At 49.9% G+C, this 119351-nt stretch overlaps 2 protein-coding genes and 1 non-coding gene across 6 annotated transcripts; 1 reads left to right on the top strand and 2 right to left on the bottom strand.

Moving 5' to 3' along the window:
• Positions 1 to 7674: 7674 nt before the first annotated feature.
• AP1B1 (adaptor related protein complex 1 subunit beta 1) lies at positions 7675 to 96485 on the bottom strand. Of its 4 annotated transcripts, XM_078060803.1 has the most exons (23): positions 96348 to 96485; positions 85887 to 86280; positions 41566 to 41627; positions 38435 to 38540; positions 35881 to 36016; positions 34879 to 35124; positions 33308 to 33498; positions 32257 to 32478; positions 29429 to 29549; positions 28840 to 28935; positions 27710 to 27825; positions 27190 to 27355; positions 21570 to 21668; positions 20786 to 21045; positions 19737 to 19938; positions 18956 to 18976; positions 18258 to 18401; positions 13646 to 13791; positions 11706 to 11835; positions 11324 to 11408; positions 10506 to 10592; positions 10245 to 10399; positions 7675 to 8690 (listed from the first exon to the last, which is right to left on the bottom strand). In XM_078060803.1, the coding sequence occupies exons 3-23, from the start codon at positions 41600 to 41602 to the stop codon at positions 8616 to 8618; spliced, it is 2841 nt and encodes a 946-aa protein (XP_077916929.1). In that variant the 5' UTR covers positions 41603 to 41627; positions 85887 to 86280; positions 96348 to 96485; the 3' UTR covers positions 7675 to 8615. The 4 variants fall into 4 exon arrangements, with proteins under 4 accessions (XP_077916929.1, XP_035979034.1, XP_077916930.1 ...); XM_036123141.2 differs by lacking the exons at positions 85887 to 86280; positions 96348 to 96485 and adding an exon at positions 60272 to 60430; XM_078060804.1 differs by lacking the exons at positions 85887 to 86280; positions 96348 to 96485 and adding an exon at positions 56274 to 56449.
• Positions 13000 to 13096, bottom strand: LOC118555212 (small nucleolar RNA SNORD125). The gene has a single exon (XR_004926848.1). It is a non-coding gene; the product is annotated as a small nucleolar RNA SNORD125 (small nucleolar RNA).
• Positions 96359 to 104922, top strand: NEFH (neurofilament heavy chain). Its single transcript, XM_078060802.1, has 4 exons — positions 96359 to 97241; positions 99279 to 99478; positions 100495 to 100619; positions 102250 to 104922. The coding sequence occupies exons 1-4, from the start codon at positions 96359 to 96361 to the stop codon at positions 104324 to 104326; spliced, it is 3285 nt and encodes a 1094-aa protein (XP_077916928.1). The 3' UTR covers positions 104327 to 104922.
• Positions 104923 to 119351: the final 14429 nt, after the last annotated feature.

Here is a 119351-nt window from a genome sequence, read left to right as displayed (position 1 = left end):
ACTCTATAACATTTCAGACTTACGGGTTTTGTGAGCTGCCTCAATTCCTTTGGCGAACAAGGCTGAGCATAAATAAACTAAGCTCGCCTTCCGTTTTGGCATTCAGGAGGGTGCGGGGCTGACATCAGGACGGTCTTCCTTAAGGCCCTGGGTGGGACCTGCATCTCTGACTAGAGCACCCTCTCTTCTCGCTCCTTGGGAACAAGACCACCCTTGGGAGCTAGTTCTGCATGTCCTTCCTCCGGAAAACCTTCCTTGCTTCACTTTCTGACAGACTGCCTTACTGGGCAAGGCTTCTTCGGAACCAGCAAACAGGGCTGTGTGTGGGTGGGTGGGGGGCATCTCTGGGTCCCAGGGTGCTTTCTCAGTGCATGGTTTGCATGGTTTGGGAATGATGGAGGACACTCTGGACGGGGAATGTCCTAAAGCTCCTAAAAAGCCCTGCAGACCGCACAGGGGTGACCCATTCCCTAGGAAACTCGTGTGCCAGCACCCCTAGCAGCAGTCCCCGTTTAGCAAGGGCCTGTGAGGTCCCACGCCCCGACCCATAGCTGCATGCTCACTGAGGCCCAAGGGTGCAAAGGTTTTCCTGAGATTTCTCAGGAGAGTGGTGGCACGGGCACTGGAACCCAAACATTGAGCCATCAGGTCTGACTATCTGAGCAGCCCAGGGACCAGAGGGCCTTCAGGAAAAGATCAGCTGAAGCCTGTGACCCCGTGGGAAGGGACTTTGAGGAAGCCCCTTTCATTCGTGGCGACTGAGCCGAGCAGTGATGGGAGTGGGCCGCCCAGGTGCCAGGCTTCCCAAAGACTAGCAAGCCAGAGAACTTGGGCTGGGATGTGAATTTCTAAGTTTCCCTCGGCGGTCCCCTCACTCCTTCCCCAAGGAGAGGCAGCCGGAGTGCTGTCCGTTGCACCACGGCTCCCAGGCTCCTCACATGCTTCCCATTCGGTGCTCCAGAGAGCACTCATCAAGCATCCATACATCTGTTCCTGTGGAGCACAGGACCTGGTGCTGGGCCCATGGTGGCCAGGCTGGTTCCTGCCTGCCCTCTGTGGCTTGTGAAGGAGCCAGGCATGCAGCCAGGCACAGACAGATGGAAAGGCCTGGGGTCTCTGGGGGCTGAGGCGACCCAGGGGAGGCACCAGCCTACTGAGGTTGGGGGCTCAGGAAAGGCCTAATGCCACACCTAAGCTGAGCCCTGAAGGGTTAAGCCACAGAAAGTGGGGTGGGCTGGGAGGCTGTTGGGAGGCCCTGGGCAGGGGCAGGGCAGGCACCGGGTGGAGAATCGTGAGCCCACAGCCTCCTGATGCCAGCGTGCTGAGCACCGCCCTTCCCTGCCACCTGTGCTCACACAGCTTCTCCCCAGCTGGCCCGATTCCAGCCCTTTCCTGGGGCTGAGCACCCTGGACTGCATCCAGCTCCCAGGAGCATTTGCTCCGGGCCCCACCCCGACCTTGCATCATGGTCTGTCCTGACTTTTAACACTTGTCCACAAGTCCACTTGTCCCAACAGTGACTCACCCCCTGAGCCCTGGATGGGGGGGTACCCCTCTCTCAGATGCTTGGCATATAGTGGGTCCTTGGTCATCCTTATAATGCCACCCACTGAGTGTAGTGGTCAGCCTCTTGAAGGCCCTCAGGACACGAGGAGGCAGCACAGAGTGGGGCTGCGTTTGAGGTCTCCTCCCAGGAGTGTGTAATCTGCGCAAATTACTTAAACTCTCTAAGCCTGTTTCCCTCTCCGTAATGGGATAACAATGGTCTTGACTTCACACAGTTGTGGGAGGAGATGAGATAAAATGGAGAAAAAAACAAGATAATTTAGTAAGGTGGGAGGGGTAAAAGATTTGTACATATAAAACAATTTCATTTTTATATGCAAATAGCTACTAGTTACAAAACAATGGAGGGACATGTGTGTCTACACGGGTAAGTGTGCACACAGATATTTCCTAGCTCTGTCTGCTGAGAGGTCCTAGAAGTGCTAGCCCAGGAGCAACAAACACACCCAGCACTTAGATCTTGGTTTCTAAGGCCATTCGCCAATGAAAGGCACCATGCTCCTCGGAGAAATGGCTGATGCTAGGGTCGGGGCAGGACAAATACAAGATGAGCCTGGAGCATCTTGTAATGCCAGAAAGCAAGGAAGCCGCAAAGTAATGAAAGGATGGGCCACATCAAAGGGACGCAGAGGCTACCCGAAAGAGCTCCCAATGGCCAAATCGGAACAATGTATGCAACAAAATAAATAATGCACTTTTGGATTAAATCCAAATTGGAAAATAAATATCCATTAGTCCAGACTGATATAAATGACTGAATTAATAAATAAATATGGGAGAAGAAACCAATTCTTTCCTACAGAAGGATTTCAAGTCATTCTGTAGCTACTCCCTGCCCCCACAATCTTTCCCAAGTGTAGGCTGCACTTAGTGACTTGCTTCTAAAGAACAGACTAGGGGAAGGGGAAGAGAGTAACTCCACAGTGGAGAAAGGTGGAAACACGACCTTGGCCAAGTGATCAGGCTAATGTGACAGTGATAGACCGATGTTGTGTGCCCCTGATCTGATGTAACAAAGAAGGGCAACTCTCTGGTCTTAAACCCACAGCCCTGTCTAACCACGAGAAAAACATCAGACAGACCGAAATTGAGGGCTAGTCTACAACATACCCCACCAGTACTCCTTGAAATTGTCAAGGTCATGAAAAAACAAAGTCTGAGAAACTGTCACAGATTAGAGGAGCCTGAGGAGACATGACAACCACATGGAATGTGGGATCTGGGAACAGAATGAGGACATGAGTGGGTAAACTAGTCAAATCTGAATAAAGTCTGGAGTTTAGTTTACAAATTATATATTACATAACTTATTTTATAAAAATATATTATTCTTTTTTTAAAAAAAGATTTTGACAGAGAGAGAGAGAGAGTATGAGCAGTAGGAGCAGCAGGTAGGAGAAGCAGGCTCCCCACTGAGCAGGGAGCCTGATGCGGGACTCCATCCTGCGACTCCAGGATCATGACCTGAGCCGAAGGCAGTCACTGAACCAACTGAGCCATCCACGCACCCAAGGACAAACTAGTTTTAAAGTTCAATTGGGACAAAGAGGGTGAATAAGAGGGCACTAAAAATATAGAAATATAAAGGTACAATACTTTTTTTAAAAAATGCAGTGGCCAATGAATAGACAAAATTTTCTGTGGCAGAACAGGGTCCACAAAAGCACTCATATACATATGGAAATGTAGTACATGTTACAAATGACATTTCAGCTCTGTGGGGAAAAGATGAATTACTCAGTGAATGGTGTGGAGACAACTGGGTAACCATCTGGGAAAAGAGAAAGTTGGATCCCTACCTTGTCCCTAACATAAAGCCCAGATGGAACAGGATTGAAATGCACAAACGAAGATCAGACAAGCACCAGATCAGGCAAGTATAAAAGAGATTAAAGGAAGATAGCATACAAAAACAATTTTGGCATGGTAAAGTAAAAGACTGTAACAAAATGGGGAGAAATAATGACAGATAAGAAGAGGACCAATAATTATACAAATGGGCAAAAAATATGAAATATGAATATGAAGCAGCTCACAGAATAGGACATGCAGGGGCACCTGGGTGGCTCAGTCAGTTAAGCATCTGACTCTTGATCTTAGCTCAGGTCATGATCTCAGGGTTGTGAGATCGAGCCCTACATCGGGCTCTGCACTCAGTGCAGAGTCTGCTTGAGATTCTCTCTCCCTCTCCCTCTGCCCCCAACCCCCACGCGTGCGCATTCACGCTCACTCTCAAATAAATCAATAAATAAAATCTTTTAAAAAAAGAGAATAGGGGGGCGCCTGGGTGGCTCAGTCGTTAGGCATCTGCCTTCGGCTTGGGTCATGATTCCAGGGTCCTGGGATCAAGCCCCGCATCGGGCTCCCCGCTCAGCGGGAAGCCTGCTTCTCCCTCTCCCACTCCCCCTGCTTGTGTTCCCTCTCTCTGTGTCTCTCTCTGTCAAATAAATAAATAAAATCTTAAAAAAAAAAGAGAGAATAGGACATGCAAATGGCTTGCAAACACACAAAAGGAGGCACATTGAAAACACAGTAAGCGGGGCGCCTGGGTGGCTGTCATTAAGCGTCTGACTTCGGCTCAAGTCATGGTCCCAGGGTCCTGGGATCGAGCCCCACATCGGGCTCTCTGCTCAGCGGGAAGCCTGCTTCTCCCTCTCCCACTACTCCCTGCTTGTGTTCCCTCTCTCACTATATCTCTCTCTGTCAAATAAATAAAATCTTAAAAAAAAAAAACACAGTCAAGTACCACTCTTCACCATCAGTTTGGCACACATCTGTACACTGGGTTGTCTGTGACGGTATGGGGGAACGGAGGCATCTCACTCCTGGCTGGCTGGAATGTAAATTGGAGAATTTTTAGCAAGAGCTATCAAAATTATGAGCGCACCTACCTTTGACCCAGCAACTTGTGCCTGAGGAATTTATCCATGTATGAAAGTGAATATTCTTTGCAGTATCACTCGTACTAGCAACACCCAAGACCAACTCAATGGGCATTGTGGGGCTTCTGGTTTGGGATGGTACCTCCATTCGATGGAAAACCACACAGCCATTATAAAAAGGCATGAGGACGCTCTCTGTAATGGGCTGATAATCTAGAAGTCTCCAAGATAGAATATGGTGCAGATCGGGGTGTATTCCATGCTACCCATTGTGTATAAAAGGGGAAAAAGCCGTATTAGACATCTTTGAGTCTCTTTGGAAGGTAACATTGGTTCCTTTGCAGAGAGGAATGAGGAGTAGGATTTTTCACTTCTTTTTTTGCCTTTTGGATTTTGAGCCATGTGAATACATTGCCTTCTCAAAACAAGAAGTACAATTTAAAACAGAAAATGCTATACTCTCCGGTCTAGCAATTCTGGAGCTAGATCCTACAGCTACATCTGTTGCCCATGAGCAAGGGCGTATGTAGGCAGATATTTACTGCACTGTTGCTTGGACTCACGGAAGATGGAAACAGCCCGAATGTCCATCCATAGGCACCAGCTAATGGCAGCCTGTTCACACAAGAAATTCTGAGGTGGGTCTGTTTATACTGATAGGTTAAGAAAAGCAGAGTGCTGGTAGTATCTGGAATGTGCTGCCATTTGTTTGGTAAATATCTCTGTGGATTTGCTTCTAATCTAATACAGAATATTCCTGAAAAAAAACCCCCGAATCTAGCAACAAAGTTTGCCTCTAGGGAGAAAAACTAAGAACTGAGGAAGGGTGGGAGGGATCTTTTGTGTGGCTTATCCTTTACCAATGGTCCAGAATCTAGCCCTCTCCATAGGAAAAAAAATTTTAAAAAGCAAACCACTAGCTGAAGATAAAGAAAAGAAAATGAGGTCACCCTGCAGGCCTTAGCCCAGTGTCTGGCACACAGCGAACCCCTCAGGCTCCTGGCTGAATTCCCTGCCTGGCTGGGAAGGCTCAGAACCTCGGCAGGATGCTAAGGCTCCCGAGAGGTGTCAGGCCCTGAGGGGGCAGGCCCGAGCACGTCAGGAGCAGGCAGTGTGACCTGAGGAGAGAGAAGAGGCACATGATGGGTCCTCAGTAAGGTGGGGGGAAACAGGGAAGCCGAAGGGCACAGAGTTGGGACTGACTGGCTATCCCCTAAAGCACGTCTCCTAAAGGCCTGGGCCTTAATGGTGCCCCTGGGTGCTTGTTTTTCTGATGCAGTGATGTGGGAAGGCCCAGGCTTGGGGAACTGGGAGTGAGCATGCTCTCTGCCTCGGTTTCTCCTTTTTTTTTTTTTTTTAGATTTTATTTATTTGAGGGGCGCTTGGGTGGCTCAGTTTGTTAAGTGTCTGCCTTCGGCTCAGGTTATGATTTCAGAGTCCTGGGATTGAGCCCGGCATTGGGCTCCCTGCTCAGCAGGGAGCCTGCTTCTCCCTCTGCCGTTCCCCCTGCTTCTGCTCTCTGACAAACAAATTTTAAAAATTAAAAAAAAAAAAAAGACTTTATCTGAGAGAGAGAGAGAGAGACAGAGCATGAGCAGAGGGGAGGGGCAGAAGGAGAGGGAGAAGCAGACTCCCTGCTGAGGAGGAAGCCTGACCTGGGACTTGATCCCAGGACCTGGAGATCATAACCGGAGCCGAAGGCAGATGCTTTAATCGACTGAGCCACCCAGGCGCCCCTCTCTCTGCAAGTGTTAAGACTCTGCTGGGTCCCATCATGCCAGGTGCCCTGTGAGTGGCAGAAAGGCACAATCATGGTCAGGTCCTGCCCACAATGGCCTGAGGCCTGAGCACAGCTTTACACGAGGGCAAACCCCAGGTGCTCCATTCGAGCAGGCCAGACTTTCTCCTCACCCCCAGCTACGTGGTCCTGGACCTGTTCACCCAACACCACTCCACTGCGGACAGCTTTTCCTGCACAACTCCGCCCTCGGTGGCAGAGGGGTGGGGAGCCGTGATCCTGGCAGTGCACGCACAGGGCTCTTGGGTGGGAGCCAGGCCCCCAAGCAGTCAGGAGCAGCAGGTGACAATGCAGGCCAGGGCGGAAGTCTCCTCCAGGGCTCCAAACCCCTCTCCTCTGGTCCACAGCCGGCGGTACTCCAGCTGCATCAGTGAAGGGTCTTCTGAGCCCTGGACTTCCAGGTAACCTGGATTGTGCCATCAAGGGATTTGGCTGGCTCTAGACTTTTCAGCTCCGGGGGTCAGAGGTGGGGCAGTGGAGGGCCAGGTACTCCTGCTGATGCGCTCTTCTTCCAGCCCCCCAGCGCTAGAAGGCAGCAGTGGGTCAGAGTGGGCAGTGCAGGGAAGGGCTGGGCTGAAATGGGGTGAGGGCACCCAGGCTGCTCCTCCCTTAGAGGCAGGCTGAAGGTCCCCGGGCCACCAGGCACTGAGAACCACAGGCAGCTTTGCCATCAGGGCCCTGCCCAGGGTCTGGCTGCCCTCCCCTGGGATCCAGGCCAACGCCAGCACTGGGCCACAGGGGATGTCCTTGGTGGCAGCTGGGTGGGCGCCAGCTTAGTAGCCCCACTCAGCCGGCTGCAGATTCAGGGTGGAGAGGAGCCTGCCCAGACAGGCCTGGTGCCCCGCCTACCCGACCGTTCCCTCTCTCCTGCAACGACCCCCCCACCAGAGTACCTCCCCTCGGCTCCGAGGAGCCTTCGTGATGGCAGGGAGCGGAGGAAAACCAAAACAGAAGTCAGCCCTCTCGGCCAACATCAAAAGGCGAGACAGCTGGGTGGAGTTCCGATCAAGGGCAGGAGCGGTGCCTGGGAGACCAGCAGGCCTCAGAGGTCTGTTTTTAAGGACAGGGTAGAGGGAAAGGTGCTGTCCTCAGAGTGCCAGGGGAGGGGCTAAGCACACAGCTCGAGCCCTTGATCCTGGACCCAGGACCCCACCCACAAGAGCCTCAGGACCTGACACACTGGCCAGGGACACGCTTGATGTCATCATTTTTATTCACTTTCTCTTTTTGAAAATAAGAGTAAACATACATTATATATATGTGTGTGTATATTATGTATACTGTAGTATACATATATATGTATATGTATGTGTATGTATGTATACTATGAATATTACAGTTACTGCAGGGATCAGAAAACAATCCTCCACCACTCGGAGGCAATTTTCAGTTCTGACATTTAGTGGAGGGGGAAAAAAGTGTCCGTGATTGCCAAAAGCAGAATCTTTCTTTATTATTAAACAGCAGTACAGGAAAACCTAATGCTCTGTCCGACACAACTGAAATCTGGGAGGCCAGGGGGAGGGCAGCAGACACTAAGGAGAAACCCCAAAGAAACCCCAGATGGGAAGCACCCCGCTCACCCACGTGCCCCATCCCTCAGTCCTGCCTCTGCTCCAGGAACCCAGGGGACGCCAAGGACTATATTGTAGGCAGTCACCGTCTTCAGGGGCAAGAGAAGGAGTGGGGCGAGTGGGTGAGTGCAACTGCCGGGGAGCAGAAGCCTGGGCCGGGGCTTTGGACGTTTCTGCCCATCTTGCCTGTATGGGTCAGTGCTCAGGAGGCTGAGGCCCGACTGGCACAACCACAGGGGCCCAGCCTGGGTGGATGCAGAGAGGGAGGGTAGGGGTGTAGGCCCCAGGAGCCCCAGACCCGACAGAGGGGCTCTCCTGGCACACCAAGGGACTCCACACACCAGGACGGCCTGGCCCAAGAGCGGGCATGGGGAGGCCCTCTAACGCTGACCCAAGAGAGACTGAGGGGCAGGGGGCTTCATGAGAAGCCAGGAGCCCGAGGAGGGAGCCACACAGTCGCCCTTCAGGCATTGGTCGGGAAAAGGAAGAGAAGAACCCTGGGTCTGCCTGATCAGCTTCTGTGGCCTCTCTGGCTCTATTTCCTTTGGTCCCCTCCTCACCTGACCCTGTCAGCAGCAACGGAAGAGGGGAGTCCCCGAGTACAGGGGTACACTGAGATTTCACTTCAGGAGGAATGCTGCCCTGCCCTGAGGACCCACGCGGGCCCGGCAGTCAGGACCAGAACTCCATGGTGGCCAGGAGCCTTGCTCAGCCTCTCCAGAAAGGAGGTGCTGCCACTCCCAGGGACTCCTTGCTGGGGCTGGCAGAAGGCTGGGGTGGGCACTGGATGGGGCCTCAGTTCTTGAGGATGGTCTCGTAGGCCTGGTACACGTGTTGGGACACCTCTGGCGCTCGACATTTCAGGGACAGCTGCAGGGGGAGAGAGGTCAGGGGATGGAGAGGGCTCAAAATTCCCCGGGCTCCTCTCTGGGGCTGGGAAGGAACCCAGGGAGGGAGGAGAGAGCGAGAGCCAGATGGAAGAGTGTGGTGCACACATGTGGCCTGCTGGTGGCGCGGCTGGGACAGCTGTGTAGTAAAGCGGAGGGGGTGGCTGCCACGGCCAGCTGGGTGCGGACCAAATATACTCGCAGCCCACACACCTGCCGTCAGCCCAGCCCCCGCGGGCCTCGCAGTGTGAATCATGAGCTGGTGGCCGGCGGGGAGGGCCCAGTCCCCGGCCCACAGAGCTGCTGGGGCCCCTTCCCCCCTGGGAAGGCCTGGGGTCTCCGAGGAGGTATGGGGGCTGAGAGGGCGCAGGCCTCTGCTTGGAGAGATGGGGGCGGGGCATCGGGGAGTCTTCCTGGGTTCCGGCACACGTGGTGTTGCCGCAGTGGGAGCCGAAGAGCGGGCAGAGGAGAAGCAAGTGCCACCAGCACTTCTGCCAAAATCACTGCTGCCCCAGGGGGCAATGAGGAAGGGGAGGAGTGCATGGCGCTCCGGAAGCCGGCAGTGGTGGCCCTGCGGGGCCCCGATCTCCTCTGAAGGGCTCTGTGTGTGCTGTGCGTGCTGTGAAGTGGGAGTACCAGCTCCTCAATCGGGTTCACCTGGTTGGGAAGCTCTGGGGTGCTCCGTGCCTGCGGCCTGCACGCATGGCTGCCCGGCTTTGGGGAGCGGCAGGGGGAGGCGGGGCTAGGAGAGGCAGGGTGCACTGGAGCCAGGCCAGGAGATGGGCTGTGCAAATGTGGCTGGGGAGGGTGGAGGGGAAAGAGGAAGAGAAGAGCAATCTGCTAACCTCCAGGTCCTGCACCACGGGCACCAGCAGGGAAGGTGGGCATGCAGCAACCAAACACAGGGAGATGGAAGTTACCACCGCCGAAGCCGCTGCCGCAGCCCCCTCCCCACCTCAGAGCCAGCGCCGCCAGCAGGGCCCGGGGAGCAGCGTCTGGAGGGCCACGCCTGCCAGAGACCGGGGTGCAGGGGGAGAAGCAAAGCCCGGCGCTCTCTGGGGCCTGAACAGCAGCACGGCCGCCAGGACAACCACGCACTCCGTGGAAGCCATGTCCTGACTGCGGTCTGACACAAAGGCCGGGAAGGACACGGTGCTCGCCGGCAGCGCCCTCCCAGGCAGGCCCTCGGGCAAGGGAAGAGCAGGAGGAGGGCCAGGGCCTGGGCCCAGCAGTGCCATTTCCCAGTCAGGTGGGCCCTGGGCCATCTGGGCCACCTCACGGGGCCCAACTGTATAGAATTTTCTAGTCCAGCTCACTGTTTGGTGACACAGTTTGGTGTCTTATCTGGGTAACCTGATGGGACTGAGTTGGAAGCGAGGGTCAGAATTCTGATGCTCATTCATGTCAGGTTCAACTGGGCTAGAGCGCACCCCATCAGACTGACCCCTGGTCCGGGAAGGAGACAGGGAAGGAGAGGCTGCCCGGAACATGGAGGCGGACACGCCAGGGCTGGCAGGGCAGGAGCGGGGACCCTCACCGTGAAGCTGGGGTTGCCCGGCTGGATACGCAGCTCCGCCAGCACCCAGATGCCGTTGGTCAGCTTCAGGGACTGGTAGAGCATGTCCTGGCCCTCCACGTTCCTCTTGGCGACCGTGAAGATGTTGCTGCTCTGTAGCCTGCTGCTCACAGCCTCTGAGAGTGAGAAGGGCCCCCAGTCAGCGGTGGGAGAGGGCCGGGGGTACAGGTGAGGGGCAGTGTGGGCGGGGTGGGAAGGCGGGGGAGGGCTGGAGAGTCCTACCCGCATTGAGGGGGCAGTCTCTGATCTGGAACTGGGCTTCATTTTCATTGGGAATGTCCTTCCACGTGGCCAGGAACATCTGCCGGTCTGCGGGGGGCCAGTGTAGAAGACAGGACCCTGATAAACCTGGGGCCCCACTCAATAACATCCAGCAAGAAATGGGTCTTTTGGGGGTGCCAACTTGAAGCCGAAGACAGGCACTAGCTCTGCCATGGCCCCCTCCTGCTTCCCTGAACAAACGTTCAGCTCTGTGAGAGCGGCCACCAGGGCTGCTCCCAAAAGATCCTGGGCTTCCTCCTCCCCGCCTCAGGCCTTAAATCTTCCTTCCCAGTACCCACATATGCACTCCCACCTGCTCTGGCCCAAGCAGCCTGCTCGTTAATCACAGCCTGTGTCACAGGGCTTCTGTGGTGACCGAGAGGTGACGTGGGCAAAGTCCTTTGCTCAGCTCTGAGCTGGCAGCCCTCCTGGCATGGGGATGAGTCTTCTTAGGGGTTCCAAGCAGCACACAGGAGATGGACATCGAGTGTGACATGGTCTGGGCTCCCCAGCTCGGGAGGCCGTGGGAGGACTGTCTAAGGACTATGGGCAAGGTGGAGGGGCGGGCAGAGCAGAATTCAGGAGTGACACAGCTCCCGCATGGCATGGCCCCCACTGCGGGACAGAGCTGGCCACACAACACCCAGCGGTCCTTGATGGAGGTGTGACCCTGACCCTTGCCTCAGGCTGCGCAGAGGGGCCAGCGACTCACAGACTCCACTGTGGGACCAAGCCAATCGTTACATTCCAGGGACTCTCGGGGCACCCTCAGGACTCACCCATCTTCCCGTCCTCCACAAAGAGGATGTGCAGTGGGTACAAAGTGCTGAAGTAGAAGACGTCAATGTTGTTCTTCACGGCCACCTAGGAACAAGGCCACCCAATCGGTCCCTGATGCTTGATACCACCTGTGAAGCCCCAGGAAGGGCCTGCTCCCTGTGCCTCCACCTGAGCAGGTTCCCTCACACACCTTCCCTGGTAACCACGCCCCTCCGTCCCCTCGGATCAGGTCTCCCCTGCCAGATCTCTGGCGAAGAGCACAGCTCCAAAGACACACCCCTTTGCCAACAAAGGCCAGGCCCCGGACCCCTCCAGCAGGCTCCTCCCCTGTGGTAGGTGGGCAGCTAAGGAGTGGGGTGCTTAGCCCTGCCTGGAACACACCTGGAGGTTGTTCAGAGGCTCCATCTTCATGACCGAGCCCACCGTGTTGAGAGGCAGGGATATCTCCACAGTCTGGTTGGGGCTGAGTGGTGCGTGCACCTGGAGGGGGGCAGCAGGGGCCAGGCCGAAGCTGGGGAGAGAGAAGCCCCCGCGGGAATGGCAGGGGGAGCAGGTGCTGACGTGGGATGGGTGGGCTCCTCAGGCTCCAGAGCTAGGGCAGCAGTTGGCAAGAAGCCTCTCCAGTAAGCTGGCGTCACCTGAGCTCTAGGCCCAGGATAGATGGACAAGTTCCTGACCCCCACTCTCAGTGGCTGTGTGGACAGGAGGAATGAGCCCTGGGCCAGCTGTAGGCCTAAGGCTATCTCGGCTCCACTTTCTCTTCTGGGCTACGCACCGAGCAGGCCCAGGTGAGCATGGCCTTGCTCTGTCCTGCACTTGAGAAGCTCCAGCTAATATCAGGGGCCTGAACTATTAGCTGCTTCTAACTGAAGACTCTGAATGCCCAAGTTTCTGCTACCAATCCCCATCTTCCAAGAAGGATGTGACCAACCCAAGCGAGACACCAGGTTTTACTGTCTGGGCTAGAACTGGCCAGAGATTCAGGAAAGCCCTACTTCTTAGTAAAGTAACACGTAGGTAAATCAGGAGGGGAGGATCCCCAGAAGCATGACACACAGGACCATAAAGCGACAGCTCACTGTGCCCAGGTTGGGCATTTGATATTATACCAACTCCTACCCTCATAAAAACAGAGAGAGGTATACATTCTCTCATCTTCCAAGACATGGAAACTTGGAGGGGCAGGCCTGTGCTCAGACCCTATGGGATGAGTAGCACTGCTGAGATCCAGAGCTTGAGCTGCCTGACCTGGCCTGCACTCTGCCCACGATGGGACTCAGACCTGCCTGGGACATGGTGGGAGACGATGTGGGGAACCCCAGGCCTCTGTGGTGGCCCGCTCTTCAGGCTTTCCTGGAAGAACCCCAGAGCCTGCTGTGTGATCCTGGGCAAGGCATTGGTCCTCTCTGAGCCCAGGTGTCATTATCTACTGAAAAGGGAAAAATGGCATTGACCTCACTGGGCTGTCAAGTAGCTCAAAGTAAGATAATACTTCTAAAGTCCTCGGCACAGGGCCTGACACCCAGGGCGTTGTCAGCACGCTCTAAGTCTGTTGTGAGTAATCGTCGAGACTTCCCCTTGGAACCTGGAGTGCTTCTATGAACTCTAGGGCCATCTGATGGTAAGTAGCAGAGCTGACAGAGGGTCAGGACCCACCGGCCTGCGGGCTCTCCCTGAGGAAGCAGCCCCTTCAGTCAACTTCTTAGAGGCTCAGTTTGCTCATCACTAGAGCCGCTCAGGAAGAAGAATCATCAGGAGAGGCTGCTTGGGTCCCCCAGAGAGCCCTGGCCTAGCTGGCCTGGTCCATGAAGACCCCAACGGTACCAGAGAGGAAACCTTCCCCAGGACTTCCAGAGCAGGGGACCTAGTGGGGTGAGGAGCCCGGAGCAGCACCACTCCCAGAGGCCCCGTCTGACGGTTTAAACCTGTGTCACAGGGGCTGGCTGGGAGGCAGGCCCGCTCCCCGTCAGCGCTCTTAGAGCTAGGCCCTGAGGTGGCAGCAACTTAGGCCTGGAGAGGAGGCTCCATCCTGTCATGTGGGGTGTTTGCCGAAGGTGGGCTCCTAGTCTGGAGCTGGGGATTTTTGTCAGCAAACACTCTTTGAGCAGTGGAGGAAGGCGAAAATAAGGGGAGACAACCTACCCCTCTGCCTGGTACTTTGGAGTCCACATAAAGAGGTCATGGGGAAGGGAAAAAAATCATTGCTCTAGAGAGTTTTGGCCTGAGATGCAGTTGTGAGGCACCAGACCCCCCAGAGCTCTCGGCCCCTGCCTGCGGTCACCAGCAAGGGCTCTCGTCACACTGGCCTTGGGAGCTCTCACCTGTTGCGGTTAAACTGGATGGCAAAGTCAGTCATGACCTGTAGGGCCTTGTTGGTCAGCTGCAGGTCCATGGAGATGGAGCCCACCTGGCGGGTGAAGGTACCTGAAATCTCCAACCCCTTGGCCTTCATGGCTGGAAGCCACACCTGGGAAGACAGTGGAGAGGAGGCTTGTGTTTGCCACTTCCCTAAAAGTTAACAGCCCACCTGAGGTGATCCACCCCCCAGCCAACTCTTCTCCTTTACCGTCTTCTCTCCCTTTAGGGGCCTCCCAGATTGACCACACCTGCCTTTACCACTAGGAGATGGCCATGTGGATCTTGGGATGAGAGGAACAATCCTGCATGGCCTACGCAGGGCCACCACCACAGTGTGGCTGTGTATCTGAGCAGCGTGGTATAGAGAGGTGCTTGCTGTGCCCAAGGGCTGACGTGAGTCTTCAGAGATCCAAGAAGGAACACTCAGTAAGTAGTAGTGACAAAGGTGATGAGGTAAGTGGGCCCAGCCAGCCTCCTGAAGAGCCAAGTAGAGTCAAGAGGAGCCCAAGGGCATCCAGGGCCTCAGCCAGAGCCCGAGGCCTCCCTGGCTGTCACAATCTGTCCTCTCCTCACAGAAGGCAGGGCTAGCCTTTTCGTTGTAGAAACTGGGCTCACCAAGGACAGTACCTAAGAGAACCTCTTGCCTGGCAGGCCCTCTGCTGCTTGGCTGTCACAGGAGTCTCAGCTCAAGAGCCGCCTCCTCTGGGAAGCCCACACCTAGGTTCCTTCCCTACGTACACGCTACCATGACATTTTAGCAGATAAATGCGAGCCTGCGTGTCTGTCTCCCCTGCACCCAGTCAGCTCTTTGAGGGAAGGGCTCTGCTTTTCTTTTTTACGTCCTTGGCTTAGAGCTTGCTGTGGCACGGGCATTCGGGCAGTGTTTGCAGAGCAAAACAGCTTGAATTAAAGCCCCAGCCATGAAGGACATCCGCAGGCGTCATCCAGGGCCATGCAAATGCCTCTGAGGCCCTTATTCTCTCAGATCCCTCACAGCAGCCCCCCACCTCCCCTCCCGCCAGAGGTCAAAAGGCCCAGGCCTCCTCGAGAGCTGCCCATGTGTCGGCGAACGTCTCACCGTCTCTCAAGGTGCCAACACCAGGAACCTCAGAGCTGTCTGGGTCCCCACCCTCAGCCGACCCCCAAGCCCCACCCCACAGTCACGCAGCCCGGGCCCGTCCCCACCACCTCCTCCATCTGCCGCCAGGGCCTCTGCTTCTCTCAGCAGGCAGCATGTGCGTCAGAGTCAGAGTCCACCAGGTAAGACAGCAGCCCCCGGGGCACCCCAATCCCTCCCCCTGCTCTCCACAGCAGCTCAAGTCATCTAAAGTGCAAATCTGGGGACGCCTGGCGGACTCTTGAGCTCGGGGTCATGAGTCTGAGCCCCACATGGGGCAGAGAGATCACTTAAACCCCTCCAATGCTGTGACACTTCCACCGCCCACGGCCTCCATGTCCTGGCACCTGCCTCTGCCGGGCTTCGACTGAACCTGCTCCTCTGCCCCCTGCCCCCTGTCCCCTCTGTCTGGAAAGTGCTTCTGCAGGCCCACCCTCACCCCCACCGTACTCGCTAACCTGATCATCCTTTGTTTCCCTGGGACAAAGGTGTGAGGGCAGAATCACAGGGCTTCAGCCTCAGCTGAGACAGGCAAGCAGAGAGCTCCAAGCCCCCCCTCCACGGGCCACCTTTCACAGCTCTCGCAGAACTCTGTCACTGAGACTGGCTGCTGCCCGTGGGGACCTCTTTTCTCTTGGTCACCATGGCTTCACGGAGTCTAGCACAGGTCCTACCATGGAACTAACCCTCAACATTTACTGAAGGAGCCAAGGAAACGTCACCACCCACTGGTCCAAAGACATGAGGAACTCCCAAGCTCTTGCGCAGAAAAAGCCTCATTCCCTTGACCAGGAAGGTTGGAGAACACAGTTACCCCCACAGGTGTGGCGGGGAGAATACACATGGGACAAACCATTCCAGGCAGTCACATGGCTAGGAAAACGTAGATGACACACCCACACCCCAGAGATTCCTGTGTCTAAGATAATGGGGAAAGTCCTGTGTTGTAAGAACTCCTCTTCCAGGCAGCCTGCCCTAAATTCCTCTGACCAGGTGATCCCCTAACCTCTCATTTCTAGCACTCACTGTTGGTTCACCTATCTGGGCCTCCACTAAGAAAAAGCAGCGATGGGGCGCATGGGTGGCTCAGTCGGTAAACGTCTGCCTTCGGCTCGGGTCATGATCCCAGGGTCCTGGGATTGAGCCCCGCATCAGGCTCCCTGCTCGGGGGAGCCTGCTTCTTCTCTCCCACTCCCCCTGTTTGTGTTCCCTCTCTCACTGTGTCTCTGTCAAATAAATAAATAAAATCTTAAAAAAAAAAAAAAAAGAAAGACAAAGCAGCGGTAGCATCCATTAAAATGAACACACACACAGAGGGCCAGCTCTGGACTTCATATTCCTGGCACCTCTGCAGTCCTGGCAAGGCCTGGTGCCCACAGGATTGCAGGAGTCTTTGCTGCTCTTCTGTCACTCAGTCCTGCCTTATGCCTGTTACATTGGGCTTTTAACACGTATGTGCTGGCCTCACGCACTGAGGCAGCCAGTCTGGGTAGTAATTAGTGATTCTGACAACCCAGGACACTAAGGCACACAGGACGTTCTCTAACACTGTGCAGCACGATCATATCGGGATCAGGAATGGGGGCTTTGGCGCCACCACCCTGCATTCAGTTTCGACTCCGTCACTTAGGCGCTATGTGACCTTAGGCAAAAGCATTCAAGATCTGTCAACCGCAGAGCAGGGAGAACAGCGCCATGAGGCTTCTGGCGGGATTCAGCGGGGCGGCTACCGAGCCCCGCACCTGCAGTCCCTGGCACATCGGCCCAGGGCTCTGGCCACCACCGCTGCAGGCGCGGCTGTCACACCTGGTGAGGCCAAGGCAGGTGCCGGCTCATAGCTCCCCAGGCCCAACCGAGAGCTCACCTCGCCCCTAAAGCCCAGCCGCGTCCTGGTCTGGGGAGGGGACCTTGGCAGAGAGAGAGGGGCTCTGGCTGGGAAGGAAGTGGCAGACACAGTGTCTGCCCCAAGCGTTGAGGGGGTCAGGCCAGGTCCATGCCCTCTGGCAGCTTCCTTGAGGCTGAGGCTGTGGCCCACACTGCGCTCTCCTCAGTGCCAGGCCCACATGTTCCTGCCTTGCAAACCCAGCTCTCCTCCCTCTCCCTCACCCCTGGCCATCCCACTGCTGGGGCCAGCATCCCTCCTTCCCCACCAGCCCCCACATCCTGCCAGTTCCACCTCCCGAGGAGCTCTCCAGTGCAGCCTTTTGCCTCCGCCCTCAAAGGTGCCCTTGTCCAGGCGCCATCAGTACACAGGAGTTCCTGCCGGTCTCCTCACTGGGCACCTTACTTCTGTCCTAGCCCTTCCAACCTGCCCGCCACGGTGTAGCCAACGCCATCTATCTCCAGTGCAAATCTGTTTCATCTCTCCTTAAAACCTTCTAACAGCTCCGCCGCACCAGGACTGAGAGAGACCCTCACGGCCTGGCAATGCGGACCCTGCCAGTTTCTTCCCTCCCTAATCTCTAGTCTAGGCGGGAGTCTTGGGGAGTACCAGGCCTAGGCAGCACGGTGGGCATCAATGGGGCAAATGCAGGTGGCATAATGGTGGGATCAGGGATGCTGGACGTGCTGCCGGAAGGACAACAGTCCCCTCAGTGAGCAACTCTCTTGCATCCCTGGAGTATGTCTTGCAGGGTTTCAACATATCCTGAAATTGCTGGGAACCCAACTATGGTGAAAATCAAAGAAAGCCTGTTCTTTGTTTTATGGGCCCTTGACTGGGAGTCAGTCACCATTTCAGGAACTAAAGGCACCACTAGCCACATGGTTCACAGCACCTGAGCTACAAACGCTAGGTGTGGCCATCGCGGTGACTCTACACTCCTGCCAACACCCGACAACTTCATCAGATCTTCCGGGGCGGGTGTACCCAAGCCTTTACAATACTAAAATGTATCATTTTATTTTCTTCCCTTTGTGTCTCCTTTATGAAGTGCTGGCGTCTTACTAATTTTGAAGTGATACATATAGGTAGGCTGCACAGTCCACACATCTCCTTTGAGCACAGGAAACAAAGGACGCATTAGACAACGTCTATCATCAATAAGGGGCACCAGGTGGGACAGCCCTGAGAACTGCTGCTCCGACGAGATGGGACCTCTGCCAGTTCTCTGGGAGGTGCGGGCTCTCCCTCCCCTCCAGGCCTGGCCACAGGCTGTGATAGCCACCTGGAGACTTCTCCCCCCTTTCACCTAATTCTGACTTGATCCACAGGCCTGAGCTCCAGCAACCCTGCTCTGGGAGGTCTTCCCAGGCCCCCAGGACCAACCTAGCGTCTCTTCCCTGTGCTCCCAACAGCCCCTGGCTGCCCTCAGCATCGTGCTGGCAAACTGTTGCTCCTGGAGCCTATCCCTGTTGGCCTGAGCCGATTCCATGGAACAGGCCATTTAAGAAACCCAGACATCAATGAGTGTCTAACTTCCCTCTGCTCCTGCCACGGAAGGAGGTGTGGTACTTACTGCTTTGGGGGCCACATATGACCCTGACAGCGTGCCCACGCCACTGGTCAGGTCAAAGAGGTCACTCAGGCCACTGCCCATGGATGCTCCTAGGTTGGCTGGGACTGCTGCTGCTGGGGGTGCCACAAAGTTGGGGCCCCCAATCTGAAAAGGAAGGGAAAGGGGTCAGAGGCAGGCATTAGAGGTGGGGACATCAGGGGCCCGGCATGAGTGGAGGAACCCAGCACTTTAGAAAATGGGACGGGGCAGGAGGAGGGGCTGCGGGGCTGTTGTCACACCAGCTTGAAGTTGCAGAGCTAAGACAGGATGACGGGGGTGGAAAAGAAAGACTGTGCCCTCCCATGACCTGCAAGCCTCCAGCCTTAGGGGTGACCTCTGGGAAAGGGCTGCGACACGGGTAAACTAACCCACAGCCCACTGATAAAAGGAGTACCTGAGACCGCTGCTGAGAGGCTGTGCTAAGCGGACAGGAGCACACCCTCTAGGATGTCACAGAGGGCCCATGGAAACTGAGAGCATGGGTGATCCTCGGGATGACAAGGCAACTTTGTCTTAGGGTACTGAGGATGGGACACTAGATAGAAGGCCATGGCTCAGCAGGGAGGGATTGCTCTGACATCATCCACCCCTTGGGATGCTGGGCCAGGACTCAGCAAGAGCAGAGACAAAGGCTTGGTGGCACAAGGGTTGAACCATACCCCTTCAGGCTCATCCCCCATCTCCAAGCAGAAGCAGGCAGGGTGAAGAGAACAGGCAGCCACATGCAGAGAGAAAAGCCAGGAAATAAGACAGAGACAAGAGAGAGAAGGAAAGAAAAAATTAGTCACTGCTGCTCCACTGAGAGGAGTCTGGGGCAAGACAGTGCCAGGCTTAAGGGGGGGCCCGGACCATCTCCATGAAGGGCACTACTTCTGGGGCTTCACTCCACCACCCACGTCTTGTGCCATGGCCCTTCCTACCCTTTCCTATGTGATGCCTTGGGGACCTGAGCCAGACATGGCCAAGTGACAGGGGCTCTGCTACCCCCTCCTGCTGGCTCTACCAGCTGCCTGAAGTCCCAGGGAGATACCCAGTCTAGTCTTAACCACCCCCTTTCTACAGGGGAGAAGGGACTGTCCCTGACCCCTCATGGGCCTCTCAGGCCTCCTGGGCTGTTGCCCCAAGCTGGTGCAGGGTGTGAGAGTAAGTGGACACCGGTCTGGCTCCTCTAGCCCTACAGGCTCCAGATCTCTTGGGGCTCAGTGGCCCGGCAAGGGACTAAGTCCCGTGTCTGCCACATACTGTGCGCTCTTAGAGGGAAGGTCACCTGAACTCTTAAAGCCTCAGTTTTCTCCCCTTTAGATAGGGAGTGACACAGTCACCTTCGCAGACAGGTGTACCCTGAGGCCCTTGGTTGGTGAATGGCACAGACAGGGTGCTCAGTGATTGCTCCTCTGAAGGTCATTATCAATGTCATCCAGAGGGGGCCCCAGGACATACCAGGCTGTCGAGGCCTCCACCAAGAAGGTCCACAGCTCCCATCTGCACTGAGGAGGTGGCCAGGGGTGGGCCGCTCACCGGGGGGCCGAGGTCCAGGTTGAGGAGGTCACCCAGCAGGTCGCCCTGGGTGGGGATGACATCTGGCTGCTCACCAGAGGGCGCTCCGGCAGGGGCCGTCTCAGGGCTCTCTGTGCTCTCGCTCCTGTGACGACACAGGAGGGAGACGGTCAGTGGGGTGGGCGCTGGGCTGTTTCAGGGAGGTCAGAGTCCTCAGTCTCCAGGATAGGCACCTGGGTCTCCACACTGTTCCAGAAGGGCTATCTACAGGCCCCCTCCCCTTCCCCCTTCCCACGCCTGATCCATCTTTTTGCCTCTCCAGGAGATCCAGCATCATGGGAGTGAGTCAAGGGAGGGGCCCTCTGTATTTCCACCACTCAGAGCACTCTAAAGACTGGATGCCTGCCCTGGAGGACTGGGCACCTAGGCCAAACCAACCACCAGGGGGTGGCAGAGGAGGCTGAGAAGAACAGGGCTCTGGAATTAGAATCGGGTCTGAGCCTAGCTGTGCTGGCTGTGGGATGCTGCTCCAGGCCCTCAAGCTCTCTATCCTCTTGTCCTTGTATGTTAAACGGGGATACCTCCTAGAGCTATTGTAAGGATCAAATGAGGCCACCCCGGTAGGCAGTAAACATTCATTAAAAAGTCACTAGAACGGGGGCGCCTGGGTGGCTCATTAGGTTAAGCGTCCGACTCTTGATTTCAGCTCAGGTCATATCTCAGGTAGTGGGATCGAGCCCCACATTAGGCTCCACACTCACTGTGAAGTCTGCTTGAGATTCTCTCTCCCTCTCCCTCTGCCCCTCCCCCCGCTCACTCCCTCTCTCTAAAATAAATAAATTGATTAATTAAAAAAAAAAAGTCACTAGAATGGTAATTTCCCTCAGACTCAGGCATGGCCAGGGGTTACCACATCAGGCCTGAGTGCCTGGGCTAATGAACTGGAAAACTAGGTGGGAGGCCCAGCCTGGACACCGGCCCACTTCACTCACGAGGCAGTGCGAGGTGGCAGGCTCTTGTGCACAACGCCCCGGCCCCCCTCCACAAAGGCACTGGGAGGCTTATGGTAGACAGACGCCAGGGTGCCAATGTAGCAGATGAGCTCGTCCAGCAGTGTGGGCTCAATGAGGTCCGTCTCTTCAGAGATGAGTGGCTTCTCAGCCAACACCACCTCCTTGGCAGCCACTGGGTCCGTGGAGAGCAGACGCCAGTAGATGTAGCCACGGTCCCGCAAGTCCGGGTTATCAGAGTCCTTAAGCAGTGGGAGGTGATGAGAAGCATATTAAACTCAGAGCAGAGCAACTAGCTGAGAAGAAAGGAGCTCCTCCCCAAACCCCACGACCCAGGCATGGTCACAGCGCTGGCCGACGACACTGATTCTGAGAGTCCCATGAACCTGTCCCTAAACATGGCCTGGCCCCTCAATTTCCTCCCCTAGCCCAGAGTTAAACAGTACATTCCCACTCCTGTCCCCACTCCTCACTCCCCTCCAAAATCTGCCCTCCCTGTCCTATAAATCCTCTGGTTCTCCTGGACCTCCCTCCCCTCTTTTGTTTGCAGTCTGTCTCAACTTCACCACCTGACCCACTCCATCTTGATTTATCTGTGACTGAATTCCCTGAGCAGAAATCCTGGATCACTCTTGGGCCAATCCCTCAGTGAGGCCAGTCTTAGGGGCAGGACCTTGGCACAAAGTTCTGGCTGGCTCCTTGGACCAAAGTGCGCTCTGTGGAGTGAGACCTACATGGGGCGCAGCAGAGAGGCTGGGGCACTGACCTGAGTGGCCAAGCTGAGGACCTGCTGCACCAGCTCCTGGGTCTCTGTAGGCTTCTTCAGAAACAGTTTCACGATGGCTGTCAGTAGCTGTAGCTGGACCTGTGGGAAGACAGAGAGGTGACAAGGAAGAAGTAGCAAGGGCTTCATGTGGGGATGGGAGGAAACCAAATGAGGCCTTAAAAGACGGAGAAGGGCATTTTTTAAAGGCCCTGGAAGCTGAGAGCAGCTTTCCTAGGTTTGGAGTTGGCCACAGCACAGACTAAGGCCAGGGGGCTGTCGGTAGTGCTGAGTAGGCTGGACCTTGGCATTACCACTCAGGAAGGAGCTGGCCACGACCATTTGGCAACCCTACCCTAGGGTCCCAGGAACCTGTCCGGGCGCCTAGCCTCACAGTGCCTTAAGGAGTTCGCAGCTTAAGAAAGCAACATGTGTAGCCGGTGTGCTTCTTAAAAGGACCATCTGTCAACAAGCGGAGATGGTGCCAGCGACGGACTGGGCCAGGAGGGCCCACAGAGTCAGCCAGTCACTGAGGAGCAGGGCTTCTACCAGAAGGTGGGAACCACTCCTGCCCAGCCCTCGTCTCTCACCCTGCTGCTGCTGCCTTCACCTGATCATGTGTCCTGCTGCCCTCAGCCTGGCCAACATCTTCTCACCCCTCGGAGCTCATGCTGTCCCCAGCACCCGCACACTTCTGCAGCCTCCTGTACTCCCTCATCAGCACTGCCCCACAGTATTAGAAATGCTTTCCAGCCACCAGCCTGTCCTGTGAAGACAGCCCTCTGAGGGCAGAGATCATGCCTGTCACAGCTGTATCCCTGGTTATTGCTCTATCGAGTGTCCAGTGCAGGTACTTGCTAACTCAAAAAACATCTCTGAAAGAACAATTCTCTGCACACAGTCCTTCCTTAGCCACATCTCACTTTTGCCAGTCCTGGGACAAGAGGGCAGCCTGAGGCTCCTGAGCCAGGGCTGTGCCAGGGACAGGCCTGTGGCAGGAGGGAAGGAACTGGGCGTGGTCGGCAGGATGAAGGTACACAGAGTGGGCTAATAGCAGGAGGCAAGATGGAGGAGATGTGGTCTGTTTCTGGAATCAAGCAATCCAGAGTCCTTGTCATTTAGTTACACGTGGGCCAACAACAGAGGAGCAGTGGGCTGGCTACTGTCAGGGTAGGAGGCAGCCCAGGGACTGGCTTCTAGAACCTGGCTACAGCCCCTGGCCAGGGAGTCCAGGGGAAGCCATTTATCCTCATTTGGTGGGGAGAAGGGTGGCCTGCTTCAGGAGGTTCTTGTGAGCTCACAAAATCACAACTTATGACTGCTGACTTTGAAGCCAGAGTTACATCACACCTCATTTGAACGTGACTCTGGACAAGTCATACAACTTCTCTGAGTCCGCTTCCGCATCTATAATGTCAGTATAAATACCTCACAGGTTTAATGGAAGAGTCCATGAGACAAGAACCGTAAACAACCTATCGTGTATTCTGCTCAATACACACCACCTGTCACCATGGCCATCAATATGACCACAGCCAGCACCCAGGGATTCTTTACTGAGTCCTCCTCAACCCAGGTCAGCTGGCTGCCTGGCATCATTCATTACTGTCGGGTTTGCTACACCGCCTAGGAACTCGGGCCATCAGCCCGAGTCCTCCCGCCCCTCACCAACACACCGATACCCCGCGTGTCAGCCTGCATGTTCAAGGCAACCCTCCTGCAACGATGCCACTGTCCGCCATCCAGACGGGCGAGACGAATGCTGGACTGACACACCACCCTAGGCAAGAGTTTCTGAGCTCCCTGCCCATGGCTGGAGAGGCCTAGGAGCCCAGGACAAGGGGACTCAAAGAGACCATCTGAAGTTCGTTCCCTGGGGCGCCTGTGTGGCTCAGTTGGTTGAATGTACAACTCTTGATCTCGGCTCAGGTCTTGATCTCAGGGTCATAAGTTCAAGCCCCGTGTTTGGCTCCACGCCCAATAAATATATATATAAATAAAATATAAATAAATATAATAAATAAATAAAGTTCCCAAACTGCAAAGCACTAAACAAGTATTCTTATAAAAACTTTGAATGATGGGGCGCCTGGGTGGCTCAGCTGGTTAAGCATCTGCCATTAGCTCGGGTCGTGATCCCATCGGGGAGCCTGCTTCTCCCTCTCCCTCTGCTGCTACCCCCGCTTGTGCTCTCTCACGCTGTCTCTCTCAAATAAACAATAAACTTTGAATGGTGTTGTGAACCCAGGAGGCACAGGGAGCTGGCCAGTGAATTAAAAGCACCATCACCCCCTTCCAGCAACCTTGTGCAGAGCACTGGAGTGGCCAGTTTATACACATCATCCAATCAGCTTTGCAGCAACCCCGCGCTGGAGACAAAGAAACTGGCTTGGCAAGTTTAACTTGCTCCAGGCCACCCAATGGGGAGGAGCATAGATTAGATTGTTTCCTCAAACCAGGCTCCTGCTCAAGCTTTCCCTTGTCCCACTTCTCTAAGCCTGGGCTCTCCAGCAGGCTTTGCCCAAGGGGGAAGTGGGTACAAAAGTATATGGGCAGAAACACCTCCCAGAGGACATCCTCTGCAGTAATCCCACGCAGGACCTGATTGCAGGGGCAGAAGGGATCCCAAGCCAGGCTCTGCTTCTCTCAGACACAAGCAAGTGAGGAGGCTAGTATGGTGAAAGTAAAAGCAGCTCAGGGCAGGCTGACAGCGGACTTGGCAGTGGCAGTGGGAGTGGGTGATGGTAGGAGTTAGTACTATTATTTTGTAATGGACATCTGTTGTTTTTGCCCACCCAGCATCTAGTCTGTCTTCTGGTAACAGAAATGCTGGCTTTCCTTCAGAGAATCACCCTCCTCTCTGCCCCACAGAGACTGGGATAGGAGTCTGACAGACCTGGCCAATTGGAATCATGGCAATTGGCTCAAGATAATGCAAAGAGGCCTGGACCGCTGCTGGAACTACCAGAGGGAAGGGAGTTAGGGGAGTCACTATGCTGTAAGGACATAGCCTGGAACCACTGACCCCACGTAGGCCTACTCCTGGGAGTCTTCCTAAAGGAGAAGCCACCCCAGGGAGACAGACACAGCCCTGATGCCACCATCTGGGCATCTTCACCCAAGCATGCTGGAAGAGAACACACTCCCAGAACTTACCCGCTACAGGAACCAGTAGGTCCCCTTTGCTGTCTGGACCAATTTACTTTTTTTTATTTTTTTATTTTATTTTATTTTATTTTTTAAAGATTTTATTTATTTATTTGACAGAGAGAGACACAGCGAGAGAGGGAACACAAGCATGGGGAGTGGAAGAGGGAGAAGCAGGCTTCCCGCTGGGCAGGGAGCCCGATGTGGGGCTCGATCCCAGGACCCTGGGATCATGACTTGAGCCGAAGGCAGACGCTTAACGACTGAGCCACTCAGGCGCCCCTGGACCAATTTACTTTTAAACCAATTCCGATCAACACCAATACTACCATTCATGAATGCTTATCATGGGCTGGGCGCACGTTAAGGACATTGCACAAAGCATTCCATTTAACTCTCAGAGCAACAGGGTGAAGCAGAGTCTTAGTGTATAGCCACCGAGCCAGGAAGGGACGGAAGAGGGGTTTGGAGTCTGGGGTCTCCTATTCCAAGGCTCATGCTCTGACCCAACAGGTTACACTCCCCAGTTGGGCAGCAAAGATTTCTGCGCTTACAAACACATTTTAAAAGCCCTCTTGCAGGAGCAGACAGTGCCTGGTTCACAGAAAAGGGAACACAAATGAAAAGACGCTCAACCCTACTCAACAGAAATGCAAACAAAACCAACCAAGGTACACCTTGTTGTTCATCAGATTGGCAAAAACAGTTTGCGAATGTACTAGGTTGGCAAGGGGAGGGCTATGCCACCTCTGAGATTGGACTCTAAACCAGAACAGTCTCTACACCAAAGGGAATATGGAACAGCTTCCCACGTCTCCAATGCACAGGCCCTTTCGCCAGAAAGAATTTATCTCACAATTTATCCCCCAGCTATACTCGCAGATGTGCCCTACATAGATTATTCATAGTAGTATTGATTAAAAGAGCAAAAGACTGACACCTACATATCCATCAGGAGAGGCTGGTTAAATAAACATGGAACTATGCAGCTGTAAAGAGTCCCATCAGTTAGTAATAGCACCTTCAGATACATTTTTAAGGGAAAAAGGCAAGGTGCTGTACAATTTGAATGTGTACAGTGTGCTACCAGTAGTGTTTATTTTTAAGTAATCTCTACACTTAACGTTGGGCTCAAACTCACAGCCCCGAGATCAAAAGTCACACGTACAGCCACATGCTCTACCGACAGAGCCAGCCAGGCGCCCCACAGATGAGAGGTGGGGTGCCTGGGTCGCTCAGTCAGTTAAGCATCCCACTTGATCTCAGCTCAGGTCTCGATCTCAGGGTCATGAGTTCAAGCCCCACGTTGGGCTCCATGCTGCCTGTGGAGACTACTTAAAAAAAAAAAATAAATAGAGACAACATATACACAGTGGATCCTCATTATCTGCAGAGCCTGTATTTTGAATTTGCCTATTTCCTAAAATGTACTTGTAACCCCAAAATCAATGTTTGGGGAGCTTTCATGATCTTTCACAATGAAGTGCAGAGCAGGGAAAAGTTCAAGTTGCCTGAGGTACACACTCCCAGCTGAGGTCAAGGAGGTGATGCTCTACCTTGTTGCTTCCACTCTCATACCGTAAACGAATGTCCTTTTCACAATCTATTTACTTCCACATCTTTCACATTTTGCTTTTTGTTGGTGATTCACTGTTTAAAATGGCCCCCACCCCAAGGGTCATACTGAAGTGCTGTCTAGTGTTCTGAAGCACGAGGAGGCCGATGTGCCTTATGGAGAAAATATGTGTGTTAGAGAAGCTTTGTGCAGGCCTGAATTATAGCGCTGGTGGCCATGAGTTCAATGTGAATGAATCAACGATATATATTAAATGAGGTGTCCCTAAACAGAAACACACAAAAAACAAGATTATGTATTGATTGACAAAAATGTTGTGATCAGAGGCTCAAAGGAACAATGGTCCAGTACTCGCTAATTCAGTGTTTGCAGTGACTTTATAGAACATAATTATCACAAATAATGAGAACCAACTACATACATGTATGTTTACTTGCACGTAGGGGTGTGTATTCCTTACACTGTCTCTGGAAAGACAAGAAGAAACCAATAAATGACACTGATGATCTCCATGAGCAGAACTGGGTCGCCAGGAGAGTGGTAGGAAGACTTTTCACCATATGTCTGTTCATATTTTTTCAATTTTGAAGCAAGTCAATTATTACTTATCCAAAGATAAATATGAAATTAAGCCCAAAATTTCTGCTTGCCTTCAGTGTCCAGCATCACAGACTGTCCCCACAGTCCCCTGTAGCTAACGCAGGGTGAGAGGAAAAGGGGCCACCCCTGTGAGCCCCACCTCACTTATCTGTCCACACCGTCGGTGCTGTATCACGAAGGGCTGGGCCCTCTCAGCCTTCTCGCTGAGGGGAGGGTTTCCGGGTGGGATGGACTGCAGCGGTACCAAGCTGCCTGTCATGACCCACACCCTGGCCCAAGTCGCCCTACCTGATGGCTCACCTGGGTGCTCTCATCATGGAAGCCCTCCAGGAAGCTCTCCAGCAGCTCATCAGCATTGTCAATTCGCTCGGCGTACTCGCCTACAATCCAAATCATGGCAGCCCGGGCCTCAGGCTCATCCAGGGAGTCCAGGTTCTCACACAGTGTGGCGATCACGCTCTCATACCTAAGAGATGAGCACATGGCCAGCATGTGAGCAATGAAGGAGCCCAGGCAACCCAGAGGAGGCCCAGCAGGGGCCGAGAGAGACAGGAAGCTGCCCCACAAGATCCTGAGGAGGTGGTGAGTAATGGGATTTGAGTTTATCTGTTACATTTAAGTGCTTATTTAGTTTGGGGAGTGGAGGAGGGGTGACTCAGGAGAAGTAAGAAAAAACAATAGGTTTCTTTTGAGAATGCCACCTGTGGCAGAGAAGTCAGGAAGAAGGGAAAGGCTCCTTGTTGCATTTCCTCCCCCCCGGCCACATGCCTGTCTCCAGCGGAGCCACATCACCCTCACACCAGGAGGGGTGGGCACATACTTGTTGGGGTACTTGCGGAAGATGTCCTTGATGACCACAATGGCTTCCTGGACCACATAGTTGACCTTGGTCTGGATGAGATCGAGCAGCGTGCTCACACAGCGCTCTGCAGATTGCTGTGGGAAGAGGAATGTGGGCAAGGCCCTTGCACCCACTTCCAACAGAACCTCTGGTGATCATGTCTTGGCCAAGGGCTCAGTCATGTCTTGCCCCCTTCCTTGCCACAGAGGGAAAACAAGAGAACACTCTCCCCAGAAAACAAGTGGGAAAATGAATACAAAATGACAGCCTGAGGACGGGAGGGACCTAGAGAGACAGAATTAGACTGAGAAGACCAGTAGGGCTCCTGAGAGTGGGGCGGGTATCTGAAGTGCTTCCAGGCCAAGCCTCGAGGGCAGTGACTATGCTTCAGCCTGACACTGCCTCACTTCTACTTGTTTCCAAAATGGGCCCCTATGACCAAAAACAGAAAGTCTCTACTTGAACCCCACCCCCCACCCCTTATTCCAATATGCTGCACTAATGCCCTTGTGGGAGAGATTCTCAGGATGCCATCATAAGCACCAAGGGGAAAATGCCTCAAGGGGCTGGGCTGGGGTGACCAGCTGTCCGAGGATCTCTCAGTCCCCAGTGGACTAACTTAAAGTCAGCTCAGTGGTCAAGGAACATCACCATAGGCAGAGAACAGGAGGGATGAAATGCCAAGACACAGGGGCTGGACAGCCCTTGGGAGCTTGGAGAAAAGGGCATATGGATAATCGAATCATGATTATTGCTAAAATGTTCAGCAGGCAAAGAACCCTGCTCCAAAACCCCATGAAGTGAAAGCTAAGTCTACCAGGGCCATCACCAGCTGGGGCTGCCCCACCATCTTAGCTAATGCTGCAGGAGAACCCATGGTTACAGATGGGTTTGTTTCATGTGCAACAACTTGAAGGCCTAAAGGTGATCAGAGAGAGGAGGAGCCAAAGCAGATCTGCACAATGGGTGCCTTGGGGCCTCCAGTGGTGACCCTCAGGCCTTCCTGGACCAGGAGTAGCTGGCAGGTTCTGCTAGAATCAGACTGGTTTCCTGGTTTCAGCTTCCTTTCCCTTCCTCTCACCCTACAGAGGACAGTCCCAGAGCCTCACCTCCACCTTGATGGCACAGCGCCCAATGGCTCGCACAGCCTTCCGTACAAAGTCCACATCCACCTCTGTTGCATACTCTTTCAACTCTGCCAGGACCTGTGGCCCAAACAGAGAAGATGGGGTTGGCGGGGCAGGGAGCGTGGCGGGGGGGAGCTGAATCTGCCAGAGTAACCAACATGCCTGGACAATGGGTATGCACAGACCCCTAGAAGGATGGGATTCTGCCTCCTGCTCGAAGAAGGGCCAAGGGAAGGACACAGCTATCAGGTGCCCCAAGAGGAAAGCAGGGAAGAACTAGTTGCCGGGACCGGACAACCCCTGTTTAGGCTGAGCTAGCTAACACAGCCACCTAACTACCACTTTTCAATGGATGGATAATAAGTAATAGTAGGGAGAACAAATGCTTTAATAACAAAAATATCAGTTAAGATTTGTTCAGTGCTTGCTTACAGAGCCCTGTGCTAAAGCACTCTTTGTGAGATGAACGGTTACCAGTGAGACCAGGCAGCCCGCTCAGACACCACGGTTTGGTGGTGGCGTTGCTGTCCAACACCAAAGCTCGTGCCCCTGGCCACAGCCCTCTGCTGACCTGGGCGATGTTGGCCTGGGAGGCCAGGCGGATCATGATATCCAGCTTCTCCAGCTTCACATAGATGGGGTCATTGTATTTCACAAAGAAGACCTTCATTTCGTGCTTCAGGATCTCAGGCCTGGTGGCAAGACAGGATTGTCCAAAGAGCAACAAGCAAGGCAAAGCTCTGTGAGAAAACTCCTTCCATGTTTACTGGGGCGTTTCTGGGGTCTAAGGTAGATCCTGACATCCGTGAAGGCAGTCTCTGCCACAGCTGCACGTTCCTGGGAGAGGGTCCACTGACTGGCCTGTGCCCAGGTTCTGACTGGCCATTGTATGTCCAACCATATCCCAGGACGGGAAGAGGGAATATGAGCAAGAGAGAGTTCATATTCGAGAGGTAGCAGGCAGCAGGCGACGGGCATGGGAATCAGACCTCCATGCCAATCCCAGCTTGTGACCTCAAGCCTCTGCTTCCTCACTCATGAAATCAGAATGACACCATGTAGGAAGTGTTACCACTGCAGGCCTCAGTCTCCAGTCTTAGAAAGGCCTGGTGTCTGGGAACTCTGTTTTTGGGAGTGTTCCACTGTTCCCTAAATAATAAAGGTGGCTAACTGTGCCTAGACTGTTTGTATAAACCATATGATTTATGCTGAGTATCTGCTTTCCTTCTGGGAGTCTGAGATTTTGGTAGGTGACTATGTGATCAGCCCCCAATAAAAACCCAGGGTGCTGAGTCTCCAATAGGCATCCCTGGGCAGAAAAATTACACACATGCTGTTGCATCTTGCTGCTGGGGCACGAATGTGCTCTGTGTGACCCCCTTCATGGGAAGGAAGGAACATAAGGAAGCCTGTACATGGATTCCTCCAGACTCCGCCTGTGTATCCTTGCTATGTCCATACTAAATCTAAGCCGTGAAAACAACTATATGCTGACTCCCATGAGTCCTTCTAGTGAATCTCTGAACGTGGGGGTCGTCCCGGGGACCCTGACAGACGCCTACATCACAGCGCTGTTGTGAGAGTTAGACGGGAAGCATCTAGCATGATCGATGCCTGCCTCAGAGAAGGCACCTGCTACGGGGGAGCTGTCAGTCACCAGTGTTGCTGCTCCTCCCTCAAGTGGTACCACCCACCTCGTTTCTCTTAGATGAGGAAACCTGAAGGTGGAGGGACTCGCACCAGGTCACACATCTAGTGCTAATAAGGGTGTAATCGAGAGTCACCACCCTCAACTCCTATTTCTCTGCCCTTTCCAGAACTGAAGAAAGGAAGGGAAAAAAATGAGGACAGACGGTGAGTAGGGGAGAAGACACAGCAGAGAGAAAGGAGGGACCCTACCCAGGCAGTACTCAGTGCTGCTGTGCAAGCTGCAGGGAGGTCCTGGCAAAGCAAGGAGCCTTTGTCGTGCCTGGTGGGGGAGATAGGGTCCCAAGCTGGGGCAGGGGACATGGTTTCTGCAATCAGGACCTGGCAAAAGCTGCCTGACCACATGGGGACTGGACCAGATGGTGCCTGGGCAACATGGTCAACTTCTTAAGAGATTTGCCATGTTAAATATAGCACAGGGAGCCCTTCATGCTGATAAGGATCTACAGGTCACTACACCTTGCTAAATCCCACACCGCAATGAATCCCTAGTCTCATGGCTTTGTTTAGGCACTCAAAAAGCTTTCCCAAATTTGCCTCCCGAACCTTCACAACTGCTACGATTCCACTGATATCTCTGGGTCCCCAAGAATGTCCTAAGAACCAGAATGATGCTACAAGGACAGGAAGAAGTGCTGTCTTCCAAGAAAGAATGTCTACAAGAGGCCCTTACTCTGTGCCCAGCAAAGGGGCTGCTGTAACACATGGACGCTCATGAGTTAGTTGCTGAGTGAGCCATTTGACCAAATAGGCTGGGAGGAGAACTCCGGAGACCAGCCCCATTCTGTTTTCTGGATTGTTCCAGAGAACCCCTCCTATTCTGGGCCCCTCAGACCGGCACTGCTGTTTTTCAGCTCTACCCATCCTGGGTATCAGGTACCTTCTCTTAGGAGCAGTGGCTTCCAGCTGTGGCTGTTCCCATGGGGCCAACAGAAATGGGCTTCTTCCTTTTTTTTTTTTGAAGTAGGCTCTATGCCCAGTGTAGAGCCCAATGCAGGGCTTGAACTCACGACCCTGAGATCAAGACCTGAGCTGAGATCAAGAGTCAGATGCTTAACTGACTGAGCCACCCAGGCACCGCCGGATATGGGCATCTGATCTGAGTGACTCTCGCATACCCCTCCTCAGGCCCAAGGCCAATGCAAAGTCCACAGTACCTCACCACTCTGGGGTCCTCCAAACTCAGAGAATTTGGCTAATGCTATAGACTCTGTCCCCAGCAAAAATACACACACAGAATCTTACACACTGTTTCAGGAGGGTTCTGTGGACTGTGGGGCCATCCACTGTTTGTGGTTAAGAAGCATCACGCTGGTCTTGACCTGATCTGCTACCTCATTAGGCTAAGCCAGGGTTTCTCACCCTCAGCACTACTGACAGTTTGAGTGGGATGGTTCTCTGGGGGTGGGGCTGTCCTGCACACTGTAGGATGCTGAGCAGCATCCTTGGCCTCTGCCTATTAGGTGCCAGTGGCACCCCCTGAAGTCTGACAACCAAAAATGTGTCCAGACATTTCCAAATGTTCTCTGGGGGACAAAGCTGCCTGTGGCTAAGACTCCTGGGTTCAGCTACTGAGACTTCCTACACAGCAACAGGTCAGTTTCCCTTTAGTGTCCTGTTCCCAGGAGGAGACATCCCTCCTCCCTGCCGCCCCCAGGCACACACCCTGCACACATGCGGCAGTCTGGGTACCTTTTCTGTACGATGAGGTTGATGTTGCGCAGGGCCACGTACTGCAGCTCAGGCTCGGCTGACAGCAGCGTGACCAGGGGCGGGGCCAGCTTCTTCAGCAGCGTGCCATAGTAGTCCAGGTCCTTGGACAACATCTCCATGAACTTCATCAACACCTTCACAGCAGACAGCACCACAGCAGAGTTGGCGTGGGAGAGCCTGGGGGTGACCCGCTCACAGATGCTGGGGTCCATTCCAAGGGGGGCAAACAGGAGAGACAGACAAGGGCAACACCCTGGTTTTAGTTATTGAGAGAGCATGTTTCCTGTAGGAGGATCTAGATCCTGCTTCTGGTGCTTGTTAACTGACCCCAACAGGTTAAAACCACTCTGAGTGTCAGTTTCCTCGTCTAGAAAATGGAGATGATGGGGCCATCTTTCCAGGGTTGCTGAGGGCTTACGTGAGTCAATGCACGTAAAGCCCCAAGCATCATGCACGGTAGTTAATAAATACCAGGGAAGTGTCAAGCCCCTCCCTTCCCCCACCCCGTGGCAAGGGCATTCAAAAGGGGCAAGATATCATGTTGGTTACGACCAAAGGTCAGGGGAGACCCAGCCGGTTGACCTGCATGACTTCATCCACCTTCTTAGCCAGTGTTTCCTTACCTGTAAAATGTGGACAATGACGGAGCAGCTTTCACAGAGGTGCTTCAAGGAGCATCTAATGCATAGGAAGCACTCGGCAGAGCCCCAGCCACCCAGAAAGATCCAATGAATGGTGACTCTGGTGCTATCCACCTCCTTTACTCAGCCCAAGGTGACCGGGGTCTCTGGCAACAACCAGATGCTTGGGGCTTTACGTGCTTTACGTGCGCTGGCTTCTGTTCTGTCTGTACCATGCTGAGCAGGGAGCTGACTGCCTGGCTCTGGGCTCCCTTGAGATGTGTCTGAGGATGGTCTGTGGGGCAAGGCCCTGGCAAAGGGCCCAGCAGAGGTCTGAGGCCCAGCTCATGGTTGGAGCCCTGAAAGGACCAGGTCCCACTGGGCTGGCAAGCAAAGAGCAGCCTGCTCACCTCTGGGCCTCCCGGTCATCCTTGGGCGTATAGTTGGCCAGGCAGTCCAGGATGAAGATCTGGCCCCACTCGGTGCACTCGTTCAGGGCTGTCAGCAGCTTATTAATGGACTGCGGGTTCAGATCAAGCAGGTTGCTGCTGGGGTGAGACTCAGCGATCTCTGAGAGGGCAGCCACTGCGTTTGCCACCACCTGGTTGAGAGGGTGGAAGGGGCAGAGGCTGGGGGCGTTGCTCGGACCAAGGGACATTGGGGCTAATCATGCTGGCAGGTCAGAGGTTGAATATCCTGAAAGGAACAGGACCCGATGGACAGGGTCTGCAGCATGGAGACCCACTCCGAGCACTCACTCTACTGATTCCCCTGTGAGCCAGAATGAACATTAAGTGCCCCCACCAGTGAAAAAAAAGAGGGAAAATAAAAGAAAGATCCAGCTCTAAATGCCTGGCAACAGAAAACATTCCTAGCTACCTAACAAACAGCCCATGCCTACCAGCTACAACAGCTCACTTAGGGGAGTGTCAAGTGTGCTTCTTGGAGCTAGAAGATTCTTGCAGAGCTCCTCAGGGCTGCTAGTAACAGATGGGGGCTGGAATCCAGAGGGGTTGCCACGTGAAGCACTGGGCTCTCAAACCATTTCTACCAGAGCAGCTATTTTTATGTGTGTTCTGCAGGGTTTTCACCTTTTCCCTATAACAGACAGTGCTCCAATGGCCAATCCTGTACTGGCCACTCAGGGTCCATGTGTGATCAGTGTTTCCATAGGACAGAGGGGAAAGGCTGGGCTGAGGGGTCTGTGCATTTCACTTTATTTATTTATTAAGATTTTATTTATTTATTCATGAGAGAGAGATGCAGAGGCAGAGGGAGAAGCAGGCTCCCCGCTGAGCAGGGAGCCTGATGCAGGACTCGATCCCAGGACCCCGGGATCATGACCTGAGCCAAAGGCAGACGCTTAACCATCTGAGCCACCCAGGCACCCAGTGTGAATTTCACTTTAAATAGGGCCTGGTGAACTGCCCTCCAAACTGCTGCCACACCCCCGTCCTCCCAGCCACATCCTGGTGCCCTGCCCTCCAGGCTATGCTACTTCAAGGGTGACCCTCTGCAACCCTGCAACCCCAGAGATGTGAGGAAAGGGAAAAGTACCCACATTCAGAGCTCACTGATGATCTCAGTGAGAAGACAGTGACAATGACAGTGACTGGAAGGGGAAGGAGCACACTAGTTTTGGTTGCATGCCCACTGTTACCTTCACAGCTTAAGCCTCACAGCACTCCTGCCAGCCACGGAGTTAGATCCATCTTACTGATGAAGAAAAGAGGACTCTGGAAGGTTAGGCAGCCTGCCCAAGGTCATACAGCTCATGTTAGAAAGGGCGCAGAGAAGGGAATCCAGGTCTAACTTCCTCCAAAGATGGTGCCTGAACCACTGCAGGCACGAGAACAATTAGCCTACCCAGCAAGGCTCTGACTTCCAGGAACCGGGGAGTGCCTGGTGGAGGATGAAGCCAAGGTGTTCCCAAGCAACCCAGGAGGTAGTGGAAGTGGCATGGTGAGTGGCAACAGCTTACCATGGGGTTCGAGTCAGAGATGAGGTCTTTCAGGGTGTCCAGGAAACCCTGGTCCTCTACCAGCTGGGCATTGATGTCGTGGAGCTTGGCTACACACACAGCTGCTGTTTTGCGCACGTATGGGTCCTCGTCCTTCAGGCACTTCCGGAGTGGCTCACACAGGTACTCTGTGATCTTGTCAACGCGGATGCAGCCCATGGTCCGCACAGCCAGGGCCCGGATCAGGGGATTAGGATCCTCACAATCCTGAGGGGAACCAGCCATTGGCCGGGGGTAGGGGCAGGCTCGGCAACATCAGACACTGCTGTGGGATCTCCCACCAACTGTGGCCAACAGCACTAAAAGTAGTGCCATGTATGGGCATTTAGCATTTGCCAGATGCTGTGCTGAGGCTTTGTGTATGGTTGACTCTGATTCTCACAGCAAGCATACAATAAATACTGTTCCCGTTTTACAGGTGAAGCAGCCGAGGCTCGCAGGAAGACTGGGAGCTCACCCAGTCACAGAGCAGAGCCATGATTCAAACCCACATCCATCCAGCACCATAACCCACAGAATCCCTCATGTGCCTGCATCTGAGCATTGCGGGGCAAGGGGAGCTAGGAAGGTTCTAAAGGTACACAGAACTGACACTTCAAGTCTCTGTTTGCTCCTTAATCTAGATGGAAAACACAAAAAGGGGCAAAGTCTAGAAGGGGAACAGAGAAGCTCTCAGATGCTTGCTGAATCCTGCCCTGGCAAAGGATGTAGGACAATGGTGCATCCCAGGGGGACATGGGGATCAATACAGGCCTTAGGCTACCTCACACAGAATGAGTTAGCAGGGTCTGTAGCAACTTAGTTTCTGAGAAAGTGGGAGCCCTCTGCTGGAGGACTAGGAGGCCCTCAGGCTGGAAAGGAGACTGAGTGTTTTTACTCAGGGCCATAGTGTCCCACCCCGAGATGGAGGGAAGATGGAGCAGTGAACACCTATGCCCTTCTTCCCACCAAGCTCCTATTCACCTTCACAAAGGTGTTGACAGCCATGATGGCCATGTCGGGCTGACTCTTGGCGTAGTTCATCAAATACAAGTACACCAGCTTCTTCAGCTCCAGGTTGTCTGTCTGCATACAGTTCACCACGTCAGGGAAGAGGGCACTGGAAAGTCAAAATGGCATGAGTCTAGGTAAGGCTGAAGAAAGGAAGATTTTTCAGAGAGCTAATGGGGGGTTTGGGGTGGGGGCGCAAAGACAGTGGATGGGAGAGAAAGAAAAAAATAACAGGACTTCCTAGTAAAAGGGAGGACATCAGCTATGCTCTGTTACCATGAACACTTATGGGTAGCACTGGAACCCAAAAGGTGACTTGAAAAGCAAAGTCCTCTGTTCTTTTCACAAAGTTCATTCATATACTAGCTCCATAGCCCATTAGGCCTGGCTCAAACCCAGCTCTGCCTCCTGCTAACTGTATGAAATTGGGAAAATTCCTTCATCCCCCACCCCATGTCTCAGTTTGCTCACCTGCAGGAAAGGTGCAACAAAACCCCATTACACAGGGCCCTTGTGATAATTAAAGAAGACAACATATTTCAGGTATCTGGTCCTTGACATCTAAGAGGTGCAGAATAAATGAAAACAACTATTTTCCTTCCCTGATACTTAACGTCGCCCCCTTAGATTTGGGCTGCTGGTTCCAGAAGGCTGTAGGGAAGCAGGGATGGGCCATACTGCTTTCACCACGAGGTGAAAACTAGCCCAGCATGTACAGAGCATGCGCTATATGCTGGGCTTGGCACTAAGGGCTTTATATACGTGATCTCAATTAACAGCCCCAAGAAGCCAGTGTGTTATCCCCATTTTACAGAAGACAATACTGAGGCTCATAAATGTCAAATAACCTGCCTGAGGAGCCAGGTCTGGCTCTAAAACCTGTGCTCATGACTGCTGTTATTCTGGGTGGAACCCTTCCCAACACGGAACCCCAGAGTCCCAGAGTCCCAAACCCCTTGAGATGTGAAATATGCTTAGAGGTCAATTTTCTCTCTCTGAAATCATCGCCTCCCCTCTCAAGTCTTGTGACTTAGTGGCCGAGGACATGGTAGACTTAAGAGGTCAAAGTGAGCTCCCCAGGCTCCCTTAGGAAGGAACCCAGTTGATGCTGACATTGATGCATCACCTTGGAAGATGAAGAACCAGGAAGAAAGAGGGGGGTGGAGAGGAGGAACCACTGATGGGCCCGTCACATCAGCACAACAAGTTCACTTGAGACAGAAGAACAAAGATGCTTCCTCTGTGAGGAGGTGACAGCAGTGTTCTGGTTGAAGGGGAGAGTGGCTTTGTCCTGGAAGGATGTGACTTGGAAGGAGGCCCAGTTCTCCAGCAGACGCCCAATCCTTTTGCCACTCTTGTCTATAGCAGGTCTCTCTGCAGAACTGTTTCTACTGTGGCACTGTCAGGAGGTCCCTTGCTGAGGTGGCAAGAGGATAGGGCAATCCGTGGAGAAGTCTGGAAAAGTGTGATCCTGACATGCGGTCCGGATGAGGAACTGCTCCACATCAGCACCCAGGCCTGTGAGGCACGGAGCTGGGCAGCATAAGGGCACAGAGGAGAGGGTATGGGTGGAAACGCCCTGGATTTGGATTTCAGAAGGGCTGGGCTTGAGTCCTAGTTCTGCTATTAACCACGGGACTGCTAGGCAGTCACTATACCCCTTCTTTATCTGATTTCCTTGGCAGGAAACACACCATTACCTACAATATGGGAATTTTAAGTATCTGAAGGTTTTCTGCACACTCTCAAATTGTGCGACTGTTAGGTTGTTGCAGAATCCGGTCCCTGTCCTCAGGGACTTTATGACATAGTGGGCAGGTAAACACAAGTACACATAAGAAAAAGACAGTCTAGAATTAGTGCCGGGTGACAGGAACACAGAGCAAATGCTGCACATTCAGGCCAGTGGGCTGGGGTGACAAGGGAGGGCAACAGGGAGACCTTGAATGGGTTGTTGATGGGAAACAAGCTGGTAAATGGAAAAGAGACATTCTACACAGGGGAAAAGCACGAGCAAAGGTGAGGCAGCAATGCTACGTATGGTCTGCTCTGGAAATCAGATGCAAACCAGAGGCTGCAAAGCGGCGACAAATCTGATGAACCCCATCTGCGGGCACGTGTTAGTGTCACTGCAGTGTTTGTTTGTTTAGTATCATCTGGCAATCTAAACAAATAAGGAAATTTAAAATGAAAAATCTAGATTTCTTATTCTTTTAAAAAGCCAGGCCTGCCCACGCTGGGTTCATTTTCCCCAGCTGGCAGCAATCCTCTGGAATTTCTGCAGGGTCCCTGCCACATCCACTTCATGGCTTGTTACCTTTTTGACCTTGCCCACCTCCCTCACCGCGCTGCCGCCCAACCCCGGTAGCATCGGACCCAGGACCCCTCTGTACCCGAAACCTTCTGTTTGGAAAGGGGGTTCATGAAGGAAGCCACGGGTCCCCAGAGATACCGTCAAGGAGCCATCTGAACTAGACCCGAGCTATGGAGCCCCGCTCTAGCTGCCACCCGGCCTACGCCTGCACACCTGACATCTTTGCCCACGGTCATTGACGCAATCACTTTCTTTACCGCCTCCTTCTTCTTCTCCTTCTTGTCACTGCTGAGCTCTGCCTTCAGCTCGAAGATCTCCCCTAAAAAAGGAGGCAGGCATGAGTGATCCACCCCCACCCTGCCAGGGGGCCACTCCCAGTCCCCAAATTCCAAAAGAATGGGAGGCGAGAGGCAGGTAAGAGGCTCTGTGCTGCCAGCGGAGGGCAGCTTTAGGACCTTGGCCTCAGTGACAGAGGTGGCAGAGAGGGACAACTCTGAGGAGGGCAGCTTGGAGGCCGTGCTGGACTGAGCAGAGGGAACTGTAGAAGCTACAAAGGTTCTGAGGGAGACAAGAAGTGTGAGGACAGGTCCTGCTCAGCCAGACAGTTAAAAACATTCAGAGGAAAGCAAAATTCTCCTCAGCTACCACCCTCACCCAAAGCCCTCAAGGCGGCGTGTGATGGAATCTGGGACTGAAGTTCTGAAGGGAGAGGGCAGGATTTGCTCGATTCCCACACTTGGCTTTTCCTGTTTTCCTAGAACCTCCAGTTAAAACAGCTCACTCAGGGTTTCACTTCCTGAGCCACAATTGGTCGCTCAGCTCTGAAAATGGGAATTCAGCTGCCCCATGAGGGCTCGAGCGCATAATATGCTTTTCTTAAGAACTTGATGATCTGGAAAAACAAATGAGGAAATAGGGTTGTTCAGGGCCCAGATAACCCCAATGACAGGTTACAAAGGCAGACTTTGGAATCAGCCAGGCCTCCTGCCCTCAAAACAGCAGCCACCAGGATTTCCTGAGCCTTTCTCCCAGGCAGGCACCACACTTTTCCCCATTTCTCATTTCATCCTCATGACAACGCTGCGTTTCCCCCCACTGTACGGATGAGCAAATGGAGGCTGTGACTTGCCCAAGAACACACCACTAGTAGCAGTTAGGGCCAAGATTCAAAACCGCATCTGCCAGCTCCAAAGTCCACGTGCTCGGGCCAACCAAGGATATCACTTTGCTTCTCTGAACCTGTTTCCTTGTCTAATCTCTCTACTTTGACTGGGGCAGTGGATTCTCTCATTTAACACTCAGATGTACAATGCTCATCTCAGTGCCTGGCACTCAGTGGCCTGCATTAAAGTGACTGCTATTGTTATTTGCCATGTGACCCTTGGCTTGGATTCCTCTTGAAAGAGTCCTGAGCTTCCCTCTCAAGTTACTTGGGGGTGGGAATAAAGCCAAAGACTGTCATGTGGGGGGAAGTTCTGAAGAAGTTCTAGATGGATTTACAGTGAGAAAAAGAAAACTTGCAGGTTTTTATCATGACTGAACAATGTGGTGCTTGGGAAAGAACTTAGATGACAGACAGCAAACAAAGTTAATTAAGAACAATCACACAGTAGAGCCCAGGGCAAGGCCACACTGAGGATATTGCTCAACAGAGCCAGGAGGAATCTGCAGACCTTGCAGTTCAGACGCTTGACTTCTGCAGGACTGGAGGGACACATGCCCTTCCCCTGCAAGAGACTGAGGGGGCCCTGTCTCCCTGCTGCAGGATCTAACAGACCATGATGACTTTGACCCTGGGTCCTGCTGCAGGGCTGTCCCAGCTTTGCTCAAAGCGTTTGGTCAGATTCAATACAACTGGCCGTCAATTGATGGATCTAGGCCTGAGTCACTTCAGTTCTAAGAAAGCTGATGAGGTGAACTTTGGATCTGCCTGTTGCCAAAACGTCTCTTTCCTCTAATGGGCCCCAAATCCAATCAGTCACCAAGCCTACCTCCTCAATCACATACAAAGCATCTGATTCTCTCTACCCACAATGCTACACCCCAGCCCACCCCCTCCCCCAGCTCAGGTACTATCATCTCTCATGGCAGCTGTGGTACTGGTCCCCCTGCCTCCCCAAATCTTCACCCCTTCAATTCTTTACTAGAAACTGCCTTGGACCTTCTCTTGCTTAAGACCATCACTGATGTCTGGTTTGGACCCAGGCCTCCCTCTATAGACATTCTCCTCAAAAGATAACCCACAAAAACCCCACCACTGATACCCCAATACACTTAGCACTAGGTTCACCCCCTCTAGCCCTGCACACCTCTCCAACTCTCCTTCCATCACACTCTTCAGTAACTTGTGCCCAGGTGCTTTCCTTCCCCTGAGCAGAGCAAGTGCTCTGCTCTGCTCCCCCCAACCCCTTCCCTGTTTTAACTAGCTAGCTCTACCCAAGGTTCTCCCACAGCCCCCTGCACTTCCCTTACCACAGCACCTACCACCTTTAGTGTGATTACTATTTAATAGACTGTCTTCTCTGCTTAACTGCAAGCAAAGCCAGGTCAGAGACTCCAATCTGCCTCCACGGCACAGGGAGGGGGCTCAGGAAAAACTGGCTAGAACAATAAAGAAGGGCTCAGTAAGGGGCAGACTGCAGGTTCTGGCTCAGCTGCCTCAACAACAGACTCTTTTCATCTGGTCAGCAGGCATGTGTCAATCTCACTTGGAAGGAAGGAGGGAAGAAGGAAGGGCCGGTCAGAAAGATGTTTACAGGGTTAAAGCACATTCATCAGCCACTACAACCACCTCTGTTTCCCAGAAAGCAGAAACAACCACAATACCCTACAACATAAGACTAGCTTAGCAAATTTCAGTGCAGCAACTCAGCAGACCAACATTGAGTAGTTAGAACTGTGGGGAAATGTTTAAGATAACGTGAAATGAAAAACAGGATATAAATTCTGACTCTGACCACGTAAAACATGTGCCTGTGGATAAAAGACCAGATACACACACACACGTTTCACTGTGGGGTTACTGATAGGATTATGTGCTTTCTTTCCTCCAGGAAAAAACATATTTAATAATGTTAGGCCATTCGGAATAAAAGGGGGCTTTTTTCCCCCTCCATTTGGAGCTAATGCTCTTCCCTTCCTGAGTTCTAAAAGAAGTGGTCAATTTCTTATACCATCAACACTTCAATGTTCTGGATCCACAAGGTTAAAGATGCTCTGGGTAATTCCCACCACTCGCTCCCAGGTCTCCACCCCTGCCCCCAAACCCCACCCTGCCAGGGAGAAGGCAAAAGGGTGGAGCAGGGAAAGGGTAAGACAAGACCCCACGATGAAACAAACAGTACCTTTCTTGGTCGTGGTGAAATACTTTGAGTCAGTCATTTTGGTCCCTTATCTGTGCCAGACTCTGCAAGACAGAAGAGAGGGGTGACTTTCTGTTGTGTCCGCTCCATTTTCAGTTACGGAGCACAGGAGGAGGGCAGGATAGAGCACACATGTGGTATGGGAAGATAGCTTCTTATCTCTCTACGAGGTAAATGAGCTATTAGATAATAGCTGATCAGATTTTGGAAGGTAACTCTGAGGGATCTACCAAATTTTTGAATGTGTATATCCTTTGACCCAGCAGTTCTACTTCTAGGACTTCTAGGACTCTCCCACAGAAATACTTGCACAGATGTAAGGGTTTTCCTACAGCACTGTCCATAACAATACATCACTGGAAATAACCTAAATGCCCATCAATGAGGGAATGGCTAATGGGGTGGCTCAGTCGGTTGAGTGTCTGCCTTCGGCTCAGGTCATGATCCCAGGGTCCTGGGATGGAGTCCTGCATTGGGCTCTCTGCTCAGCAGGGAGCCTGCTTCTCCCTCTCCCTCTGCCACTCCCCGTGCTTGTGCTTTCTCTGTCAAGTGTATAAAATTAAAAAAAAAAAAAAAAAAAGAAAGGGATGCCTGGGTGGCTCAGTTGGTTAAGCAGCTGCCTTTGGCCCAGGTCATGACCCCAGGGTCCTGGGATCAAGTCCCACATCGGGCTCCTTGCTCAGCAGGGAGCCTGCTTCTCCCTCTCTCTCCCTCTGCTTGTGCTCTGTCAAATAAATAAAATCTTAAAAAAAAGAAGGGAATGACTAAATACTCTGAGAAGTCCACAGATTAAAAAGCACTTAGTTATAGCTACCCCTTCGTGTGCTCACTCCACCCAGCACTGTTTTAAGTGCTTCCTGCAAGTTAACTCATTAAAACCTCATCACAGCCTTAAGGAGGTATTCCTGTTACCCCATATAGTCAAATGAGCTTGGAAAATGCCAAATTTGAAAAGCTAGGGAGGTTTCTTCTCTCCCCAACTTTTCCGAACTTCTCTAACGGTGATATGTGCTATTCAACTCTAGAGAAGGCTAGAATCTGTATACTGTAGACTCTACAGCATTCCCCAAATCTAACTGGCCAGTTTCCTTAAAGCATCTCTCAGGACATCTACCAATGCAAAAGTCACAGTGTGAAGTGCTGTTCTAAGGCAATAAAACAAAGAAAGTACCAAGGCCCCCTCATTCATTCAATATTTACGAAGTATCTACTATGTACCTTCAATAGTTCCTCTTAACAGATGAAAGATTAAAGAAGCTACACAGGCTCCAAGTACCCTGGATACGTGGCAGAGGCTCCCGGGGTTGTTTACTGAGTCCCTATTACAGCCAGGGGTTCTTAATACATTATCCCATTTAATCCTACCAATAAGGTAGCTGGTTTTAACCCTATTTTACAGATGAGGAAACTGAGGCTCAGGGTTGTTAAGTAACTTGCCCAAGGTCACATGACATATAAATGGTTAGACTGGGAGACCATCTGAGGTCTGCTTGACCTCAGCAGCTGTATTCTATCAATGAAGGAATTCTGCTTCTCCCATCTGAAAGGGAGGACGGAGCCCTGACAGTGGCTAAGGACTCAGTTCAAAAACCCTAAGACTTTCAATGACAACTGTCCAATCCTACCTGTAGTCTCACATGGTACAGAAAACCACACAATCCAAAAAAAAATAGACATTTGAATGGAAAAAACTCACTCACTTTGTCCCTTCTGTTGCCTCTGTGGAAGAGACTGAAACAAAGAACCCATCGAGGGCACTTGTTGTGATGAGCACTGGGTGTTATATGTAAGTGATGAATCATTAAATTCTACTCCTGAAACCAATATTACACTGTATGTTAACTAACTAGAATTTAAATAAAACCTTGAAACTAATTAATTAAAAAAACCCACAGAACCTATTAACATCGTCTTTCAATGCATTACTATGTGGGAGCAAGATGGAGGTTACTGGTGGGATGGAGGTGAGAGGTCAAGGATCATTTCAAAAGTCTCTGGAAACAAAGCTGACATGGCTCCTCTCCAGCCCAACTGAATTCTCCAGACTAAGCTGGTATTCACAGCAGGATGGCAACGAGGCTGTTCCCCAACTGAGACACCCAATAGATTTTGTCTCAGTGATCAATGGGAAACAAGTATGTACTGTCTCGGGGACTGCCTTAAATCCTTTGTGGATCCCTTTGGAATAAAGGCTTCGCTGACAAAACAGTACAAAGGAAAAAACACAATTCTAGTTTCCTTTGCTTTGCAAGGTTGAAAAGGGATGATGGCACTTTTCTGTGGGAGGTGCAGGAAAAAGCAGAAGAGACTGCTGTGTCTGATGATGGCAGACCCACAGTAGGGATTCTAACTTGCAGGTCCTGGCAGCAGGAGTCAGGGCTGTGGACAGATCCACAAAGGGAGAACCCACGTCAGCCTGGTCCATGGCTCTGTCCATCCTCCCCCTTCAGAACTGGCCCAGGGTTCTGCACATGGCCAGTGTTGAGTTGATAGTTTTTAAAAGAAATGAAAAGGGGCCAATGAGCATCCCAGGGAGCCTTGGCTTGCTGACAGCTCTGTTATGTAACTCTTTAGCATTTGTCTCCTAAAGGAGTTTACTTACAGTGAAAATCATTTTCTTTGGAGCACACATAAAGCCATTTTCTCAGAGAAATGTCACCAACCTAGAGGTTCTTTCTGGAGTGCTTTGAATGAGCAGCTCAAAAAGATAATAGGATGTCTGCCACACAACAAAGGGCTGTATGACTTTAGAAGTCACAGGCATGAAAGCACAACCGGCAGAGCTATCCAAAATAGAAGTACCCCATTTCTCAAAGTTAAGTTTAGTCTAAGAAGAGGGATCAATGAAAGCAAAAGGGGCTAAAAATTTTAGACCAAAAGAATCACAGTAACATATAAACCCCTCCATTGTTAAATCTAGAAGGAAATCAAAGTGAACAAAACCCCAAAACTACTCTAGATGTCTAACTTCAGTGCTGCCCAGAGATTCTTCCTTCTCCAATAGAGGAGGCTGTAGGGGGCTTTCTCCTCATCTGCAGGCACAACACAACATCTGGGGCCCTAGGTTCCCAGAACACAACCTCCTGGGGACAGATTTGTGTTGTATGCAACTGCCCAGGTGGAAGAAAGGGTGGGAAGCTTCTTTTGGGGGGATTAAAAAAAGCAACAGAGCTGCAGGGTCAGCTAATTAGACCACCACAGTTGCTGATACCCCTATAGCGTTAAGCTTTGATGACACTCTTCCTTTTACAGGTGCTAAGCAACTACGCACAACTTAAACTGCTACCCAGTGTGAGTGCTGGCTGCTTCTTTTCTCTGCAATATCTATTTCGCATATCTCTCTGCAGAGGGCCCAATGGGACTGATGATGCAGAAATCGTATCCCTCTGAAGTTGTTTCACGTACAGGAAATTAAAGTGGAGGAGGAAGGGGAAGTAGTGAGAAGTGAAAACGCTTTTGCAAAGGCACCCAGAGCACAGATTTTTAAAAACCTCATTTCACTGTGGAAGATCAACTGCCCCTGGTTGATCTGCTACGGGTGGCTATCTCCTGTGTCCTTTCTCTGCAGTTACCTCTTAGATGTCAGTGCAAGAGATGTTTCATTCTCTCTACAGGAATGGAAAAAACCCTACAGTTCAGTCTAAAGGATCAGACTTGTGGATGCCACAGGGAAGACGGGTGCTTTCCCTGGCACTACTCAGCCATTGCCATACACTGCATGCCTCCTAATGGAGGCCAAAGGGGCTAAGACCTTGTTTGATGGATCTGACTGTGTACATGAGCCACAACTGAAAGCAGACAGCCAATTCAGGCAAGAAAAAGCTTAGGGTTTGGATTCTATCTTTGGAAGTGACAGGATACACATTAAAAAGCAATAATCAGGGGGAATTTTTGGTTTGGAAACTGCTCTGGCCAGTGTGATGAGTCACTTTTGCTAAGGAGAAAGCATTCTGGGCTGGGATACCCTTCACTTTCAGCATTCACTGGCTAAGGAATGCCTGGAGAGGAGGGAAAGTCAAAATTAAAGAGGGGCACACCTGGAAGGACTGGTTTTGTCTTTGAAGAGCCACTGATGCTGTCCTTACCTTAAATCTACCTTCCCACTTTGATCCTATAATCCCAGGACCAGTCCCTATTAATCTTACTTAAAAAAAAAAAAAAATCCTACTGACGCTCCTGCTTTCCCCTGCCACCAGACTTAAAGCAAAAAAACTGAATAATAGGGCGCCTGGGTGGCTCAGTTGGTTAAGCGACTGCCTTCGGCTCAGGTCATGATCCTGGAGTCCCAGGATTGAGCCCCACATTGGGCTCCCGGCTCAGTGGGGAGCCTGCTTCTCCCTCTGACCCTCTCCCCTCTCATGCTCTCTCTAATAAATAAATAAAATCTTTAAAAAAAAAAAAAAAAAGAAACTGAGTAATAAAGCCTGAAACAGAGTAGTTTTAGGTGTTCTAGAATTATAAAGAACTCTCTGATGAGAATCAGTGACACACTGGCTAGGACAAAGATGTAATGTAATCTAAGAGTGGAAAAATGAGGTCCTAGGAAGAAAATGGAAGGGGGAAAAAACTCTGAATTTTAGCCACTGGAGTTAGTTAGGTGTAAGGAAAGTTCTCAACACTTTTTAAATTTGTGAGGTCTTCACATATCTAAATGTAGTTCTATGAACAAGAGATAAACAATCTTGGTGTTTTAAACTAATAAAAGAAATTTAAATCTATAAAAAAATACATTAAGAAAATAAATATTGAATATATTTCAACTTTTCTCCAAGATCTCAAAATTGCTAATGATAACAATAATTATTTTATTTTTATCATTTTTATTTTTTAGGTAGACTTCATGGCCAACATGGAGCTTAACTCACAATGCTGAGATGAAGAGTCGCGTACTCTACCAACTGAGCCAGCCAGGTGCCCCAACAATAATAATTTTAAAGGAGAGAATACTGAACTGATGTTAGTTTACTTCATCTCTATGATCCAATTCCTCTCTTGAAAATGGGGACAGCAGCACTTGCTCTTCTACCTAGTTCACTCATTTCTTCTGATAGGGGACAATGTGGGAATGAAAGCACACTGACAAGTATAAATACCATGGGGTTCCGGGGCGCCTGTGTGGCTTAGTGGTTTAGGCATCTGCCTTCAGCTCGGGTCGTGGTCCCGGGGTCCTGGGATCTAGCCCCACATTGGGCTCCCTGCTCAGTGGGGAGCCTGCTTCTCTCTCTCCCTCTGCCTGCCGCTCCCCCTGCTTGTGCTCTCTCTGTGAAATAAAATCTTAAAAAATAAATACAATGGGGTTCCATTTACATGAAATTCTAGGATAAGAAGAAGAGGCAAAACTAACTTATGGTGGTAGAAGTCAGATCAGTGGATGCTTCTAGCTGAGAAGGACTGTCTTGAATGGGGCACAAAAGAACTCTAGAGGTGATGGAAATGATTTGCATCATGATGCAGATACTGGCCAGACTGGTACACTTAAGAGCTGACATATCACTTGTTGTAAATCACAAAGATTTTATTTTTTTTTATTTGACAGAGACAGAGAGAGAGCACACAAGTAGGGGGAGCGGCAGGCAGAGGGAGAGGGAGAAGCAGGCTCCCTGCTCCACGGGACCCTGGGATCATGACCTGAGCTGAAGACAGACGCTTAACCAACTGAGCCACCCAGGTGTCCCAAATATTGAATTTTTTAAAAAAATAAAATAAAACCCAATGCTGAAGAAGAAAAATGGAAAACTGTATACTCTAGAGGAAACAAAGCGTTTCTGAGTATGACATTAAATCAAGTCTTTAACAATCTGTGAGTTTGATTATATAAAAATTAAGTTTTCCTGCATGGCCAAAAACATAATAAGAAAGACATATGATAGACACACATACAAATTTCCATCACATCTCAGACAAAAGCCTATTTTCCTTCATACATAAAAAGTACCTAAAAATAGGAGAACGGCAAAGGATGTAGTGCATTCACAGAAAATTAAGAACAATGGTTTAAGCTTACTTATAAGAGAAATTGATACTACTATGAAATACCATCCATCAGCTACTGGACTGGTAAAGACCCAAAAGTCTGATGACATTCCATGTTGGTGCTGATGTGGGAAAATAGATACCCTTATATGATGCTAGTAAGAGTCTAAATTGCTACAACCTCTACACCAATTTGGCAACAGCTATCAAAATTGCAAAGGTGCTGACCCTTTGACCCAGCAAGTTTGCTTCTAGGAATTTCTTCTTCTTCTTTTTTTTTTAAGATTTTATTTATTTATCTGAGAGAGAGAGAGAGAAAACCCATGAGTGGAGGGAGGGACAGAGAGAGAATCTGAAGCCGACTCCGTGCTGACTGTGGAGCCCGACGCCCATGACCACAAGATCATGACCTAAGCTGAACTGACTGAGCCACCCAGAAGCCCCTAGGAATTTATTCTATATGTACAAAAGCTATGTACATACAGTTATTTATGTAGCATCCTTTGTAATAACAAACTATTGTAAACACCTTAAATGTCCTTCCATAGAGGGCTTATTTAAAAATTATGGCATGACAGGGGCACCTGGCTGGTTTAGTCAGTACAGCATGTGACTCTTGATCTCTGGGTCATGAGTTCGAGCCCCACATTGAGTATAGAGATTACTTATTAAAAAAAAAAAGAAAAAAGAATTAGGGATGCCTGGGTGGCTCAGTTGGTTGAGCATCCAACTCTTGCTTTCGGCTCAGGTTGTGATCTCAGGGTCATGAGATCAAGCCCATCAGATTCTGCAGTCAGTGCAGAATGTGCTTGTCCCTTTCCCTCTGCTCCTGCCCATCCCCCCCCCCCACAGCTGCACGTGCTCTCTCTTTCAAATAAATAAATAAAATCTTTAAAAAAATTTTAAAAACAAGAAAAGATAATCTTTTCCTCCAGAAAAGAAGCCAGATTGCTAAAGGATGGGGTGAGAGACTCACCTCTCATCACTCACCAGCTTATGTCTTAGGAATTTTATATCCTGTGCATGTAGCACCTCTTTCAAATATAATACAGTTTAGAAAACAATGGGGCGTCTATCCAAAACACTGTTCCCAGCCCCATGCTTATCCTCAGTCTCAGCTCAAACACTGCTGCCTTATAGGAGCCTTCTCCAGACCCAGAGGGGCAGAGGCCTCTCTGACATTTGACTCAGTCATATCGTGGACTTCTCCACATCCCTCCTCACGACTCTAATTTGGGATCTGTCCTATTTAATGCTGTCAACCCAGTGACTGGCACTATGCCTGGCACATTCCAGGAGCTCACCAAATGTTTGCTGACAAAATGAATGAAAAGACAGGTTCCCAGAGAAGCTACAAAACCAGGGGCCTATAACAGATCAAGGTAAGAGGACTCCCTGATGAGACCAGTGAGTGACGATGGGGCAGACCAGGGACATAAACCTTTGTGGTTAACTTTCAACAAACATGGCAAGGCTGGTCCAATACCAAGATAGCTGCCAGGAAATCTAGCTTTGCTACCAACAGCTATATGACCCAGGGCAAATCCCTCCATCTCTGGGCCTTACTTTTTCTAACTGTCAAACAAGAGAATTCAACCAGATCAATGGCTTTCCAAGCCCCTTCTCGCTTTTAAACTGTTTAAAACAAAAACAGAATTGCTCTGTTTGACATAAGAGTGGGGGATGTAGAGCCTAGCTCATTCCACTATGCCCAACTCCCCCTCTTCACCAGGGGCCCTTCAGACAACCCACAGTTCCACAGGACAACAGTTCCAGTCTATTAAATGACAGATAAACTCCCACATCTCACATTCTAGGATTCTCTGCTTAAAGATGAGAAATCCATTTCCTCACCAATGAGTGTTCTTCCAGTGTATCAAACAAGAGGAAATGGAGCATGATCATTCTCTGAGCATGACAAAAGACATTTCCAAGGGACAAGAGAAAACAAATTCAGAATGCAGCCAGGGCTACCAAACCTTATTAGGTCTTCAGTAGGAAGGAAAACAGTAACAAGCCAAACAATTCCCCAAATGGCCTGCCAGTGGCCAAGGAAAGGACTTTCCTAGTCTCAGGGCAGTGATTCATGCCAGAGCAACCCATGCTCTGCACTCAGATGAGAGGCATAATGTTGGTGGCGCTAGCACAGTGCACTGCATACCACTGGCACTCGGTGAATTAACAAGGGAGACAATCAGTATGGTGAGATCAGCCAGAGAAGCAGCTTTAGGAAAGGGAAAGGGGAAGGAGATATTTGGTAAGGTCTGATCCAGCTGTCAAGACTCATCTCTGAATTCAAGGATATCTGGGCAGGGAAAAATGAGCCCTAAAAGTCTATGTTGGTGGCTTCCATCTTTAGTGCCGTTTAAAACTGTCACTGTTGGGCACCTGGGTGGCTCAGTCGGTTAAGCGTCTGCCTTTGGCTCAGGTCATGATCTCAGGGTCCTGGGATCGAACCCTGCGTGGGGCTCTCTGCTTAGTGGGGAGTCTGCTTCTCTCCTTCTGCCTATCCCCCTGCTCGTACCCTCGCACTCTCTCAGATAAATAAATTCTTAAAATAAAAAAAAAATAATAAAACTGTCACTGTTAAACCCTTGCCTGATGAAGAGCTGTTCAGAAACCTGCTCCAGGCACGTTAGCTCAAGGACAGTTAAGAATAAGCTGGGGGGGGCGCCTGGGTGGCTCAGTCGTTAAGCGTCTGCCTTCGGCTCAGGTCATGATCCCAGGGTCCTGGGATCGAGCCCCGCATCGGGCTTCCTGCTCGGCGGGAAGCCTGCTTCTCCCTCTCCCACTCCCCCTGCTGGTGTTCCCTCTCTCGCTGTGTCTCTCTCTGTCAAATAAATAAATAAAACCTTTAAAAAAAAAAAAAAGAATAAGCTAGGAACGGGGCGCCTGGGTGGCTCAGATGGTTGAGCATCTGCCTTCGGCTCAGGTCATGATCCCAGGGTCCTGGGATCGAGCCCTACATCGGGCTCCTGGCTCAGCGGGGAGCCTGCTTCTCCCTCTCCCTCTGCCTCTCCCCCTGCTCATGCTCTCTCTCTGTATCTCTGTGTCTCAAATGAATAAATAAAATCTTTAAAAAAAAAAAAAAGAATAAGCTAGGAAGAGTGAATAAAAGGGGTTAGGGTGGTGCTGCTGTTTCTTCTTCATTTAGAACAGAAAAGCCGAACTTTAATCACCCCACGTTTGGCTGTTTCAGTTCTGTCTCAAAGGCATAGGTTGATTCATTCACAAATACTCCCCTACTCTGTGCCATGTTCTGGATTATGTTCCTGCCCCATGAAGCCTAGAGTTTATAATAGAGACAATGATTCTATTCACCACCCAGCAATTACTCACCACTGCTCACCTGACAGTCTCCTTTTAAAAAGGAAATGGTCCTCACAGGTAAGTCCTAAAGGTCACTTTATAGACAGGGAAACAGGTGAGGCCAACTTGAAGATTAAAAGGTGGCTCAGCAGTAGAGAAAACCAGATTTCAGACTTTCTCTCTGAGACAACATGGTCACCAAACTCAGACAGACAAGTTCTTTCAAGTCGGTTTAATAACTATGAGAAAATAAGCTGTGTTCTTTTTTGGGCTTGGCATGAAATTCAGAACAAAGGTGGCAGGGGTAGTAGTAATGGCAAACAGATACGCTCTAGGGGCCAGACACCATGTAAAGAGCTTCACATTTAATTCTCACAATAATCTGTGGGAAAGGTATTGATAATATCACAAGTTTACAGATGAGGAAAGTGAAGCCCAGAGAGACCAGGGCATTTCTCTGGAGTCACACAGCTAGAAAATGGTAGCACTGACACTCTCTACCCTTGCCTCACAATAAGGCCCCACAGGTCCCACTCTGTCCAGCAAGGCAACTTCTCCTCTCTGAATGAAGCCCTGGCAGAATCAGACACACTCCAAGCTAAAGGATACATGAAATATGTTGCCACATATCCCTGCAGAATCCCTTGACCATTGAATTACAGGTATTTTAGGACCAGCCCATCCAGTTTGGACAACAGGAATGTCAAGTTTGGTAATGTGCCTAGTGAAAGCCTGTTTGGATGAGCCTGCCGAGTTATGGGTCTTCTGGGATTTGGATGAAAAGTAGTTAGCCAAAATCAATCTCCTGAGACCCACTAGCAGTTAAAGCCCCAAAATGAAAAGGAAGTAAAGGCACGCACATGCCACATGCAAATGTTCTTACATTAGCACTGAGTCTTTAGAAACTAATTCTAGAATCCTGTGATTCTAGAACACCAGCTCTCAACTATCTACAGAAAGAAAGCTTGGAAAGATCTGCTGTCAAGAGAAAGAAAGGTTCCTTTGGACTTGAAAAAAGAAAGTAACAGGGGCTTCTTCTGAATAATACTTAAATTAATCAAGAGAAAGAGGCCAAAGACTAGAACGAGGCACCCTGAGAATTTCAGTTTTCCCATCTATACAATGAAACACTTTCTGAAGATCTGTCAAGTGTTGGAGTCATCCATTCAGCATGTGTAACAGCGTGGGGCACAGTCAACTCTGAGACCGGGACGGTGCCCCACACAGGAGCATGCCCACAGCAGACAAAGGACAGTTTTCCCACTGGGCTTTTACAGATGCAGAGGCCAAGTAAAGAACTGCAGGTGAATAGCAGAGCAATCATGCCTTCCATATAAGTACCACCACTGTTCAGAGGAGGGTTCTGAGACTGGGGGAACATCTAGGGAAGCCCTCTTAGATAAAGAAGTGCTTTCCGGACAGGAAAAGATGAGTCACATTTGGAAAGGGAGGACTGAGGGTAACCTGGAGAAGACCCACAAGATGCCAGCATAACAGGGAGCAAATAGAGACTAAACCACCAGCAACAGTGACTGGGGCACAGGCTCTGTGCTAAATGGTTTACAGCCCCTCTCTCATTTAATTCTCAAGGTAATCCACTTATAAATGAGGAATTAAAGATGCTGAGAGAGGAGTGACTTATCCAAAGCCAAAACAACCATGTGTGTTCAGGAGTTTGTGAGAATCCCTGCCTGGCTGAAGGCAAGGACTTGGAAGGGAAAGGAGATGAGGTTAGGCAAGGAAGGATGAGATTCAGCGATGGTCTTGGATGCGAGAGCGTGTTAGATCCTGCTGGCAGAAGATGAGTGATCCTGTCAAATGACAAGTCTCACGCTGACGAGCATTTGACACTGCTTATCACTCCCTCTTCCTTGAAACACTTTCTTCCCCTGGATTCCCGGATGCTATGCACTCTGCTTTCCCCTCTACCCCACTGCCTGCTCCATCTCAGTCTCCTTTGTTGGTTCTTCCTTCTCTCCTTCTCCATCACTGGAGGGCCCCAGGGTCAGGCCTGGTACCTTTTCCCCACCCCCACCCCCCATACTATCTCGCCTCTTTGATGAGCTCATCCAGTGTCAAGGCTTTAAGTATCATCTACATGCTGACAACTCACAAGTTTAGACCCCCAGGCCCAACCTCTCCAGTGAACTCCCAGCTCATATATCCTAACTGCCTAATCAATATCTGAACTTGAATGTCTATACAGCTAACAGGCAGCTCAAATTTAACATGATAAAAACTGACCTCCTGCTTCCCCCCATCCCCCAACTGGCTCATCTGCAGTTTTCATGATCTAGTTCATTATCAACATCTTTAACAGGGTCTCAGGCCAAAAACCTCAGTTACCCTTGACAACACACACACTCTCTCATATTCCACATCTAACCTATCAGCAAATCCTATGGGGTCTACCTTCAAAATGAATCCAGAATCCATAAAATGGTTATTCACCAGCTCCATCACTTCCACCAGGCTCCAAGCCACCATCACTTTTTTTTTTTTAAAGATTTTATTTATTTATTTGGCAGAGAGAGAGACAGCGTGAGAGAGAACACAAGCAGGGGGAGTGGGTGAGGGAGAAGCAGGCTTCCCGCTGAGCAGGGAGCCTGATGTGGGGCTCGATCCCAGAACCCTGGGATCATGACCTGAGCCGAAGGCAGATGCTTAATGACTGAGCCACCCAGGCGCCCCCCACCATCACTTCTTATTGGGATTGCTACCAAAGCTGCTTCCACACTGCTCTCGACAACACATTTCAGCAACAGGCAGAACAATCCTATTATAGTTGAAGTCAGACAGTGGTACTCCTCTGTCCAATTCTCCCAATGGTTCCGTATCTCACCTTGGAGTAAAAGCCAAAATCTCTACATGGCCTCATGGACTATAGGCTCATATGAGACACACACCCCTTCTGTCTCTCTTTCACACACATACACACCACCCATTACTTCTTCGAACTCTTCTCCCACTGTTTTCTCTATCATTCCCTCAGTTCCAGCCATATGGGGCCTCTTTGCTGATCCTTGAACACAACAGGCACATTTCCACCTCAGGGCCTTTGCAAATGCCGTTCATGTTGCCAGGGAGGCTCTTTCTCCAGATAGCGCCATGGCTCAGTCCCTCACCTCTTCCAAATTTCACTCAAATGTCACCTCCTCTGACCACTTCATTTAAAATTCTGCACATCCCCAACCAATCCCAACTCCCTATCCTTTTTTTTTTTTTTTTTAAGATTTTATTTATTTATTTGACAGAGAGAGCACAAGTAGACAGAGAGGCAGGCAGAGGGAGAAGGAGAACCAGGCTCCCCGCTGAGCAGAGAGCCTGACGTGGGGCTTGATCCCAGGACCCTGGGATCATGACCTGAGCTGAAGGCAGACGCTTAACCGACTGAGCTACCCAGGCGCCCCCCAACTCCCTATCTTTTTTCTTCTTTTGTATTTCTTCAAGATACTTATCACCTACATACTATAAAATATATTTATATTGTCTGTTTTTTCTCCCTCCATAATGTGCTCCATGAGGACAAAGATTTTGTCCATTTTATTCACTATTGTATCCCTAGCTCCTAGACTGTTACCTGACAAATAGTAGGTGCTCAATAAATGTCTGAATGATTAGTGCTCAACTCTCTTCTTGGGGAAATTTCAAGTTTTGTAAACCAACCTCAGCTAGAGACCAGCTTCCCCATGTTCCATTCACAGGGTTTGCCAGCATCAGACATGCATCTGCTCTGGTTGTCAAGCTATTTTGATAAAATTGAAGTTGAAAATGTCAGACCCCCTAGCCCATTTTAGAGCCAATAAATAAATGGAAGACAAGTAAATAAAGAAAAGAGAGAAGAAAGGGCAAAGGGCAGAAGATCAGGCGGCAACAACTCTGATGGAAGAAAGGTCAAGGCCACCTCCTTCAGTGAGGCCAGATCACCATCCCCTGCTCCCACAGGCATCAGCTCAGAGACTAAAGCTGCTAGAGGTGGGGATGCAAATGCTGGGGGCAGGGGGTCTGACACAGCTGCGATGTGAATACAGACAGGCCCTTCCCTCCGCCTATAACCCTCTAGGCCCACAGGCTTTCTGTGTCAAGCTCGTCATTGCTTTTGCACTTAAGGAGCCTTCTGCCTAGATGATCCTCTCTCTCCAGCTTCTAGAGTGGCTGCTCCAACTTATCCTTCAAATCTCGGCTTAGATGACATCACTTCAAAGATACCGTCTCTGGGGTGTCTGGGTGGCTCAGTCGGTTGGGCGTCTGCCTTCGGCTCAGGTCATGATCCTGGAGTCCCGGGATCAAGCCCTGCATCGGGCTCTCTGATCATTGGGGAGTCTGCTTCTCCCTCTGCCCCTCACCCCACTCGTGCTCTCTCTCATTCTTTCTCTCAAATAAATCAAATCTTAAAAAAAACAAAACCAAAAAACCCACAAAGATACTGTTCCTGTACTAAGTACATATTTTCCTGCCTTCGCCCCCACCCCCATTCCTATTTATATGTTTGCTGAGCACCTCCCATGTGCCATAAACAGGTTTACATGCTAAGGATACAGCAGTGAATAAATCAGACAAAAATCCTTCCCTTCATGGCGCATACATCCCAATGGCAGACAGGGACCACAGGCAAGATAAATAAGTACAATATATACTATCTGAGATAGTGATAAATGCTATGGAGAAAGAGAAAACAGGGAAGGAGGATAGGGAGTGTGGAGGAGGGGAGGAAAGGAGGTTAAAATTTAACCAGATGGCCACCTTGAGAAGGTGACAGGACACTGTCTCAACATCCAGCCACTCAGCTTCATTCAAAGAATGAAGACCACAGAAGCAGACTCACCGGCTAATGAAATTTTGTCATTCCACTCTCAATATGGTTAAGACCCTAAAAACAATTAGGTGTGGCAAAAACTACGTGTCACCCAAGTCTATTCCTTCACAGAGCTCTGCTTTAACGAATGTTTTCAGTGCTGAAAATTAACAATGGAGGACTGGTTTTAAAGCTTTGAGACCTGACTTTCAAACCTACCATCTTCCAGCTCAAGTCCACAGAGGAGACGGTAAACCTGAGAGAGCAGTCACTAAGGCGGGCATTCTGGCTGCTGATGGACTCTGGGCATTCTGGACTCAACCAGCCTCTTACCTTAACGAGAAGAGGTCTCCCAACTTTGGGGAGACCCTCTTAATGGAGGTAAGAGGTCAAGCCCAAGGCTAAAGACCCAAAAAGCATGAGGCTTGAAAGTCTAAAACCACAGCCAAGCCCCTCCTCAGCAACATTAAATAACAGGAGACAATCCAAGAACTAGGGGTTGGGAAAGGGAAGGTGGCCACAGCAGGTGTGACAGGGGCTCTCCAGGGGTCTACACAACTTAACATGCATAAGCATACCACCGCTGTAAAATGAGAATTGTAATGTCACATACCTGAGGGATCTGTGAGGCTAAAACAGGTCAATACAGGGGCAGCTGGGTGGCTCAGTCAGTTAAGCATCTGCCTTCCGCTCAGGTCATGATCCCAGAATCCCGGGATTGAGCCCCAAGTCGGGTTCCCTGCTCCACAGGGAGTCTGCTTCCCCCCACTTATGCTCTCTCCCTCTCTCTCTTAAATAAATAAATAAAATCTTTAAAAAAATAAAATAAAACAGGTCAATACATACAAAGCCTTCAGCAGTGCCCCAAGTGGCCTATTGCTATAGGCTGGCCACTATGACTACTACATAGGGAGAGTGGTTACCACCAGCACCTCCTCGCTGTTCCCCAACCCCAAGTCTCTGGAGGCCCTGAAGCACTCTGGTGGTGCCTGTTGAAATGTAAGTCAGATCTCAGAACTCCTGCTCAAAACCCTCTAGCAGCTCCCACCTCACTCAGAGTAAAAGCCAGGGTTCTCATCTTGACCTGGAAGCCCCCTCCATTCTCCTCTGACCTCATAAACCACTGCTCTGCTCATTGCTCACTCAGCTTCCCTGCTGTTCCTCAAACAAGCCAGGGACACTCCTACTCTTCACTATCTTGGGCCTGGAAGGCTCTTTCCCCAGACAATGTCACTCTCGTGGCTGGCGGGGTGGTAGCAACAACACCAGAGAGTAGTTAATCCTATCACCGGTCAGACTTCTCCCTATCCCCCTGGAGTGATATGAGGATGGACAGGAAAGTGCTTTGAATTCCCTCTTCCCTAGTAATCAAAGAATTTTAACAAGTCAATGCAACATTCATTCATTCGCTGAACATTTACTGAGCACCTATGTGCCAGACATTTCACTAAGTGCTACAGACACAGACAGTTAAGACAAGTCCTCCCCAAGGATTAAGAGCTGTTTACTTAGAAGCCAGCCAGGTGAACAGACAATGACAAACCCACTGAGGAGGTTCAGGCCTGCAAGGTGAGAGAGATGATCAGATGGGAAGCTCCAAGTAGTGGTCCAGCAAAGAGGCATGTGTGACAGGAAATGGTGTTCAAGCAGAGAATAGCACAAAACAAAGACAAAGAATGTAAAAAGAGTTGGGGGTTGCAGAAGTGGCTGAGTTTGAGTTTGACTGGAGCTTGGGAAGAGATGGAAGTGGGGAGTAGAAGAGATAAGGCAGGAGAGCCAGGCAGGAGTCAGCCCAAAAGGCCTTGAAGGCCATGATAAGGAATGTGAATTTTAGTCTGAGGGCAATAAGGAGTCACTGATGGATATTCAAGCAGGATTATTTTTTAAAGGATTCCCCAAGTGCTCAAGTGATATCTTCTCTCTGGTGTTATTTGTTCCTCTCTGTGTGAAGAGAAAAACAAAACAAAACACTAAAACCATTTCTGGGCTATAATCATGTATCAGTGACCTATCTCAGGCAAAAAAAAAACCTGTTCAGAAAAAGAAACATCTACATGTAACAGATGCCCTCTCAATCTTTCATAATTACACCAAAATGCAAAACCCATACCCAAGCCATGTTTGCTCACTGTCAGCATGTCAGGCTTTGGTGCCAGGCATGGGGGGGTTTTCTGGGAAGTGAGCAGTCAAGACATGCAACAGCTTCAGAGGATGACCAGCAAAACATGAAAGTCCAAGTCCAAAGCCAGTAGGACCAACAGACTAAACTTGTTCTGAAACACTTTTAGGAAGTGAAACGAGAAGGGTGGGAACAGTCCTGTGTACGTAAAGGTCTCTGTTTGCAGAAGGAAGTAATACCCCACAAACCAGGGTTGACAGCCTTCCTTAGACAGAGGCTCCCAGTAGGCCTCAACTGCCTAGGGTCAAGGCAACCAAACGCAATAACAGTCTCTGCACAAATTTCCTTATCTAATCCCCACACACACCAGTGCTGGGGGGGGATAAGGAGAAGGTGGTGGTATTATTTTAGAGCTGAAGTAAAGGAGGCCAAGCCTAAGTAAGTTGTCCAGCTCACACTAACAGGAAGCTGCTGAGCTGGGTTCGGAACCCAGGGTTGACTCATGGGGAGTCCGGCAGTGCTTTTTCCACCACACCTCTGAGCCCTTCAGGCCGCTCAGGATGAAGCCTCTGCTCAACCCATACTCAACAGATAATCTCTCCACAACCTCTGAGGGATCGGATTCTTTGAGAACTACTGAGGCTACTCTTTATGACAGTTTTTAAGAGGATGGAGGAGGCTGGTGGGCTCAACTCAGGACAGGGAGCCAGATGCTCTGATCTTTGCTCATGTTCCCACCATCTGTGACAAGTCACTTCATCTCAAATCCTCCCTTGGAAGGATGGGGATAAGGTGAAAATATTAAGTTTCTGTGAATTCAATGGAACTATAAAAACAGATCATAGAGTTTAAAAAAAGGTACTACAGGGCACCTGGGTGGCTCAGTCGTTAAGCGTCTGCCTTCAGCTCAGGTCATGATCTCAGGGTCCTGGGATCGAGTCCCAGGTCAGGCTTCCTGCTCAGCGGGAAGCCTGCTTCTCCCTCTCCCACTCCCCCTACTTGGGTTCCCTCTCGCACTGTGTTTCTGTCTGTCAAATAAATAAAATCTTAAAAAAAATACATAAAATGTTTTTTAAAAAAAAGGTACTACAGTAATATTTATATCACAGCTTTCTTCAGAAGCATGTGAAAACCTTCATGGGTTCATTAAGGCTTGTAACACCCAGGACTGGATAGGAAGGCAGCAGGTCTTTCTCCTGCTGCTATCAGGGAAACTGAGGCAGAATTGGAGCAAGTGAATATCTGCAAAGGAATAAGGCTCAGACTCCCAGAGTCTGGTCCTCCATCCATCAAATGACCTCACCATCTCCCAAGCGAGATGTGTGCTTCCCAGCCAAGAAGCCAAGGGGCCTGCACTTTTCTGAGAGAGACAGAGACCCTCCTCTTGAGAACGTTCTTCAAGAACCTAGGGCCAAAAGATCCCCTAGGGGTCATGTACTTCCTCTCTTTATTCCAAAAGGAATGCAGCTCAACCACTCTTAAGAGACGATCTGAATATTCTTAAATTAGCTTCATGAATGGCCTGTTTTGTGTGTCACAGTTCTCAATAGTCAGGACAAACTTCCACTTTTGCCCTGAAATGTAATTACTTATAGCAATAGCCTGCAGGATTGTTTCATCCTAAACATGTGAATCAAATGCCCCTTATGAAGATCAGACGCAACGTAATAAGGCTACATCTTTACATAGCTTCGAATAAATACAACGGCAGCTAAAGATATCAAACAGCCCCTACACCCCAACCTTGCTCCAGCCTCTTCTGTCTCTGCACTTTGCAGGTCCCTGAAAGCCTGGGTAAGAACCCTGGCTCTGCCTATACCTATGGTAAGGACTGACCTTGGTTTCCTTGTGGATAAAATGAGGATATCAACAACAGCTACCACACAAGGGTTGTTGTGAAGTTTACATGTGGCATTGTACCTACAGTGCTTAGCGCAGTGTCTAGCACACAGTAGGAGCTCAATAACTCGTAGCTAGCATTTCGTCAGTATTTTTAGCATCATCACAGGTGTCCCCAGATAACCTGTCCATGAAAAGCCGACGGAGAGACCAAGACCAAGCCCAAGCCTACGGCGGGGCAGGCGCGCAGAGCCGGTTCTTAATTTTTTTTTTTCTTTTTGAACCTTGGCAAGGAGATAAGGCCCTGAATGACAGGGAGGCCTCAGGATGGAAGGAGGAAACCAGGACCGGGAGAGGAGTTTCTCCCCCGGGAGGGGCGGACTCCTCGGGGCCTAAGTCTAGGTAGGAGTCTCTCGGGAGCACACCCCAGGAGGGGCTGCCGGCTGGGGCGGCTGGGATTCAGGCCGCCGGCCAAGTGGTCACGAATGAATGAACCCGCAGTCCTTCTGTCTCGTCGTGGCTTGGGAAGCCACTCTCGCCCCTCTAGCGCCCCGTCCTCTCCGTGACCTCTGACCCCACAAACCCCTCACCTCAGACCACCGCCTCCCCGCCCCACTCCTTCTCCTGCCTCGCCGGACTCCCCGCTTCCTCACCCACAGGTCCGAACGGCTCCCGGCACCACGGCGCGGCTCGGCTCGCCAGCAAAATGTCCGCGGCCTCGTCCTCCCGCTCCCCCGGTGCGTCCGTGCCGCCGGCCGCTCAGAGCCCCGCGGCTGTCACCTGCCGAGCGGAAGTGAGCTGCCCGCGCGCGGGCACTTCCGGTGGACGCACGGCCTGGGGGCGGGGTCAAGGGTGCAACCCTGGCGGGGGTGGTGCCCGAGGGGCGGGGCCAGGAAAGGGGGCGGGGCAGACGAATTAACCCCTCCCCAGCTGGGGCGTTCCCTCGCCGCTGCCACCCGCAGAGTGCTAAAAAATTAGCTAAGTAATTTAAGTAACTTAAGGTGATGACTTTAAGGGCCATCTCTTCCTTCTGTGTTACAGACGGGAAAACTGAGACTCTGAGAAAGGCAAGGTTTTGCTCAAGATTAATTTCCTTATGAATGTTAAGAGTCAAAACCAGAACTGTAAATCCAGTCTAGCGCTTGCTGCCCTTCAGGGCAGCCCTTTGGAAATTCCGACTGGAAGAGTTAAACCCATGTGCCTCCGAGGAACTTTTATCCAAGAGGAACTTCATAATATCCCATTTTCCTTTGCTGGGTCTGCCAGGACGTTGATTCCTATAATCACCTCACTCCCGACTCTGGTACTATTAACTTTCTCCTTACAGATAATTTCTGATCATCCCCCTTAAAACAGTATTTCGTCACTGCACTTTAAAAATGTTTTACTGGGAATGAGTTTAACTATGACAAGCTCATATTCTGACTCTTAGAGCATTTTCTTTTTGCCATGATAGTGATTTCATTAGATTTGGGCACATTTGTAATCAGATATGAATGCCACCTCTGTCAAAGGTGTTTTCAGCAAAGATAATAATTAAAGGTTTATAAACTAAATCTCAGGTTGAGAAAAGAACACCTATTTTTTAAAAGTTGCTTATTACTAGGAGCGCCTGGATGGTTCAGTGATTCTTGGTCTTGGGGTTGTGAATTCAAGCCCCACAGTTGGGTGTAGAGATAACTTAAAAATAAAATCTTAAAAAAAAAAAGTTCTATTACTATATTATGAGACCATTAATGTCGGACTGAAACGCTAGTCACTTAAAATGATTTAGAAGTCTAGTAACATTTACCCGTTTCTTATATGTAAAAGGTAACTTTACTGCTTCCTCAATTCTTTACGGGAAAAGTAAAGAACATCTTGTTTTTGGGTGTGGGGAGGAAGTATTTCAATTATGAACTATAAATATATATAACTGGAAAGTGTTATTTCTAATGTTTTAAACCACTCCGGTTAGCTAAAGATATATTTGTGTTGTTTTTGAGTACTTGTATAGGGTTTTTTTATAATTATAAATTTAGTGAGCACTTCATATGTGTAAGGCACTCCTTTTACATACATTGCAGCAGTAAACAAGAGACTTTGGCTTCACACTCTTTCTTACATTATTCACCTAAGTATTAGAAAATATTGCTTTTATTTTATTTATTTATTTTAAATATTTTATTTATTTATTTGACAGAGAGAGAGACAGCGAGAGAGGGAACACAAGCAGGGGGAATGGGAGAGGGAGAAGCAGGCTTCCCGCTGAGCAGGGAGCCTGATGCGGGGTTCGATCCCAGGACCCTGGGATCATGACCTGAGCCGAAGGCAGATGCTCAACAACTGAGGCACCCAGGCACCCTGACAACATTGCTTTTAGATACATCACTATCATCAGGTTATAAACAAAATATGAATAAGAAAAGGAATTAGTTTCATCCTCTAGATTATATAAGTAAAAAGTTAGCATTTGAAATATGTGTTAATTCAACTCCAGGGGGAAGGATGAAGTCAAACATTAACCTAATGAAAATTTTTTGCTAGTGAAAATATGAAAACCTGATGATGGGGTGCCTGGGTGGCTCAGTCGGTTAAGCGTCTGCCTTCGGCTCAGGTCATGATCTCGGGGTCCTGGGATCAGCCCCGAGTCGGGCTTCCTGCTCTGCGGGGAGCCTGATTCTCGCTCTCCCTTTGCCCCCCCACCCCCCACCCCCGCTCGTGCTCCCTCGCTCTCCCTCTCAAATGAATAAATAAATAAAATCTTTAAAAAAAAGAAAAATATGAAAACATGAATAATGGCAATGTTTGTTTGCTTTGCCTTTACTTACGTTTTTCACACTGCTTAAATATTAGATATTAAAAAGCCAATCATGGGTTCCTTTGTACCTCTACTGACATGATTTCTTTTCTTTTTTTTTTTTTAAGATTTTATTTATTTATTTGCTAAAGAGAGAGGGGGAGAGCACAAGCAGGGGGAGTAGCAAGCAGAGGGAGAAGCAGGCTCCCCTCTGAGCAAGGAGCCCAATGACGGACTCCTTCCCAGGACACTGGGATCATGACCTGAGCCAAAAGCAGATGCTTAACCGACTGAGCCACCCAGGTGTCCCTCGACTGACATGATTTCTTAAGGTTTGTTCGACCTTTGTTTTGCTTATCTTTGTGGCATATAGCCTGATTAATAAGGTGATAGTAAAAGATACATTTTTTCTTTTCACTTTTTTTAAGATTTTATTTTTAAGTAATCTCTACACCCAAGGTAGGACTCAAACTTACAACCAAGAGTCACATACTCAGGGGCGCCTGGGTGGCTCAGTCGTTAAGAATCTGCCTTCGGCTCAGGTCATGATCCCAGGGTCCTGGGATTGAGCCCCGCATAGGGCTCCCTGCTCAGCAGGAAGCCTGCTTCTCCCTCTCCCACTCCCACTTAAAAAAAAAAAAAAAAAAAAAGAGTCACATGCTCCACCAACTGAGCCAGCCAGGCGCCCCAAAGATACAATTTTTTAATTCGATAAGATAAAGGATTTTGAGTCTCTGCTTTGCTAGCCCAAGCTGTTAAGTTACCTGAAGCTTTTGTCAAGACCAGAGAGAAGTATATGGCATATGTGTATAGTTTGCTTCTGTATGATTTGATTGGCCTGGTTTGTAAATTGAATCATTACTTAAGAATTATCACTTCCAGGGCGCCTGGGTGGCTCAGTCGTTAAGCATCTGCCTTCGGCTCAGGTCATGATTCCAGAGTCCTGGGATCAAGCCCCGCATCGGGCTCCCTGCTCCATGGGAAGCCTGCTTCTCCCTCTCCTACTCCCCCTGCTTGTGTTCCCTCTCTCGCTCTGTCTCTCTCTGTCAAATAAATAAAATCTTAAAAAAAAAAAAAATTATCACTTCCTTGGGCGCCTGGGTGGCTCAGTCGTTAAGCATCTGCCTTCGGCCCAGGTCATAATCCCAGGGTCCTGGGATTGAGTCTTGCATCGGGCTCCAGTCCTGCATTGGGGTCCCTTCTCAGTGGGAAGTCTGCTTCTCCCTCTCCTTCTGCACCCCCCAACTTGTGTGTGCTCTCTCTCTCTCAAATAAATAAATAAAAGCTTAGGGACGCCTGGGTGGCTCAGTTGGTTAAGCGACTGCCTTCGGCTCAGGTCATGATCCTGGAGTCCCGGGATCGAGTCCCACATCGGGCTCCCTGCTTGGCAGGGAGTCTGCTTCTCCCTCGGACCCTCCCCCCTCTCATGCTCTCTCTCTCTCATTCTCTCTCTCAAATAAATAAATAAAAATCTTAAAAATAAATAAATAAATAAATAAATAAATAAAAGCTTAAAAAAAAAAAAAAGAATTATCACTTCCAGGGGCACCTAGCTGGCTCAGTCAGTGGAGAAGGCCCCTCTTGATCTGGGGGTTGTGAGCTCGAGCCCCATGTTGGGTGTAGAGATGACTTAAATAAATAAATATATTTTTTAAGGGGCGCCTGGGTGGCTCAGTTGGTTAAGCGACTGCCTTTGGCTCAGGTCCCGGCTCAGGTCCCGCATCTGGCTCCCTCCCTCTGACCTTTCCCCCTCTCATGCTCTCTCTCTCTCTCATTCTCTCTCTCTCAAATAAATAAATAAATAAATCTTTAAAATAAATAAATTTATTTTTTTAAAAAGGAATGATCACTTCTAGTAGATAGTAAGTTACAATTGAATATGATAGTTTCTAATATTCTCTTAGATGTACCTAATTTACCAAAGGAAAAAAATATATATTTACCTGATGCTCTTCTAAGGAATTATGATACTGAAAGTATGAAGGCGGTTAGTTTCTTAGTCTGTTTCAAATCACCAACATTTTTATTTGGAATGATTATTGCAAAGTGCAGAATGTCTTTTTTATCCAAGAACTTGAAGCATACCTGGAATTTACCAGTGCACGTGCCCATTTTAGAATGCCATTTCCTAAAATAATCCACTAATGTTTTGAACATTTTCATCATTTGGTTTCTCTTTCTGCTAAAGAACGATTAAATCCTAATGTAGCATAGGATCCCTTTGGGCTGAAATCTGCATGGGGCCAATAGCAATTAAACAGTTCTTTAACGCTTCTTCCCCACTCTGTACCAACACCTAGCAAGACACCAAACTCTTATAACGTATCTTGTTAGAAATTCATAGTCTGTCCTGTGCCTAGGTATCTTCTGCTGTTTAATCATTTTATTTTATTTTTTTTTAAAGATTTTATTTATTTATTTATTTGAGAGAGAGAATGAGAGACAGAGAGCATGAGAGGGAGGAGGGTGAGAGGGAGAAGCAGACTCCCTGCTGAGCAGGGAGCCCGATGCGGGACTCGATCCCGGGACTCCAGGATCATGACCTGAGCCGAAGGCAGTCGCTTAACCAACTGAGCCACCCAGGCGCCCCTGTTTAATCATTTTAAAAGGTGGCTGGACATGCTGGTTTTGTCATACATAACCTATTGGGTAAGAAAGATAATCTTTGGTAGTACTTTATGCTTATGGTAGTTCTAGATGGTTTTGTTACTTATGGGGAACTAATAGCAGCTCTCTTAGGCTCAGCTGAGAAGTAGAATAGGAGCTATTATTTTTTTTGAAGGCCAAATAGATCACAGAAGATTCTAGGAAACACTGGAGAAGGCAGTGCATATTTGCCATCATCAAAATACTTATTTGCATTTATGGAATGTGTTTTGTTTTTTAAACGTGTATTTTGGTTCATTTTTTTCATCTTGGCAGTGGAGAGTTTTATTCTCAAAGAATAAAAAACGTTTGGGTTAGGGGTTCCTGGCTGGCTCAGTCAGAAGAGCATGTGATTCTTAATCTCCAGATCATGAGTTCAAGCCCCACATGGGGTATAGAGATTACTTAAATAAATAAAACAAAACAAAAAAATGTTCGGGGGGCACCTGGGTGGCTCAGTCGGTTAAGCATCTGCCTTTGGCTCAGGTCATGATCTCAGGGTCCTGGGATCGCCTGCGTAGGGCTCCCTGCTCAGCAGGGAGCCTGCTTCTCCCACTCCCGATCTCCCACTCCCCTGCCTGTGTTCCCTCTCTCACTGTCTCTCTCCCTGTCAAATAAATAAATAAAATCTTAAAAAAAAAAAAGTTCGGGTTATATGTAGTAAGTAGGCTGCTCATGCACTGGTGACCTGCTTTTAACTTGTCCCTTGGCTAGAAGAACAAAGCTATAGGTATAGATACTTGTCTAATTTTTTTTGAAACTAATATTTTTCTTACCTCATGAACTATTAGTGGACCTGTGGTTGTACTTAATAACCTTATATTTACCTCATACTTCCATTGCAAATAAAGTTTGAGCTCCATGCCCCTTTCCCCTCTTATTTTGGTCAGTGACAAAATAAGTATATGTGTATTTTTTTAATGTACTAGAAAATGTAAAGGTTGGTAATTAGATCACTTACTAAATGATAGGAATGGATCATAATTAAGAATCTGTGTTTTCTCAAAAATAAACTCAAAATGGATGAAAGACCTAAATGTGAGAGAGGAATCCATCAAAATCCTAGAGGAGAACACAGGTAGCAACCTCTTTGACCTGGACCATAGCAACTTCTTGTTAGTCTTCAAAGGCAAGGAAAACAAAAACAAAAATAAACTACTGGGACTTCATCAAGATAAAAAGCTTTTGCACAGCAAAGGAAACAGCTGACAAAACCAAAAGACAACCTACTGAATGGGAGAAGATATTTGCAGATTTCTTATCAGATAAAGGGCTAGTATCCAAGATCTATAAAGAACTTATCAAACTCAACACCCAAAAAACAAATAATCCAGTCAAGAAATGGGCAGAAGACATGAACAGACATTTCTCAAAAGAAAACATACAAATGCCAACAGACACATGAAAAAATGCTCCACATTACTCGGCATCAGGGAAATACAAATCAAAACCTCAATGAGATACCACCTCACACCAGTCAGAATGGCTAAAATTAACAAGTCAGGAAACGACAGATGTTGGTGAGGATGTGGAGAAAGGGGACCCCTCCTACACTGTTGGTGGGAATGCAAGCTGGTGCAGCCACTCTGGAAAACAGTATGGAAGTTCCTCAAAAAGTTAAAAATAGAGCTACCTTATGACCCAGGAATTGCACTACTAGATATTTACCCAAAGGATACAAATATAGTGATCTGAAGGGACACCTACACCCAAATGTTTATAGAAGCAATATCCACAATAGCCAAAATATGGAAAGAGCCCAGATGTCCATTGACAGATGAATGGATAAAGAAGATGTGATATATATACACAATGGAATATTACTCAGCCATCAAAAAAAAAAAAAAAGAAATCTTACCATTTGCAACAATGTGGATGAACTAGAGGGTATTATGCCAAGTGAATTAAGTCAATCAGAGAAAGACAATTATCATATGATTTCACTCATGTGGAATTTAAGAAACAGAACAGAGGATCATAGGGGAAGGGAGGAAAAATAAGACGAAATCAGAGAGGGAGACAAACCATAAGAGACTTTTTTTTTTTTAAGATTTTATTTATTTATTTGACAGAGAGAGACACAGCAAGAGTGGGAACACAAGCAGGGGGAGTGGGTGAGGGAGAATCAGGCTTCCTGCGGAGCAGGGAGCCCAATGTGGGGCTCGATCCCAGGACCCTGGGATCATGACATGAGCCAAATGCAGACGCTTAACAACTGAGCCACCCAGGCGCCCCATAAGAAACTTAATCATAGGAAACAAACTGAGGGTTGCTGGATGGGAGGTGGGTGGTGGGATGGGGTAACCGGGGGATGGGCATTAAGGAGGGCACGTGATGGAATGAACACTGGGTGTTATATGCAACTGATGAGTCACTAAACTCTACCTCTGAAACTAATAATACGCTATATGTTAATTAGTTGAATTTAAATTAAAAAAAAAGAATTTGTGTTTTCTGTGGGGCACCTGGCTGGCTCAGTGGAGGATGTGACTCCTGATCTCAGGGTTGTGAGTTTGAGCCCCACATTGGGTTTAGAGATTACTTAAAAATAAAATCTTAAGAAAAATTCTAAAAAAGAATTTGGGTTTTCTGTGTTTTTATTGCCTTCCCCATACTTAATATTTTGTTTTGTTTGGGGGGGCGGGCAGAGGGAGAGGGAGAGAGAAAGAATCCCAAGCAGGCTTCCTGCCCAGTGCAAAGCGTGATGTGGGGCTCAATCTCATGACTCCAAAATTTTGACCTGAGCCAAAATCAAGAGTTTGACACTGAACCAACTGAACCACCCAGGCGCCCCTTCCCCATACTTTTTGAATGTGATTTTTTTCTCTGGCATAAGGAAACAAATTCCAGAACTCTGCTGAGTTGAAAGGCTCACTATGCCAAAGGTGGCTGTTACTTTTTTTTTTTTTTTTTTTTTTTTGAGTCACTGGCAAGGCTGAGTTCTCTTTCAGTCCCTACCTTCCTAATTTTAAGAAGAAAATTGTCATAACTGAGATTTACTAAGAAATCGAAGGGAGATGTAATGTTCTAGCTTGCATATTATGATTACTGAGAAATTCATCTCCTACAATATAGCATCTCTAGTTACCCTTCCTTTAAGAACAGACATATCTCACAGGCTAGATGTGAGATGAGAGTCAGACGCTTAACCAACTGTGCCACCCAGGCGCCCTCTAAATCCTTTTCTGAAGTAGGCAGGGAACAAATAGAAAAATTTTATATGTACGTCCCATGTTCCACATGCTATGCTCAGCTGTCTGGAGGAACTACCTTTCTTTACTGATGAATGTTGGCAAATGCTATCAGCCTCACTGGGGAACAAAATTTCACTGGGGATGTAACATGGAAAGAAAAGAATATCGAACAAAACAAACCAACAAACCTAAAGGTACCAGGGTTGCCTGGGTGGTTCAGTCAGTTAAGCGTCTGCCTTTGGCTCCGATCATGATCCCGGGGTCCTGGGGTTGAGCCCCATATTGGGGCTCAGCGGGGAACCTGCTTCTTACTGTCCTTCTGCCTGCCACTCCCCCTGCTTGTGCTCTCTCTCTTTCTCGCTCTCTCTCTCTAATAAATAAATAAAATACAAAAAAAACCCCAAAACCCCAAACCCTAAAAGGTACCAAGCTGGACAGCCTATGTGAAAGTAAGTTAGTGGTAAAAGCAGTCAGAGCTTTAAGGTTTCCCAGAAGACGGGCGCCTGGGTGGCTCATTCTGTTAAGTGTCTGTCTCTTGATTTCAGCCCAGGTCGTGATCTCAGCGTTATGAGATTTTGCCCCGAGTTGGGTTCCGCGCTATGTGGAGCCTGCTTGGGATTCTCTTTCCCTCTCCCTCTGCCCCTCCCCTGCTCACTCATGCTCTCTCTCCCTAAAAATAAATAAGTATTAAAAAGAAAAAGATTTCCAAGAAGACAGAAGTCACAGTGTTAGTTTGTTCAGGAAGGACATCCGAGGGAAGGGGGCATTGGTGCTAGGCCTTGCCCAATGAGAACAGAGCCTCACAGGCTGAGATGGAAAGACAAAGCAATCCAGGGACAACAGTGCAAAGGCAGGAAGGCAAGAGAGCCAGGCATCTGGGTCCTTCAGAAAGCATTTCACAAGTCCCTCCTCCGAACCAGGCCCCGGGCTGGGTGTTGGACAGTCACATGGGTGAGGCAAGGCCCTGCCTTTGCTGAACCTACAGTCCATCTGGGGACGGTGACAGAGCAGCAGACCCAGTGTGATTGGTGCTGTGATGGGGGATGCCCGAGAGGCTACGGGAGTCCAGAGCAGGGGCTGAAGCTCCCTGGAGTTGGGGAGACCAGGGGGAGGCCTAGACAAGTGGAGGGCATATAATCTGGAAGTGCAGAAAACAATGAATGTTTATGGAGCACCTAGGGTGTGGCAGGTGGTAGGCAGAGGGTCTCATTTGCCTCTCATATCAGCCCCATTTTATCTGGGGGTGGGAGGGAATGTAACTCTTAAGAGCTTAAGTCAAACAGTGTATGAGTGTCAGAGTTAAGGGCCTGGTCCTAGAGCCCCTTATAAGTCCCACTCATTCACCTAAAATCTATTCATCACTCCTACCTGAGCCAGCCATAAGGGGGATACATGAACAAGGGCTAGCACAAGCTCTCCTTGGGCTACTGGTGAGTGTGGGAGAGAGACAAACAAAGGGGCAATTATAACACAGCCCAGAAGGACCAGGGAGGCACAGGAGACTTGAGCAGCAAACTCGCCCTGGGAAAGGCAGGGAAGGCTTCCTGGAGGTGGTGACATTCAGCCCAAGCTGTGAAGGATGATATGGCTACTATCAATAATTGCCATGAACCAGGCATTGTGGTAGGCTCTTCCACGTATTAAGTCACTGGACTCTTCCCAACAGTTTGAGTTTCCATGACTGTCCCCAGGTAAAACTGAGAAAACAGGCCAGTAGGCACACTTCCCTGTGGGCCTGGGTCTCCTCACTCACAGCTCTGCCTGGCAGGAGAGCTAAAAATATAGTACTACTATATTAAGGCACAGCTTAATGTCAAAGACTGGATACTTATGGTTTGCAGAGGTGGGAGCCAGAGCAGGGGAGGGGGAGCCTCTCAGGGGCTTCCCTCTCCACCCCCACCACCGAAGCCAGCTGGTCACTCTGCCTGAGTCCCACTCATCAAATCCTGACAGCTGTGGCTAGAACAGTCACACCTGGGTCTTGCGCATCTCACCCGGTCCTCTGAGACCCCAGGCCCAGGAGGAGCCCCTTGCTTCAGGAGGGTGGCACAGAGCCTATGATGGTCAAGCCCGCCTGGATAGAGAACTGACTTCTCCCAACAAATACACCATTGCTAACAACATCACCTCCTGGTTGGACAAGGGTGTTTTAAAAACTTTTCTTCAAGTCCTATTCACTTTCCAACCTGCCCTATTGAGCTGGCTGATGTGGGGCGGGCCTGTCTACCTCTTTTAGCCTCAGTTTCTCCTCCTTGTGAACCCTGTACTCAATTATGGGCCAAGCACCATCATGTGCCCTTGACGTCCATCCCTTCATGTCACCTTCACCATTCTCAAGAGGTGGGGGCTACAATTATCCTCACTTTATAGGTGAGCACTCTGAGGTCTAGAGAAGACGAGGAACTTTCCTACTTTCACAAGGCACCAATGGACTGAGCTGGGAGTGGAGGCTGGTGACGGTAGGGCCCATGCTTTCCCCTTCCCCCACCCATACCTGCCTCACGGGGTTTCATCCAATCAGAAGAAGGTTGGGAGTTCTTGTGGTGTCGCGAAATGACCGAGGACCTGCTGCTGGCGCTGTGTGCCCTTCAAAAAGTCCTTTCCTCCTTCTGACACACACAATCTCCCGACAGGTCCTTCCCCACCCTCCCCCCACAGTGGTGCGTAATCAATGAACGTTGCACAAATTAAGTATCATTTCCGCCTATGCCCACTAGAGGGCCCCCAAGTGACACTAACTGCCATGCTTCCCTTCCTATGTAATTGATACAAAGGCAGCCCCACGGCATCCCTGTCCCAACCTTCTTTCTAGATTCTTCTTCCTATGTGATTACTAGTCCTCTACTTCAATTTCTGTTTGCTTGCTGTTTTTATTATTTTTATCCTAGAAATTACTAAGAGTTACCTCAGATCCTTTGGGGAGGGAGGCAGGAGGTGACTTTGTGCACAGTCTCACTAACGAGGCCAGCATTACAGCTGCTGAGGTGTGGGCTGGCTCACTTTGCTGGCATGAGGCTGATGCCGACTGGCTAGGTCCAAGGACCTGGGGGCCAGGAGAGGGGGGCGTCCCCGCAGGACCAGCCAAGAGGGTCCCTGGCTTCGTGCAGGACAGAAATCAAATGCGAGCCAAGAAGTGAGAGCAGAGTTTATTAAAGACAGAGCGAGAGGGTAGATAACAAAGCGTCCGCGAGACTCAGGAAGGAAAGAAGAGTGAGTCTCATCTTTGCCGGGGGCCTGGGGTTTTTATTGAGGATTGTGGTCTGGTGCACATGGCTTCTCAGGCATCACAACGGGTGATGGGAGTCCGTGGGTGGGTATTAACACCCTCCACCAGGATGGAGTCCTGTGCTCCCCAGGAGCAGAGTTTGGACCTCAGTATCCAGGTTGGGACACTGCTTTAGAACTCAGTTGGGTAAAGAGGCACATGGGAGCCGGGCTCCCAGCTGGGGCTGAGCTGGACTTCCATGATACTTAGACTCTGCAGCTTCAGCCCTAGATGGCCACCAGGGGGCTCTCAAGCCATGTCCCGGGAGGCAGTGATATCCCTAGGCTGTGACGTAGAGGAAGAATCCAGGGTAGAGGAGTGGGGTTCTCCAAGGTTGAGCAGGGCACATTCCCTGTGCAAGGCAGTCAGCGACATGTATAGGAATTCTTGGTGCTGTAGCTCATCTGATCCACCTTGGGTAGCTGGGGGTACAAAGCTGGGTTAGTGCCCCTTGGGATCCCCATTGGGGCTAAACTCATGGAAAGGCCTGAGGCTATCATCATGCAGGGTGGGGAGGCTGGAAGGTGGCAGGCCTCAGACTCATGAGGATTTTTTTTTTTTAAAGATTTTACTTATTTGAGAGAGAGCAGAGTGGGGCGGGGAGGGGGCAGAGGGTGAGAGAGAAGCAGACTCCCCGCTGAGCAGGGAGCCCAACAAGGGGCTCGATTCCAGATCCCAGGACCCCGGGAGCCTGACCTGAACTGAAGGCAGACACTTAACTGAGCCACCCAGGCGCCCAACTCATGAGGATTTCTGATACTCCTTCCCTGCTCACCAACTGTGTGATCCACCGCCCCCTATTCAGACCTCAGTTTCCCCATCTATACAATGAGGAGGCTGGATCAGATGATCATTCAGGTGGCTTTCAGCCCACCAGTAATAATGGTGATGATGGTGGCAAAGATGATAACCGTACCATTTGCCAAGAACTCATTATGTGCTAGACTCCACACAAAACTCATTTAATTTGACTGTCTCCCTTTATCTACATGGTGTAGGTGCGACTGTCACCCCCATTTCATAGGTGAAAACACAGAGGCTCATACAGCTGCAAAAGAGTTGGGCTAGGAGAGAGATAATACAGCTGGTAAGAGCCCAGCTCAGGTTCCACTGTTTCTGGCTGTGTGACCCTGGACAAGTCACTCACCCTCTCTGTGCCTGTTTCCTCTGATGCCCGCTCCACAGGGCTGCCATGAAGACCAAAAGCAGTAATGCCAAATGCCCGGCATGCAGGGAGCACAGCACATCCATCATTGTTCCATATTAAATGCCTTATTGGGGCACCTGGGTGGCTCAGTCATTAAGCGTCTGCCTTCGGCTCAGGTCATGATCCCAGGGTCCTGGGATCGAGCCCCGCATTGGGCTCCCTGCTCCGCGGGAAGCCTGCTTCTCCCTCTCCCACTCCCCCTGCTTGTGTTCCCTCTCTCGCTGTGCCTCTCTCTGTCAAATAAATAAATAAAATCTTAAAAAAAAATAACTTATTAAAAAAAAATAAATGCCTTATTATCTGTGGCTGGGATGTGAACCACAGTCCACTTGGTCCCACAGCACCAGCTCTCCACCCTCTGGGTAAATCCCTGCTGAAGCAGGAGATGAAATGCTGTCTGGGTTGAGGACTCGGATTTCATGACAGGCTCAGGTCGTCCCAGCCGCACAGCAGGCTTGCCAGTCGCCCAGAAAGCTGCCTGGCTCCGCTCTCGAGCCAGACGGGGCTGCCCCCGGTGGGGGCTGCACAAGCATTTCTGCCCACCTGGCCAGCAGCCTTCTGCCACCCCATCCCGGCAGGCCCACAGCCAGCCTCTGCCCCCAGGAGCTTCCCATCTGCTCCTCACCGAACTCTCTGAGCCTCCTCTGCAAGGCTCACCTGCTAGATAATGGAATACCTCATAACCTCCCATGGGCTGCCCTTTGGAAGATGTCGCTTCACTGCCCCCCAAGCTGGCTTCCTGCCTGATCCCTTACCTCATAACCCCCGAGCTGGCTGATTCCCTTGCCCCCACCTAGCTCATCTGCCTGGGTACCAAGCAGACACGGTTCTCGAAGATGACATTGCTGGTATCTGTGTCTGGTAGATGCCATCAAGAGATAGAACTGGCAGTGTTCCTGGTCTCCTGGGTCCCTACTACCTGGTTTCTACAAAAGTTGCTGTTCTTTGCAAACAGGGTAGCACCTGGGAGTGGGGCGCTTGCTGCCCCTCAGTGCCTGACAGAGCCGGGCACACAGTGGGGCTCATGAGAATGTGAGTGAATGAATGAACGAATGAATCAATCAATCAATCAATCAAGTGAAAGAATAAACGATGCAGGGCCAGGTTTGGTCTCTGGATGCGGGGGACTCCGGGGCTCTCAATGGCACTGGGAACCCTGGATCTGGGTCCTGGTTCTGTCTGCCACCACTCTGCAGCTCTGGGACCTTGGGCAAAGTTCTCAACCCATCCCAAGCCTGTTTCTTCTTCTGTAAACCAGGGAGAGTAACAGTCCCGGCCTCCAGGAGCCAATGTGGAGACACCGTGGAGAGAAGTGAGCACAGCCTGTTATGATGACCCACCCTATGAATGCCCGCCGTCCTGAGCCACCTGGGAGCTAGAGGTGGGTCTGGAGGTGCAGGCGTGATGCTCAGCTGGTCGTGAGGGTGCTGGCATGAAACCTTGGTGCTGAACTTCTGTCGGCCCAGCTGGGGCAGGACGTGGGGCAGGAAGCCACAGGTGTGAGCCCCCTGGCCGGCTCGGTGGTCCAGCCCTGTTTACACTCCACCCGGTGTGGCACGTGGCCTCTGGCAGTGGCCTCCTCCCCACCATCCCATCCCCAGCTTCCCCCGATCCAGCCTCGAGTCAGACGGAGCCTTCAAATATTGCATCTGAGACATGGTCAGCCCCTGCCTGAACCCTTCTCAGAAACTTCCCTGGTCCAGCTCTCCACACGGCATGAAGCTCCTAGCCTCTGCCTTCTCCTCCCTCACCCTTCCGCTCTGAGCTCCAACCACCTGGACCTCCTACCCGATTCCTCATGTCATCCTGCCTGTCCTTTGCCCCTTCTCTAGTAACTTCTTGTCACTAGCACGGTAACAAGAATCTGGCTAGGCCCTGTGCTCAGTGTCCTCTCTCCAGGTTGGGGGCCCAACACCAGCTGGGGAGGGGTGGGGAGGAGGAGGGTCTGATCCCAACAGCGCCCTCCAACCCCACCCCATCCCCACACTCTAGGCCTGCGCCCTGGAGGGCTTTCCTGAGCCTGGAGGAGCCAGGCCTGACCGGAAGCCAGCCCACAGCAGGCACGGTGGGCAGCATTCTCCCCAAGTGCTGCACCAAGCTCTTTCTCTGTAACCTCAAGCTCCTGGTGGCCGTAAATCTTCTCCCCGCAGGGAATGCAGAAGCCCTGCCTGGTAGCTCAGCAAGGCTGACTCCCTCACCCTCCTTCTGGCTCCGCATGCAGAACGCTGTTCCTCTCGGGGCCAGGGCAGGATGCCCAGGACCAAGCAACTGCAGCATCCTCGCTGCTCCCCTTCAAGGCCATCCCGAGGGGCTGGGCTCCCCACTCCCTGCCCTTCCCCTGTCAGCCTCGCTCTGTCCACTGGAAAAACAAGGGGCTTGGGTCTGAGTCTTTTTAAAAATCCTGATGACGCTCATAACCACTGTCCCTCAACAGCACTCACCCCCGCAACACACAATTTTGCACAAAACTTTAGCTACCAATCGCTTCCCCCACCAGATCCGCCCCACACCTGCCTGATTGGGAATGTCTGCATTTCAGGAGCTACTGTTACTTGCAAAAAGCAAGCTGCAAAACAGAATGTATAACCTTCTTTAAACCTAAATATCAGGGGCGCCCAGCTGGCTCAGTTGGTGAGCGTGTGACTCCTGATCTCGGGGTTGTGAGTTTGAGTCCCACGTTGGGTATAGACATTACTTAAAAATAAAATCTTTTTTGGGTGCCTGCGTGGCTCAGCTGTTAAGCGTCTGCCTTCAGCTCAGGTCATGATCCCAGGGTCCTGGGATCGAGTCCCACATCGGGCTCCCAGCTCGGCAGGAAGCCTGCTTCTCCCTCTCCCTCTCCCCCTGCTTGTGTTCTTGATCTCGCTATCTCTCTCTCTGTCGAATAAATAAATAAAATCTTTAAAAAAAAAATCTTTTTAAAAAAACCATAAAAATTAACATTTACTTGTAAATGCATAAAAGGATCTGGAAGAATATATATCATAAATGGTTCCAGAGCTTATTTCTGGAGAGTAGGATTATGGGAGCTTTCACTGTCTACTTCAGACATTTTTATAACTGAATATTTTTTTAACAAATGCATGCTACTTTGAGGGCTTTTTTTCCCCATCTAAAATATAATCCTATAATATTATCGCCAACAATCTCAAATTCTCCAGACCCTTGATCCTTTTGTTGAGCAAGAATGATAATGAGAACTCAGGTTTTTTGGGACGCCTGGGTGGCTCAGTCGTTAAGCGTCTGCCTTTGGCTTGGGTCATGGTTCCAGGGTCCTGGGATCAAGCCCTGCGTCGGGCTCCCTGTTCAGTGCAGAATCTGCTTCTCCCTCTCCCACTCCCCCTGCTTGTGTTCCCTCTCTCACTGTCTCTCTCTCTCTGTCAAATAAATAAATAAAATCTTAAAAAAAAAAAAAAGAACTCAGGTTTTGGAAGTCTGAGTGATAAGAGATCAACAGGATTAAGACCATGACTTGACACTTAACCACTGGGTTCCTCTGAGCAAGGTAATTAATTCACTTATTTAGGCCTCGCTTTATTCTCAAAAATGGGGTTAGTAGTAACTCCTACACCTCAGAGGACTTCTTACATTGGCAAGAAGAAAAATGTAACCATGTCTTTTTCTCTCTCTCTCTCCTCTTTTTTTTTAAAGGAAAGACTCTTGAGTGAGGCAGACTCTTAAGACTCTTAAGACCCTGCCTGGGTCCCCAATGGAGGTGCCACATCTTATACCTCCTTCCATTGGCCCTGGCCAATGTCTTCCCAGCTGTTGGGTCTCACCCTGGACCCCTGGAAAGTCCCCACAGGGCCAGGAGCCTCTAGGACAAATGTGGCTAATGGAATCTGTCCTGGACTTTTGTGTCTGGCTCCAGTTCAGCAATGGGGATATAAAAAACCCAGACATCACCTCATCGCTGTTTCATCAAAAAAGGAGACTTTCTCCCTGCACATCCCTGCAGAGGACAAATTCCTGCTGGCTGTGTGGCCTGGGAGGGAGCAGGAAGAGAGGAAGAGGGAAGCTGGGGAGTTCTCCCCATCTTGGGGGTTACAGGGCAGCCCGGGGGTCCGTCATTACAGGCCTGGGACTGGCTCCTTGGTAACCACGACGACCCCGCTCCCAGGCACTGTGTGGGCCCCTGACAAGCATAAGCCCCTGTGCCCCTCCCAACATCCTGTGAGGGAGGTACTGGATCCCTTTTGTCTGAGGTCACTGAGCTACGGCCAGGATTTGCCCCCCAGTCCAACTGACTCCAGAACAAGTGTTCTCAGCTTCCTGGGAGCCAAGAGGCCTGTGGCTTAAGTACAGTTCTCCTCAAATGCCATGTGCGACCTTGGACAGGTCTGAGACCCTTCCTGAGTATCCCCTCAGGGATTTTCAGGGGAAAACTCCAGGCCAACCAACCACCGCCTCTAGAATAGTTCTGCCATGAGTTTACATGTTGGGCTTTCCTGGAAGATCTGGTCTGAACACAGGGCCTGACAGCCTCAGAAAGAAAAATAAAACAAAAAGCAAACAAACAAAACCTCCACAGGACCAGAGAGTCTCCAAGAGCTAGTACAGGAAGGTTCCCCATGGTCCTGGAAACCCAATGTGCTCTTTCTAGAGGCCAATCCAGCCCCGCCAGCAGCCCCCAACCCTGCCTGCTCTGTTACCTGGCTCAGGGTCCTCATGGCTTCTTCTCTATTCCTGTACTGGAGACCCTGTAGGCTTCTCAGGACTCCTCAGCAGGGCTGCCCAAGGCCAGTGCCCCAGCACGACTAGACAGAGGTGGGCCTCACCGACCCCCATGCCCTGTCTTCCTTTCCTTTCCCAGTCTTCAAGGTCATTGCCAGGACAGGGGGCCCAAGTGTGTTTCAGGAAAAGCTATGAATCCAGATTTTTATGTTAAATCACCCAGCTGTTAAATGTTGACAAGTGTACCAGTCATTTGCTATGTGATCTTAGACCCATTCCCTGCCCTTCCTCTGCTTTGCTTGGCATCCCAGGGGCTCAACCCTGTGAACTACATTTCCCAAGCTCCTCTGCCAACTGATTCTAGTTAGGTTCAGCCAATGAGTCTGGGACTCAGACCCAAGCTGGGACTCAGACTGAAGAAAGACTGGCAGGCAGGAAGAGGTCAGGCTATTTCCCATCTTTCCGTGCATGCCAGGGTCTCCTCCAAAGCTTCAGTGCCCTCCAGCCAGCCCATCCTCCATGGGTCCAGGCCACAAATTTGGGTAACCACCCCTCTACTGCCTCCTGTTTGGTCTTTCAAAATTGTCCTTATTGACTCCTCTAAAGTGGGCTCTGTTTTTCTGACTGATATGGCAATTAATTCAAATCCTCTTTATTCTTTTTTTCTTTTAAGATTTTTTTCATTTATTTGAGAGAGAGAGAGAGAGGAAGAGAGAGAGAGCACAAGCAGGGGGAGCGGCAGAGGGAGAGGGAGAAGCAGACTCCCCACTGAGCAGGGAGCCTGATGAGGGGCTCAACCCCAGGATCCCCAGATCATGACCTGAGCTGAAGGCAGACGCTTAACGACTGAGCCACCCAGGCGCCCCTCCAAATGAAATTTTTTTAATACCCTTGGGTGGGGGGAGGGGCCAAGCGAAGCTGGTCCACAGGCCACATCAGCCTGTGGGCTGCCTGCTTGTGACCTTCACTTTGCAGGTGGCAAATATTCTCTCATGTATTCCCCTGCCTGAGCATCCCAAATCCCATGATATTAATGGGAGAGGACAGATGACCCCCATTCCACAGCGGAAACTGGAGCTCAGGCAGGCATGGCTACTGACCAAGACACCCGATTCCCAGCCCTGTGCTCAGTCTGGAACCCCAGCCAGCTTCCTGTTAGCCGCCTTCCTCCCAGTCTTCAAACCAGCGCACGCGTCCCCTGATGCTCTGACCCCCAACAGAGTGAACTCCTGCCAGGGGGCTCCCCCTCAGTGTCACCCGGAGAGTGGGGAAGGGGTGGGGGTCTTTGGGGTCTACATACCCAAGGACATCACAGAACTGGGCACCAAGTAAGAGTAATAATAATGCCAACAACAATAATACAACCTAATGTTTATTCACATCAGTTCCTTCTGCATGTGGGAAGGAAGGAAGGGCTGAGGGTCTTGCATCCCTGACTTCCAGGGGTCAGATGGAAGTTTGGAAAAGCTCAGAGCAGAGGCCTTCATAATTAAAACAAGCCAATGACCAACCTAGCGGGGGCCTACTACATTCCCGGGGCAACTTCAGGTGCTTTATCTCTTAATCCTCAAGTATCCGGAGAAAACAGAGGCTCCTTAAGGAGGCCCATCGGGTTCCACAGCAGAAAGGGGTGGAGCTGGGACTCAGACCCAAGTCTCCTTGTGCACAAAGACCATGGCACCCACGTACCCCCTGTGCTCACTCTGGCCTCCCTGCCTTTGCCTGGGCTGTTCCTCCATGTGGGGCTGCCTCCTCGAGGGATCATAAAATGAGTGTCAGACTGGGCTGAAGGGGTCCCCCAGGGCCTGCCGCAGTCCTTCCCCCATCGCTGGGCAGGGCCCTGGACCAACGCCCAGGCTCTGCTGCAGCCTGAGAAGAGCCAGGCAGGCCCTCAGCCAACTGCTGAAGAGGCACAATGGCGGTGGGGAGAGGGGCCTGGGGCAGAGGACAGAGGCTTTTGGTGACCCCAAATCTCTGCCAGGGCATGGTGGGCACTCTGTGTCAAGCCCTGGGCCTCAGCGGTAACAGGGCATCTCACAGGTGTGGGTTTAAGCCTGGCTCTGAATAACACAAGCCCAGGTTTGTCTGGTAACACACAAACCTGCTCTGAAGGACACTTGAGAATCACCCTAGTTGCCTCCAGGGAGGGGCTGGGTACCTGGGGAGAGAAGAGGGGAAGGGAGACTTTTCACTGTCTACCCTTTGGGCCTCTGGATTTTTAAACCATTAATGAATCATTTAGAAAGTTTAAGCTCTGGTTTGGTGAATCATTGCTGTGTGACCTTGAGCAAGTCACTTAACCTCTCTGAGCTTCTATTTCCCCAGCTATAAAATAGAGTTAATCATAGCGCTTAGTTCATAGGGAAAGAGTAAGGTATAAATGAAAGTATTCACACAAAGTGCTTAGCATGGGGCCTGAGACACAGTAAAAGCTCTTAAAATGGGATTTCTATTATTATTAATACCGTTGTTATTATTGACCATCTGTCTGTCAGATCCTAAGCAAGGGCTACTGTCACAGTCCCTGACACCTCCCAAGATTGCTTCCTGAAGACTGAGGCCATTCCAGCAAATGCCATATTAGGTCTGCGACTTGAGCAGATCATGTCATCTCTCTGTGCCTCGGCTTCTTCCTCTGTGAAACAGAGATACTAGAACTTGCCCGCTATTCACAAGATTATTAACAATCAAGATTTAGTCATTCAACATTTCCCAGTGATCTCTGTACCACATATGGTGGCAGGCATGGGAGGGGTGATGCCAAGGTGAGGGCAAGGGGCTCACAGTCCGGTGGGAGGCAGCTACATTAATAGATGCTTGCAACAAGAGAGAGAAGTGGTGGATGGGGGGAGAGGGAGCTAAGAGAGGCCAGCTGAGGAACCTAACCCAGCCTGGGGTGGAAAGGGCACCAAGGAAGCCTTCCTGGAAGAGGTGTTACCCACAGCTGAGCACTGAGAAATGACCAGAGGTTGGTCAGTCAGAGGAGAAAGAGGGTCAGAAAACGCCCTGCAGGCAGGGGTAGCAGTAAGAACAAGGGCTAGAGGTGGGAGACCCAGTGGGTTGTTCCAGAACGAGCAGGACGTGAAGCCAGCCCCAGTGAGGGCAGTGGGAAGGGGAGGGGAGGCTCTTGTCACTGACCAGAGAGGACTGCCTGGTTTCAGACACCAGGTCGACCACTTATCTGCTGTGTAACTTGGGCAATTACTTAGCTTCTCTGTGCCGAATGAGGCACACAGTGCTTATCCCACGCTGTCGTTGTGAGGATAAAAGGGAGTTAATTCACATAAGGTGCTTAGAACAGGGCCTGGCACACAGCCCGGTTCTGTTCTGTCCTCCACAGGCCCAGGCATGCCGTGGCCTTCAGGGAGATGATGCTGACTCAGTGTGTGCTGAGTGGATGAAAAAGTGAGCAAACAGGGCGCCAAGCTCTCCGACAGCCCCATGCCCCCACCATGCCGATCCCAAGGGCTGGAGCCTGCTCTGGCCTCCCCACCTTCTGCTCACCACTGAGCTGGGATCACACAGACGGCCTGGAAGGAGAAATGCTCCCCCCCCCCCCCCCCCCCAGGGAACCATCTCGGCCACAAAATGCCTTGTGCTAGTTCATCCCCCATCTCTGACTCTGTCTGCAGGGACCTCAACTTGAGAGCCCCAGGCTTGGGGGGCTAGGCTAGACCTCAAAGGGGAAGGAGACCCCTCCCTGTTGATGGCCACCTGCTAGTGCTCTGTCTGACACAGGGGTCCACCTCCAAACACTCAGGTCTGACTCTCCCGATCTTACGGATGAAGAGACCGAGGTTCAGGGAGGTGAGGACTGGCCTGGGGGGAAAGGGGAGTCGCAGGCTCCAGAGCTGGGCTTCTCCACTACCCCCATCACCCAGCCTATCTTAGCTCTCTCTTGTTTGCCTGGCCTGGTTGCTGAGGCCCCTGTTCAGACACACAGGAGACCCAATTCCAAGGTGAAAGATTCACGGTCGGGGGGAGATTAAGAGAAATCAGAAGGATGGATGGCAGTGTTGACACCGTCAAGGTCATTCACACTGTACAAAAGGGGGAACTGAGAGCAAGAGAGATGCCGTAAGCCACTCTGAGCTGCTCAGCCCATTCACGGTAGGGCTGTGGTGGGACCTTGTCCTTCCTCTCAATACGCAACGTGCCCCAGTATCCCAGGTGCCCAGGGAAGCCCAGCAGGTGGGGCACGCTGTCTGCAAATGGGAACCAGGAAAAAAGGGAGAAGGAGTGGTTGGCAGGCAGTTTTGGTGGAAAGAGCTCGGAGGGAGCTGAAAGGCGGTCCTGCGGGTCCAGAGCGGGGACTAGCACCCATCAGGGGAAAGCACGCCCCTCTATCTGTGCCCTCTGCCCACCACAGCAACAGGGATGCTGCAGACGCTGCTGCGGCCCTGGCTGAGTCCGCAGCCCAGCTCACAGCTCCGCAGAGGGAGGGATGTGGGAGGAGATGCTGAGTCGGACTCAGCCTGCTCTAGATCCAGCTCCAGCCGCAGTGAGAGCAGAATGCCCAGAAGGGCCTCCTGGGGGGTGGCCCGGTGACCTTACCCAGCAGCTAGGCGGGAGGAGAGGTCAGGAGCAGGGCTTCAGTTCTCTGCTCGGCCAGACCCACAGGCCCAGAGAAAGGGTCCTAGAGAAAGGGGGCAAGAAGGGGGGTTTGGGGCCGCCAGAGGAGAAGCTTCTTCAGGCCCCAGGCCTGGGTCTATAAAGGGCAGCGCCGGGAAGGGGCAGCCAGGCCCTGCCCTGGGGGGCAGGCAGGGGGGAGTTGATGGTCTGGGAAGAGGACAGGGGAGATGGAGCCCTGACACCATTCACTGTGTGACAAGATAGCTGAGATGAGGTGACAAAAGGCACTTGATGATCCTGATATTAACGAAAGCAACAATAATAGTAATGGTTCCCATGTATTACGTGTAGATGCTGGGCCAGTCACTGTGAGCCTCAGTCCAGCCCCACCCCGGGGGACACTATTTTTTCCCCATTTCACAGATAACAGAGGCCCAGAATGACAACATGACGCCCTGCTCCATCCCAGCCTGGAGACGCTTGTGTGCCCCTCCTCCCAGGCTCTGAGGTCCAGGCCAGCAGGGCTCTGTCTCTTGCAGGCCCTGCTCTAGCCTCTTCCCAGTGCCTTAAGTGCAAGCTGCACTCAGTACTCAAGATCAGTGGACACATGAAGCCAGCCCCACCAGGGGGCAGACAGAGGGAACATCCCATCTCCCCGCCCTTCTCTAAGTGGAGAAGCATCCAACCTCGCGTCTGTACCCAGCAAAACTGAGTCTGATCTCACAGTGTCTCAAGAGGTGGCCAAGGCCTGGAAAATCACCCCCCTTTCACGTCCTGAAAGTGGCGCCATCAGGCCTATGGGAAAGAGGGGAAACCGAGGCTTAGAAAGGCTAGTGATCTGCCCAAGGCTACAGACACTGAACCAGGACTCCCCTCCTGTCTCCCCAACTTGCCCCCCAAACACACGCTGGGTCAGGAGCCCCAATTTGTGACTCCCACAGCCGCTGGACTTGCCCTTCTAGCAGCCCTTATAAAACTGGCTCCTTATTTGTTCACGGTAAGAGGAGCTGGGATTCCTGAGTGCAGGCCTGGGCCTGCAACAAGCCTCAAGAAATGTGTGTTGACTGAACAATGAAAGAAGGGAAGGAAGGGAGGGAGTCTGAGGGGTGGGGGTGGGCGGTTCAGCTACCGGCCCAGTCACGGGAAGCCATCTACTAGCATCAGGGTTCTTCTGACCCCTAACCCTAGAACTTCTGACATTTTGGGGCTCTCGCACCTCTTGGAGAATCACTCACACAGCCCTGGTGGCTCCTGGCCCCCGGCAGCTCACCCACAGGCACCCAGGAAGAGCGTCTCTGTGCTGCAGGTGGGAAATCCTGTCCTATGTCACCCTGCCCTGTCCTGGGGACACTACAGGTGTGAATGCGCTTCATAAAAGCCTGAGGCACGGCACGCGCTTCAGCTGTCTCATCTGGAACCACGAGCCTGCACGTTGCTGCAGCCCCTGGCACACGATACAGTGGTCCTGACACAATTCCTCTGCCTCTTCTGTCCTCAGATGGCCTCTGTGCCACCCCAGGGGCTGCCGCCAGCCAGGGACGTGCAGGAATGCCCGTTAATGCTACTTCAGCCACCAACAGGCATGACAGCCTACGCCAGCCACCTCAGGGGTGGGGGCTGCCTGTTTCTCTTATCTGGGTCCCCTGCTGACTCAGCAGGACCCTGCTTCTCCTCCCTCATTCCCAGCAACACCTTGGTGCCAGGGGGTAGAGGGTGGCAGCGTCCAAAGCTCAGGAACTCTCCTAGTCCCCAGAATGGTGCTGCAGACATAATCAGTAACAGTTGTGTCTATTGAGGGGTTTCTAGGCCAGAAATGGTGTTAGGTTTTTTGCATATGTTTTCCACCAGATCTCAAACGAAGCTGGTATTATTAGCACCCCATTTTACAGATGTAGAAACTGAGGCACAGATGGGAGAGGTCGACTGCTCGAGGTGCCCCGCTGGGAAGTGGGAGGGCCAGCATTCAGCCTTGGGTTGGTCTGACCTGAGCGGTGAGCTCTGAACCACTGGAGGAGTAAGCCTCCCCCAGCAGTTACTGCTGATCTTCTGGAGAGTGCTGCTCCCCTTCACCCATGTAGAGTATCTGTTCTTGGAAGCCTACCACCAGGGATGTTCTGGGTGAGAGGGCAGATTCACATTCACTAGAAATTCTCAGGGGATGTAAGGTTTGCTGAACCTCAACTTGTCTCTTCCTCTGCAGTCAGAAAATATTAAAGCCAGGGGCGCCTGGGTGGCTCAGGCGTTAAGCGTCTGCCTTCGGCTCAGGTCATGATCCCAGGGTCCTGGGATCCAGCCCCGCATCGGGCTCCCTGCTCCGCGGGAAGCCTGCTTCTCCCTCTCCCACTCCCCCTGCTGTGTTCCCTCTCTCTCTGTGTCTCTCTCTGTCAAATAAATAGATAAAATCTTTAAAAAAAAAAAAAAATTAAAGCCAGAGGGTGCCATTGCAATTAGGATGGTCTAGTCTCTACATTTTATGAAGGGGGTAAATTGAGGCTCAGAGATACAGGGGACTTGGCCAAGGCATTCCCAAGTCACAGATAATTGGGAACAAACCCAGGACTCCAGACATCAGGTCAATGCTACCTAAAAATCAAAGAATGTGAGCCCAGGAAACAATGTTCAGGGTCCTCTGGCCCAAGCCTCCCATTTTACAGAAGGGGAAAACTGAGACACAGAGAAGAGTCAGGTCTTCCTTTTTTTTTTTTTTTTAAAGAGTGGGGTCAGTCGTTAAGCATCTGCCTTCGGCGCAGGTCATGATCCCAGGATCCTGGGATCCGAGCCCCGTAATGGGCTCCCTGCTCAGCGGGAAGCCTGCTTCTCCCTCTCCCGCTCCCCCTGCTTGTGTTCCCTGTCTCGCTGTGTCTCTCTCTGTCAAATAAATAATTCAATCTTAAAAAAAAAAAAAAGAGTGGGGTCTTCCTAAGAGCGATATACAGGCAGGCAGAATGCACCACTGATGAACCCAGTTTTTTAGTAGCAGTGCAACCTGAGACATATGAGGTGACCTCTCTGAGCCTCATCTGTGAAGTAGAAATAACAAAACCTATAGTGTAGGGTCACTGTCAGCAGTATAAAGGATGTTGGCCCTTAGACCAGCACCCAACACATATTTAGTGCTCAATTCAGGGTATATATTATTAATACTGGTAGGCCGTTGTCATTTTCCCTGTCTGCCATTCTGTCTTCTAGGTCAAACATTTCTCCAGTGTAGTGGGTAAGGCTGTGGACTGCTGCTTCATCCACTTCTTAGCTGGGAAACCTTAGACTGGTTACTATTCTGTGATTCTGGGCCTCAAACACCTCCTCAGTCAACTGGGGACGGCAAAAACAGTACCTACCAGACGGGGCTGTGGTGAGCTGGAAATAACACATGTGTTGGGCTTCATGTAAAGCCAGGCACACAGTAAGTGCTCAATAAATCTGAGCTAGCACTGTTACTTGTTATTGGCATGGCCATGTCTCATCTTTGTCACATCCTAGGCTGCGGGGCGCCTGGTCCACCAGGAAGGGGCTAGTCCCCAACCGCTAGGACTCTCCAGTCTCAGGACTACTAACGCAGCAAGGGAAGGAGAGCCCAGAGCTCTGCACGTCCACACGGGAGAGCCTGACCCAGCTCTGATTTCTCATGCTTGCCTGCGGGAGGGGAATTCTGAAAATGCTGGACGAAATCCCGGTTTTTGCAGTTACGGAAGTGTCGCGAGCCCCCATTTTACAGGTGCAGAAACTGAGGTCTAAGGAGGGGGAGGTTGCTGCTCAAAGACGCACAGACACATGCCCAGGGCTTGATGCACGGAGTCCTCGCTTGCGGCACTGTCCCCCAGGGAAGAGCCTCTGCCGCAGGAGCCCCTCCCAGAGCCCCGCCTCCTCCGCTCCCGGGTGGGCGTCGGGCCCTCCCGGATGCCCCGCGGCGTCTAGTCTGAGCTTTACTCACGACGAAGGAGACGACGGCAGCGAAGGCCGCCTCCACCTTCCCGCGGTCCCCGGGGATGCCTCTGACCCGATGCCGCGGCGACTAAGGCTGCCGGGAAGTCGGGTCCGGGCTGAACGCTGTGCGCCCGGTTTCTCGGAGCCCGGACCTTTGGAGGAGCGCTCGATAACCTTCGGAGGCTGTTCGGACGTTTCCGGCGCCGAGGGGCGGGGCTGAACGTGACGCAGGCGTGGCCATCGCCGCCTGCAGGGGACGCTGTTGCCAGCGCGATTTGTTCAAGTCGGATTGCGGGCCAAGCATTCTGGAGGCACAGGAAATGGCTCTGTAGTCCTGGGGCCTTGGTGTCTTGCTCCGGAAAATGGGTTTGATGACAAGTTTGGTGAGCCTTCAGTGGAACCTGGATAAATTTATGAAAGGAACTAGAAGACACATGGATAAATATGCAGTTACTCACCTTGCCTCAGTTTGTTCATCTCTAAATGGGGATAATTGTACCTTCCTTCCCTGTGTATATTGTGAGAGTTGCAAACTGTGGGAAAAATACATATAAGGGCTTGACACCTTGTAAGCACCCGGTAAATGGCAATGTTTGTGATAAGAGACAAAGTGCCCTGCCAAGCCAGGAAATAATGTCCAAGACTTGGTTCCTGCCCTCAAGGACCTCCAACCGCAGAACCAGAAACAAGGCAGCTGGCAGCTGCAGTGAAACGACTGGCTGGGAGTCGGACCTGCCACTGACCACTTGGGCCTCAGTTTCCTCCTCCTTTCTCTGAGGCCCTTTAGCCTGGCTTCCTTGGATTCTGGCTTGTGAAACGCAATCCAAGATGGATTTTTTTTTTTCAAAGATTTATTTGTTTGAGAGAGAGAGCATGAGCACACAGAGGGAGAGGGAGAAGCAGACTCCCTGATGAGCAGGGAGCCCGACGCGATCCCAGGACCCTGAGATCATGACCTGAGCCAAAGGCAGATGCTCAACCGACGGAGCCGCCCAGGCGCCCTAAGATGGATTATAATTAGATGCATAAGGTGGAGTAGAAATCATAGGAAGTCACCACCAATTGGCATTTATTCATACAACAAATTTCACTGAGCTAACACTCTGGTACCAGATCTTAGGGAAGCAACATTGAATAAGAGATGGCTCTTGCCCTTGTTGGAGCTCACAGATCCATTAGGAACAAATAAATAGCACTTTAGAATAGAGTTAGGGCTAGAATGTCAGAAAGACAGAGGGGCTGTGGGAGCCTAAAGGAATCAGCTAACTTTGGGGGTTAGGGAAAGTACCTGAAGGAGTGAGTAACATGAAGTAGCTGAAGGATAGGAAGGAGTTATGTGAAGGAGGGGGGGAGAGTGAATATTGGAGTGAGGGAAAGGGTTTCAGACAAGAAGCTCAGGGTGAAAGAGAGTATGGCAGAATCAAGAATTTCATGGAGGCAGCCCTGGAAGGTGGAAGAGATTTGGGGAGAGAGAGATGTGGGCAGGGGAGGGCATAAGAGTTCTCTCTTTCCATTCTATCCAGTCCTGCCCCCTCCAAAGCCACCAGCAGGGCACATTCTTGTGTCCTTCTATCTGTGCCTCGCGTGTTTATGTCCCCACAGTTGGTTCGCCCATTGCACACATCCTGAGCCTCAGGTGCAAAGACCATTCCCTTCACCCACAGGTCAGAAGGCACAGGCACCATGGACCCCAGCACGTGCCATCATCTAGGACCCAGGACATACACTTAAGTAATGTGCAGGGCACAAGGCACATGGAGAAGGACGAAGGCATTCCTGGGAGAGATCCAGTCATGAACAAAGACAGGAAGGTGGGACAGGGTGGCTTTCTAGAGCCAGGCTGCGAAATTTTGTGCCTGGTGAGTGCTTTAACGTCTCTGGGCCTTGATTTTCTTACCAGAGCTTCTTAGAATGGATGTGACACCTAAATGAGAGAATGTGTGTAAAAGGCAAGAGCAGGAGCTCAATCAATGAACTTGGAGGATTGGCTGAGAACAGATTTGAAGGTAGTGCTGCTCTAGGGACACTGGCTCAGAATGCACCTCCCCAGGCCCCTCCACCAGAGATTCTGGCTTGAGGATCTGGGTGGACCTGGGAATATGCATTGGTGACCAGCACTGAGGCAGAATTATTTCTAAAATTTTAATAAAAAGCACATTAGCTCCACTAACTCCCCCTAAGACAGCAAAGACCTCAAGGTCAGCTCCGTCTCCTCCATCTTGCACCACTAACTTCCCCAGAAGCCAGAAAGCAGTCAGGCACCCTGGTATGTGTGACTGAGTCCCCAGTCCAGGTCCAGTCTGGGCTCCTGTCTATTACAGGTGCCTGGCAGTTCTGTCTATGGTAGGCGTCTGGCTCAGGACTGAGGAAGACGTTTCAGAAACTTTCCTGGCATGTCTCCTCCCTGCTGGCATTTGCTGCTATTGGGTGGTCCCTTGTGTCTTCACGCAGCCTGACTGCAGAGCGACAGGCCAGGGTGCGGCTGCCCCCAAGTAAGGCAAGCTTCATGTCCACCAAGCCCAGGGCCATGCACACTTGCAGGAGCCTCTTTTAAAGCCCAGAAATGCCTCATTTACCTGCCAACACTGACCATCAGGAATGACCTTTTTTTAAAAAAAAAAAGATTTTATTTATTTATTTGATGGGGGGCGGCGGAGAGCACAAGCAGGGGGAGTGGCAGGTAGAGGGAGAGGGAGAAGCAGGATCCCCACCAACCAGGGAGCCCGATTCGGGGCTCAATCCCAGGACCCTGGGATCATGACCTGAGTTGAAGGCAGACATTTAACCGACTGAGCCACCCAGGTGCCCCAGGAATGACCTTTTATCCAACTGATAGTTCTCCCCTCAAGCCCCAACACCCCCAATTTAAACTCACTGACATATAACTTTCTAAAATTATTCTACGTACTGCTTTCTCCTCTGGAATAAAGAAATAAAACATCACTGAAACCTTTTTTTCCCCCTGAGAACCATTGTGGAAACTGGAAGTGCAGGAGGCCTAGGTGTGAGCCACAGCCCCTCCACTACCTTGCTCTGTGACCTTGGCAGGTCACTTTCTTTCTCTGACCTAGATGTCCTACTCTGTGCTAGAAGATACCCTGCAGATCTAGCAGAGTTGTTGCAGACACCACATATGTAGGTGGTCAGCACGGCAGGCAGGTGCTCACCACACGGAGGTTGCCAAAATTGGTTTCTGGATTACTCAAGATCAATCATGGCTCCATGGCTACTTTCTACTTATCAGTGTCTCCTCAGGTCAGGTCATCGAGAAAGCTGAGTTGGCTGTCATTTTCACTTCCTGACTATACTGCCTGGAAAGCCTCCTCCCCCAGACACAATGCCAGTTCTCAACACCCCTTGCTTCCACCATGGTGACAGAAGGAACCCCCAGAGCAAAGCCCCAACTGGCTGTGATGTAACTGGGAAAGTGTTGGGTCCATTTCTAAAGCAGTGGTCCTATGGAACCTAGTTGAGCCTTCCCATGAATGTGAAAGGTGGTAGAACAATCCTATAGTTCAGTATACCTGCTGCAATGGAATCCATTAGACCTGAGTTCCAATCCCAGCTCCACCACTTTCTAGCTGTGTATCCTGGGGCAAGTCACTCAACCTCTGAGCCTCCAATTCCCAGACCATGAAGTGGAGATAGTAACAGTATCTATCTACATCATAGGGTTACAGGGATAAGAAGGGTCGGGGTAAAATCAAAGGCACCTCCTCCCCTCCTTGGCTGAGAGCCCTCATTCCTATGGTTGCTTAGCCTCTTGCTCTAGGTAACAAGAATATGACAGCCCTAGAGCATGTGTAACACAGCAAACCTCACCTAATTGCTAGAACTGGTCCCTTAGGAAAGACCAATGAATCACCTCACTCCTACTCTCAGGAATCACAGCCCCAAATCATTCATTCATGATTACCCACAAAGGGAACTGGAGCGGGGCTGATAGGGTGGATCAGTAAATCCACCCACCAGCCCATGACCTTTGCTGCAGAATTCAGCTTCCCACCTGGTGCCACCCCAGGGCACAGACAAGTGGGCAGGCAGGCAGGCCTGCGGCAGGATTTCATCAGCTGTGGGCCAGTCCCCTGGGGGTTAACCTGTGGGTGGACACTAGGAGGAGGAGGCTTATGCAAAACTGCACGTAGTTAAGTTTTTGCTGTTTCCTTCATAAAGGGAATAGAGGAAGGGAGGCTGCCTCCCTTTACTATAAATCAAGCCCTGCAAAAAATAGGACATCTCTAAGGAGAGGGAGGAGGAGGGGAGAGATAAGGAGGACAGAGAAATTGTGGGGAAAGGAGGAGGGATGTGATACAGGGAGAAGGAAAAGAGAGAGGAAGGGGAAAGAAGTGGAGAAAGGACAGGGAAAGGGAGACTGAGAATGTGGGGTACAATTTAGGGAAAGAGAGACAAGGAGAAAGAGAAATGCTCAGTTCTTCATAGATAGATACACTTGATCTTAGCCAAAAGGCTGAGAGGCAATCTTCATAAATATGTACAAATAATTGCTGAAGTCAAAAAGGAAAAGGAATACTAGGGGAGTCTGCAGACAACGGAGTGGACAGGGCTGTAGACCCAGCAAAAGTGACCACACAGCGGGGGTCGGGACGCTCCAAGCTTTCGCGAGGGCTGGTGTTAGCGTGGCTCACTTTTAAGCCTTTTCCAGTCGTCCTGCGGTGGCCTCCCTCCAAGGGCCCAGCTAGCCGGGAGCTGTCCAGATGCCCGGTGCTGAAACGTCAAGGCGCTCACTGGTCTGCCTGTCAGGCAAGACTGCTCAGCCACTGGACAACTCCTTGTTAGGCACCTACCATATGCCTGCCATTGTTCCAAGTACCGAGGAAAGCAGCAGTGAATAAAACAGACAAATGTCTGGGCCCTTATGAAGCTTACAACCCACGGGAGAAGAGAAGACAACATAAGAGAGATAAGAACTATCCATGTTAGAAAAGGTCACTTCTAAAAAAAGAAAAAAAGTGTCACTTCTTTTTTTTGAAAGTTTCAATGTTATAAATTGTTATTTTCAAGCAAGGGTCATTTATAAAATGTAGTCCTAGTTAAATAATAGCTGGTGCTGGACTTTATATCCCTTGCCACTATATATATATATAAATGTATAAATATATATGTGTGTGTGTATATATATATGTAAAAATATAAAGAACATTTATAAATATAAATGTATATATATATATAGGCTGAAGACACAGAATGTTCTATGTGACTTGTCATTTCACTCTTAACAAAATGCTAAATCAGTCACAATTTTCATACAGTATTTAATGAGAGAAAAGGTCACATTTTATGGAGAAAAATAAAGCAGGAAGAGAATGAAGAGCTATCAAATGCACCCCTAAACAGTGGTCACATGCTGTTCCCCAGAGAGGAGACACAGTGGTGCAGGATGCCAAGGCTAGGAGTGAGCCCTTACATAAAGGATATGCTGACATTGGGTCACAGGTCACAGGGACTCTCAGTTGGATGACCCATCCGGGCACCTTGGTGCCTCAGTTGGTTAGGTGTCTGCCTTCAGCCCAGGTCATGATCTCAGGGTCCTGGGATTGAGCCCCATGTTGGGGCTCCCTGCTCAGTGGGGAGTCTGCTTCACCCTCTCCCACTGCCCCTTCTCCTCACTCATGCGCAAGCGCTCTCTCTCAAATAAATAAGATTAAAAAAAAAAAAAAAAGGATGACCCGTTGGAGGCCAGACTCCAACCCTCGCCTGTTCCCTCTCTGGGTGCATCTCACTCCTTTACCCTCAGGCCACCTGTGTCCACTGTGCCAGAGAAGTGAGTTTCCACCCTGTGTGTCCAACATCAGTTTAGTCCTGGATTTGAGACACTGGGCTCATTTCTGCTTTATCAGTGGGTCAACTCAGGCAACCCCCTTCCTCACTTTACTTCCTCAGTTTATTCATGTATAAAATAGCAACAATCATCCTTGTCTAGTGAACAAGGTTTGAGGAGGTACCAAGGAGAAAGTGGTGGCTGAGTTCTCTCTGCAGTACACATATGGGGGAGGGGGGCGGGGGAGGATTTCCCCTCATTGAAGTCTCATTCTTTAGAGTCCCCAGTGCTCAACACAGGGTCTAATCCCATAGATGCTGAGTGAATGAAGTGAGTGACAGCAATGTTCGGTTGATATTCAAGGAGAGCTGTATACTGCTTTATCCTTCACACTGCAGCCCTGTTCCTGAAGAGCACTAACCTTGGGGTCCACAGGGATCCTAGATAGTTTTGCCATAAGCTTCTTTGCTGCAAGCGTTTTCACCACATAACTATTTGGCTGTGAGGCAATTTTCCCTTAAAAGATTAAAAAATAACTGGTTGATAGTTTGGTTTGATAGTTTGTAGGTCTCATCAACTGCCTGACAGTTTGGTTTCATTTCTCCATTGACACAGTGCTCCCATTCATATATAATATAAACAGTAGCCATTATGAGGGTCTGTACAGTGGTGCAGAATTTTGAACCCACATTTCCCAAAGAACTTTGGAATGTCTATCAACGACATGTGACATTATGCCAAGAACAAGTAACGGTGTAGAGCAGGCTTTCACAATGCAATACAAAACTCAGTTACAAATATGTATCCTAGTATTTGGAAATGGATACCTGTCTTAATGAAGGAAGAATTTTTAGCATAAAAAAGAAAAAATGTGATGCTAAATGAGATGAATCAGCAAGCCAAAAAAAAAAATGTGTAATACTATGAATAAATGATTTTGAGACAAGTGCAAGTACAATCCACAAAATAAAGTCAGTTATTTGAACAGCATTGCCATGAATCTACACACAGTTAAAATGTATTCAAATATTTTGTATTTTGCAATAGTCTTTAAAATTTTGTTATTCAGGGTTGCCTGGCTGGCTCAGTCAAGAGACCATGCAACTTTAGATCTAGGGGTTATGAGTTCAAGCCCCATATTGCATGTAGAGCTTACTTAAAAAAACTGTTATTCAATTTTCATGTTTCATTATATCCTTTTTAATGAATGTCTTTCTTTCATTTTTCATGATTTTGCCTCTTATGAGAAAAACAAACATGATCCACAGGAGTCCAGATAGCAGCCCAGAGAGAACACAGGCTGGAGCCCAATTCTGACTGGGTCCTTCAGTGTGGGCCACCATGGGAGACACTTGGGGGCAAGAAGGGCCTATGATCAAATAAGTTTGGACAACACAGCACACTCCACTCACCTTTGGGGGATTTTCAATGTTCATTGCCAAGCCCAGGCTCCAAGAGTTGCTTCAAGAGCCCTATTTAACTCCTTTGGCAATGAAACTCCTCTCTTCCTCTCCTTTTTTGGAGGAACACTTATTATCCTCAAGAAGGTGCCTTGGGAAATACTGGACTAGAATTTGGGAAGAAGAATCCTTCTCCCAGGGAGACAATTTTAGAAGTTTATGGCATTCTGTAACCTCAGTGTTTTGTGTGTGACTATCACATAGCAGGTGCTCAGTAAACATGTAATGGATGGATGGATAGACGAATGAATGAATATGTTATTCTATGAATGAATAAATGAATGAATATGTTATTCTACTCACTTCCAAATGGTAAGAATTGAGGGGAGAAAGGTGAAAGTGATTTGAGACCTAAGGACTCAGGACAGAACCATTTTTAGTTTCCTCTAGACCACAAGTTTGGTTGGAGAATTGATGGAATTTATTCATCCATTCATTCATTCAACCAATGACAACACACAGTGGTTAAGTGCAGTGTAGTGGATTAGCACTAGAGACCTCGGAGGGGATAATTAACTAAATGTGGAGGTAAAGGAGGCCAGAAATGGCTTCCTGGAAGTGAGTCAGAAGGGCCCTCTGGGAAAATGAATTCAAAGCTCCCACCCTCATGTCATTTTTCCAGCCACAAAAATCATGCTTGGGATTTCCTGCTTGGAATCCACAGGGAGCTATGATCCCATGGTTGTGGCCCCCTGACCTTGACAGAATTCATCTTGGCCCCCCGGCCCCCACCCCTCTTTTACAGAGCTCCTCTCACACTCTCCCTTACAGTCAGCTGCTTATCAGCCATCCTACACCCAGAGGATGTATCTGCATTATGCAGATGACTGAAAAACACAAAGGAACAAGGCTCTACTGGCAAAATGCCAAGCAGAATGACAAGTAAATGGGGAGCCACATGAGAGCATGGAGGCCCCGCTCAAGCCCTCCTAGATGCCATTCTCAGAAGCCTCAGACCAGACACTCAACTCCTTCCTCCCAGCACTGACTGCAAACCAGCCCCTCTGCCCCCTGCAAACTGGCTCATGACTGGATCTTTAAATGGGGGGGAAAATGCTTCATCATGTTCTGCTTCTCCATTCAGAACCAGAAACTCCCTTCCCCCTTCTTCCTTCTCCCAGCGCACTCTCCTTCCAGTAAATCGTGGTTAAAGGGACAGCACCATCACTTCCTCATCTCTGAGGGTCTGTTTAGAACCAGGGGTCTGGGAATGAGGCAGAGGGCAAGGAGAAACAAACTGGTAGAGGTCTTTTCTGGGGGGATCTCTCTGTCCCCATCCTGGGGATCCACAGAAGGAAAACCAGTATAAACTGGATGTGTAGTGGAGTTGAGTAACTGCCTGAGGGGAGTCTCAGATCTGGGAGGGGAGTCTCAAGGCTCCTTCCCAGAAAAAGATTGTGGGGGTCCTTTCAACTCCCAAAGGAGAAGCAGAACCGCCCAGGTGTGTATGTGAGAGAACTTCAAAGAAAACAGGGGACTGGACCCCCAGCAGAAGGTCGAGGGGCTGGGTCCCCGGCTCCCAGAGTAATTCTGCGGGATCATTCATCGCCCCCTCCTCAGTTCCCTTCTGCATAGCACATGTGCATACCTCCCTCCTCTCCCCCTCCAAGGTAAAGGCAGAGATTAACCCCTTTCTCTCCAGGAGGAGCAGGCCCTGTCCTCGGTGCTGAAGCACCAGACACAGCCCTCCCCCACTCCCAAGGCATTTCACACGAGAATGAAAGCCCAAGAAAAAGTGATATAACACCAGCAGTTGCAGAGCACCCCAAATCCCAGGGACCCCTTTTTCTATCTGACCCCCCATTAGGGATTGTGGTGGTAAGGGATTTTGGTGTCCTGAAAGCATCCCACCACTTCACTGGGGGCTAGAAGGGACGCCTATCACTGCACCCACTTCTCTGTTGTGGGGGTTGGGGGAGGGATGACAAGTCAAAGTGGAGGAAATGAGGAGGAAAGAGGGAGAAAGAAGGACTTCCTAGCTGTGGGAAAGTGGCTGCCGTGTCCATGGGCAGTATATGGGCTTCCCTTCCCTAGTTCAGCCATAGACTCCCCCAAAGCAGAAGCTGCTGGGGGTCTCTAGTTGCAGCCTATCTCAGGGCAAGACCCCTCTTGGTACAGATGGGAAAACCAGGGGGGTGGGGACACATCTTGTCCAAGGTCATTTGGCCAGGTGACTGTGGAGCTGATCTCAGAGTGTAGACCCTGGCCTGAATGACTCCTAGGACACCTGTCACTTCTCCCCACCCCACACAGGCGCTAGCTCCCCCAACTTCATGCCCAGTCCCCACAGAACCCCCACTCTGGGTTCTCTGACCCTCACACAGCCCACATTCCTCCTGCCTATTCAGGGGACCCTCTGCCTCCTTCACCGAGGGCCCTCCTTGCTGGGGCCAGCTGCAGGGTCTCCCTCCTCCTATACTGCAGAGACCACTGTGTCTCCCATCCTGGCTTCCCTCTCTCCATCCTCTGAGGTGTCTTCCATACCCCCAATTCAGGGTAGCCTTGCCGCCCTTCCCAACTCCAAGTCCCCCTCCCCTATTCCGCAGCCGGCTGCATTTCCTCCTGGCGGTTTCCTAACTATTAGGGAAAGAGTAACTCCATTCAGGAGTCTTCTATCTCTACCTTCTGTAGCATCCACCATGAGTCCATTTAGGATTACTTTGCTTCCTCCCCTATTCCGGGCTGGCTCCAGACACGCTGCACCCCCTATCCTGAGGTCCTCTCTAACTTTCAGGAAAATCTTGTGCCCCCCTCTCATTCAAGGGCTTCCTCATCCTACTGACTACAGAGGCATTCATCGCTCCATCCCAAAGGCACCCTGCCCCTATTCCCACCAGGACTCCTTGTCCTCTCCCTATTTCGGGCCCCTTCTCTATTTCCGAACAAAGTAGCAGGGTCTTCTGATTCGCACCCAGGGGTCCCCGCCGTTCCACTCCAGGAGTCCTCTACCCCCTCACCCGACCTCGGGGTGCCCCACTGACGCCGCGTCGATCCCCCTTCACTCCTGAGTCCCCCTGCCCCGCCCCTCTCACTGCGGCGGAGCGGCCGGGCCCCGGCAGCGGGGGAGGAGGCGGAGAGGGCGGGGCCCTCCTCCCCTGCCCCCTCCCCCCCCACTGCCAAGGGGCTGGACCCGACCGGGCTTCTATAAAAAGGCCGGCATCCCCAGTCCTGCCGCAGTGCCGCCCGCCCCGTCCTGGCCTTGGGTATCCCCCTCCGCCGGCGGCCGCACCTGCTCCGGCCATGATGAGCTTCAGCGGCGCGGACGCGCTGCTGGGCGCCCCGTTCGCGCCGCTACATGGAGGCGGCAGCCTGCACTACGCGCTGGCCCGCAAGGGCGGCGCGGGCGGAGCGCGCTCTGCTGCCGGTTCATCCAGTGGCTTCCACTCCTGGGCGCGGACATCCGTGAGCTCCGTGTCGGCCTCCCCGGGCCGCTTCCGCGGCGCAGCAGCCACCTCAAGCACCGACTCGCTAGACACGCTGAGCAACGGACCAGAGGGCTGCGTGGTGGCAGCAGCAGCGGCCCGCAGCGAGAAGGAGCAGCTGCAGGCGCTGAACGACCGCTTCGCAGGCTACATCGACAAGGTGCGGCAGCTCGAGGCTCACAACCGCAGCCTGGAAGGCGAGGCGGCGGCCCTGCGGCAGCAGCACGCTGGCCGCGCCGCCATGGGCGAGCTGTACGAGCGAGAGGTGCGCGAGATGCGCGGCGCTGTGCTGCGCCTGGGCGCGGCGCGCGGCCAGCTGCGCCTGGAGCAGGAGCACCTGCTCGAAGACATCGCACACGTGCGCCAGCGCCTAGACGACGAGGCCCGGCAGCGGGAGGAGGCCGAGGCGGCGGCGCGCGCACTCGCGCGCTTTGCGCAGGAGGCTGAGGCGGCGCGCGTCGAGCTGCAGAAGAAGGCGCAGGCGCTGCAGGAAGAGTGCGGCTACCTGCGGCGTCACCACCAGGAGGAGGTGGGTGAGCTGCTCGGCCAGATCCAGGGCAGCGGCGCCGCGCAGGCGCTGGCGCAGGCCGAGGCGCGCGACGCCCTGAAGTGCGACGTGACGTCGGCGCTGCGCGAGATCCGCGCGCAACTTGAAGGCCACGCGGTGCAGAGCACACTGCAGTCGGAGGAGTGGTTCCGAGGTTCGTAGGCGCGTGGGGGAGGGGGCGCCCCCTCCTGGCCGGGCCGGGTGCACTCTGTGTGCAGGTGGCTGGGCTGGAGGGTGTGCTGTTCAGCTTCTCCCTGCAAAGTGCATTCCTCTTCGTTAAATAACAGTTTTACCCCGGGTCTCTGGAGACGCCCTCTCCCTTCCTTGAAATTCTGGGTTGTCCTTTGGCTGCCCTCCTCCAGGGTCCTTATATCCGTCCTGCGACTCTGGGTCCCCTCTGTTGCCCCCGCCCAAGATTAGGTAACCCCACTCCAAGGGTCCCTTTCCATCAGGTTCCTTCTACAGTTCCAAAGCAGTGCCAGCTTCTACTTACAGGCACTGGGGACCCTTTGCCCTTCAAAGTAACATGCCTTCCCTGCCCAACACTGTTCATCCCCCTTGCCTGCACTCTGCAGGGGACCTCATTCTCCAGACCCCTATCAGGCTCCTCCCCAGTGGGGCATTCTCACATCCTTTCTTCCTGGGAGATATCATCACCCCAACCAATGGGTGCATGAGGCTGAGGTGGCCCCTTAATGTCCTCTCTCCCCTTGAGAAGCTGGAAGCTTCTCAAGCTCTCCCCTCCTCCAACTCTGTGCTGCTCTGAGTCAGCTAGATTGCAGCTGCAGCAGCTCTGAAGCTGTACCCATCAGCTGCAGGGTGACCTTGGGCAACGCTTGCCTTCTTTGGTTTTCATTTCTTTGGGGCTTGAGAGGGGAGGGGGTTGACCAGCTGAGCCTCTTACTCAGGGGGAGCAACATGATACTTCCTGAAACCGTGTAAAACTTGCATTTTCCTTGGGAGAGGGTGCAGAAGCTCCAGCGATTTTTCAGACAGGTCTGTGGTCCACATGGGTAAGAATCCTCACCCACCTTGATGGTTTCTAAGTCTTGAGCCAACACTAGCAGGGAAAGCCAGGAAAGCTGGGACTCAGATGCATGGTTTTCCCCATTACTTTTCCTCTCCTTTGCAGTGGCAGTCCCTTCTCCTCCCCCATCTCTGCGGTAAGACTCCTCCCAGAGCAAACCTCTCTGCTATCTTGGGCTTTGTCCTTTACACAGACAAACCATCCCAGGACTTCTGGCCCACCCAGCTGGCTTCCCTTCCCCCCTCCTCACTCTCCCAAGACTCAGGCCCTGGGTTTTACTATCTTGGGATTCACGATTTTCACTTTCAGGAGATGTAGACTAGTCTCCAGACCTCCAATAGTCCTAGAAGATCTTCTGGGAACCAGCAGCCCATTGCTCACAGGGGCCAGGGTGTGGCTGCCATTGACACAAGGACTCCTGTGCTAGAGAATGCACAGCCAGGTGGGGGAAGGGACAGAGACGCTGGCACGTGGGCCCCAGGCTCTGCAGTGACCTTGGGCTCTCCACAGCCAAAACCTACAAGGAAGGGGCTATGGCTACACAGTGGCTCACAGCACCTTCATGCCTCCAGAGGTCACAGGCTCATTAACTTGATCAGCCACAAGGTCAGAGGTAAGCCCTGTTGGCCGAGTTTTACGTCTGAATCCCCAGCACTGCCAGCCCTTGCTGGGGAGCTGAACCAGGTATTAGGACCAGAACTGGGGGCTTCCTCTGTCCTGTGGGGTTTCAGATCCTGAATTGGGGGAGGCAGTCTCATTTTTGGAACCAGATAGACACTAGATTTGAATCTGCTGCGTATTACTAGCTGGCCTTGGACAGTAGTAATTTGCCTATCACAAAGGAGAGGGTATTTTTTTTTTTTAAAGATTTTATTTATTTATTCATGAGAGAGAGAGAGAGGCAGAGGGAGAAGCAGGCTCCCAAGGAGCAGGGAGCCCGATGCGGGACTCGATCCCAGGACCCTGAGATCATGACCTGAGCCGAAGGCAGACGCTTAACCATCTGAGCCACCCAGGCGCCCAAAGGAGAGGGTATGTTAAGAATCCAAGATGGCACCAGGCACTCAGTAGGTCTTCAACCCATGTGTGTCACCTTTGGGATCTGGGCACTAGAATCCAAATCCAGGTGTGTCAAACTCTGTGCCCTGTCTCCTTCTCCCCCAGTGAGGCTGGACCGACTATCAGAGGCAGCTAAGATGAACACAGATGCCATGCGCTCAGCACAGGAGGAGATAACAGAGTACCGCCGCCAGCTACAGGCCAGGACCACAGAGCTGGAGGCTCTCAAAGGCACCAAGGACTCACTTGAGAGGCAGCGCTCTGAGCTGGAGGACCGTCATCAGGCTGACATCGCATCCTACCAGGTGGGCAGGGATGGGGCAGAGAGCCAGACTACCTTCCCTGGTTGGGTGATCCTGGACAAGTCACTGGCCCTCTCTCAGCAAGGTTATGGTGGTGAAGACTGTGGGCCTTGGAGTCAGACATGCAAGGGGTACCAGTATGTCTTTCTAGCTGAGTGGCCCCAGGAAAGTTATCAGCCTCTCTGAATCTGAACTCCTCCAGTGCAATGGTGGGGGCGGGGGGGGGGGGAAGAATGTCCACGTTGCAGAGCTGTGAAGGCTAAAGAGATGGACAGACTTTTCATGAGATGAGTGTGAGCCTGCTCAGCAGGGTCTGGGTCACAGTGGGCATTTGGTAAACCATAACCAGTGTCTGTGAGCGTGGGTAGCCTGGGGAAGGCCTTGGCAGGTTCCTTCCATTAAAGACAGCTGGCAAAAGAAGATAACACTTTTAAAGAACTTATTATGCAAGTTAATATGTGGTGACTGTGGACAAATTAGGAAATGGAGAAAGCAAAAAGGAGGCAATAAAAATCAGCCATAATGGTTCGCTTTCAGCAGCGGCTCAGTGAGCCTGGGGACAGGGAAGAAGCTTCCACTGCTATTTAGTGGGCTTCTGTGTACGGCTTCAGTCCTCAGCTGCAGGTGCTTCTTCAGCCCTTACTGTGCGGCAGGCACTTGGGAGCATCAGGAGCCAAAACAGACAGGGCTCTGTTCCTGCGGAGCGTTTCCTAAGCTTAAGAGATCTGTGAAACTTCACCCGTCATCCCACTGACCAGTGATAGCCATTGTTGGTGGCTGGTGTGTTTTATTCTAAACCATTCCCCAGGCTGAGATTGAATGCACACACAGCAGGATTTTTGCTCCAGGTGGTTTCCATGGCCACAAATGAGGCTCCCCCAGCTTTGGCAGTGTGGGTGTTGGCCCCAGTGAGCCTGGCTAGATGGGACTTTGGGTTTCCATGGTGTGCCCTAGCTTCTCCAGTGCTAAGGGCCAGGCGCTGGCTGGTGTGTGACCTGTGTGTGACCTCTCCTCCCCAGGAAGCCATCCAGCAGCTAGACGCCGAGCTGAGGAACACCAAGTGGGAGATGGCAGCCCAGCTCCGAGAGTACCAGGACCTGCTCAATGTCAAGATGGCTCTGGATATTGAGATTGCCGCTTACAGGTGAGGTGGGCCGGGGGCGCTTTTGGGATGGTGGGGAGCCCTTGCATTCTTATGAGAAGCTTAGCACCGAGTTTCAAGTTCCCAGCAAGGCGACCTGCCTGTCTCAGAGACAAAAAAGAATTTTTTTTTATTGTGGTAAAATGTATGATATAAAATTTGCTATTTAACCATTTTTAAGTATACCGTTCAGTGGCAGTGAGTACATTTACGTTGTTGTGCAACCATCACCACCATCTATCTCTAGAACTTTTTTCATCTTTCCAAACTGAAACCCTGTGCTCACTAAAGAATTACTCCCCACTCTCCTTTCCTCCTTTCCTCTGGCCCTGGCAACATCATTCTACTTTCTGAATTTCTCGAAAGTCTTGAGAGTGCCTTCTTTTCATTCTGCCAGTGACTCGGAGGATTAACGTTCCTCACCCCTCCAAATCCAGCCAGCTAGAGGCCTGCTGGAGGGAGGGAAAGGAGGTACTTGAGTTGTCAGGGACCTTGACAACTCTCTTAGGGTTTTTTGGCTCCCTGAGCTTTTGTTTCCTGGGGAAATAAAGTGGAGATGATAACAGTACTCCTATCACAGGGTTGTGGGGAAGGAGGAACTAATCCAGTTCCGGAGCACATCCAGGAACTGCTGGGCGGCCATAGAGAAAGCCCGCAGTAAATGGTAGCCATGAGAAGCCCATGAGACCTCCCAGCTTAGCAATTTCTTGCTGAGAAGCAGGCTGACCCAGTGAAGATCTGTCCCAGTTGCTGGCAGGTGACTCTTCACATCCCACCTCTTGGGTCTAGTCTATAATCCTGCTGCTCTGAGTGTGGTCCGTGAACCGCACAACTGGCATCTTCACAAGCATGTTGGAAGGGCAGATTCTCAGGCCCCACCCCAGATCTACTGAATCAGAATCTGCATTTTAACCAGATCCCTGGGGGGATTTGCATGCTGTTAAATTTGCAAAGCACTGGTCTCTAGGGGTAACCCCTAAACCTACTGTGAGTCGGGCACTGCCAGGTCCTTTTTATTCATTATCTCACTGAAACAACCCTCTGAGGTAGGGACTCTTATGACCCTCTTTTTCCCACTGAAGGAACAGACTTGAAGAGTTTGAGTGGCTTGGCTGAGGTCACATACCTACTGAGTAGGAAAGAATAGACACTGCTGCCCCCACCCTATTCCTAAAACTCAAAGGATGAGAATATAAAGTGACCAGAGACCCTTGAAATTCCAATGGGAATAGTTTAAGACCTCTTAATCCCAAATTTATAAATGTGGAGTTGTTTGCTCAGACTCCCCCCCTCCACTTGAACATTTTAGTTGAGGGACAGTTAATGTAATTTTTGTTAATAGAGGTGTTCTCTCTTGAGGGCCATTTTGGGGTGGGGGAGTTGTTTTATAACTTGCAGCCTTAGCCACATAAAACAAGAGCAACGCCATTGGGGTACAGATTCTGGGTGGTCCCTGGGATGATTTGTTAAGTGACTTTTTCCAGGCTCAAAGTGCCCACCATTCACATTCCTTCCTCCACCAAAGTCCATATTATTGGATTCTGTGGATCTTCAGAGTAACTCAGGAAGACCCCCAACTCCTCAGTCTGCTCTGAGTTAATAATAGTAATGTGTTCCATTATCCATTCTGCAGAAAACTCCTGGAGGGCGAAGAATGTCGGATTGGCTTTGGCCCCAGTCCTTTCTCCCTTCCAGAAGGACTTCCCAAAATCCCTTCTATATCCACACACATAAAGGTCAAAAGTGAAGAGAAGATCAAGGTGGTAGAAAAGTCAGAAAAGGAAACTGTGATTTTGGAGGAACAGACAGAGGAGATCCAAGTGACTGAAGAAGTGACTGAAGAAGAAGAGAAAGAGGCCAAAGAGGAGAAAGGCAAGGAGGAGGAAGCAGAAGGGGGAGAAGAAGAAATGAAGTCTCCCCCAGCAGAAGAGGCTGCATCTCCAGAGAAGGAAGAGGCCAAGTCACCAGTTGGAGCCAAGTCCCCAGTGAAGGAAGAAGCTAAGTCCCCAGCTGAGGCCAAGTCCCCAGTGAAGGAAGAGGCCAAGTCCCCAGAAAAGGCTAAGTCCCCCATGAAAGAAGAAGCAAAATCACCAACTGAGGCCAAGTCCCCAGTGAAGGAAGAGGCCAAATCTCCAGCTGAGGTGAAGTCCCCTGAGAAAGCTAAATCCCCCGTGAAAGAAGAAGCAAAATCTCCGACTGAGGTGAAGTCCCCAGAGAAGGCCAAGTCCCCAGCTAAGGAAGAAGCAAAGTCCCCAGTGGAGGCCAAATCCCCCGAAAAGGCCAAGTCTCCAGTGAAGGAAGAGGTCAAGTCCCCCGAGAAGGCCAAGTCTCCAGTGAAGGAAGAGGCCAAGTCCCCTGAGAAGGCCAAGTCCCCAGTGAAGGAAGAGGCCAAGTCCCCAGAGAAGGCCAAGTCCCCAGTGAAGGAGGAGGCCAAGTCCCCAGAGAAGGCCAAGTCCCCAGTGAAGGAGGAGGCCAAGTCCCCAGAGAAGGCCAAGTCCCCAGAAAAGGCCAAGTCCCCAGTGAAGGAGGAGGCCAAGTCCCCAGAGAAGGCCAAGTCCCCAGTGAAGGAGGAGGCCAAGTCCCCAGAGAAGGCCAAATCCCCAGTGAAGGAAGAGGCCAAGTCCCCTGAGAAGGCCAAGTCCCCAGTGAAGGAAGAGGCCAAATCCCCAGAGAAGGCCAAGTCCCCTGAGAAGGCCAAATCCCCTGAGAAGGCCAAATCCCCAGTGAAGGAAGAGGCCAAATCCCCAGAGAAGGCTAAGTCCCCGGGGAAGGAGGAGGCCAAGTCCCCGGAGAAGGCCAAGTCCCCAGTGAAGGAGGAGGCCAAGTCCCCAGAGAAGGCCAAGTCCCCTGAGAAGGCCAAATCCCCAGTGAAGGAAGAGGCTAAGTCTCCTGAGAAGGCTAAGACTCTTGATGTGAAGTCTCCAGAAGCCAAGACTCCAGCAAAGGAGGAAGTAAGGTCCCCTGCAGACATCAAATCTCCCGAAAAGGCAAAAAGCCCTGTCAAGGAGGAGGTCAAGTCTCCAGAGAAGGTCAAATCTCCTGTGAAAGAAGAAACCAAGGCTCCTGAGAAAGAGGTCACAAAGAAGGAAGAGGCAAAGTCTCCCATAAAGGAGGAAGAGAAATCCCAGGAAGTGAAAGTCAAAGAGCCCCCAAAGAAGGTAGAGGAAGAGAAAGCTCCAGCCACACCAAAAACTGAGGAGAAGAAGGACAGCAAGAAAGATGAGTTGCCAAAGGAGGCTCCAAAACCTGAGGTCCAGGAAAAGAAGGAACCTGCTGTGGAGAAACCGAAAGAATCCAAAGTTGAAGCCAAGAAAGAGGTTGAAGATAAGAAAAAAGCAGTGACCCCAGAGAAGGAGGCTCCTGCCAAGGTGAAGGAAGAGGCCAAACCCAAAGAGAAGGCTGAGGTGGCCAAGAAGGAGCAAGATGATGCCAAGGCCAAAGAACGCAGCAAAGCAGCAGAGAAGGAGCCAGAAAAACCAAAGAAGGAAGAGACACCGGCAGCACCTGAGAAAAAAGATGTCAAGGAGGCCAAGAAGCCTGAGGAGAAACCCAAAGCAGAGGCCCAAGCCAAAGAAGAGCCCAGCAAGGAGGCCCCCACACCTGGCAAAGCCAAGACAGAAAAGGCTGAGAAATCCTCTAGCACAGACCAGAAAGACAGCAGACCTCCAGAGAAGGCCACAGAAGACAAGGCTTCCAAGGCAGAGAAGTAAGGCAGGGAGAAAGGACTATCCAGAACAGCCAAAGAAACTCAGGAGGGCCAGGGAGCTCAAGGGTAATTTTCATTTTTTCTCCCTTTTCTTTATATAAGAAGAAACTCTGCTTAGATGATGGAGCCCTCCTTCACCAAACAGGAATTTCTTTAGCAATATGTTAGAAAGAGAGGGTATTCCCAGTCCCTGGCCCTACACCTCAAACCCTCCCCAGGCAATGGACAATTATGTTATGATAGCTTATCTAGCCGAATGTGATATATGCTGAATGCCACATGTAAACACTTGACTATAAAAACTGACCCCCTCCTTTCCAAATAAGTGCATTTATTACCTGTATGTGCAATTGACAGATGACCGCAATAATGAATGAGCAGTTAGAAACACATTATGCTTGAGATGTCTTAACCTATTCCTGAATGCCTTCTGTTTTCCAAAGGAGTGGCCGAGCCCTTGCCCAGAGCTCTCTATCCTGGAAGAGCTGGAGCAGGTGGGGCTGGGCACTGGCCACTGAATCATGCCAGGGCGCACTTTTCCACTGGAGTCCACTTTCAATTGCTTCTGTGCAATAAAACCAAGTGCTTATAAAATGAAAATGTTTCTGCTGTTATTTATTCTCTTCTCCCAGGCAGACTGGGGGACAGGGCGAGGGGAAGTCTAAATGTCACACTCAAGACAGCAGAGGACTGAGTGAGCATCAGAGGCCTTGTGCAGGTATGGGACCACTTAACGTGGCCTCTCTTGGGCTATTTCCTGGACACAAACCATGTGCCAGGCAATGTGCTATGTGCTTTATCTTTGTGATTTTGTACATAGGTGGCCTGGTGCATGGTTTCTCACCATGGTCCATGGATCACCTACATTAGCATCATCTGGGAGCCATACAGAAATCCAGACTCCTTGATTCCACCTTAGACCATTGAATCAAAATCTGAGGGGTAGGCCTGGGAAAGTACATGCTTTACCAACTCCCACTTGATTCTGATGCACATTGAAGCCTGAGAATGGGTGAGGTCCTTTGGATAGTAAACAATCTATTTATAGAGCTCTACTATGTCCTCTTTTGTAAGGAGGGATGAGCCCTCTGATTGAGGGGCCATATGTTGCTAATTCACCTGTAGTGAAGACTATAGTCACCACCATTGGGAACAATCTGTCAGTAGTCACTTAATTGGACTCTAACATACTTCTCCAGAGACGATTTTGAAAGCTGTATTGTTCTTGTGGGATTTATGAGAGGTCTTTACTATAAAATTCTTGTGTGGTTTCCAACTTTGTGTTTGCTTTTAGCACTTTTCCTAGGAATTCTTTCCTGGCGGGCCCTCAGAGCCACCATGTTTTCTAATTGCCCTATACCACTGGTCACTGGTGATTGGTCCAAGAATGGCCACCGACTCCAGATGAGCCAATGAGAACTCTTCCTGGGATTTCAAACTTGGGACCAGATTGGCTGTCAGTTTTCTCCTTGTGGGGGGTAGGTGGATAAGGGAATCAGTAGCTATGGCCCACCATTTTTCCATCCTTGTGGAAAAGTTAGTCTGTGAGAAAGAGAGAGAGATGGACAGAGACAAGATACCTAGAAAGTCATTGTAGACTTCAGGTCTTTGATCCTGATGTTCCTTTCCATGGCTTATTGACCATTCTTTGAGCTGATAAAGTTTTGCCAAAGCTCATTTAGGATATGGCTCTGTCATATGCAACTGGAAGAGTTGTGAATAATGTAGTGACTGAGGGGGGCTGGTAACTATGTTAGAAACCAAATGGTCTACTTGGGACTCTCTCTGCCCCTCCCCTCCCCCATTCTCTCTCAAATAAATAAATAAATCTTTAAAAAAAATAACAAAAGTAGGGGCTCCTGGATGGCTCAGATGGTTGAGCATCTGCCTTCAGTTTGGGTCATGATCTCAGGGTCCTAGGATTGAGCCCCATATTGGGCTCCCGGCTCAGCGGCAAGTCAGCTTCTCCCTCTCCCTCTGCCTCTCCCCCTGCTTGTGCTCTTTCTCTCTCAAATGAATAAATAAAAATCTTAAAAAAATAAAAAATAAAAGCAGTGAATACGGATTATACCAAAAAGTAAGATAAATTTAAGGGAAAGATGGGAAAATGGAGTGTGTAATTGATCAAAAACACCAATCTCTCATACCAGTCTGGAGAAAATGCTTAAAATTGATAAAGGACTGAGAAACTACCAGAATAGAGGAGACTAAGGAGATATGATGACTCAGTGCAATGTGGTAACCTACACTGAATCCTAGAACATTAGTGGAAAAAGCAATGAACTCCAAATGCAGTCTGTCATTCAATTAAGAGTTATATATCAATATTAATCTTTTTTTGTTGTTCTGACAAATGTTACCATGGTCATCCAGATGTGAATATTACAAGGAATGGGGTGAGGGTATTCAGGAACTTACTATGCTGTCTTTGCAACTTTTCATTAAATTTAAAATTACTTCAAAAGAGGGGCACCTGGGTGGCTGTTGTTAAGCATCTGCCTTCAGCTCAGGTCTTGATCCCAGGGTTCTGGGATCAAGTCCCACATCGGGCTTCCTTCTAGGCGGGAAGCCTGCTTTTTCCTCTCCCACTCTCCCTGCTTGTGTTCCCTCTCTCGCTCTCTGTTAAAAAATAAATAAAATCTTAAAAAAATAAAAAAAATAATAAAAAAATTACTTCGGGGTGCCTGGGTGGCTCAGTCGTTAAGCGTCTGCCTTCGGCTCAGGTCATGATCCCAGGGTCCTGGGATCGAGCCCCGCACCGGGCTCCCTGCTCAGCGGGAAGCCTGCTTCTCCCTCCCCCACTCCCCCCCGCTTGTGTTCCCTCTCTCGCTGTCTCTGTCAAATAGATAAATAAAATCTTTAAAAAAAAAAATTACTTCAAAATATAAAATCTTAAAAAAAATAAAGGAGGGGTGGCACCTGCTGGCTCAGTCATTGGAGCATTTGACTCGATCTTGGGGTTGTGAGTTCAAGGTCCATGTTGGATATAGAGATTATCTAAAAATAAAATCTTTTTGTTAAAGATTTTATTAACATAACATAAAAAGAGATTTTATTTATTCATTTGAAACAGAGATACAGAGATACAAAGAGCATGAGCAGGGGGAGGGGCAGAGGGAGAGGAAGCAGGAGACTCCCCACTGAGCAGGGAGCCCGATGTGGGACTCGATCCCAGGACCCTGAGATCATGACCTGAGCCAAAGGCAGAACTTAACCATCTGAGCCACCCAGGCGCCCCATAAAAATAAAATCTTTAAAAAAAATAAACAAAATTACTTCAAAATAAAATCTTAAAAAAAAATGATATATCAGTGGGGTGCCTGGGTGGCTCAGTTGGTTTAAGTGTCCGGCTCTTGGTTTTGGCTCAGGTCATGCATGATCTCAGGGTCCTGGGATTGAGCCTGCATTGGGCTTGGCACTCAGCATGGAGTCTGCTGGAAATTATCTCCCTCTCCCTCTGCTCCTCCACCTGCTCATGCCCTCTCTCTCGCTCTCTCTCAAATAAATAAAATCTCTTAAAAATTTGATATATCAAGAAATTGAGCAGTACTAAAAACATAAAGTAAATACCAGATATCAGAACCTAAGACCTGGAGTTGAAGATAAAGTAGATGAGGGTCAGGGAGAGGCAAAGGCCCCTATGTGTCATTATAAGCAGACCGCAACCAGTCAAAGCCAACAGGGCCCAAAACGGCTTCTAGCCCAATCTCCTTATTATACAGATGAGGAAACAGGCCAGAGAGGCAGGAGCCTACCTAAGGCCAAGTTGGTAGCAGAGTTTTGCTTTCCTATTTGTTCTATAGAGAAAATATGAATTACCTGGATATTAATTTTTTAAAGAGTCTGATTTTTTTTTTAAGATTTTATTTGACAGAGAGACACAGCAAGAGAGGGAACACAAGCAGAGGGAGTGGGAGAGGGAGAAGCAGGCTTCCCGCCGAGCAGGGAACCTGATTCGAGGCTCGATCCCAGGACCCTGGGATCATGACCTGAGCCGAAGGCAGACGCCCAACGACTGAGCCACCCAGGCGTCCATAGAGTCTGATTTTTAAAAAAATGTCTTCAGTGACCCTTATTTAGAAAATTTATACTTTCTCAGTTTTGAAATCACAGGCAAGACATGATAGGCATTAGAAATACAAGGGCTCTTACAAATCATTGACTCAGCCAATGTCCACAGGAGACAAGATTAGAATCCAGGTCATCAGCTTTGGTACCATCATGATCACCACCTTCCAAGGACTGGGTGCTAGGCTACACATTTTATATCCACAGTCTAACAACAGCCCAATGAAATGAGCACTACTGAACCTGCATTTCTCAGCTGAGAAAACTGAGGCTCAGAGAGGTGACTTTGCCTAAAGTCCCAGAGCCAGGAAGATGTGGAGGCTGGATTTAAATTTGAACCTGACCACAGAGCCCAGGCTCTTCCTTTCTTTGCCATTCTGCCTCCTGACATATTACATGGACACCCCAAACCAGATGCTGTAGGTATTTGGAACACCAAAAGCCCCAGCCTTCCTCGGTGATATCATTCTCATGGTGACCCCAAGTGGCACAGGCAGGGCAGAAGGATCTGGCCCGGCCATGCCTCCTCTTTGCCCTAAGTGGACATGCTCCCAGTGCTGTAGGCAGGATTAGCTGGCCAGATACCAACTAGGACTAACTTTAACCATCTGCCAAACAAAATAATTCTCCCTCTGGGAGGATACAAAACTTAGGAAAAACCAATAGAGTCAATTTGCTAAGAAATTGCTTGTCAGATGTCAAGGGCCTGGGGGATACAGACAATAAATGAAAAGAAGCTGACTGCTTTGGGATGTGCCCTTCCTGCTGACTAGCTGTTGGCTCAGCAAACATAGCTGGGTTGATGAAAAACATCCTTCATTTTTTCCCCAGGGGAATTGTTTCAGAAAGACTACGTTGGGTTCTATGATAATAAACAACATCTCAGTGGCTTAGCCCAAAGAAAGCATCTTTCTCACTCACACTACACATCCAGTGTGGGTCGGCAGGGGTCTCTGTTCATAGTGGTCACTCAAGAACCAAGCTAATAGGTGATCCATCTAGATCCAGGTTTCCAAGTTCACTGAGGCAGGGGAGAGCGAATGTGACAAACCATGCACAGACTCTTAAAGGTCCTATCTGGGAGTGATACAGGTCTCTTCTGGTAACATTGCACTGGCCAAAGCAATTCACACAGTTATATCTAACATCAGAGGAGATAGGCAGAGCAGTCTTACTAAGTGCTAGAGGGAGAAGAGGGGGAACTTTTTTAGGGGGCAGCACTGATAACTCCACAGCAATGTTCCAGAGAATTCTGACCAGCAGCTCCTGAGGGGACGCACTGGAGGTTCCCATATTCATCAGCATTATTTCTGCTGCAGGTAGCCAAAACAGAATCAAACGAGTTTAAGCAAAATACTATTGCTACTGATTAATATTATAATAATGATAACTATATCAGCTCATACAACCAAGGAGTTCAAGAAGGTTGACTTGCAGGGCACCCGGGTGGCTCAGTCGTTAAGCGTCTGCCTTCAGCTCAGGTCATGATCCCAGGGGTCCTGGGATCGAGCCCCGCGTCGGGCTCCCTGCTTGGCGGGAAGCCCGCTTCTCCCTCTCCCACTCCCCCTGCTTGTGTTCCCTCTCTCACTGTGTCTCTCTCTGTCAAATAAATAAATAAAATCTTTAAAAAAAAAAAAAAGAAGGTTGACTTGCTTCAGATAAAGCTAGATCCAGTGGAATTCTCAAATGATGTTCCTCAAGATGCTGCCACTCCTTTCTCCACCTCTTGGCTATTTTCTTTTGTGTAGGCTTCATTCTCAGGCAGGACCTCTCCCTGTGGTCTCCAGCTTCAGGCTTACATGCCACCAGTGGAGTCAACTCAGTGGGAGAAGAGAATTCTTGTTCAGCATTTCAGGAAAAGTCCAGGGGTTGGTTCTCACCGGGCCGGTAAGGTCACGTACTCCTCTCTGGCCATGCACAAGACACTGATGAGCTAGGCATGGTCACTTGCCCATGCCTGGAGCTGGGGAAATATGTCAGGCCCCACAAACTGAAATTGAGAGTTTGGAAGGTGTGGTTCCCAAAGGAAATTAGAGGTACTGTTATCAGAAGAAAAAGGAATGGATGCTGGGCAGTAACAATGATAAATGTCCACAGTGCCTGTAGCAGAAGATCCAAATGAGCAATAATACCCAATGTTAGTGGGTATGCAGAGAAACCTGAATTTTCTGGAACTGATGATTGAAATGAAAATGCCAGGGTCCTGGGATTGAGCCCCGCATCGGGCTCCCTGCTCGGCGGGAAGCCTGCTTCTCCCTCTCCCACTCCCCCTGCTTGTGTTCCCCTCTCTTGCTGTGTCTCTCTCTGTCAAATAAATAAAATCTTAAAAAAAAAGAAAATGGATAAAACCTTCCTGGAAGGCAATCTAATGAGATACATCAGAAGCTTAAAAGCTGAGATACTCTAACCAAAGTGTGCCACTTCGGGGAATGTATCCTAAATTAATAACCAGGTCTATACAGAAATATTCAAATACAAAATACATTCACTTCAGCTTTGTTTATATTTTGGAAAAAATGGAAAGTACCGTGAATATACAATAATAGGAGAATGGCTAAATAAATTACATTTATATTAGCAAACATTTTGCAGGAAAAAAGAAAATGAGTGTGTTTTTTTTCAACTAAAAAAATTTTTGGGGGGCCTCAGTGGCTCAATCGTTAAGCGTCTGCCTTCAGCTCAGGTCATGATCCCAGTGTCCTGGTATCGAGCCCTCCATCGGGCTCCCTGCTCAGCGGGAAGCCTGCTTCTCCCTCTCCCACTCCCCCTGCTTGTGTTCCCTCTCTCGCTCTGTCTCTCTCTGTCAAATAAATAAATAAAATCTTTAAAAAAAAATGGACAAATTCCTAAAAAGACACAAACTACTGAAATGACTCAAGAAAAAAACAGAAAATCTGAATAGATCTACCACAAACAGAGATTAAATTAGTAACTTCAAAACTACCCACAAAGAAAAGTTCAGGCCTAGATGGCTTCACTAGTGACTTCTACCGAACATTTACAGAAGAATTAACACCAATCCTCAAATTAAAAAAAAAAAAAAAAAAAGAGGGAACACTTCCTAATTCATATCTCAGAGGCCTGTGTTACTCTAATACCAAAGTCAGACAAAGAACCACAACAAAACCACAGAATAAAATCCTTATGAATGCAGATGCAAAAATCCTCAACAAAATACTAGGCAAATCCAATCCAACAACATATTAACAGGATTATACACCATCATCAAGTAGGATTTATCCCAGAAATGATGGTTCAACATAAGGAAAGCAATTCATCACTGAATGATTCACTTTATTTATTTATTTTTTTAAAGATTTTATTTATTTATTTGAGAGAGAGAATGAGATAGAGGGAGCATGAGAGGGGGGAGGGTCAGAGGGAGAAGCAGACTCCCTGCTGAGCAGGGAGCCCGATGTGGGACTCGATCCCGGGACTCCAGGATCATGACCTGAGCCGAAGGCAGTCGCTTAACCAACTGAGCCACCCAGGCACCCTGAATGATTCACTTTAAAATGGTTAATTTTATGCCATGTGAATTTCACCTCAATAGATTTTAAAAAATTGTGGCAAAATACACAGAAAATTCACCACTAGTGATATTTAGTATATTCATAATGTTGTGCAACCATTACCACTACCTAGTTCCAGAAGGATACCCCTTGCCCATTAAGCAGTCTTTCCCATTCCTCCCAGTCCTGCTCCTGATAACCACTACTCTGCTTTCTGTCTCTATGGATTTATGTATTCTGGACATTCATATAAATGGAATCATACAATATGTGACCTTTTGTGCCTCACTTCTTTCTGGGAATAGTCTATCCTGAAGGTTGTAATACCAACCATGAGGAAGACATGGAGAAGGAGGTGTTTTTGCTGCTTGTTTTTTTTTTTTTTTTTTTTTTTTTTTTTTTTTTTTTTTTTAATTTTTTTATTGTTATGTTAATCCCCATACATTACATCATTAGTTTTAGATATAGTGTTCCATGATTCATTGTTTGTGCATAACACCCAGTGCTCCATGCAGAACGTGCCCTCCTCAATACCCATCACCAGGCTAACCCACCCTCCCAACCCCCTCCCCTCTAGAACCCTCAGTTTGTTTTTCAGAGTCCATCGTCTCTCATGGTTCTTCTCCCCCTCCGATTTCCCCCCCTTCATTCTTCCCCTCCTGCTACATTCTTCTTCTTCTTTTTTTCTTTCTTAACATATATTGCATTATTTGTTTCAGAGGTACAGATCTGAGATTCAACAGTCTTGCACAATTCACAGCGCTTACCAGAACACATACCCTCCCCAGTGTCCATCACCCAGTCACCCCATCCCTCCCACCCCACCCCCCACTCCAGCAACCCTCAGTTTGTTTCCTGAGATTAAGAATTCCTCATATCAGTGAGGTCATATGATACATGTCTTTCTCTGTTTGACTTATTTCGCTCAGCATAATACCCTCCAGTTCCATCCACGTCGTTGCAAATGGCAAGATCTCATTCCTTTTGATGGCTGCATAATATTCCATTGTATATATATACCACATCTTCTTTATCCATTCATCTGTTGATGGACATCTTGGCTCTTTCCACAGTTTGGCTATTGTGGACATTGCTGCTATAAACATCGGGGTGCACGTAGCCTTTCGGGTCCCTACTTTTGTATCTTTGGGGTAAATACCCAGTAGTGCAATTGCTGGATCATATGGTGCTGCTTGTTTTTTTAAATATTATTTATTTATTTATTTGAGAGAGCACAAGCAGGCAGAACAAGCAGGGGGAGTGGGAGAGGGAGAAGCAGGCTCCCCACTGAGCAGGGAGCCTGATCCCAGGACCCTGGGATCATGACCTGAGCCGAAGGCAGACGCTTAACCAACTGAGCCACCCAGGCGCACCATGCTGCTTGTTTTTTTGCTAAAGCCTGAAGATTCTTTAACAATCATATATAAATGTCAGCCTTACACAGTGCATTAATGATTATAAAAATAGTTTTCTGCCTATCCCAAATCTGAGTTTACTTATTAAATTTAACGTTTCACTTTAATCTTCTCCTAACAGACTCTAAACTTCATGTATTAATTCATTCAAGAAATATTTATTGGTCTCCTGTTGTGTATCAACCTTGTGGGATGTAGAGGCAAGCAAAGTAGAAGTGTGTTTCTGCCTTTTCTGGAGCATGCAGTCTAGTGGGAAAACAAGTATTGAAGAGTAAAACACAAATGGTTGCATAATAAAATGTTGTATGTTCCATCCTACTGGGTCTCCATTGGCTTTTGCCTTTCTAGCCTCCATTCTCTTTTTTTCCGATGAAAAGTGAAACATCTCCCCACTCAGGCCATGTAATAGGGTGAAGAATGGTCCTCCAAAGATATCCATGTCCTAATCCCTGGAACCTGTGAATGTTACCATATATGGCATAAAGGACTTTGTAGATGTGATTAAGTCAAGGATTTTGAGATGGGAGATTATCCTGGATTATCCAGATGGGTCCATTGTCATCACAAGGCTCCTCACTAGAGGGAGCAGGTGTCAGAGTTGGAGGAGGAAGTGATGGGATGATAGAAGCAGAGACTGGAGTGATGCACTTTCAAGAGGGAGGAATGAACCACAAGCCAACTCTAGAAGCTGGAAGAAGCAAGGAAATATTCTGTCCTTGAGCCTCCAGAAGGAACCAGCCCTACCAAAATCTTGACTTTAGCCCAGTGAAATTGATTTCAGACTTCTGGCCTCCAGAATAGTTAAGAGAATCAATTTGTGTGTGTGTTTAAGATTTTATTTATTTATTTGACAGTGAAAGAGGGAACACAAGCAGGGGGAGTGGGAGAGGGAGAAGCAGGCTTCCCGCTGAGCAAGGAGCCCAATGCGGGACTCAATCCCAGGACCTTGGGATCATGACCTGAGCTGAAGGCAGACGCTTAATGACTGAGCCACTCAGGCACCCCAATTTGTGTTGTTTTAAGCCACCAAGTTTGTAGTAAATTGTTGCAGCGCCCACAGAAACCTAATATAGGCCATGTGGTTTGGGTGTCCATGGACCCAGGACCCAGAGATGTACATGTGTCAGGCATGGCGCATCGTATACTGTCCCCTGGCCTCTGTGATTAGTTCAGAAATTTACATGTGTTGCAAGTCTATCCAACGAAAGCCAATTCCAATATTGTTGTAGAAGCTACTGGTAGAAAGAAGCTCTGCCAAAGGCCACCCTGAGAATAAACAACAGCAAAGAAAGCACCTTGGAATTACAGCCAGTGTTTAAGTCCTGATGACACCACTTAAACAGCCAAATTGAGCTGTGCCTGAAGTCATCCAGTGAACTTCTTAGTTACTGAAGTCAATAAATTCTTTTTTGTTTAAAAAATTATATATCGGGATGCCTGGGTGGCTCAGTCAGTTAAGTGTCTGCCTTTGGCTCAGGTCATGATCCAAGGGTCTTGGGATCGAGTCCCACCTCGGGCTCCCTGCTCAGCGGGGAATCTGCTTCTCCCTCTGCCTTCCACTCCCCCTGCTTGTGCTCTATCAAATAAATAAAATCTTAAAAAAAAAGAATTAAAAAACTAATAAATATGGTACATCCATTGAGTAGAATAGTATGCTCTGTAAAGAATGAGGAAGCTCTTTATATCTGCACTGATATGGAAGAATGTCTAAGACAAGAAAAAAATCAAGATGCAAAATAATGTATGATGTTGTTTTGCCCAAAAATGGAAAAATAATTTGTGTTTGCTTAAAGAATTTGAAAGGATACAAAAGAAAGTAAGCAAGTTGGTTGATTTGTGAGAAAGATGGGAACTGGGCAGGTGGGGTAAGACTGACGGTAAAACCTTTCATCGTACTTTCACTCCTTATGCTTTCTGGTTTCTTAATCTTGTGAATGAATTACTTATTCTCGAAATCAAATTAAGAATTTTGTACACTATAGTGTACAAAGAAAACAAAAATAGATATGAAATTGGAAAATACAAAACACCCAGCCCGTGAGTGGCTATTCTGTATACACTGGGAGATAAATATTGTAGTGGTCCTGTGATTGGTTTTATGTCCTTCATGTAGGACTTTATATCTCAACTTGTTAGACTGGGTCCATCTTTAAAATATTTTGGGATACCCCCATCCATTCACTCACTGCACAAACGTACTCTGAGGGTCTTCCACCAGCCCCAGTGGGTAGTGTTGTTTCCTTTCTCCGTTTAGGTCATCTGTGGAAGTGGTAGTGGTAGTGAGAAAGCCAAGTTAGAAGAGGGTGTGGCAAGAGCCCAGGAAGTTGAGATGACCCTCTGGTGGGAACCAGGACACAGGCCCACAGACAGCAGGGAACAGGTGTCTGGCTAATGGGCTGTGGTTGGCCTAGTGACAGGTAATGAGAGCTTGGCTCCATCTTCGGACAGAGCCAGTTTAGCCATGACTGATGGAAGTGCTGCTGGCAAGGAGGGACTGGACCAGAGAGAGCTGGGCTTCCACAGCCTGGGAACCCTCTGGCCAGGGAATGGCCCATCAGGTAGCAAAGGCCTTCCTCATTTAAGAGGCCTTTTCTCCAGGCTGAAACCTGGAGGGCAAGGATAAGAACTTTCCCCTTTGCTGAGCAATGCTAGGTGTTGGGCACGGTGCTGAGAGTTGATGCTTAATCTCTACAACCACTCCCAGTTGCAGACGGGGACTCCCAAAGCTTAGAGTGAGTCAAGCAACCTGCTCAAGGATATACAGTTGCTCAAGTGTGGGACAAGGACCTGATAGGTTAGCCTGACACTAAGCTGTAACTTTTTTTTTTTTTCAAAGATTTTATTTATTTGAGAGAGAGCACGAGCAGGGTGAGCAGCAGAGGGAGAGGGAGAAGCAGATTTGATCCCAGGACCCTGAGATCATGACCTAAGCCGAAGGCAGACACTCAACCGACTGAGCCACCCAAGCGCCCCTAAGCTGTAACTCTTGACCACTACAGTGCTCTTGGTGTACTTGTGTTGCTAAAATGAACAAATGGCCCAGAGAGAGTGCCAGCCTGAAACTATGCTGGGTCCAGAGCTACTCTTATAAAAAGTAAAGTCTTAGAGGCAGATAGACCTGCTGAGAGCTCATGCTGGGTGTGCAGCTCAAGAAAGCCTGTGGGCACAGACACGTCACTTAACCCTGAGCTTCAGTTTCCTCATCTGTAAAAATGAAGGGAACGTGTATTCTTGGTGGCCTGTTGTAATTAAATAGGACAGTGAATGGAAAATTGTGACTAGCAGGGCCTGACCCAAAATAGATGCGTAACACAACTGTTCTCAATGGAGAGACTGCTGAATACCATGGAAAGGACAGAGTTGGGGCTACAGACAGGGAGAAAGTTCCTTTGGCAGTCTGGCAGCTCTGCTTTCCCATGGATAGGACTTTTAGCCATTTTCCCACAGTGATCAGCGGGAACACCCTTAAAATAAAAAGAGGTCTTTTGGATTTATTTGTAGAGAAAACAGGAGAGAGCAAGCTGGGAAGAAAATAAAGGAGAAACTAGAATATACAAAGAAATCAAGAACATGGATGGTAGCTTTACAAAGGCAAGGAGGGACACCTGGCTGTTCAGTCGGTAGAGCATGCGACTTGAGCTTAGGGTGGTGAGTTCAAGCCCCATGTTGGGCATAAAGATTTCTTTAAAAAATTTCAATTCAATTAAAAAAATAATAAATAAAAAGATAAGAAAGATAAGAAACCTAGGCTGGGTCCCAGGTGTGGGAAGATGACAGAAAGGGACTGCTCTCTGGGATGTGCCCCAGGGAAGGCCAAGGCCAATTCTGGTTGAGGAAGCTTCAAGGTCCTCCCAAACCAGGCCCTTCTCCTAATCTGCCAACTGGAAGCACAAATGCCTTTGAAGTAGCTCAAAGGGGCTGGACTGTCCTGGGCTTCTGGCTAGTTTGAAAACCCTTCTCCTTATGGCCAAAAGATTCCTTTGTTCAGCCATCTCCTTTGAAGAGGGAAAATCTCTTCTGGAGGGTGACAGACTCTGACATCCCCTACCCAGAAAGCAGAGCCTTTCCCCAGCGCTCACAAGCCATCTTTGCAACCTTGTCCCAGCTATCAGAGACAAGCTTTTGTGCTGAGTCAGTCTGGCTGCCTTCCAGCCACGAACAGTGGAGGCTGCAATGCAGGGGCCATTAAAGGAACTATTTTTAGGCCCTATTTCAATCTTATTCAGCACAGGCGGTGAGACACAGGGCCTGAAGGTGGCCAGACCAAGGGGATGCTGGCAGGGACAGAGTCCAGGCAAGTAGGTCAGGGAAAAGACAAGGAGATCACACTATGTGGAAAGAAAGCAGCACACGGAAGGAGGTTCACGATGCTGCCCAAGGTACGGAAGACAGAAGATGGGGAGCTGCTTGCAGAGAATCGGGCCCTCCTGCTTTATATGAGGAGTCACCAAGAAAAATGAGGGAAGGGAAGAAAGTACAGCCACTTCCAAAAAGAGACTAGGGCAACGTGCACCTGGGGAACTCGTTAAAAATATACTTCCTGGGCCCATCGTAGGTCAACGGAGACTGAGTATTAGAGTGAGGCATGGGAATCTGTTTCTAATCCCCTCCTGGGATGGGGGATTCACACATATTGAAGTTTGAGGCCCACTGGGCAGGAGAGTATTCAAAGGACTGATGTAGGCTGAGGAGGAGAGGCAGAGGTGGTGGCAGTCATTAAAACAGCCACCAGAGGGGCGCCTGGGTGGCTCAGTCGTTAAGCATTTGCCTTCGGCTCAGGTCATGATCCCAGGGTCCTGGCACCGAGCCCCGCATCGGGCTCCCTGCTCCGCAGGAAGCCTGCTTCTCCCTCTCCCGCTCCCCCTGCTTGTGTTCCCTCTCTCGTTGTCTCTCTCTGTCAAATAAATAAAATCTTAAAAAAAAAAAAAACAACCATCAGAGGTGACATTTTCCTTTCTTCCAGGGCTCAGGCTTCCATCTGTAAAATGAAGGTCTTGGCAGTCCCAGGGGTCTCCTAGTCCTTTCTCAGGAAATCCTTATCACTGGGATGCTCAGTGATCAGCCGAGAGAACAGGAGGTAACAGCTCTTATACCAGAGGCCCATATTATCCAAGGATCATCAATAAAAGTCCATGGAGAACGAACATATGCACAACGGGGAGCAAAGTTCAAAGTACATTGTGGGAGAAAAAAGCCAATTGATTGGGACTGTCACAAAAAATAAACTTTATATATATTAAAAATGGGCTACAAGAGTAGATTTTCTTCTTGTAGTTGAAAAACTGTAGATTATACTTACAAGTATGTAATAATTCTTTTTTTTTAAGTTTATTATTATTATTTTTTTTAGTAATCTCTACACCCAACGTGGGGCTTGAATTCATGACCCTGAGATCAAGAGTCACATGCTCTTCTGATTGAGCCAGCCAGATGCCCCAAGTATGTAATAATTTTTTTTTTTTTTTAAGATTTTATTTATTTGAGAGAGAGGGAAAGAGATAGAGAGTGCAAGCAGGAAGGAGAGGGAGAAGCGGGCTCCCTGCTCAGCAGGGAGTCTGACGTGGGGCTTGATCCCAGGACCCTGGGATCACGACCCCAGCCGAAGGCAGACACCCAACTGACTGAGCCACCCAGGTGCCCCTGTAATAATTCTTAAATATTTTTCCAGCTTTTTATCTTATTTCTTAAACAAATAATGAATACGGATTTTTTTTTGGAGATGGGGAATAATTTTTCTGACAACTGTCCAAGAAAACTTTACTTTGACCAAGAACTCCTTCACTTTGACTTTTGCAGAATTATAAAGGAGGTCATTTGAAAATATTTGAGAGGGTTTTATCGATTTCCCTAGGACTTCTCTTAATTCTTTGAGAGTCAAACCACTATTTTTTGAGGCAATTATCATGTCCTCACCATGAAGATTCTCCTCAACGGCACCTGGTCTCACTCTGCCAGAGCCTCACGAGATGGGTAGCTCTACATGTGATTCTCCAACACCATTCTGACTTCACAAAATGTTGCAATATTTACAATT

The sequence above is a fragment of the Halichoerus grypus genome, chromosome 13 (assembly GCF_964656455.1).
Source record: "Halichoerus grypus chromosome 13, mHalGry1.hap1.1, whole genome shotgun sequence".
Lineage (NCBI taxonomy): Eukaryota > Metazoa > Chordata > Mammalia > Carnivora > Phocidae > Halichoerus > Halichoerus grypus.
Note: the sequence above shows the minus strand (reverse complement) of the source record. Positions and strands in the feature narration are given on the sequence as shown.

Bases quoted from the DNA above. Each gene is read 5' to 3' on its own strand.
- AP1B1 (XM_078060803.1), bottom strand. From the start codon at position 41,602: ATGACTGACTCAAAGTATTTCACCACGACCAAGAAAG. The intron at 21,669-27,189 runs GTGAGCCATCAG...GTCTTCCCACAG, and splicing joins TCCATGATGAGAGCACCCAG to GTCCAGCTACAGCTACTGAC. The intron at 10,593-11,323 runs GTGAGTCCTGAG...GGCCCCCCGCAG, and splicing joins TGTGGAGGACGGGAAGATGG to ACCGGCAGATGTTCCTGGCC.
- NEFH (XM_078060802.1), top strand. From the start codon at position 96,359: ATGATGAGCTTCAGCGGCGCGGACGCGCTGCTGGGCGCCCCGTTCGCG. The intron at 97,242-99,278 runs GTTCGTAGGCGC...CTTCTCCCCCAG, and splicing joins GTCGGAGGAGTGGTTCCGAG to TGAGGCTGGACCGACTATCA. The intron at 100,620-102,249 runs GTGAGGTGGGCC...TCCATTCTGCAG, and splicing joins ATTGAGATTGCCGCTTACAG to AAAACTCCTGGAGGGCGAAG.